The sequence below is a fragment of the Anguilla rostrata genome, chromosome 15 (assembly GCF_018555375.3).
Source record: "Anguilla rostrata isolate EN2019 chromosome 15, ASM1855537v3, whole genome shotgun sequence".
In the NCBI taxonomy this organism is placed as follows: domain Eukaryota; kingdom Metazoa; phylum Chordata; class Actinopteri; order Anguilliformes; family Anguillidae; genus Anguilla; species Anguilla rostrata.
Window position 1 is genome coordinate 32,803,946 of NC_057947.1, and position 143,405 is coordinate 32,947,350.

Here is a 143,405-nt window from a genome sequence, read left to right on the forward strand (position 1 = left end):
GTTAGTGTTTCATATACTGTCTGTAACCACTTTTTGCCTGTCTTGCATCCCCTTGTCCAACATGTCATCACTCTGTTACGTAACTACCTGAAAATGCACAATAAAAAAGGAGACACCTTTTTCACAAGGCATCACTCTGTTACGTTCTTCCTTGTAAAAACGGCCAACCCATTCATGGAATCAGTTCAGGGCAGATCCTGTAGAAAAACAGATCATTGTATCACTGAGCTGGCAATGAATTCAGATTATTAGATTAACACGTCAATGTAGTACGGAGACCTTCTCTTCTGAAGTAATATCCATGAGCAAGCATGATGATTCTAGCAAAAAATAAATATGTTTACAGGATTACAATGGATTTTGTGAATACAGTTAAAGGTAGAGCTAACTCCTCAGTAGTACAGAGTCCAGATTTTCAGTGTTAAGTCACATATTGGTGCAAAGTTGCCCCCCACATTTTTTTTTCCTTTTCGTTGAAGCATGGCTTGATGTACGTGCACCACAGAATTCAAAGACAAAGGTAGAGCGGTTTCTTATTTCCTCAAACTTGTAGGTACACATGTAAGTGCAGGGCAAAACGTTGAAAGTTAAATAGAATGCATTTCTCCTCGTTTGAAATTGAATCGGTACTGAATGTTTCGCAGTGTACGCCCTAAACCCGAACTCGTACCCCATCCCCACCCCAGGATTACATTACATTACATTTTTATTTGGCGGACGCTTGAATCCAAAGCGACGTTCAATAAGTGCATTCCGAAGGTCATTGAAACATCTACAAATGGATGTAGGTGTGTCGGTATTTTCAGGATACACTAGGGAGGGCAGGGCATGATGAGTCACCAGGGAAGGAGAGATATTATACCCTGGCCTCTCGCCAGTCTACAGCGCGCTGTGGATTCAGTCTGTGCTGTAGCGCTGACCCAGCTGGCACAAGAAAGAGAACGTCGGAGAAACTTCAGTTCTGATCCGCGTTGGGCGGTGCTCTCTCACACGGTCTCCGAATGCTCCGGTTGTTTCCAATATTTTGTTTGGATTTGGATTCGCTCTCAGCTTCGAGAGTGAGTCAGATTGACAATGGGTCTCATATTCGCTACATGGAGACACAGCACCCCCACCCCCCCACCCCCAAACCTCTGCTCCCCCTCTTTCCCAGAGGTTTGTTTCATTGCCAGGCCCAGGTTTATTATCCGACCCCTGATGACAGAGGGGGAAATGGTCTGACAGACAGACATACTTTCCTCCTTCCTTAAATGGGGCCAAACGTTTAAATAATGGGGACTAGTTTGAAAAATGGAACTCAGTGTTATTCATTTGAAGGTGGAAGACATGGGAAGCCTCGGTGCATATGTGTAATTAATGCACACACATGACTTAATGAGTTATGGCTTCAGCCATTTTGCCTGGGGTAGCCATTTTGAGACAGCCAATGTTTCAGCTGTGTTTGCGTGGGTGTGGTTAAGAACGCCCTCCTTCATGCAAAAAAAAACAGACATAGGAAGCTTGGCCAATTAGCATATATTCCAGACATTTCTACATTTTTACATTTACATTTGGAATTTACATTCAGTATTTATATTTATATTTGACATTTACACTTAGCAGTTACATATATTTATAGTTCATGTGCTTTTCTGTTTGTGTTCCATATTCCACGTTCAGGGTATTGGGTGTATGTTCATGCGTATAGTGTGGCTGAGCCCAAAAAGATTAAGTTCCCTGTGTGTGTGTGTGGCAAGGGTGTGTGTGTGTGTGTGGCGAGGGGGTGTGTGTGTGTGTGGCGAGGGGTGTGTGTGTGTGGCGAGGGGGTGTGTGTGTGTGGCGGGGGGGGGGGGGGGAGGCTGTCTGCAGGGTTGGCTCGCAGGTGGCATTTCACATTTTTTCAGTGTGTAGATACAGGTGTAGTGTCCTTGTTTGCGAGTTTGCAGAGCCTCTGAAGTGATGAGACTACCTGGGTTGCTGTGGGGAAAGGCGTAGGGAGAGCACGCTTACCTGTGGGAGGTCTTCTGTGCTGGCTAGAAGGGGGGTGGGGCTCGGGTTGGCTGGGAGTAGGGAGGGCAGTGAACTCATGTGACTGGCCTGTCATATCCATACAGTTTTTTTAATGAACTGTAATATAGCAGTGTATTTATTTTTACTTGCGCATCTGCGTGCCGCTTCGAGAGTGGGTGGATACCTGTAAGGGGGAGGGAGGGAAGCAAGGGAAGATAGGTTAGCATCGCTCCCGATACTCTCCTATAGAGATTATTAGCCAAATGGCAATTATATTGAAAGGATCCCTATAGATTAGCACATAGTCAAAATTTTACACATGATAAATAACTGCCAGAAACTCATCAAACTCAGGAATTTGTTTATTTTATACCGATCCCACGCTGCACAGGTACTGTTTGGAAAAATGTTTAGTCTATAGTTAGAATGAGAAGTAAGCACTTTAACCCCTTCTCAGCAAGGCATAAGCGCATCTTGCATACAGTGCTTGCATACGAGGGCGAAGAACCGCAAGCTTTGTCCCTCTGAGTGACATATCATGCACAGCACGGGTTGCACAATGTAGCAGACTTCAAAGAAAGCTTTTCATCCGTGGGCACATTTGTCCAGGAGAGCGAATTTGTCTCGGCCTCACCTTCCGGTGGAGGGAGCGCACGCACCTGGGCTGCGTTAGCTAACCAGCCCAGGTGCTTAAAAGGTGTGTTCCTCTCCACGGTACAGGGGGGGCCGAGACCGGGAGCACACACAGAGAGAGCGAGACTGTTTGAGTTTCGACCGTCCCAGACAGAGAAAGAAAGACAGAAGAAAGAAAGAAACTGGCAACAGAAAAGTTGGCCGGCTTAGACCTGTGGGTGAGCTGAAGAGCTGTCACTGGGTTTTACTTTTGTTGTTTTAGTTTATTGTTTTTAGTTCAGAATCTGTGAGGGGGAAGGGAGAAGGTGTTCATTTTTTTATTTGATTTTGTGTTGGTGTGGGTGTGTCTCTCTCTCTCTCTCTCTCTCTCTCCATGCGGCAACCATGGCACACATCCGGAACTGCCGCATGTCCCTCCCAGGGGTGTCACACTACCTATCGGGACGTACATTCAAGGATGGATTCATTCATCAGAGAAGGGCGCGATTGGTTGTTTTTAAACTGTACTAGCCGTTAATGACGCTTTCTCTTTTAATGCAGACTAATGAGCTGGCAAGGATGACTCCAGGGAGGAGGCATAAACTCTGTAGTCATGATTTTTCAAGGACTTTGCATGCATCATTCACTTCTACAGAAAAAAAAAAACAGGCAAGCACTGTCTGCTTTGGTATGTGTGTATGTAGTTAAAAGATGTGCGATTTGTTAAAAGATTTTCCCGAATGCCAGGAAAGTTAAATAAACAATAATTTTAAGAATGAAAGACCGTGTATTACATAACAATAATAACATTATCCTAACTATGCATGCATCTCATTTCTACATCAAAAGACAACCGTGTCACCTTAAATAGGCCTCGTAACCTTGACAACCTGGACAGAACCTGTCTCCGGAATGCAGCCAGTGCATTTTTAATCCCAGTGGGCATGACGGAAGGCAGCAAAAAGCCATCTGGGGTCATGGAAGCAGAAATTTTCTTTGCGTGAGAGGACAAGGGGGTTTACTCAGCAAGACGACGGAACAGCCTGTCTGTTTAGAAACAAAATATACTGTTCAGTTTATTAACTAGCAGCCCGGGAGAGTGCGGGATATCATAGGTTTAACATGGTAGGATTGAGGATGATGACCGCACTAGGCTTTTTAGCATGTGTGCATTACATCAGCAAGTTTACTGTTCACATCCAGAGATAGAGACACAACATGTTATAATATCATATTATAGTTAAAAAATTTCAAAAATTAAGGCTAAATTTTTACTCAGCGCTAGCATGCTAAATTGGTTGGGTGTCTTGTTAGCTAGCAAGGTATAATTTGCAATCAACTAAAATTTTCGCAAAAAAGTAACAAAAGGATCTTATTTTAAAACACATGGTAAAAGTAGAGAAATTAACTGAAATGAACTAAGACTGAAAACACTTAGCGTACACTGGCAGCTCTATTACACTGTTTGATGATTTAATAATTTGATAATTCCACATACATATGGATGAAAAAAAATACAATTACAAATTCGCCTGTATGCCTAAACACTGTAAGTGATCCCAGATGCAGACACTCGTGAAATGGAAGTTGCACAAGCGTACAGAGTATCTCGACTGTAAACGCAAATGCATAAACACATAAAACAAGAGGTGTACGCATGAACAGACAGCTCCTTTGCATTCACAAACAGGATTCACAATGTTTTTGTTGTAAACGCAAATGCATGAACACATAAAATAAGAGGTGTATGCATGAACAGACAGCTCCTTTACATTCACAAACAGGATTCACAATGTTTTTTGGTTCGAAGCATTGTTATCACTGATCTAAAAACTCATTCAGGATTGCAGTCTAAAAACAGCATTCAAGAAGTTTTCACATTGTCCCTCTCTTTCATTTCCAGTGGGGGAGCCTCACTTGAAATCCTGTTTATGTTTGAAACATTTCCAAATGGTTTCCGTAATGAAAACTGTCATCCCCCCAGTCTGCAGGGTGAGGTCACTGTTATTCTAAATCAACTCTGCGCAGACGGGCACAGAGCTGGGGCCTAGCTGGAAATGCTACGTTTACGTGAAACGGCAGCCTGACGTATGATCTCATTAACCCTCCTGTTATGTTGCGGGTCAAATTGACCCTTTTTAAAGTTTGAAAATCTAGGAAAAATACTTAAAATTATTTTTTCAGTATGAAACTAACTGGCCTTAATTAGTGTAATCAACATTTTAAATGAAAATGGTTCATTTCATGTATTTGCAAACCCCCCCCTGTATGGGGATTGACCCGGGAACATTTTTGCTGTACCTAAAAAATGAACAGAACAGGAGGGTTAATAAACACAATCTCTGTGAATGCACGCCCCTTGGGGACCTATGTGTTTCGGACCAGTGGTGTGCTGTAGAACATGTTCACGGTAAGAGAGAGAATAGGAGTTAGATGCAGGGTTTGTCTAAACGCCAGTACCTTTTCACATCACGTTGGTTCAAATATAGGGGAAAGGGAACAGACAGTATCTGCTTAAATATAATGGTAATTTATTGATGGCTAATGGCTAGATTTCTCTCATATTTAGAAATTTTCTCATAGCCATTTTTTTTATCTTTACAAAGGATGGCAATGATTCTGGACGATGGTGTGGACTTGTGTTGGTGCTGGGACCACCTGACGTGATGTGGGACCTATTTTGTCAGTCTCTTTCATTGCATTGAAATTCTGGCCCACAGTAAAATGTTAAGTACATTTGATCTCTCTTCAACTCATATAAACGCTGTTATTAACAATGAGCATTTTATTCAAAAGCACCCAAAACTGACTTAATGAATGAATATTTTTTTTTGTGACCTTAGTAAAATGCATATGTTTTTTTAACACATGAAGCATGCATGCATATCCACTGATTTAGTGGATATAAATACAAGTAGAGCAGTGTTTAATTTGACTGGAGCAAATGCATTTGGAATGCGTAAGTTAGACAGAAAATAGTTTTATCCACGTTACCCACCTCAACCCCTCCCAAGACCCACCAGGGGAATGCTCCTGAGCACAGAGAGCTGTGCTGTCGGGGGTGTAGGTGAGACCCCACCTTCCCCCAGGGGAGGTCCAACAGCCCAAAATGGGGCACCTTGAAGGGGAACCACGGTTTCCTGGTGCGTTCCCCCATCTGGCTTTGGTTAGTAACCTTGGGAGTGGGGAGATGGGGGCTGCAGGGGGGGGGGCAAATAAAAGCATTACCAAGGGCGTATTGTAAACTTTCTTTTTATTCAAACCTCTTCACTTTAGCCCGCAGAAGAGTACATTTTGATTCCATTCCAGATGGAAAATAAAATGCATACCCGATTGAACTGCAGGGACTGAGCCACACGCACACCCCTGTCTCTCGCTCCATTGGTCCGCCAGATATTAACCGATCAGCTCATCATTTCTAATTACGGTAAGCGATGGCTTTATGTACACATTATTTCAGACTGCTGTAAGCACCGTTAAGCAAAACAATTTTGCCGTACGGCGCTGTGTGGAGCTGGGAACTGGACAGGAACCGCACGGACTGTCAGTTACAAAACTGGGATGTGTCAGACAGCATCAGAGCCACAGCATATAAACTAGCCATTGAGTGCCAAATCTGAGTGATGAAGGTCATTCATGAAATGGATTGACAGAATAAAATGTCAATCCATTTGACGTACTGTGTACCACACAAAGTAGGGCTAATCCCTAAAGGAAGCACCATAATGATGTAGGTTTAACAAAATGGATGATGGTTAAATCTGTAATTCTGTCTCTTCACCAGAGTCAACATCCATCCATCCGTTATCTATAACCGCTTATCCTGGTCAGGCTCGTGGGGGCATGCTGGAGCCTATCCCAGCATGTACTGGGCGAGAGGCAGGAACACACCCTGGACAGGTCGCCAATCTATCGCGGGGCATGCATACCATTCGCACACCATTCACTCACACAATTCCTATGGGCAATTAGCCTAACCTGCATGTCTTCGGGCTGTGGGAGGAAACCGGAGTACCCAGAGGAAACCCACGCGGACACGGGGAGAACATGCAAAGCGCCACACAGAAAGGCCCAGGCCAGATTCGAACCCAGGAAGCTTCTTGCTGTTAGGTGCTACTTCACATTGGAGAGCTGACCAAGACGAACATACACTGAGGTAGCACGCAGTGTAATAGTGTACTATATGTAGTATATATAGAGATGGTTTCGCAGACTCCGATTAGAGCCTAGCCCTAGACTAAACTCCATTTAATCTGTGTCCGTGAAACTGACCCATCCTGTTTTAAAATAATTTTATTTGAAGCAACCGAGAGATAAAAGTTATGATGGCACTGTTACTGCACAGTGTTAAATATATGTGCATTGTATGCACCGTGCATTACCACCATTATATAATTCTTTCAACTCTTTCAAGTTTTCTCTTCATTCACCCAACACTCAGTAAAACATTGTCTCGAAGGGAAGGTCAGCCTATTCAGAGTAGCTCAATTCTGGCAGATAAAACTTCTGAATTGCACTTCAGTCCAGACTAACCCTGAAGTCAAATAGGGTTGACCGAAGTGTGTGCTGCAAGATCAATGTCAGACTTTGTACAGTGTGTGTGTGTGTGCTTCCATCAGTTTTTAAAGAGCTGCAGCGCCCTCTAGTGTTCTCTAGCGCCCTCAGCGCCATTACTGTTTTACTGTTTTACTACTGAAATACACTAATGTGGTGACCGTTTCTAAAATATTACGAATAATATATTTTTGCACTGTGCCGATTTACAGTAGCCCTTTTACATTTTAAAATAGACTGCCCAACTACGCAAACTCTTAGTTCATTTCATCTTGGTCTCAAAGTAAAACATAGTGTTACTAAGACTGTTACTAAGGCCAATATGTTTTCTGCAGCCTGGCATTTCACCTAAAAATACCACACGCTGATACAGCCTTCTCATCAAGACACCAAGGAATCATTATAACATATAACATTTAAGAGCCTCACTAATCACAAATAGTCCTTTAATTAATCCCAGCCTTAGAATAAGCAATTTCATTGTCACATACAGACATTACATATTACTGCTACAGAGACACATAGTGGATTTCAGGTGAATTACAATTTGCTGAAGAGTTGACGTTTGCATTTTCAGGCTGTGCCACAAGCCTTCACTGAAGCTATCACAGTGAAAACTCTTATTTGATTATCATTTGGTGCATATAATAGTAATAATAAGAAGAAGAATTAATATTATTATTAGTAGCATTATCATCATCATCATTATTATCATCATGGGCATGGCTTTTCAAATCATGATCTCAAATCCCTTCACAGTGAAGGGGGGAAACTCACCTCAACCACAACCAATTTGTAGCACCCACATTCTTGGCGGCCATTTTGCATCAGAACACCGTAACGCAAATTAGATTAGGTGGAGAGGGAGGAAAGCATCGAGCCAATGAAAGTGGGGGATGATTAAGTGGGCAGGTTGGGACAAAACATCAAGATACCCCCATAGTCATTGTAATAAGTCAGGTGAGTCAAGACCTCAGTTTAAAATCTTATCTAAAAGATAGTTTATACTTATCAAGATAATGAAAAGGAACAGGGTTCTCACTTATAGCAGATGATTTATAGATTACACGTAATTAGCTTTTTTTCCTAGACAGTGGCATTGTGGCAGAAGGGCAGGTTCTGCTCAAGGTTTCTTCCTGTTACCAGTCAGGGAGTGTCTCCTCTGCCACTGTTGCCCTAAGGCATGTTATTGGGGGATTCAGGCCTGGATCACTGTAAAGCTGCTCTGTGTGACAATGCCCTTTGCAGAACGTGCTATACGAAGGAAACTGCAGCAGACGTTTCAACATGTGCTGTCTTTAGTTTACGTGGCGTCCTCGCTGAAGTAGGCTTCAGCGCTTTTGGGTCTGCTGATGTACTTGATGTTCTCCACCTCCCCGCCGTAGTTGCTGGGCTTCTGGAAGTGGATCTCCAGGTGATCTTGTAGATCCTCCTCGTCCACGACGTCCTCGATCCCGCGAAGCAGCACCGTACGCTTGGAGACCCCGCAGTAAGTCTGAAACCAGATACGATGCACACAAGTCTGCTAATTAAGACGTGAGCGAATGGAGACATTGGAGAGTGAATAAGCCTAATATGTAAGACACAACTTCACGGGGTGATATTAGAACGCATGAAGAACGCACTAAAAGGAAAATTAAAAATATCCTTTTTTCAAAAATGAAAATGTCAACAGTGAACAACGAGTCATTGGCGTTTGATTTTCACCTGAAATTTCTTCAGCTGGTATTCGAAAGAAGGCTGGACAGAGACATGAACCTCCTGACTGGCATCGAGGGTGTATTTCCTCTTGAGGGCCAAGCGCTCAGCAACTGAAAAAAATAAATAAAATACAAGGGTTGTGTTTTATAAAGTAGCGTGATGTATATATAGAAATACAATATACAATATAACTGCTAAATATGACACTGGTGATGAAAATGATGCAATAAAGAAGCATTTAAAAAGTAGTCCTCAAGTACACCGTTCAAAGGCTGGTTTAAACTGTTTCACAAATTCATGAGAACGCACAAATCTGTTCATCTGTTCAACAAAATTCACAAGAACACATGAATCTAACAACTTCCCACGGATTTGGAAACAGAATTTTGGCTAGCTGAGCATTTCTCTTTAAACTGAAAGTGCTAACGTGTCCCTTAATGTCTTAAGAGCACGGGCCGTCCCAGCTGTGAATAAGAATGACCTCCGGTGTTGAGGAAGGTGATCTCGCCCGAGCCCGTGTCCATGTTGTAGGCCACCTCCTCCACCTCCCCTCCCCCGAGGCTGGGCTTGGAGAACCTGATCTCCAGGTGATCCCGCATGCGCTCCGCGGGCAGGTGAGGGAACAGGTTGGAGAAGCGCAGCTTCCTCTTAGACACATTCAGGTGCACCTGAGAGGCCGTTAAAGGGTACCGTCATTCGGTACGCACTTATTAATGTGCGCCTGAGTGGGCGTTGAAGGGTACTGCCACTTGGTATGCTTGTACACATGACCTCCGGTATGCATTTTCTGTATGCCTGACCTTCACATGACCTTCGGTATGCACTTATTGTACGCATGACCTTCGACATTACATTACATTACATTTAGCAGACACTCAGAGTGACTTACACAATGTTTTACACAGCATTTACATTGCATCCATTTATACAGCTGGATATATACTGGAGCAATGCACGATAAGTACGTTGCTCAAGGGTACAATGGCAGAATGCGTCCTACCCAGGAATTGAACCTGCGACCTTTCGGTTACAAGACCAGCTCCTTACCCATTATACTACACTACCGCCCACTTATTGTACGCATGACCTTCAATATGCCCTTATTGTACGTCGCTTTGAAATGTGCTGCAGGTGCTGCTTCTGCTCAGTTTCCACAAACCCCACGAATGAGTTACGTTGTGCGCTCACCTCAAACTTCACGGAGGAGCCCAGCGTCACTTTGATGGGATTCAGGTCCATTCTGTTATTGTCAAAAGCCACGGAGCACCTGGGCAGCCTCAGAATATTTTCTGCCACTTTGAGAAAGGATGCACAGCTCAAATCACAACATTATTTACACATTAGCATGGGGGTTTTAACATGATGACATTCACAATCATACCATCTTCCAAACACGTTCAAATTATAGATGATCCAGGCTTTCCAAAAAGCTATTTTTTTAAATAAAATATATATATATATATTTTTTAGAAAACAAGTAATTCCAAGATTGCTCAGGTGAGTTGATTAATTTCCCATAAGGCCACATAAAGGGCTTTAAAACTAAATGCAGACAGGTGAACAGGTACAGTGATGGTAATGGCTCTACCTTTCTCCTCCTCAAACGTGATGAGTGCCTCCCCACCAGCCAGGTGTAGCGAGGGCTTCTGGGTAATGGTGAAGACACCCACAATGTCCTCATAGTTTGTGTCCTCCCCTTCTGTCTCCACCCCTGTGAATGTCACCTTCGTTTCGGGAATGTCTGCTTTAACCTGGGAGGAGGGGGGGGGAGCGGGGTGGGGGACACAGCCAACCATGAGCATGAAGTATTTGTCACGCCCAAGCACCAAATATTTCTTATCAATTCACTTTAATTTCATTCAAAAAAAATTTTTTAACAGTGCTATCCAAAAATGTCGCAAAGACGCTGTACGGGAAAACATGAAACAAGAAAATTTGGAAAGATCGGGCCTGAAACCCAAAAACCCCACAAGTGAGGTAAAAAAAAAAAACACCAGTAGAAAGATCCATCCATTATCTATAACCGCTTATCCTGGGCAGGGTCGTGGGGGGTGCTGGAGCGTATCCCAGCATTCATTGGGCAAGGGGCAGGAATAAACCCTGGATAGGTCGCCAATCTATCGCAGGGCAAACAGTGGTGAGAAAAAAAATTCTTGGGAGGAGCCCGGACGGCTGTTGAATTACTCGCAGAATAAGAGTAAAGCGAATACCTTGGAGAGCTGCTGGAGAGATGAGTACTCAGCCTTCTTGGCTTTCAGCATGTCTTCGTACTTCTGCAGCTGCTGCATCAGCGCCTGATTACTTTTCTCAAGTTGCAGGATACTGTCCTACATGACAACGATGGATACGTTAAAGAGAGAGGATATTGTTTATAACCGAAAGCAGTATGACCAGCATAACCAGCTTCTGGAGAGATGCCACCCAATGCGCTTGCCATACTGCCATCAGTCAGCCATTTGTGGAGGCGCAATTAAAGCTGAACGTAACAGACGCACCTGTTTTGCTTGATTCGTTTTTTCAAAGGCTTCTTCCAACTTTTTCTGTTGCTCCACGAGCTTCATCGTTTCATTTTGGGCTTGTTTTTTGGTCTCCTCTGCGCTCAGTTTCTCCAGGAGAAGTCTGGACTTCTCCGTCTCGGCTTTCTCAACTTTGTTCTGAATAAAATTGAGAGTTGATTTTAACAACGACAAACGCCCATCGCTGGAAGACTGAGAAAATGACGTCAGAACATACAGATTTATAAGCAAAAGAGAATTACCGACCCTCCACAACTCCAGTTCGTCCATGGCTTTAGTTAGGCTTTGCTCTTCCTGAAACAGAGGCTGCTTTTACCAAATACGAAAACCAGTTCAACACACAGTTTATTAGGTTTCGGTTTCACCTTTAAGAATTATACATCATAAACATTCTCTGTTCACTATAAACTTTCAATATTTATTTACTTACAGTCTCCTTCTGGGGCATAACATATTCTGTGGAAGCCATGATGACCTGAATGAACAGTTAAACCAAAGATCTGAAATTGTTTTCCAATTTTATGTCCATGCAGTAAGCTTAGAATCTTACAGCCCTACACAAATGAACATTTCTGTAGACAATATATACATTGTTAAAATATAAACATACATGCGCATTACTTACAGTATTGTATTGGTTTTCTTAATGAGTTCCTTTTCGAAACTTCTCAAGTTAATCGTCCACAGAACAACCAGGTTATTAAGCTTCGGCGTTAGTAGTCTCGCTTATCTTCTCTCGTCCAAACCACTGCGATTATGCTGAACCAAAAGCGAAACTTGTGGATAAAAAATGCACACGCGCGGTGTTACTGTTCAACTTGCTCAAACACCGAAAAAGATTTAAAGGGTTAACTAAACATAAAAAATGATGGCAAAGCAATACTTAAATCAACATATAAAATTATTGTTTGCATTTTTTTTTGTTTTGTTTTCATGCGACTTATGTAGCCTAATTTGTTTTAATCTATGGTAATAACAAATCGACCTCTTTGATTATATCGTATTATTACTTAAAATTGGGATGTATTGCAGACGGAAATCTTATCATCGCGAGTTACAGAGGCCACAGGTTTTCAGTACAAGCAGTAGTCTACCCCTTTCTTATAGGTTAGCCTGGGTTTCACAAGTATTTCAGATCAAAACGGTTGCTTTGTAATGATCGGTTTCCAGTACTTGAAAAAAAAAAGGAAATAAAAGAACACGAAGACACATTTTGCAGGTGTGGATACGGAGTCTACTAGACAGGTCTCTCTACATATGTTGCCCGCAGGTCGCCTCTTTCTGCTGAACATAAATTGGTAGTTTATTGCTTTACTTGAGTTTATGTTGTATATGCAAGGATGGGCTCGCGGGCTGGAGGGATGTAGAATTAAATTTCTGAATAGCGTCTCTCCACCTGTGTTGAACGATGTTGCTCGACACTCCAAGCACTATCCATTGTTTGAATTTGTTTGATTATTGATGTGCCATATAATCCCACGTGTGGCATGAAATGAAAATATTAATTCATTCATTTTGTACACAAATACAGGCTTAACCCTCATGTTGTGTTCTGGGGACACCGCGACCTGGTTCCCAGTGGTTCACTTTCTGTTTTATTTACCAAAATCTCTTCTGTCCAGCATGTTTGTCTATATTAATGTGCTAACATGCTGGACAGAATTTACTTTAGTAAATCTGTTCAACGCAAAATGAGAAAATTATAAAAATCTTACCGTAACAGAACTGAGTTTTGCTAACAAACCTATGTTTGATGAGGTGGTAGAACGCATAACAAGGGATCCGAGACCATTCCTCCTTGTCGTATCTCTCCAGATATGTCCTTGGTGTTTTGCTTGTGGACTCTTCTCTGCAGCTCATTCACAGGTTTCCAGTGTAGGCCTAATTTAGGCCAGGGGACTAGGACCAGCATTACAAAAGCTTGATTTTGTGTTCTTTTTTTTTTTTTAACCCAGTTGTACACTCCTGGGAGGGGCAGCCTGGTTTTATTGTATTGCCAATAAATATATGCCAATATATTTCAGAAAATTTTAATTATTTCTTGAATATTTGTTTTTCTTTGAACAATTTAACCTCAATTAAAGTTTTGATTTATATCATATTTTGAGTGCAAGCTCAAATTAATAACATAAAACAGAAGCCTATTTACCAGATGTGCAAGAGAAAAATCCTAAAATCCTTATCCTTATCTTGGCATTTTTGCAGACAATCTCTCTTTCCAAAAGGGTGGTCAACATGGCAAAATTCACCTTGACAAATAAACTCATTTTGAACTCAGTGATTTTTCCCATCTGAGGTATTTGCCTTACAAGCTGGTCACAAGCCAGAATAACTACATTAAAGCCTGCTGAGACTTTATACAAAAATCTTTTTAACCTGGTTTACCTGTGATTTTACCTGGTTTACCTGTGATTTTACCTGGTTTTCTTCTCTCTGTATATGCTCAGTGACTGCAGATGAAAACCAGTTAGTTTACCTAACTTAGGCACTTTAGCACAGAATTACTGGCAGAACTGCCGACTGTGCATAGTCCCTATCAAATAGGCATAATATAACAAAAATAAACAATAGCGCATAATGTCAGTATAGTTTTTTTAACGTTACATTACTTTCTGATGAGTATCCAGGACAAGTAGCATAACTTTTTTAGACAAAATCTTTTAATGTTATCCATTTGTACAGGTTGCGGTTAATCAAAAAAAAAAAAAAAAAGAAAAATCACGAAAGTTCATCCAAACACACTTGACCTTTAAACACATCATAAAACCTTTCCACATGTACAAGCAAGTTCACATACTTATGGAAATGCACTAAATCGTAAATATGTAGATTTTTGGAAAATATAATGACAAATATTTCACAGCAGTTGTGATATACTGTGAGATACTGCGATCTTAAAGAAGCAATCTATAGACAACGCCTATATTTGCCAATATATTATTAATTGTTGCATTATATTAATTGTATATTTCAATATATTTTTTAAATATATTCTTTTTCCATAGGGGGTTGGCAACATCTGTTGGGTATGAGTTTAGTTTCAGACATTGCAGCTGACTCTTACAGTAGGTAAAGTAAAAAAATAAAATAAAAAAAAGTACCTGACATCACAGTGAGCCATAATTACTACCATCTGGTACCAAATGCCTGACCTGTATACAAACCTTCACTCTCTAAGAGCTCCTGTCGTAGGAACCAATGGAACCAATCAAGTCATGCTTTTGATTCCCAAGTTTAACATGCATGAAATCGCACAACCTTGCGATTATAGAAAACTATACAGCATCACCAAATAAAACCACAGCAGGTGAAAAAAATGCCATTATTTGAAAAAAACTTCAATTTCATTTCCATTATTAAACAAGAGCTGTAAAGTATTCCCGTTTTCAACTAAAAGTGCCTTCCGCAATCTACGCAGACGATACACTCATTAAGGAACAAATCCCTTAATATAAAACACGCAAACGTCAGTCGTTTCACATTTTCGCCGGACTAGTTTCTTCATGAAGCCGTTGTTAAATAAAATAGATGTTGCCAAAAAAAAGAAAAAAAAAGAATCATCCATAAGTTCAAGCACTAGATGAGCCCAGAACCTCCTGGTAGCCAATACAACCAGCGCCTCTGGATTCTGGCCCTGCTGTTGTTACGGGGGGGGGGGGAAACAGTTATCAAACGATAACATGAAATACAGTGAAGTAGTAAAAACAGAATGTTGTCCAGGCCAGTGGGAGGGCACTGATTATACTCAGCTAACCATGCAAGGGAACAGCGGGACCAGGACTGCGGCAGGAACATACCGCAGTCTGGGAAAAAGCTGAATCGGCCAATGAAAACGGAGCGTTCTCAGCGCACAGAAAACCTGGTGAGAGACAGGAGGTGGACCTTATTGCGCAGTGCTGGGCGTCGGCCCGGCTACATCTGCTGGGTGGAGTTGCCGTTCCAGGTGTTGTTCTCGTCCTCGCTGTCTTCCTGAGTCCTTAGCCTGTAGATTTTCCCGTCTTTTTTGAAGTCCTCGGGCCGCTTCTCCAGAACCCGCTTACGGATAAACTCTCTGAGGAAGAGGAACGTTGAGACGCAGGCAAAACAAAAAAAAAAAAGGGGTTTTAAGTTCTCTTTAAAAAAAAAAAAATGCAATTTGCTTCAAGTCAAACAGAAATAGTCAAGAAGACAGGCACATCTTCTCACATGCGCACATACTGCGATTAAAAAAAGTCATTCAATCTGATGAAATCTACGGGCAAATGCAGCATATTTTTTACTAAATGCAAACAGGAGAACAGATCCAGAGAACTCTCAATGACTTTCCCCTCATTTCCTGCACATTCTCTTCTGTTTTTATTATTAATGAGTAATTAAGACACCACAACTGATTGCCATACGGAAACATTAAATTCCAATAAATTCTTTAGACCTATTCACTTCCATTACCACAACCAGGGAGGGTGACCCATATCTTTGGTCTCAGTACTTCTTCCACTGTGGAAAGAGATGCGTTTTTGATGATGAGTTCCATCATTAAGTGAGAACGTCTTCTTGACGGCTTGACTCAAAGGACCCACCTGTTTGGTTGGCTGGACGAGGCAGAGGCGGGGCCAGGTCTCTGGGGCGGGGCCCTGGCGGCGGGGCCAGTGGGCGGGGGGCTGCAGAAGAGGAAGCCGCTGATGAACCTCCAAACCGCCAGCAGGGGGTAGAAGACGGTCCCCAGCACCACCCAGAAGCCCCCGCCTGAGGACTGCACCACAGTGTTGGTCGGTCGTCCCGTCTGCTGCAGAACCATGGAAACGGTAAAAATAAAAATCCACAGTCTAAGATATATCAAGATTATGACTACAACTACAAAAATCACATACAACAGCATAAAAGGCCATTACTATGGTGGGATATTCTCAAGAGAGACACTGAAAGCCAGGGTAGTGGAAGTACATTTGTATAGCAGCAAAGAGCCTTCATCAGAAACCCGCTAGCCTTCCGAAAACACAAAAACACTGACCAAGACAACCAAACCCAGCAGCCATAGCTGCTGTTCTCGGTGCATTCTGGGATTTGTAGTGCAAACGCGCGTTAGCGTTAGCGTCGGCAGGCGCCTCAGCTCTCACTCACAGGCAGCAGCACGACGGACGCGCTCGGAGCGAGCTCCAGCTCCAGCAGCGTCTTGTCCAGGTCCTGTCCGGTGAACTCTCTCCTGGGGAACATGGTGGCCAGAGAGAAATTTCCGTAGCGGTTTCCTACTTCCTGCACGGGGGGAAAATGACGATATGAATCGCCGGTAAGAAAGGATTCATTGGGTAAGGTCCTGGAAGAGACATTAGGCAACCAGAGAGGACCCCCTCTGCTGTACGGATGCATTGTAATTATACACTGTGAGAAAATGGCAGCCAAGGACTGAGTGGTGCAGTCCTTGGAGAGGTACTGCAATAGCTGACATCCACTGACAGCCACAACAAGTCTCAGGACCTTATCCAAGCATGTTTTAAGAGCTATACGTCAGCACAATGTTCATGAAACTTTTCTAAAATCAAAAAGGTCTTTTTTTTTTTTGCCAAACTGGGTAGCTGACCCCACCCACCCGAGCGGCGAAGTCTCGGGCGTCCTGCAGCCGGGCCTCGGAGGGAAACTGGTTGGTGAAGAAGGAGCCGTCCGGCAGACGGAACTGTATCCTGGCAACGGCACTGGGAGGGAAACACAAGCTGCACTGAGAGGAGAAACGCGAAGCCGCTACATCACAACACACCGCATCACACTCCATCCCATTCAATCACACCTCACCACACCAAACCACATCCCATCACATCACACCACACCACATCCCATCCCATCCCATCACATCACACCACATCACATCACATCACATCCAACTGTCAAGGCACCAGGTCAAGGGGGAGCCTAATCACTTAAGTGAATACAGTAGTTTTTCCATACTGCACACATGCAGTTTCTAATCTGAAACAGACAGTCTAATGCCTATGGGACGACTGAAGCACAACTGCACTGTTGTTTGTGTGATGATACAGACAGTGTGGACTCGGTGTGGCTGTGTGGGGATGTGGTAGAGTCTGGTTTGGTCCTGTGGCGTGTGGTGTGGTACAGTGTGGCAGTTTGGTGAGCGGCCTGCACCTCCTCTCTCTGTGCAGCGCCTCCTTCCTGGCCTCCATCTCCGCTTGCCGGGCCTGCAGCGCCGCGGCCTTGGCCGCGTCCACCTCCTCCTGGTTCTTGGCGTAGCGGGCCGCCCGATCGGCCCGGTCCTGTGGGGGGGGGAGAGACACCGGAGTCGCCGTTCACTCGCTGCTATCGGCACGGCACACAGCCCAGGCTGCTGCAGCGCCCTCTGCTGCTTGGGGTGTACACTGCAGGCAGACTGCGCCCGCTGCTGCTCGGGGTTTACACTGCAGTCAGACTGCGCCCTCTGCTGCTCGGGGTGTACACTGCAGCCAGACTGCCCCCTCTGCTGCTCGGGGTTTACACTGCAGGCAGACTGCGCCCTCTGCTGCTCAGGGTGTACACTGCAGCCAGAGGGTCTACACTCGCCTGTACCTGAGCTACAAAGCCCTTTCAGGTTCCTGCAGTGTCCCACTCGCCCAAATTCACCAACCCATTCATACTTTTCCATAGGCTACAGAGCAGGTGTCATTAATTAACCATTAATACTGTGACCCCCCCACTCCCATCACTCTCTCTCTCTCTCTGTCTGTCTCTCTCTCTCTGTCGTCAGCTCCCCCACTCCGCAGCACTGCCAGCGCCACGGACAGCAGCATGCTCACCAGAGCGATCTGCTGCTTGACGCGATCCCGCGCCGCCCTCTCCTCCGCCTTCTCTCTGTTCCTCTCCTCCAGCATGCGCTTGGTCCGGTCCCCGTCCTGCTGCCGTCTGTAGTCCAGCGTCTCCTTCCCCTGCCTCCTGCGATCCATCTCCTTCCTTATCTCCTGCTGCTCACAAACACCGGTGATGTCATTGCGTACGAACGGCCAAACGTATGGTCGGGGAAAACCTAGCTCAAATCTGTCTGCGGTGTGCCCCAGAAATAAGGCCTCTTAAGTCTGTCTGATGCATGCATCTGCAATAACACCCCTCCCTTCACAGTGTTTTCTTCAGGATCTAAACAAGGCTGGACAATACCAAACCAGCATATGTGAAGCCCAGAACCAATAACACTGGCATCTCGCTAAAAATGAGAAGAAATACCTCAATGTTTTATAACTCAGTTGCTTATCAAACAATCTCAAAATTGTCTTGGATTCAAGGATTACTTTAACATCACTATATATACCCATTCCCCCCCTCTACCATCACTACTTCAGATCACACTTATTTGCTACATGTACACTGACAGATGTGATCCACCAGCCTTGGACGTCAGTACAGAGTTCATGTAGGATCACTATATGTCAAATACACTCTGGCCTGTCTTCAATAAAATGGTTTCCTGGATTATTTTGTTCCAACCATCCATCCATCACTGTGTATTGCCTGTAATATAGGTGTGATATGCAAGCCCCGGTTGTTTGTATGCAGCCCATGTACAATCACTCTGTCGTCTTCACTAGAATATCGATCATAAATAAAATTTTAAAAAAGTCCTGCAGAGCTGCAGCGTCTCTTGCGCTGCCTGCAATGCATTCTGGGAGTGCAGTACCTCCTCTTCTCCTGTTTTTCTGCGTTCTCGTCTCTCCTCCAGCTTCTTGGTTAGCCTGCGTGAGAAAGTTTCACGTGAACAAGCTGCTCACAGAGACAGGCTCTGAGCCTGCAGTATGGCAATGCAAAACTCACCCCCGTCTCACCACGACTCACCCCTGCTTCTCCATGACTCACCTCTCCACCTTAGCATGAAAACTCACCCCCGCCTCATCACTAATTGCCATCGAAACTCATCCCTATTTCTCCACAACTTACCTGTCCACCTTGGCATCAAAACTCAACCCTGCTTCCCCATGACTCACCTAGGCATGAAAACTGACCCCCGCTTCTCCATGACTCACCCCCTGCTTCGCTACGACTCACCTCTCCACCTTGGCATCCACGCCCTCGTCGGGCTGGGAGCTGAGCGACAGGTCATCTGACGACAGGCTCCTGTCCTCGGCCGGGGTCACGTAACCTGAGGCTCCGCCCTCCTCTGCGGGCCTGGAGAGCGACTCTGGGGGGGGGGGAGAGAAGGGGAGGGGCTTACAGGTCCTGCCTGGCATCACCCATTCAGTTTCACATACCCAGTTATGGTGCTCTTGTTTTTGCGTTTAGTAACAAACCATAACAATGCAGAAGTGATTCTACAAAAACCAGTACTCAAGAAACCGTTCAAACAATACTGGCAAAGCCAGATTTTACGACTAGCCTTCCAAAGCAGGAAATGCTGCAGTAAGAAAGAACAGTTTTGGCGCTTCTTCCCCTCTCCAGCCCGACTAACTCACCTTTGGATGGGGCGGGTGTAGCGGCGTTCTCTGAGGCTGCGCTGGGTGGTAGTGTGCTGCTGGCTGGTGGGGAGGCTGGCTCAGTGACTGGCTCTGGGCCAACAGCAGGTGGCGGGGATGTGTCCATGTGCTCTCCATCCTGACTCAAGACCCTGTCTGAGACCTCCGCCTCCTGTGCGTGCATCTACCCAACGCATGGAGAACACAACACACGATGAAGACTTCCCTTCACCGCATCAAAACATTTATCGTCTGGTGCAGCAGATACATTCATTCGCTTCTTGCTCAGCACCATCATAGATCTTTGGATGAGCTGAAAGAATGAAAGCTACCCAACACAGATACAAACTTGTTGTGTGTGAGTGTGTCACACATTAGTTGAAATTTCCTTATCAATGCCTTGGTGTTCCCACTAGGTAGCTGTACACAATGCGACTAAATTACATTATTTTTCTGTCACTTAGCAGACTGTCTTATCCAAAGTGACGTACAGAGATGTTTAAACAAAACTTCCACTGAATAAAAACATTAACTCAAATGCAGAAAATGGTGAATAGGTCCCATTTCGAAAAAAAAATTTTTCAGTTTGCTTTACTCTTTCAACACAATTTGGGATCGGAGGCCGTCTGGCTCAAAAAATCTCCCTTCTCGAAGGGCACTGTTCTCAGTATCCAACGGTTTTATTGGCCCTTGATTTACATTAATGCATTTACACTGAACTGAACGCCTCGGTTTCAAACAAATCAACTACTATGAAAATGCCTGGGTATTGAAAAGGGCGAAAGCAATGGCCCCAGTAAAATGTGAAAATGCAAATAACAGCGAAGGCTCCCTTGGATGAGATGGCAGAATAGCTGCGGTCTGATCTCACCTGCTTGACCTTGTCGATCCGCTTCATGAGCTCTTCAGCTGAGACACTGCCAGCAATCACCTCCAAGGGAATGCCATTTTCTCCTATGAAGAAACTGGAGGGGATGCAGACTACGGGATCTTTCAGAGAGCATCAAGGAAAGGACCAATGGGACAGCACTTAGGGGCAAAGAGTGGGGATTTATTTTTAAACACAGCGGAAGAGGTTAATATGGTAATATACTTTACACCCTTGGTGATGACAGTAGCAAACCCCACTTCCTCTTATTATATCAGAGGCTATTTTATAATGGCTATTACTTCATTTTATTACTGTACTCCAGTTCAAGACCCCTGCAACTCATTCAGAATGCTGCAGCTCGTCTGGTCTTCAACCTCCCCAGACATTCCCACGTCACTCCCCTGCTCACTACCCTCCACTGGCTGCCTGTTATAGCTCGCATCAATTTTAAAACATTGGTCCTAGCATACCAGGCAGTCAAGGGATCAGCCCCAGCATACCTCCACAAGATATTCAAACCCTACATGCCAGCCAGACCCCTCCGTTCTGCTACCTCAGGACGCCTGGCACCTCCCCCTCTTCGCACCTGCACTTCCAGAACACGTCTCCTGTCTGTTCTGGCCCCACGATGGTGGAATGACCTCCCCGTGGAGGTGAGAACAGCTGAGACACTGACCCATTTCAAGCGACGACTGAAGACTCATCTCTTCGGGCTGCACCTCTCCCCATCCCTCCATACCTCCCTGTAATCTCTTAAATGACTGTAAATTTAGGGTTGTAACTAGGGAGCTGTTTTGTAGGTGACTTAGTTAATGCACCTGTCCTAACTACTGCTTGTATTTTTTCCATAGACTGCGTTGTTGCTGTTCTCGTTGTGTTAGTGTTAATCAGTTTAACCCTCAGGGTCCAAGTTGAACTATGCGGTTGGACCGGTACTTCTCTCTAGGGGTTTCGTCCTACTTGTTCCTGGTTATGGTTATACACTTTGTTGTACGTCGCTCTGGATAAGAGCGTCTGCCAAATGCCTATAATGTAATGTAATGTAATATTTGTTCAAAAAGGATACAGATTTGAGAAAACTGAACACAGGTTTCACTGCAAGATAAAAAAAAGGGAAAGAACGATTAAAATGTAATGTAACGCGTCACGCAATCTATTCGCTACCTCAGTAGTATTTCTAGTAGCTCACAAGCTCGACAAACAATAACATAATATTGGTTGTACTGTTGTCTTCTAAATTAGTATTTACGGAAAATCATATTTAAACAGCACACACCTTTCCGCATCTATCTTAATTGCGACAAAGCAGCGTTCTGTGGCCTGAGCAACTCTGTCATCCTCCCAACTGGACATCACCTGTGTAGACTGCTCATCGTCTCCTGAAAGAGAACCCAGTTAATTTCAGTGCCCAGGCAACACTGGAACGTAAGAGAAACGGCATGAAAATGCCAGACCATACGATCTCTCCATCAGGTCAAGTCATCTTACGCATTTTCCCCGCCCGTAGCAATTGTTGTCATAAGAAGGTGACATTTAACAATATAAAATATGTCATGTTCTAAGTTATCATGTGTATAGAAGCTAGCGCGTAAGCTACCATTCTGCTGTTACAAACGTTATCTTAGTTTTTGACTTAGCTAGTTAATCTGTTGATATTTTACACAAAAAGGTTTTTAAGGTGAACAGTTAGCTACCCACGTCACATTTTAATGTTCATTGCACAGTTCATGAAATACTGTGATTCCTAACGTTAGCCTATTGGCTTTTTAAGAAGACAACTAGCACGCTAGTTAGCTACGTCTAAACACAATGACATAGCTTATTTCTCCAAGCTCATCAGCTAACTAGCTAGCTAGGCCCTGTCTGTAGTCTGTGCTGACAAGAACTTGTTAACCGCTTTACGAACAGCTACCTGTAATAACGACGACAAAGATGGAGTTCGCCTGTTTGGCTGAGACGATGGCAGCGGGGATCGAGCCATCAAACCAGAGCATTTTTGCTAAATTATACGTATCAATCCACCACTCGCTGTTGTAGTCCTTGCTCACATCAGACTCGCATAAACATTCGCTGTCATGCAACAAGATTGTACGGATGCAAAGTGTACAGGGAATTGTAGTCCATATGATTTCGACGAGCGCTATGGTAGCTGTAGTTCATTTAATGCTGCGTTGTCGTGTAGTAGGGGTCTGCTGGTTTTGTTGTTCCTAGGCACCAATTAAGCAATTAAAGTAGTAGATTTCACAGTCAGTTCCCTTCTCCTGGTTACTTGGGTCTGGAAAGCTTGTGGCTCACGATCGAATTACGGGTCTTAAAAGACCTAGAATGTCTTTCTTTGTAAATTTCACTGGACCGCAACAGCGGGGCCAGCCCTACAAACGCGAATGTCTGTGACTGACTGAATCACTGAGTGAGTTATGACGTCACACCATTGGTCGGCCGGTCCAGCCATATACTAGGTTTTAACTTGGTCTTGTTAATTGACATTTTTATTTTCACTTATACACAAAGTATAAGTAATTACTACTAGTAAGGCTATGCCCAGCATTTACGACTAAGCCCAGCATTTACCACAAAATGAGATCGTAGCTCATTTTAACAAGTCATTTATCAATGAAATATATAAAATTAGAGAAGATGAAACCATTAAATTATTTCGTAAGTGCACTTACTGTTAAATTATGACACGTTTTATTTTATAAGGCATAAATTATCATGATTTGATTTATTTTCAAACATTTGTGCCTGCAGGTAATACCATACCAAAATCAATTTTGAAAATTAAAAAAAAAATCATACCACATTAAAGGCACCAGTACAGATTTTACTCACTGCATGCCAAAAAACAACCAATAGGTGGCGCCCTTTGACTGCAATGTTCTCATTAGGATAGCTTGTTATAACCAGTCTATGAACATTTCGCCCTGCACTTGTCGATAGTTTCAGCTGTTATTTGTATGTAGATGATGTCATGTAGTATGGGCTATGTTTGCAGTCCTAGCCTACTTACAGTAGACCTATGCAACATTCTTATATGACATTCTTTATATGGGGATGCAGTAGGGTGGAATATATGTTAAGGGCTCAAATATGGATCAAAGATAGAACATTAAACAAATTAACTTCATAAACAACAGGAAATAATTTGCAATTTATATGAAGAATTTAACGATTTATCAGATATTCACGATTTATTGTGCACACGTCAAGCTATGTTTCTGTTGTTGATGCGTGAGTGTGTGTGTGTGTGTGTGTGTGTGTGTGTAGCTTTATATTATTGTAAGATTGATCCAGACCAATCTTGTTGCTTCATAGCCTCAATACCTTTCAGTCAGGCACCATTTAAGGCACCTGTTCAGGGAACTGACAAACAGACTGGGATGTAGCATTTGGCCATGCTTGCTGCCAGTGTCTGGAGTTTACGCACCATGCCGATTATTTTGGAGGATATGATGTGTTCCTCAGCACATATCCCCTCTGTCACCTTCAGAAAAGGTCTTAGAACTGACACACAAACACATATTAAACAAGGCCAATTCAGAATTATACAATTACACAAAACCCTCACAGAAGCCTAAAGTCTAAAGGCCACACACTCTTATTTATTCAAAAAATCTAAATGGAGATCGTCATCGTCGTGTTTAAATAACTCTCAATACCAATTGAGGATCATTCGAATGCCACAGCAAGCATTGTTGCTGACCATGTGCATCCCTTTTTGGCCACAGTCTACCCTTTTTCAAATTAATACTTTCAGTAGGACAATGTACAAGGTCACAAGGCACACATCACTGCATGCTTCCATGGACATGACAGTGACTTAAGTTTATTGTAATGGCCGGCACAGTACCCAGATCTCAGTCCAATAGAGAACCTTAGATACGAAGTGGAACGGGAAAGAAAAAAATCTGCAGGAACTGCGTGATGATATCGAGTCAGCATGGACCAAAATCCCTAAGGAATGTTATCAGCACCTTGCTGCCCCCAATACTTGCTGCCCGTGAAGAACACAGACAGTTCTAGAAATAAAAGGGGGTCCTAACCTGATACTTGATAAGGGGTACCAAATAAAGTGGCCACTGAGTGTGTAAACTAAAAACACATTTATTCAAACTCTCCACTCAGTAACCTGCCATGTTTTCCATTTATAAATAAATTCACAAAACTGTATTTAATCAAAAACTCAGTCAGTGGTGGAATTAATTAATTGTAATTTCAACAATTCTGAAAGATGCAACACTTTTCCGACGCCAACTAAAACCCAATCTGTTCAGACTTCAACCCTGACTCCCAGACATTTGATCAATCGATGATCTCAAATCTAATCAACCTTCAATTAAGCAAGTGATCCTTCAATTAATTCTGACATAGTTCCGTTTCCCTGTCACAGGGTCTTGCTTGCTGAATTCTGTCATTTAGCATGTTTCACTTGGAACAGAAGCACATTCCTCTTAAATGGAGAAGTTAATCGGCTGCACTAGAACAGTCTGTAAGTACGTGGAGTGCAATATTTTGGGGTATTAAATGTAATCAGGGTAATTCTGTAGACAAAATAACAAATAAGATTGATAGTGCATTCCGTATAACTGCATAATACATTCACAGATGGGAACAAAAATGGATTGTGTGTTTTAAAACAATAACACAAGACGAATACGATACCTGCGGGTGGTTGCTGTTAGGGAAGAAAAGTCTTCACAGCTAAGCAGAGAGCAGTTTCCTTGATAAGTCTGCACAAATGTCAAGTTAATTAGGCCTATCTGTTAATGATCTTGTAAAGTGAATGGAGACGCTAAACGTTATGGACATTTCGGCTTCGCTGAATGAAACGCAAAATTAAATCCATTTTGAGCCATTACTTGCCCGTTAAAACCTTCATGAGTCTCAGCAGAAACCCAGGAGCGTGGTGCTTTTCCATCACTCCGTTTAAAATATGAAAAAAAGGAATAAATCATCATGAAATGCGATACTCGCCTGGGGCTGAGGTTCCACGGGGGTTAATGTAGCAAAGCCCCCTGCCTTATAGAAATTCAACAGTCAAAATGCATCAGCGGCACAAAGACATAAACTGTGCAGTATTATTTTCAAAAGCCAAATCGTTTTATATCTACTTGGTGTTCAAATCCGAGGCATTCCATCAAAATTATTTTCACTCTGATTTGAATCCTGAGGAACGCGGTTGACGAGCGCAGGTGGCATCGTCACGATTTCTCTGCATCTCGATGCACTGGAAAAAAAAAAAACCCTCATCTGTGACGAAGCACATCATTTGGTGTAAACATTTATTGGTTTCAAACTGAAATAAAAATGACTTGCACCAGCAAACATTGTACAGCTTTTCAGAATCCACACATTTGGGAGAACAGTAAAAGAAAAAAAAAAATTCAGTTGTATAAATGTGCAAACTGATTTTCCAGTGACCTAAGGACTTAAAAAAAACAAAACAAAAAACAAAAACAAAAAAAAAAACTTTTTTTAAATGACAGATTTGAAACGATTGGGCTAGTGTGAAGAAAAGGTGAGGAGAGGAGTAGAGGAGGGGATAGCTGAGACACATGAAGCTTGAGGATTGCTAAAAATATGCCACCGGTGAGATATGCATTTCTTGACTTATTTTTTTTAAATTAAGTTAAAACCAGACCAGGAACACTGAACCAAAGACAGTGCGCTCATTAGTGCCTGTTACCAGCATAACATTTTGCAGTGAGGAAAACCGGATCGAATTATATATCTACTGTACTATATAAAGTATTTACAAAGATGTGGATCATTTTACGAGCAACACTGAGGTGCCTTCTAGATTTTGTGAAGGAGTAAAACGGGGGAATCCTAATAGAAGGCACAAAAAGAAACTCATGGTGTCGCTTGGGACATGTCCACGGTGGAGTAACCCTGCTGAACCGCGAGCGGCTGGCCAGGGACAGGCTGTGGGGGGGCGGGGGGGGGGCAGGGCCTACCTGGGCCTACCTGCTGTGTCTCACCTGCTGAGCTCTCTGCTTTAAAGGGGGATAAAGCTGAGAGAGGTCGGGAAACAGAGGGACGGGAGAAAAGAATGCAGCTGTACAACCACGCTTTGGGTCTGACACCAGATTTCACAAATATAAAACTTAACTAAAAAAACAAAAAAGAAAAAAAAAAAAAAAGAAAAAAGTACATGCTGCCATTTGAAATGTTCCTGCCAATTCTGAACTCCCCTCCCACACACACAAAATAAAAAATAATAAATGGCCAATTTTTATTTTATAATGGAATTGCTAAGAACATTACAAAGGCAACATATTCCCAAAAGTCTCTACAACTCAAGTGAAAGCCCATTACATCAAGCCAACTTTAGTGAAAAACATGAAGTGGGGAGGGGACAAGGACAGGAAGTGACTGGTAGTGGTGGTGGTGATGGTGGCAGTGGGTGGAGGAGGAGGGGGGTGCTGCGGGGATCCTGCTCTTCGGCGCCCCCTACTGGGAGCTGGCCCGCTCCAGGTTGTGGAAGTCGTAGTGTCTCTTGCTAGTTCTGAGCCGGAAGGCGGCGGGGGGGCTGCTGTGCCGGACCAGGGCGCTCTGTGCCGCGTATTTGGTGGGGAACACGGCCAGGACGGTGTAGCCGGAGGCCGGGTCCCGGGGCGGGGTCGAGGGGTCAGAGTTCGTGTCGCCGTCCCCGGCTCCGCAGTTCAGTCTCGGCGGCGGCGGCGGCGGGGGCGGGGGCAGCGGCGGCGGGGGCTCTGGCAGCCACCGGATGGTGGCCCCCGCCTTGCACAGCTCCCCGAGCAGCGAATCAGCTTCCACACGGCCCATCCCCTCCGGCAGGTCAGTCACTTCCAGGATCCGCCCACTTACTGCGCGGGGGAGAGAGAGAGAGGCGCGTCACTCCCAGAGCAACGACACGCCCGCAAGCCCGATTTATACTTCCTCGCACGACCATTTCGACAAGCGTCACACGACGTTTTGCGTTTATACTTCCGCGAAGGGCCCTGACGAGGGTTCTATTGTCTCTATGGTAACAATACGCCAAACTCCTGACAGTTTTTTTTTTTTTTGACAGTTTAACGTTACCTTTCTGAAAATATGGCAGCACTCGACAGTGAAATAACACTGACCATGACAATAAATTTCAGTGTTCCATCTGGCTATCCAATCAGCACTGCGCGACAAAGCGTAAAGTTCTGTGACATAAAATTCTAGAGCTGCGCGACACCTTTTTTCCGTTGAAAATACGTCATTTTTGTCATGTGACTCGTCACAAGGGTCGTGCGACGAAGTATAAATCAGGCTTTACAGCGTGCGCTTCAGTGGGAGGCAGCGCTGTCCATAAATAAACACGGTTAGCACTCGCATTAAACACAATGGCATTCTGCTTCAGTCAACGTTCTCCCTCCCCAACACAGCCGCTTCCCTTCACTAACGCACACAAGCCGAGACGGGACGGCCGACTTCGTCCTCCAGACTCACCGAAAGCTGTCGTCATCATTTCAGAAAATGCTTTAAACGACCTGGCGCTCTGCGTTTCTTTCACTTCACTTCAGCATTCCTGCACTCCAACTTTCACTCGCAGGGGTACTTTTTTAAAAGCATAACATTTTTTGCTGCTTCGACAATGAATAACTGCTGATACACACGCAAACACAAACACACACACACACACACACACCATCCATACCTTGCTCTCTGATGAGGCACCATGGAGCTTACAAGGACACTTTTGTAAAGACGCACAGAGACAGGCAGGAGAATTACACAGTAAAGCGGAATCGTTCGGGTTCCTGACCTCTACACTATGGTGGAGGGAGATGCCCTACCATTACCTGCTTCACCTACACTGAGATCTGTAGATAGTGCTTTCCTCGTCAGTTTCCTCCCTCGGCCAACCTGTCGAATTCCCATAGGACCCTGGGAAAAAAAAACAACAACGCAGCAACGTTCAGACAGTGATTCCAGTGAACGAATATTCTGCTCTTTCTCTTGGCATTCCGTGCATGTGCGTGTGCGTGTGCACGCGTGGGTGTGTATGTGTGCCTGTGTGTGTTTGTGTGAGCGCGTGTGTATGTATGCGTGTGTGTGTGCCTGTGTGTGTTTGTGAGCGCGCGTGTGTATGTATGTGTGTGTGTGTGTCTGTGTGTGTGTGTGTGTTTGTGTGAGCGTGTGTGTGTGTGTGTGCATTTCTGTGCGTGTGTTTGGTCCTCACCTGGTGGTTGGGGACAATGTGAGGTCCATGGATGAGGGGGGGACGGATGGGAGGGGTGTACTGGAGGGGCTGCCCCAGCAGGGGGTACCGTGCGTCACCTGGGGAGGGACAACACACTTAGGCACGCACGTAATAATAATAATAACAATAATAATGCACCTTATATAGTGCTTTTTGCACACTCAAACTCAATGTGCATATGTGCAAAAAATAAATAAATAAATTAAAATGAAAAAAGCTCAGTACACTGACAGACATTAAAAAGATTACAAACAGAAAACAATGCAGAAAAAATGCACCACATAACCTAAGAGATCAGCCAGAAAGTAAAGTTGTAAACTGCTGATGAGTCCACATCGCAAGGCTGTGATTGGCCGGTTTGGCCGCAGAGGGATAACTCAGTAACTCCGCTGAGAGGAACAAACGGCACTCGGCCCGGACTCTGCCCCCCCCCCCTCCCCCCCGCGGCTCACCTTGTCCCGGGACGAACGGCCGGGAGAACTGGGGCATGATGGAGATGGGGGCGAGGCCGGGACGGACGTTCTTCATGTTGGTCAGGTGGGCGGGGGCGGGGGACTGGGCCGGGGAGGAGCTGGGGCTTCCTAGCTGGGGACTGCTCTGCAGGGGCAAGGGACGGGGGGAGGGGGGGGGTTTATGCCTATTTATGCAACAACAGCTGTACCGCACGGAATCCGGGACAAATAAAGTTCACATTTACCACACTGCTCTGAGCCACTGACTTAACAGGCGAGAATACAGAAAATTGATCAAGCTGCACACACACAGGGCTGCGTCAATCGAAGGGACAGGTCAGGTCAGGTCAGGTCAGGTCAAGGCTGTGGATTTGATTCTCAGTGTAATTGGGAAGATGGGTAGCTGGTGCTGTCAGGCCTGGTCCTGAAGACTCCAGGGGTTCCACAAACCCTCTGGTTCCACAAAGAGTCCTGGTGAACCATTCCATAAATGATTAATCCCCTATGACAGTGGTATTCTACCTCAGTCCTGGGGACCCCCCCTGCTGATGCTGGTTTTCGTTTCAACCCCAATTGCAATCCCAGAATTTTAATTTTTCAAATTTTGGTGCTTTTCATGCTTTAGTGGGATTATTTACCCTCTTCAGCCACATTATGTCAGGAATAGGTGTGCATGCCATTAACGTCTTATGTCCGCATTGTGCTATACTGCAAACTGTATTAAAAAAACAGCTGAATTATTTAACCGACTAAGTCAAAGACTGAGGTGAATCAATAGCTAGGTGTCTGAACAGGTGCGGATTCTAAGGCTGCTTTCACACCGGATGCGTTCTATCGGCATGGAAACGCGAGACTCACTTCCTGTCGTGGTTTTTTTTGAAGCCAACTCTGAAAAATGCGCAGGAGGCGTCGTCTTTTTTTTTTTTTTTCGCGCTGTTGCTCGGCAACGGCACTCTGCTCCTGTCAATCGCTTGCGTAACGTATTTAATGTCATTAGCTCCCTCATTTCACCCGAAAATAACTTCCCATCTACGTCCTCACGGCACTAATGTGTCGTCGTGCCTTGGACCGATTATTTTTTGTCATGGAAGTTACGATTCGTGAAATCGTACAACTGCCAGTGGCCAGGAACTGTCACGACCAACTTCTCTTTCATCTTCTCCTTTATTTACAGAAGAAGCTAACGGCATACTCAAGGCCCGCCTCTACTGTCATGCGATTGGACGGCAGAATGACAGTGACGTGGGGCGCTTTCTTGACTCAGAACACTTAAAAATAGGCCCATTTTCAGCTCCATGGGCCCCTAAAAACAGCGATGTGCCTGAGGGGCTCGGCGTGACACAGCAGCGTAAAAAACGCTTCAAACTCATTTAAAATAATCAGAAAACAGGCGCCCCCAGCTGCTAAAGCACCCGATGAGAACGAGGGAGCCTACAAAGAGAGACTGAGTTTCACTGTAGAATCTGAGGAAAATATCGGAGCCCATGACCCTCAGACTGACAGTCCAGCGGTCCCCATACACCCCCACATGCCGTCCTATAGGGGCATTATTACCATGGCACCCAATTTTGTACTACACAGGGGCAGTGTTACCATAGCACCACAATCTGTCCTAAAAAAAAAAAAGTCTGTTGTACGTCGCTCTGGATAAGAGCGTCTGCTAAATGCCTGTAATGTAATGTAATGTAATGTAAAACAGCAGGGTTACCATGGCAACACAGCCGTCCTAACTGGGGGCGGAGTTACCTGCGATGTGTCGAGACTGGGGAGGTCTGTACACTTCTGGCCCCTCTGGTGGTCCAGGCTGTAGTATTTGTGGTGCTTCCACTGGGGGGGGGAGTGCGCCCGGGGCTGCTGGTTCGGGGGTAACGTCAGCTGCATCATGAGCATGCCGCTGCCGTGAGGGGGGGGCACACCTGCACGAAAAAAACAAAACATCACAGTGACATCACAGGCCACTCCCTGAACTGCGTGCGCACGAAACGCCACACTTCACCACATCAGCACTGGCACAGACTACAAGGCACAGAGAAGCCATTACTACACGCAGGCACAGAGAGGTCATTACTACACACAGGCACAGAGAGGTCATTACTACACACAGGCACAGAGAGGTCATTACTACACACAGGCACAGAGAGGCCATTACTACACATACGCACAGAGAGGTCATTACTACACACAGGCACAGAGAGGTCATTACTACACACAGGCACAGAGAGGTCATTACTACACACAGGCACAGAGAGGCCATTACTACACACAGGCACAGAGAGGTCATTACTACACACAGGCACAGAGAGGTCATTACTACACACAGGCACAGAGAGGTCATTACTACACACAGGCACAGAGAGGTCATTACTACACACAGGCACAGAGAGGTCATTACTACACACAGGCACAGCTGCAACAAAAGTTAACAGAAACAAAAGCAATGTTTTTTTCCCCCATTAGTACATAATTTCTCCTCCTCAATTAAAGACAAAAATAGTACCTCTTGTTCATTTTTCCCCAATAGTTCTGGCAAATTTAATTGCGCACACAAACCCATGACAATCTTAATATGCAATGTGTTACCAGCAATTAAACGTAGCATTTGTACAGAGCAGTGATGTTGACTCATGCATTATTCAAAGGGGCCTGGGCACCGAGATCGAGCTCCAAGGATGAAGACATAAATACTTAATCGTGTTAAAATTTCCGTCCGCAAAGCAGCCAATTAAAATACGTTTGCTCAGTGAGCGAGGCTGTGTTACTGGACCTTCTCTTCACCCCCCCTGCCCCAAAATGGCTTCTCTTCATTATGATTATTTCAACAGCAGCAGAAACTAAAGAAAGGCTTAATTCTCTCCTCTGGCTGAGGTACGTGAGCGATTGTTTCAAGGGGAACCAAAAACAGGATCAGAGGTTTTCACCACTCTGAAAGTCTCCTCTAAAAATAAAATCAACAGAAGACCGTTTCCTAATGATTTTTTAACAGGGTGCACAATCGTTTGGCCTCAGAAGGAGACAAAGAGGCTCAGATGAAATGAACCAGATCTGAGGACACCATTATGATCCTTTCTTTCTGCGGTCAGATCCACTCTCCTGTAGTGCTCCATTGTTAATTTGATCACATATGGAAGGGAACATTAATCCTTGCACACAATTTCTTCTGCTGCTTTTCTCCAAATCCAATCTCTCCTTAATCCCTCTCTCTCTCTATATATGTATATATATATACATACACACACACCCACACACACATATATATATTTCTGTCACCAATCTGAGCAAAAATGTAATTCCAGGATTTAAAAGGCAGTTTTTATGAGTCCTAAAAAGACGGGAGGACGGCTGAAAACGTTCGGGGAAATCAGAATTAACTCGAGAAACATAAAACAGCAAATTAGATTTCGGAGGCTTGCGAGGGCCTCTTTAAAGACACGATAATAGGGAACCAAACACTAGAGGAATCACTTTTTAATTACCACCCCATATCTCCAATAATTAGATTGTAAAGACGGGGAAAGCAGGCTGAATTAGCTCAGAGTCACAGGGGTCTTAAGGCATTGGGACGGCTGTTCTTTATAGCTGTCCGGGTAATATGGTGGGGTTCTCAGAGCTGTGAATGCCGTCCACCTCCATTTTGATTGGTGTGAGGAGTAATTTGCCAAAAGGAGTAAATGTATTTAACCGCACTTCCCTCTGTTGTGTGCGAGCTCAGGATGGACTCACTCGTATTGTGAAGACGGGAGAGGTGAGGATTTGGAGTGAAGGCTAGAGGCGCAGGAAAAGAATGGAAAGAAAGAGAGAGAGAGCTATCTCTGGACACCATGGTGCCGGAAGCCAGCCCTGTACACCATTTTGAAATCATAAAAATGCATCAAATGAAATCTGCATGTATGGCAGCTACAGTAATGACATACTTCTAGAACAGAAGTGAAATGTTGGCAGTGTGATTGGTCTCTCAGAACAGCGTGGACTGTGACTGGTCTCTGTTAGAACAGAGTGGAATGTGATTGGTCTCTGCTAGAACAGAGTGGATTGTGATTGGGTACCTGCACACTGCTGGCCGGGGAGCTGCTGGGAGCTGCAGGGGGAGGACGTCCGAGGGAACTGCATCTGCTCTGAGCCCGGAGGAGGCAGGAAACTCACAGAGGAGCTGAGGGCATGCAACACACACACACACAACCACACACACACACACACACACACACACAAAGAGAGAGGAAGTCAGGTCATGCCCAGTGCAGATACCCAAAAGCACAGATGACTAGTCAGACCTGACACATTCAGCACACTGCTTTAAACTGGGAAGAAATGCTGAACTAGATATATACTACACATACTGGGGGGTTCCAAACAATATCTCTTTTTGAAAGCAGTGAATATCGTTTTGTTATTATTCATCAGTGAGCTGAGTAAATATGTTTCTGAAATCAATTGTCATGGAAATCAAAACAATGCAGTCCCGTAGGCATTTATCATAATACCATATTAATAACAAAAAAGTGAAACGCGTTTTATTTAATTAATTTTCTCCTGACAGTCTGATAGTGATACACTGGAAGCTGATATAAGCTGATATAAGCAGATATAAGCAGATATAGGCAGATATAGGCAGATATTACATTACATTACATTACAAGCATTTAGCAGACGCTCTTATCCAGAGCGACTTACACAACTATTTTACATAGCATTTTACATTGTATCCATTTATACAGCTGGATATATACTGAAGCAATGCAGGTTAAGTACCTTGCTCAAGGGTACAACGGCAGTGTCCTACCCGGGAATCGAACCTGCGACCTTTCGGTTACAAGTCTAGTTCCTTACCCACTGTGCTACACAGATATAGGCAGATATAGGCAGATATAGGCAGATATAAGCTGATATAGGCAGATATAAGCTGATATAGGCAGATATAGGCAGATATAATCTGATATAGGCAGATATAATCTGATATAGGCAGATATAAGCTGATATAGGCTGATATAGGTAGATATAAGCTGATATAAGCAGATATAAGCTGATATAAGCTGATATAAGCTGATATAGGCAGATATAGGCTGATATAAGCTGATGTAGGCTGATATAGGTAGATATAAGCTGATATAGGCAGATATAGGCAGGTATAAGCCGATATAGGCAGATATAAGCTGATATAGGCAGATATAGGCAGATATAGGCAGATATAAGCAGATATAGGCAGATATAGGCAGATATAGGCCGTATGGATGTGCAGCAGGCTAGCTGCAGGAGGCAGGCAGCAGGCCCCAGGAGGAGCAGCCCTCTATACTGGGGCGCGCATGAAGGATGGGGTGGAGAGGAGCGTCTCCAAACGGGACGGGCGCAGTTATATTAATACCCGCCGAATCGCCTGCATCATAAATCATCTTGAGAGCGACCTACTAAAAAGAGAGGCACTTCTTCAGGGAGGAGGGGAAGAGGCTGAAAACGACCTCTCCTCGTCTTCCGTCAACCCAGCCCGCTAGAGATCCGCTCCCCCCCACCCCCTGCCACCTTTAAGCGGCAGGACGTCCTGGGTAGTGTGCTCTGAAACGGGGCCCGCTACGGACGGGACGCTGCGGTACGGGACAGGACGCTGCGGTACGGGACAGGGCGCTGCGGTACGGGACAGGACGCTGCGGGGCGGGACAGGGCGCTGCGGTACGGGACAGGACGCTGCGGTACGGGACAGGGCGCTGCGGGGCGGGACAGGGCGCTGCGGGGCGGGACGGGGGCGGAGCTCACCTCATGGTGCTCTGCTGGCCGGGAGGAATAACACTGTAGTACACCTGCACGCTGGAGGCCGGGACAGGGCCCTGGCTGGACTGGCTGGGGATCAGCATGGGCTGCTGATACGTCTGCTGCGGCATGCCCTGGGACCCCTGGGCCATGGATACCTGCCCACACACAGAGGAGCAGCTTCACCAATGAGAATCACCGCTGGGCACAGACATCCACAGCTCCACCAATGAAAAGCACCGCTGGGCACAGACATCCGCAGCTCCACCAATGAAAAGCACCGCTGGGCACAGACATCCACAGCTCCACCAATGAAAAGTGTCCGTTTATTATTATTATTTTTTGTTTATTAATTTTAAGTTGACAAGCCTATAGCTAAATCATTACCATTCAAAAAGAACACCGATTCAAAAGTGAGAAGTAAGAGTGTTCATTTAAAGGTTTCAATATAAAACCACTATTGAGGAATGAGTTCCAAAATGACATTCAATTTGCAGTGAAACTAATGACTACACACACACACTCACTCACACTCACACACACTCACACCACCACACACACTCACAACACTACACACACATCAACTAACACCAGTTACACACACTCACACAAACACACACACACACACACACACCAGCATGCGTACCTGATAAGACGGCACGGTCGGGTACTGGACCATCATGCCCTGCATCTGCGCCCCCATGCTGGCGTGCTGGCTGCCGAGCAGGCTCTGGCTCTGGGGCTGTGGCAGCCCCACCAGGCTCTGGTAGCTCTGCGGCTGATTTGGCATCACGGTCTGATAGCCTGGAGAGAGAGAGAGAGAGCAGAACCACGGCTAAAGTCCACAGAGGCCCACGATACTCACACAGTCAACAACACCACCGCGTCCCGACGAAAAATGGGACCATTAGGAATTCAAATTAACAAAAAAATAAAATGAAAAAATAACCGGAATAAATGTACGAAACGTAAAATAAAAAGAATATCGCGTATGATTCAAATTCTCATTAACGTAATTGCATAATTAACGTAAATAGGCGTCACAAAATGGCAGCCACTGAAATGTAATGGCTTTAAAGAGATGATTCACCCTCCCGAGCTGCTGCAGCTTGTTAGAAAGTTTCTAAAGACGACTGGGTCATTTAAGAGCTTATTTTCCTGTGGATACAATCGCAATTATGCACAGAGCCGCCAAATGGCTTATTTTTGCAAATGATACCATTTGGTTTTATTATTGTTAGCATCTTAAATGGATTTTAAACAGAACCAAATGGCTCTTCATCATCCACAAATATATTATAATTTACTTTGAAATGAGACAGCTGCCATTTTTGGGTCAGAAGGCCATTTCTCCATGTAAGAAAATCAAACAGTAAAATTAGGGTTAAAAAATGAGGGCTTCCCTTTCAGATATATTCATACATCATTACAGCCACAGAAATATAATGACTTCAAGCACTATTCATACCTTTTAATATATATATAAATGCAGTTCATTTACCATTTTTAACAATTAGCAAGTAGGCTATTTTAGTTCAATTAATAGGAAAACAAATACTGAAAAAATGATTAGGAAGATAGCCAGGTGAAAGGCAGTTGCTTCAAAAATGTTTACACACAGTCAGCCAAAAAAAGAAATAAACAGAGCAAGAACAAATGAGACAAATCAAAAGGACAGTTGAGAGAAACAAACTGGTAAGAGCTTCTTTCAGAGTGTAATTAATGGCACTGAATATCAAACCCTAACGGAACATGACAGCACTGCACAAACCCCAAAGCCCCTCTCAGCTCCTCCTTTACAGCACAAACCCCAAAGCCCCTCTCAGCTCCTCCTTTACAGCACAAACCCCAAAGCCCCTCTCAGCTCCTCCTTTACAGCACAAACCCCAAAGCCCCTCTCAGCTCCTCCTTTACAGCACAATCAATAGCCGCTCTCATGCTCTCCTTACATGCATAAACCACCAAAGCCCTCTCAGCTCCTCCTTTCACAGCACAAAACCAAAGCCCCTCTAGCTCCTCCTTTAAGCACAAACCCAAGCCCCTCTCAGCTCCTCTTTTGAGCAAACCCAAGCCCTCTCAGCTCCTCCTTACAGCACAAACCCCAAAGCCCTCTCAGCTCCTCCTTTACAGCACAAACCCCAAGCTCCCTCTCAGCTCCTCCTTTACAGCACGAAACCCCAAAGCCCTCTCAGCCTCCTCCTTTACAGCAAACCCCAAAGCCCCTCTCATCTCCTTTTACAGCACAAACCCAAAGCCCACTTTCAGCTCCTCCTTTACAGACAAACCCAAAGCCTCTCAGCTCCTTTAAAGCACAAACCCCAAAGCCACTTCAGCTCTCCTTTACGCACAAACCCCAAAGCCCTCTCAGCTCCCCTTTAACACAAAAAAACCCAAAGCCCTCTCAGCTCCTCTTTACAGCACAAACCCAAAGCCCTCTCAGCTCTCCTTTACAGCACAAACCCAAAGCCCTCTCAGCTCTCCTTTCAGCACAACCCCAAAGCCCTCTCACTCCTCCTTTACGCACAAACCCCAAAGCCCCTCTCAGCTCCTCCTTTACAGCACAAACCCAAGCCCTCTCAGCTCCTCCTTTACAGCACAAACCCCAAAGCCCCTCTCAGCTCCTCCTTTACAGCACAAACCCCAAAGCCCCTCTCAGCTCCTCCTTTACAGCACAAACCCCAAAGCCCCTCTCAGCTCCTCCTTTACAGCACAAACCCCAAAGCCCCTCTCAGCTCCTCCTTTACAGCACAAACCCAAAGCCCCTCTCAGCTCCTCCTTTACAGCACAAACCCCAAAGCCCCTCTCAGCTCCTCCTTTACAGCACAAACCCCAAATCCTCTCTCAGCTCCTCCTTTACAGCACAAACCCCAAAGCCCCTCTCAGCTCCTCCTTTACAGCACAAACCCAAAGCCCCTCTCAGCTCCTCCTTTACAGCACAAACCCCAAAGCCCCTCTCAGCTCCTCCTTTACAGCACAAACCCCAAAGCCCCTCTCAGCTCCTCCTTTACAGCACAACCCAAATCCTCTCTCAGCTCCTCCTTTACAGCACAAACCCCAAAGCCCCTCTCAGCTCCTCCTTTACAGCACAAACCCCAAAGCCCCTCTCAGCTCCTCCTTTACTGCACAGTTCTAAAGGCTTCAAAGAGTATTCATTACATCCCATTTACAGCAAAGCGATAGAAAAGGTCAAAGTTTCCTCTTACAGCCCTGAAATTCAAAAAAATGAATCAACACTCAGTAAGTCTGTCAAGTTCTGAGATCCTCAGCTCCTGAAGGTAAGGAATAAAAACAAAGAGGGGAAAAAAGAAGAAAAAAAGTATTTTTTTTATGGGCAAATAAAGGCTTACCGTAACGAGGGCTTATTTTACGGGAGCTGCGTCCCCCTTTCACTAAAACGGGGCTCTTATCTGGGAGAGTGCATCAGTTTCAAGGTTACCGGGGAGACCGTATCGCTGACGATTGGTTTAAAAAAATAAAAAAAATAAAAAAACCCAGTGCCGGGAGATGTACCGGGAGAGCAGCACTGGGGGGGGGGGGGTGGCTGGGATTTTTCAATTTCTCCCTGCTTTTTCGCCGTGGCGACCGTAATCAATTTGGCCGGGGACGAGAGTGGAAGTGGGACAAAAGGACCGGGCGGCTGGGCGGGCTCCCCGTGGGGCGGGAGGCGGGGGCTATTTTAGGCCCCATTCTCTCACCTGCACTTACACGCCCAGCGTGAGGCGAATGTAATATTAAACACCCTCCATTCGAGCTGACTGCGCAGGGGGCGAGGGGGTATGAGGGGGGAGGACACAGGCAGGGGGATGCTTTGTGCACTAATGTGCCCCAGCACTGAATGTGTTTCAAAGGCACTTCTAACAGCTCGCTACGCGCCCCCCCCCCCGCCCCCCCCACCCTCCTCACCGCCCACACCCCCAAGCCCTCCCCCACCCCGCCCCCCCCCCCCCCCCCCCCCCCCATGTGAGAGGTTTAAAGGCAGCCGCTTTGAGGCGAACAAAACCTCAACACCCCCTTTCCTTCCTCTCCCTGTTACTGTTGGGATGCTGTGACATTTGTGAGATTTCTCAGTTCTAGCAGCATAATCTTCCATGGGGGGGAGGGAGGGGGGGGGGGCATGAAATGCAATAACGCAGTTTTAAAACCCACTGCTACTTTAATTAAAATCATTCGTTCGAAAAAGCACAATATGAACACTAGACTGACCTCAGTAAACTGTGCAAGAAATACTGAAAAGGTCCGTTTGATGGTCATTCAATCATCTCATTTGAGGATCGACAGTTATTTTGCTTTTATTTTAGTAATTACCATTCACGCGCCATTGTGAGTGCACCAAACCCTTGTGAAATGACGAGACTGAAATGAATGATGTTGAATCCCTCTCTGCTGTGGGCCATCCTCTGCTTGTTACCCTCTCTGCTTTCTCACAGGTGACAAAGCAAGAAAAGATGGCGAATGGCCTGTCCGCTATCCTTCCAAGTGACATATACGTGTGCATGGTTGCGTATTAGGTTTGCACAATACATGAGGGTTTTTCGAAGCGTAATAGGAACGATGTCGGCATGACGGACGGTAATTTTGCGGAGGTCCAAAGCCGGCAGCTGAAGAGCAGTGAGAAGCTGAAAAAGAGACCGGTTCACTGTGAGAATCATAATCCTCTCAGACAGCACCCCGGTCCCGAATTCTGCCCCTCCGATTCGCTCCGACGCCGCTCCCTCCCGCCCCTGCCACACAGACCACCAATGACATGCCTGAACCGCGCTGCCAATCAAAATAAAAACCGAATTGGGAAACAGCGGCTGAGGCCGCTTCCCCGCCGACTGAGAGCGAACGCTGAAGGCTTCAGACCCGCATCACACTGCTGTAAAAGCAGCACAACGGACCCAGCTGGGAGGGGAGCCATGCTAACCGTGCGTTTGATTAGAGCCAGACACTGTTCTCCGACAAAAACTGTGGGACATTGAGGGTCCTCTGTAGGAGAAAGAGAACACCCCCCCCACCTCCCCGGCGCACCCCGCCCCCCCCCCCCCCCCACCTGCGCAAGGTGAGGGGAAAGTGGCGTGAAAGGCGGGCGTTCGCCGCTAATGAGCACAGACCACCTGGGACCGCAGGTACTAAGATGGCCGCCGGTGAACGTCTAGAGAACGTTGAAGGACAGCCCAGTTACATTCCTGTCTGTCTGTTAGAAAAAGTGATGATATTAATGTCACCCCAGCTGTGTTATCCTGCATTTACTGACCCGGGCAAATTCTGCAAAAGTTTGCACGCAAACCTGGTGGTAACAATACCCTAAAGTTCATAATTTAGGCCAAACTCCAAATGGCCCCTAAGGTTGAGGAATTGGAAGTGCCCCACCTGAGCGTCTAAGGGTCGTTCCAATGTACGCGATGCTAATATGTGTGCTGCTGTTCGTATTGACCAGAACGTGCTAGCCAGCTAGCTTCAGCGCCATTTCTCCTTCTGTTGAACGTGACGTTGGAAAGCCAGTCGCCCCCTGCGTGTCCCAGCATGCCCCTGGGCGCGGGTTTACCTGACTGCTGGGCGGGCTGGGGCAGCGGCTGGTTCTGGGGGCTGTTGTAGTGCACTGGGGTGACCGGTCGGTACTGCTGGCTGGAGTGTGGGTACTGGCCGGGGGCGCAGTAACACGCAGGCATCTGTAGGGGGAAGCAGAGTCACCGTCACAGCCTCTAATCTCCTGGCTGTGAAATATGGGCCATCGCTACATTGCCCCATTACTGTATGATCACACGCAGTGCATCACACACCCCGACAGGCAATGGGCCTGCTGAAGCTGTTCAAATGAAGGGGGAGGTGCACAGGAAGCACAAGCACCATGTTTTATGTGCACAGCAACACCTACTGACATTTCAATATCGCATTAGAAACAATTACCAATAATATTTCACCATGTTTTAACAGATAATTTTGAAATATTGCTTTAGATCTCGGAAAGGCCGGCTGGACATCGGTCGGGCAAGTAAAGCAAAGGAATGAAGTGTGGGGAGGGAAACATGCACCACTGGGCGAACCGGACCACTGCCATTAGACAGCATCAGTAACCGTAGCAACGGGCTGGACATCCCCAAGCGGACAGGAAGTGACGCGCGAGCCTTACCTGCTGCATGGGCTGCTGGATGTAGCCCTGCTGCTGCATGATGGGCTGGCTGACGGAGGGGGCGGAGCCGGCGTAGGCGGGGGCGGGGCCGGGCTGGCCCGGGGGCGGGGCCACCATGTAGCCGGCCTGCTGGGGCGCCTGCAGCACCATGGAGGAGGAGTACAGGGCGGTGTGGCCGTCGGGCCCCTCTGCCGAGGCCTGCCGCACCAGGTTCATGTGGCTGAACTGGGCCCCCAGGTTGTCTTGCTGCGGGGGGGGGGGGCACAGGGGAAAATGATCACACCCCCCCCAGAATCCCTCACCACCGGCCCCCAGTGCACAGAATCACCCCGTTTCATAAAGCTATCCCAAGCCTGAAGGTCACTCCCAGCTAATCTGGCTCACCGTGAATTACTTAATTTTTTCCTGAGTTGGTGGGCAGGGGAACTTCTAAATTTATAGCCACAGATAAATTTAATACTGGGTGCAAAATTAATCATTTAAAGCCCAAGTCTTTTCATTTAAAGCAGTCTTCCCAAGATATAATTAGCCATTAAGGGATTTTTATGGGCAGGGGGAGGTCAGGAGCGATTGAATTGCATCAGTGGACAAAGGGAGCAAAAGCAGGGCACACAAAAAAGTAATGTAATTAACCATGGACTCATCCACAAGCCAGGAATTAAAGCTGCTTACGGAAAACAGGCTTCATAAAGGGGAGCAGCAGCTTTGTCCCAGAGGAGAGTCACGTCTCTGCAAGCTGAACTCTGAACTAGCAAATGACTGGTCTGGCGCAGCGCACTGTCTGAGCGTGTTTTATGCTGTCCACATGCAAATTAACCACTTTTCTGCAATGCATTACAATGTAATAAATTATGCATGCATGCAGCCCAGTGCTACAGCCTATGTTTTGCTTTCCATTAACGGAATCACCTTTCATACATCCCCTATGAGTTTACCCCACATCTAGCCGGCTTCACTCCAATTCCAGTTGCCATCAGACATTTCAAAGTATTGATTTCAGCCAATACTGTTACAGTATGGGACCAAGCCCACGTCCAGCAGCACAAGCCTAACAGGCAGACAGCTGTAAGCAAAACACAGAGAGGTGGACAGCCCAGCATGGGAGGGGTAGCAGGGGGTGTCACGAGATGAGCCACGGGGAAATGGAGAGACAGGACCCCCCCCCCCCACACACACACCCGCCCCCCACCCACAAAAACAGCCACAGTCAGGTTCACAGAGACACACACCTAAACCAAGGGTGCACAACAAGGGCCGGTCCGTTTCGGGATTTTGTGCCAACTTCTGCTCTTAATTATTTCATCAGCTCAAATCGTACCTCGATCTGATTAAAGCACCAGCTACAGCTACAGCCACAGGCTGCAAGTGCATCCTAAAGATCTCACCGAGCTCAAGCACAGGAGAAAACCAGCTTAGTTTTTAGAGCTGTCAGCGAACCAAAACCAAGGCAACCGGTTGGAGGAGAAATCCGGCATGCGGACCGGCCCCCTCCAGCAGGACCGGAGCTGTGCACCCCTGGGGTGGTGGGGGGGAGGGGGGAGAGAAGAGAAGAGGAGAGGCGGTACCACAGTGTACTGTTGGTTAGGGGAGACGGGCAGGAGCTGGGACGGGTAAGAGGCCGTGGAGTACTGCAGGGGTTGGGCGGAGGGCTGCAGAGGCCGAATCGGCTGAAGAGGCAACGGGTGGGACAGGGACAGAGAGAGGGAGGGGTCCACGGCGCCAGAGAGAGAGAGAGAGAGAGAGGGAGGTTAAAAAATGAAATAAATGAGAGTAACATGGAAGACTGGGAGAGTAACAGGACAGTCCTTTCACAGAACAAGGCTTCCCCTACGCTAGGGGTGGTGGGGGGGGGTGGGAGAGGAGGTTAAACTTCACAAGGTGGAGAGATAACATGGGGGGTAATCAGACTGCAATGTGTCAATATTAATTTGGACAATAAGAGGCGATTAATTACAGCATGGAATGAGGGTCTCCTACAGAGGCCATGTGAGAAAGTTAAATAGAGAAAACGAAAGGGGAAAGCAGTTACAGATCACATGCCCCATCCCATCGCCCTGTCCTGGCTGCCCCTGCATGGAGCCTGCGCTCGACTGGTCAGTGCGATTACCCAATCACGCGCAGCACTGAGGCAGCTTAGCCCCGCCCCTCTGTCTGTAGTTCTCTGTCGGTGGAGGCTGTACTAATGCAGGGCTAAACGGCAGCAGCACACCTGGGCCCTGCTCTCAGGAGCAGGTCCATCAAACCGCAGCGTGCTCTGGGTTCGGCAGAGAGGCGGAGAGGAGGCGCACTGACCTGGGAGAGGACGTGGTTGCCCGGCTGGTGCGGGTGCGGGTGCGGGTGCTGGTGGGGGGCGGGCGCGGGCGGAGGCGGGGGCAGGGGCTGCTGGGTCCGGCCCTGCTGCTGGCCCACCGCGGGGTTGTAGACCACGGCGCTGCCGTCGGGATTCACGAAGGGCTGGCCTGCGGGCGGACAGGTAGGCCGTCAGACACGCAGACACGCCGCACGCTTACCGCCCACCGCGTTCACACGGAAACCTGGGCGCTTACCGCCCACCGCGTTCACACGGAAACCTGGGCACACAACGCCAGGGGCGTGTTCACACGGAAACCTCAGCGCACAACGTCAGGCGTGTGTTCACACGGAAACCTGAGCGCACAACGCCAGGCGTGTGTTCACACGGAAACCTCAGCGCACAACGCCAGGCGTGTGTTCACACGGAAACCTCAGCGCACAGCGCCAGGCGTGTGTTCACACAGAAACCTCAGCGCACAACGCCAGGCGTGTTCACATGAAACCTCAGCGCACACCCAGGCGTGTGTTCACACGGAAACCTCAGCGCACAGCGCCAGGCGTGTGTTCACACGGAAACCTGAGCGCACAGCGCCAGGCGTGTGTTCACACGGAAACCTCAGCGCACAGCGCCAGGCGTGTGTTCACACGGAAACCTCAGCGCACAACGCCAGGCGTGTGTTCACACGGAAACCTCAGCGCACAGCGCCAGGCGTGTGTTCACACGGAAACCTGAGCGCACAACGCCAGGCGTGTGTTCACACGGAAACCTCAGCGCACAACGCCAGGCGTGTGTTCACACGGAAACCTGAGGCCTTCTGCTCCGCCTCTCTACACACTGTCTGTCCGACACAATAACCCGTCCTGGACTACACCCTGCGGCTGTACGTGAGTTTGGGCATCAGACTATGCGCAGTAAAACCCGGGCACAGGCAGGCGATAGGAACACACAGCCTTACACTGTAGATCTGAACGCCTTCATTTCTCATGCAGTGTAAAGAGTCTTCACAGAGAACTGTTTAAAATGGCCGCCTGAGCAGGCTTGCTCCATGGACCCTTTGAGCTGCAACATCACACACGTGTGACTAGAATGTTCTAAACTGAGCATTCTAATGCTGATGTCACAATCACTAGTGGTAATTCATTTTGAAAGCAAAGAGTTCTAGAACACTGACTAAGAATTTTGGGTGGAAACCCCCCCCCCCCCCACCCAAAAAAAAAAAACAGCCCCTAGCTATTCAAAGGGTTAAGAAAGAGTCAATGTCACATAATTTAGTGAAACAGGAAATAGAGCAACAGCAGCACAGACCTGTTCCCGGCCTGATTGTTTTATTGATCGTGTGAGCTCGTGTATGAACGCTACTGGCTTTTCTGAGGAACAGAACGGCATGCTGGGAGTCTGCTGGGTGGGGGGGGGGGCAGCTGGCATGTCCGTTCGCCCGTTTGCCTGTCATCCCCGGGCATGAAGTGGCTGTCTAACCTCCCACGCAGACCACCCACTAACCGCTCCCGAAAACTCCTGTCCCGCTCGGAGCGCCCCCCCCCCACCTTCCCCTAAATGAATTCCATCCCTAAATGTGTTCCACCATGACAGGGGAAAAAAATTCTAATTTTCCCAACTCCGTGAAAAAAGGTCAATAAGCAATTACACACTGGGGCTGACGCTCAGAATGTGTTAGCGGCACAGCTAACCGTACAGCCCTCTTATCGGCCTCATGCATATTTTAAGGAGCGGCAGAGCGGGCGGACCGAAGTGGCGCACGTTAGAAATCAGCGGCTAGACTCTCGACGTTTTTCAGATTTGTTTTCCTAGACAGCGCGGCTTCCTTATCCATTTTTCAGCTCACACACGGGAGCTTGTTTTGACGGGGACTGGATTTAGCGATCCTAGCACTTAAGGTTATTGTGTTTCGAGGACATTCGCTCCTGTCGGGAAAGGAATGTAATTCATATGCAAGCGGCAGCATCAGACAGCGCAAACTGTGTAAAATCCGTCTGTGTCAGAGCGCCTCTTCCCCCAGCTGTTTCACACAGCAATCAGACAACAAAACAACTTAATAATCTGTCAACAAAAAAATGAGTCGACTGCATTCACACTCAAATGTATTCACATCACAAAAAACTGCACAACTGTGCCATTTCAATCTCCCACAACTGTGATATCATAATTTCTGCCCCCCCCCCCCCCCCCCACACCAAAATAAAACTAACCCCATCACTTACTGTAATGCTGCACATAAGAAGCTGGAAAAAAAAAATCCAGTTTCTGAATCGTGTTAAAAAAACCTGTTAAGCATCCAAAGTCAGGGGAGAACACAGGAGAGAAATACGCAAAAAAACCCAAAAGAACAAAATCCGCTGGCAGAGCGCTCTCCCACTGTTACACAGTAACAACAAACACTTAGATCTGTCACAAAAATGAGTCGACGATCACACCAAATGTATTCACACACAAAAGACTGCACAACTGGCCAATTCACAACTGTGAATCAACTGTCGCCCCCCCACACCAAAATAAACTACACCCATCACTTACGTAATGCTGCACATAAGAAGCGAAAAAATCAGTTTCTGATCGTGTAAAACTGTTAACATCCAAGTCAGGGACAGCCAGATACACAGTGAGTGAGCCAGATACACAGTACACACACAGGACCTAGCCAGAGTGAGCCAGATACACAGTACACACACACACACACACACGTGTGACCTAGCCAGAGTGAGCCTAGTCAAAAGGTACCAACCTGTGTGTGGGTTGAGCAGAATACTGCCAGGCGGTATCCCTGTGACTTCCAACGGAAGCAAATAGTAGCTAGTGTTAGCGGTGGCGGCGGCGGCGGCGGCGGCGGGGGACGGGCCGCCGCGGGCCCCCTCGTAGGGCGCGGAGCTACTAGCGCTGGCGGCGGGGTAGGCGGCGGCGGGCGGCCCGTGGCCGGGCTGGGTTAGAGCCGGGGCGGGGAGGGGCAGCTGGGAGCGTGAGAGCGAACCCGTGGACGACCCTACACTACTAGACGACTCGGAACCTGGGGAGGGAGCAACGAGAAGGTCTTTACCCACGGGCAGCGAGAGACACCATGCGCCTTATGCTAAATGGGAGGGGTGGGGGGGACACCCTGCATGCTGGGGAGTGGGGGGTTATGGAGTTATGGTGCCAGGTAGCCAAGCAAAGCCACTTTCATTCCGTGGTGAATGGCAGCGCAGAGCCGGCGCGGCCTGAATTCATTGGCTACGAGCGGGACGACTGTTCCGGACGGCCAATCCCAGCGGAGCAAAGCTTCGGTCTACGCCTGCTGCACTGTAAACCAAATCGGTGCGCCGAGGTAACGAAGTCGGGCCAGAATCTGGACTTTGCTTGCGTTTGTGCAACCAAAGCGAGCTCACGTGACCGTTGAATTCAGACGTGCAGACGCGTTCAGAGGAGAAACCGAAGGAACAAACAAAGATGGCCGCTCACGTTTCTGCTAGCGGTAGAAACTGATCACTTAAAACGACGGGGATGGACGAAAATAATCTGAATAATGTTGCCAAAAAAGATGGACGGATGTACAAGGGTATGCGAGGAGGGGGGGGGAGTGGGCGGAAGACGGAACACAAGCAGGACACACGACTGACGGAACCAAAAATGCGTCACGCGTCCAAGCACGAATTTGCCACGTGCCGAGCCGAGCAATGGCCATCTTGTGCCATCGCACAATGGGGAGGGGCAAAGAAAAACAACAAAAATAAATGAATAAATAAATTAAAAATAAGAGAAACCCACACGGTGGAAATGGCATGAGCGCAAGTACAGATGGCAGTACTCAAACAAAGGCCCCCTGAACGATGCAGGCGGAGAGGAGGAAGCCCTGCGCCCGAGCAAAGGAAGTTCTGAACACTCCTCTCTCTCTCTCTCTGAACACTCCTCCCTCTCTGCGTGTTCAGGGACGCTGAGCGAACGAGCACACAGTGAAGCACTGCTTTCGACCTGAACCAACACCGACCCAGGAGCGCTGTGCACTCTGCAGAACGTCCACAGACTCGGGGTAACACGCGGTTACTCAACGTCAGACCAAGACCTGCGACAGTTAAAAAATGGCCCCAAAGGGCTTTGGTAAGAGTCCAGGACGGCAGCGAAGTGAAAGTGATCGTGATTTAAAGGCCCCCACTTATTTGCTACAGGTTGTATGAAATGCTTGGTCGCTCGCATTGTCTTAATGTGTCCCAATTAAGCAGGTAAAATATGACGTCTGTAAAAACGTGACATTTCACCACGCCCCCCACAAAAAAAATCACAAGACAAACTTTCCGGTTAGATTTAGCCCCAGATCTGACGTAGGTTCTGGATTACCATCAAAGCAGCTGATCGTTTTTGATCAGCATTTGATTTTCTGAGCAACGTTCACCTTCCTGTTCGGCGGGAATTCTCGGGCAAATTGCCGCAGGTGCACCTGTTCAGATTCACAGATGAATCCAACAACCACACAAATCAAAACAAATGCATGTTTGATTTAGAGGATAATTACTTTGATGGGACTTAAAAAAAAATCTTTTCAGCTACATTTATAATCAACAGTAAGAGCCTGGATGTAACCTCTCAGTGTGCTTTACTCTCTAGCTAAGTAGCCTGGTATGCTACAGGTAAACCAGGTAAACTAGTTTGTGATTGCCCTCAACTTAGGGGTCCGGCTCTGGCTTGAACATGTAGAGTTTCCAGCCATCCCTTCTAATATGGAGAAGAATAACATGTTACACCCCTTACTGAATACGGAACTGAGTTTGTTTCGTATTTCCCTACGCAAAGCTCCCTACACACAAACAGTCTTTCGCGATAGCGAGAATAGCATAATCATAAAAAATTCAAACCAGTTTCACATGAAGTAGTTGAGAGATGCAGAATCAGCGTGGCAGCAGGCAATGCTGCAAGCACTGCTCTACTGTCTGTGTGTGTGTTAGTGTGTCAGAGGCATCTAACTGTTCCTGTCAATCCTTTCACAGTGTGTGTAATGTGTTTGTGTAATCCACTCAACTGTTCCTATACAGTTCTGTGGTGTAATCCCTGTGAGAACCGTTCGGAAGCCATGTTCACTTTTACAACAGGAGTTGTGCGGGCAGGAGATGGGAGGGGCACTCCTGTCATTACCGGTCAGATAACCAATCAAGACAGAGCATGTGGGGAAAGAAAAAAAAACAAACAAAAAAACAGCATGCAACACACACTTAAAAACGGCCAAGAGTTCTGTAATTGTTCTTATTTTTAAAAAACCTAAAGAACGTGTTTGATAGACCTTGTGGAAAAGATATAAAATGGCAGAAGACAGAATAATTGGGGACCTTTACAACGCAACCCAGCACACGATATGGCACAGCTATTCCGATAGGCAGCGGGACAGTGGAGGCCAGGCATGCTGAAACAGGTGCTTCACTGTGGTGTTCAGAAAGCAGAATGCCTGGGGCTGCTTTTTCCATGTGCGTATGGGATTCGGTTTGGGGGTGGGTGGGGGGGTATGTGAGGGGTGCGGGGGGGGGGGTGGGTGGGGTGGGCGGGGGGGGGGGTAGCCACTCGCCTGTCTTGGACAGCCTGCCCGTGCTCTTGCTGCTGGCGGAGCTGTCGCCGCGGATCAGCACCGAGATGCCGCTGAAGCTGCTGGCCTTGGTCATGGCGGGCTTCAGGTTCCGGTACGAGCTGTCCGAGTCCGTGCTGCTCCAGGGCCGCGGCTCCGAGCACTTGGGCTCGTTCTCCGAGCTGCTCTGCCGGCTGTTCGTGGACCGGCCGTCCTTCAGCCTGGCGACACGGTTTTAGCACGTTAGCTCGAAGCGCTACATACTCCCCCCTCCTCTCCAGAACTATTCGCTGACTTTTGGGCATCGGTGGGGAAAACGGCGCGACACGTATCACAGTGATATTCAAACACAGATAAAAAAGTATTTTAACAAAAAAGAGCGCATGACAGTACTTAAAAATCTGCCGTCTCTGTTGTGTGCTGTTGGAGGCCTCGTCCTCCTGGATTCTCTTATCTAGCGGGAAAATGTCAGGACCCTGCAATAAAAATAAAATAAATAAAGTTATACATTCAATTATAACCTGTGCATGATGCTGACAACTCACAAAAATGACAATCGCCTGAAATAAGAGTTCAGCTGCACTTCCATTATTCACAGATTCCCACTTGTGCAGGGTTTTCCCTGTACGACATCTCAATACGTGGGTGATGCTGTAAGAGCTGAACCTGACAGTGATGCCCAAGTTTAGTCAGAATGATCACTGGTAATTGTATTTAAGGGGAGCCTCACGTCCTGGGCGAAGATCCTCTCGCGGGCCCGCTGGTACTCCTCCTCCCGCTCCTCTATCGACTTGCTCCTGCGGTCGTCCTTCAGCCGCATCCGCATCTGAGAGACCAGGAAAACAGCGGGGTTACCCACTCACCTGAGCGAGCCAAACACTGCTCCAAACACACTTCTCCAAACACTGCTCCAAACACACTTCTCCAAACACTCCTCCAAACACTGCTCCAAACACTGCTCCAAACACACTTCTCCAAACACTCCTCCAAACACTCCGCCAAACATTTCTCCAAACACTTCACCAAACACTACAAACATTTATCCAAACACACTCCTCCAAACACTTCTCATCACCAATCGCTGCCCCACTCTGATCAATTCCAAGTGACCCGACAGTAGGCTTTAACGCAAGAGTCCGTTTCCAATCGTCAATAAAGAAATATTAGATCTGCTCAGCATCACTAAGAGAATCATGACCCATGATTAGTTTCAGCCCAAATCCAAACTCCCAACCACATTCATTAGAACTTGGATTCTGACCCAGGATCAGTATCTAGAGATAATAACATGTATAAAACATGTACATGTAGGGCTGCAAAATATTAACAACAAACTGTGCTTTTTAAAGCACCTCAGTCATCATTTTCAAAAAAAATGTATGTAATTTCTTTTGTCTCCTATATTTGTGGACTTTCCAGTGACTTCCCAGTCTTTCCGGGCTCCCTGATGGAAAGCGGGGTGGCGGACGCCTACCATGTTGTCATCTTTGTCCATGCTGGAGTTGTCCCTCTTGAGAATGTACCGTTTCTGGAAATCGTCCGTCTTGTCGTCCTTAATGTGCTCTGAAAACTTCTGATCCGGTCTGCGGGTGGGCGAGAAGACGTTTCAATCATCTCCATTTTCCCCACATAGAGCATTCACAGCATTACAGCATGGGGATAATAAAGCTACTCAAAATTCAGTCCACAGAAGACGAGGCAACGGTGATTTGTTTTTAAAATGGAGCCGACTCGGGGGCTGAATTTTGAGCGGGGCGGAAGGAGAGAGCGCTCACATTCTTGTATTGCTAGTTTTGTTGATGATGACAGACTTCCCGGACTGATCCACGTTGTGATCGAGCCCGAAGTAGGCGGCAACCCTGTGCAGCAGCATCCGGTGGTACGACGTCATGGGCGGGAACTTCCTCCTCTGGCTTCTGGGACAGTAATTAGAAGGACAGAACCATTTAAATTTACACATTTACATGCGATATATCATATTTATATGCATATGAGATCATGGCCGGGGGCGATTCCATTTTCAATTTAAGTCAATTCGCCAAATTAAACTTTAATTCAATTCATGAATTTAGAAAATCTCATACAGAACATAAACCCATTTTTAACTTTGATTCATGAATTTATTTAACTGAAAATGGAACTGACCCTGAGCCCTGAAAGACACGGATGGCAAAATTCTGACGACGAAGGAATTCACTTACTCATTATTACTGATAAAATCGAGGATCTCCTGTTCCAGTTTCAGCAGCATCATTCTGTCCCTGAAATGACAAACGGCGCAATTCATTTACAGCCCGCCCATAAAGAACTGCAGCCCGACCCCCATTCTCACAGATTTCACACTGTGATTAATCGCATTTGTTGAAGTCCAGATAACATCTGCCAGGGTAGGTAGACAAAAAAAAACTTTCCAAAAAGAGAATTAAATTGTCTTAGTAAATCATAAATGAAATGAATGAATGAAATATAATGATATAAATACTTATTTACAGTATTATATTTTATAGTACACACCTGGGGTTGTTTTTCAAAGTGTTAACTAGGAACTCATGGAGATCAATACCAGTAGAGTCTGTATATTCCTGACTGGAATCTGGAGGGGGGAAAAAGAAGCCATTTAAAAATATTTCAGTGTAGAAGGAGGTGTCACTCCAACATGTCTTCACACACTACAAGCACGGGGGAAAAGGATCAGCAGGTTTCATTCTAACACGACAGCGCTGTTCTACCTGAGTCATGACCAGATCTGAAGGGTAAAGCCCCTTGAATCAGATCAGTGACCTTGGGTATTACAGTACTACATTACCCATAGTTCTCTCAGTCCCACGGGCCTAAGAGCTCACGCTCCAGTACTACATCCCCCACAGCTCTCTCAATCCCATGGGCCTAAGAGCACATGCTCCAATACTACATCACCCACAACTTCCTCTGTCCCACGGGCCTAAGAGCACATGCTCCAAGACCACATCACCCACAACTCCCTCTGTCCCACGGGCCTAAGAGCACATGCTCCAAGACCACATCACCCACAACTCCCTCTGTCCCACGGGCCTAAGAGCACATGCTCCAAGACCACGTCACCCACAACCCATGGGCCTAAGAGCACATACTCCAGTACTACAATGCCCACAACTCCCTCTGTCCCATGGGCCTAAGAGCACATGCTCCAGGACTACATCCCCCACAACTCCCTCTGTCCCACGGGCCTAAGAGCACATCCCCCACAACTCCCTCTGTCCCACGGGCCTAAGAGCACATGCTCCAGGACTACATCCCCCACAACTCCCTCTGTCCCACGGGCCTAAGAGCACAGACTCAGGCTCACCTCGAGACAGCATCTTGCGCGGCATTTTGTCAGTCTTCTCCAGCTTGTCAGCACTTTTCTCCTTCTCGTCCTCATTCTTCACCGCCTGATCTTCTTTATCAAAGGACTGGGAGAGCTGGATCTGAATTTTATCCTGCAGAGGGGGGGGGGAAAAAGAAAGTGGTTTTGCTGTATTTTGTATTGTGAAAGGACATTTTACACAACGGATGAGAGACCGGTTGAATTCCCATCTATTTTAGCCAGCAGTCTCCTTCACTTGGTTCAAAGTTAATTAAAAGATATTAGAGGGGTTTACATGCTATGCAAAACAGGCCATATGCAGACCTAACATGGAGCTGTACAATTTATCAACAAAAAGCCTCCTGATCTCAAAAAACAGCATCATCAGAACCCTGTGCTTCCCATTAAAAAAAGCCTGTGAGCACAAACACTTTTGCAATTATTTTGGAAGGGTTACCACCCACCCCAATGATCAAACTGACTGCACAGCGGTTAAAATTTAGAGACAAGATCTGAGACAAGATGAACAAAACACAATTCATTTTCAAAGCACTGTCCACCACTGGGGAAAAAAAACTCACTCAGAAGAAAAGCGTTTTGTTCTTTTTTTAAAAACGTCTTTGGCCCTGAACCAAAGGCCACCGCAAGTCTCGGGTCTTCAAAGCACGGCCTTGCTTTACCCCCCTCCCTCCCCCCCTCCCTTGCTCTGGCTGCTTTTTTCGACAAATCGGACTTTCCCTTCCCCCACCATTTCTAAAACTCGGGAGACAACGTCGGCCTTTGGAAACCGAGCCGAGCGACATGCGAAGGCGGCGGGGGGCCGAGCAGGTCAGGGGCGGCAGTGTAGCACAGTGGGTAAGGAGCTGGTCTCGTAACCTAAAGGTCACAGGTTCGATTCCCGGGTTGGACACTGCCGTTGTACGCTTGAGCAAGGTACTTAACCTGCATTGCTCCAGTATAAAGCCAGCTGTATAAATGGATGCAAACTATATAGAAGTCGCTCTGGATAAGAGCGTGTGTTAAATGCCTGTGATGTAATGCAATGAGCAGGGAATCTCTTTCAGGGGCTCAAATACACACGTGCGGAATGCATTTCCTGTTACACCCTGCTATGGCCGCTCAGTCTTTCTCTCACAAGGTAAGGAATATCTAACCCTGCGCTTCTGAACTCCCCTTGATGTTTTCACGTACTGTATACCCACCACTGCAAACACAGCTTGCTTCCCCCTTTTGTCAAAATACATTTGTATTATTTTTTTGAACAAAAAAAAAAAACACAACGCTGTTCTACACAGGGAATAAAATAAGAATGTCAAATGCGGCAATGTTCTGTTTTAGACTATTAAGACAATCTTTTTTCCTGTCAAACCCAGAGCTGCCTAGACTTGCAATAAGAAAAAAATAGTCAGCAAATATTTGTCTTTCAAAGACGGAGCACTACCTTTCCCAAAACTGGCGCTTGTCGGTTATAAAACATACCCAGAATGCAATTTAACCTGTCCAAACCTTTCTCGAGCTGCCATGTTGAAAATGTGCTGTTTGGGTGTGATGGATGCATTTAATCACAGTGCGCCAAACACACAGTGACAGTTTGAAAGACACTGTGCGGAACGAGAGTGGAGGTAAAGCCGAATGAGTCGATGGAAGCGGCGCTCTCATTGGTTATCGGTCGCTGGGTGAAATGGCAGGCGCTCTGACTGGCTATTGGTCGCATGGTGAAATGGCAGGCGCTCTCATTGGTCATCGGTCGCTGGGTGAAATGGCAGGCTCTCTCGCTGGCTATTGGTTGCATGGTGAAATGGCAGGCGCTCTTGCTGGCTATTGGTCGCTGGTTGAAATGGCAGGCGCTCTGACTGTCTATTGGTCTCTGGGTGAAATGGCAGGCGCTCTGATTGGCTATTGGTCGCTGGGTGAAATGGCAGGCGCTCTCGCTGGCTATTGGTTGCTGATTGAAATGGCAGGCGCTCTCGCTGGCTATTGGTCGCTGGGTGAAATGGCAGACGCTCTGACTGGCTATTGGTCGCATGGTGAAATGGCAGGGGCTCTCATTGGTTATCGGTTGGTTGGTGATATGGCAGGCTTTCTCGCTGGCTATTGATCGCTGGTTGAAATGGCAGGCGCTCTCGCTGGCTATTGGTCGCATGGTGAAATGGCAGGCGCTCTCATTGGTTATCGGTTGGTTGGTGATATGGCAGGCGCTCTCGCTGGCTATTGGTCGCTGGGTGATATGGCAGGCGCTCTCGCTGGCTATTGGTCGCTGGGTGAAATGGCAGGCGCTCTCGCTGGCTATTGGTCGCTGGTTGAAATGGCAGGCGCTCTCGCTGGCTATTGGTCGCTGGTTGAAAAGGCAAGTGCTCTCGCTGGCTATTGGTCGCTGGGTGAAATGGCATGCGCTCTCATTGGTTATCGGTTGCTGGGTGACATGGCGGGCGCTCTCATTGGTTATCGGGCGCTGAGTGAAATGGCGGGCGCTCTCATTGGTTATCGGTCGCTGAGTGAAATGGCGGGCGCTCTCATTGGTTATCGGCCGCTGAGTGAAATGGCGGGCGCGCTGGCGTTAGTGCGATGGGCCAGGGCGGTGACTACGCGGCGGAGCATTCTGGGGGATTACCTGGTGTTCTCGTGGCGGGTCAGTAAAAGGGGGAGAGGAGGATTCTTCGCAAACGGCCAGGCTCCGAACTAACTTTAACTTTGCGTTAGACTGGGGGAGAGTACTGATGGTTAGAGAGAGTCATGTTCAATCAATGAAAAAAAAAAGTGCAGGTAAGAGTTTCACCACAAACCAAGAGCCACGGACACTTCCGCAAAAAGAAAAAAACAAAAAACAAAAAAAAACCAAACCACGACTCAATCCCGTGCACTACAAGCAAAGCTGACGGACAATTTTCAGATCTCAAGATGGACGCCATCTTTTACTATCACTCGAAGGCCATTTGTCTTCATGCAGCTGCTTAAAGCACTGGCAATCAATCCTTAATTGATGATTTGATATTTGATACTGCTCTTGAAAATCTGAAAATCATGACTAAACCAAAGTGTAAAACAATAAAAAAAATGTAACTACTGCACATACACGCATTCCTTTCCAGTTCAAATGAAGCACTTCAGAAAATGTAAATGCCATTTGCAGTAAGATGCATACTATTACAGTTTATAAGAGACAAGATTAAATATTAATAATAAAACAACAGGTTCCATTATTATTAAAACAACTAGTGAATAGCAAGGCACCATATCAAGCAAAAACATGATTCTAAACATGCTGCTTTACTGTACCTTCGACCGCTTTGCAGTTTGTCCGGACGTTTGCTGCTGCGCAGTAGGCAAGACAGAACAGACCATAAAAGACAGGTCTGCAGTACCGCGATGCCCGTCAGCGTTCAGACCAACTCTTACACAATCATCTACATCACTGACCATGGCGAAGAACACACACCAAAAACTGATCATTCCAGAAACTGCAATAATCGTACTTAGCTCATATCCCCCCCCCAAAACGTCAGTGGTTTTAAGCTTAATTCAGAGTACAAATATTTAAAGGTAACAGTTAAACTATGAGTCTGATACCATCTAAACTGAGCGTGGGAGTCTATAAGCTTTAAGAACATGTGTGAGGTTTCGGGAGTTCACTGTACAGAGTGGTGAGTTAAACCCGCACACATCTCTACATTGCGGTGGTGAATCCGGGTGCACCCGTGTTTCTGAACTCTGGGATGTGGAGGAGGTGGGGGGGCGTGGCAGAGCGGTTACTCCCTCCCCCCCCCCCCACTCATCGCGACGCAGGAAGTTAGCGGTATGAGATCATCAGGCTGGGCCCCGGTTCCTCCTCCCCTCCCACTTTTATTACCCTGCTGATCGTCCTTCCCTCTGGGATGAGGCAAAATTTTCAGAAAAATCCCCCAAACATTTCCAGAGAAAGGAACATAGGCGAGACCCAAAGAGTCGGGGCTCTTTCAAAAGACGTTTCGGCAAATGGCGCAGCTACCGCGAAGTCTGCTGCTCGAGTCCAGAGACCGCCAGACAGGCTGGACCCGCGAACCTTTCGAGCAGACGCGAGACCCTCGCATCTAAGACTCAGAAAAGAGCGACGTGCTGCTTTCAAAAGGTTTCACTGTCTCTGCCAAGAAACCTCTGTAGCACCTCCACCGCACACGCACACAGACACACCTGCACTCAATTACGGTCTACCACTTCCCTAGCCGAACGCTAACCCACACCTCCTCCACACGCGCACACACACACACACACACAGACACACAGACACACGCACACACACACGCGCACACGCACACGCACACACCTGCACTCAATTACGGTCTACCACTTCCCTAGCCGAACGCTAACCCACACCTCCACCACACGCACACACACACACACACACACGCACGCACGCACACGCGCACGCACACGCACGCATGCACAGACACACACACACACACACACACACGCACACGCACGCACGCACACGCACACGCACTCGCACACGCACACGCACACGCACACCCAGACACAGACCTGAACTCAATTACGCTCTGCCACTTCCCTAGCCGAACGCTAATCCACACCTCCACCACACGCGCACACGCTCGCACATACACACACACACACACACTCGCACACGCACACGCACACGCACACGCACACGCACACCCAGACCTGAACTCAATTACGGTCTACCACTTCCCTAGCCGAACGCTAACCCACACCTCCACCACACGCACACGCACAGACACACACGCACACACAGACAGACGCACGCACGCACGCACACACTCGCACGCACACGTACGCACACGCGCACACACGCACACACACGCACGCACGCACACGCACACACGCACACGCACAGACACACACGCACTCGCACTCGCACACCCAGACACAGACACAGACCTGAACTCAGTTACGCTCTGCCACTTCCCTAGCCGAACGCTCATCCACACCTCCACCACAGAAGAAGACTCTAGTGTAGGACTCCGGCGGCTGTGTTAGCGGGCTACCCGCGTGGGTGTCACATGACCGGGCGGGCGGGCGAATGAGGCGGCGGGCGCCGGACGGGCCGTCGGTTACCTGCGCTTCGTTCTTGCCCTCGCTCTCGTCCTTCTCGGGCTCGGTTTGTTCCTGGCTCTCTGATTGGCTCAGGCCGTCTCTGGGCGCCGAGTCGGCCTCCTCCGTCTCCAGCCCTCTCATGGTCTCGTTTGTTTCCTTTACGGCGACAGTATCCGACATCCTCATCAGAGAAGGTTACTTGGAGCTTCTACCAAAAGCCTGGAACCTGGAGAAAGAGAGAGAGGTCAGCACGGCGTGTTTCAAACGCAGACCGTGCTCCTCCAGAACAGCCTACAGCAGCAGGACAGGCGAACAGAAGGAGAAATTATGAAACTCGGCACTGAAGTGAATTTCTCATAACTATCACTGGCTGGATGCAGACAGGAGATGCGTTTCTTCAAACACAAAAAAAAACACAACGTTAAACGTGAGCCTTCGGTTTTCCACAAGCCCGCCCGAGCTTTGCGGACAGCCTGCGCCAGTCCTGGAGCCCAGGGGACCGGCAGCACCTGGTACGAAACGCGTTGGCCGTTTGCGAAACGCGGCGAAATGTACACAGACGTGCTAATTGGATCACAGCACGTCTGATGGGCCTGTTCGCACGTTGGCCGTGCGCTGGAGAAACGGGAGAGTGTGAGCAGACCCAGGAGAGAAAATGCTTTCATTCTCCACTTTCTCTCCGCCCCCCCGTCCCCCCCACCGCGTTTCCATTAACCTCGACAAGCGCTGTCCTCTCCGCCACACGACGGATTCCACCGCGTCTCATCCCATTTCGGTCCTGCAGAAGTGTTCCCTGTGCTTCCAGCGACTGTGCTGAAATGCTTGGGGGTGAGGAGCATAAGGGGAGATGGACCTCAGTCTGGAGGCGAAACGTGTTCTACCTGCGAGGGTATTTTGGTCCTGGGGCCTGGACCTGGACTTCTCATTTAGCTCCCCCACTTCCCAAACGCTCCCTTCCCTCTGCCTTGGGGACGGTAGAGCCCCCCAACCCCCCCCCCCCCCCCGTGCTCCTCCTGTAACACCTCCTCCAACACCTCCCCTCAGAACCTGTACAACCCTATGCAGCACATAGACCACTGCCCATCACACACCTGGACCAAACTCGGGCTTAGCTTGCCCTTAGTGTGGCCTAAGATCTGGAGCCTGCGATAACGTACAGGTGATTTACTGTTTTGTGCTCATTACCCAATGTGCTTTGCGGCTCTGGGCCTGTGGCGGCGTCCCGCTGGTGAGGAAGAGGAGGAGCCTCGGGTCCCTCGGGGTGCTGTGGGCCGGGGTGCTGCTCGTGTTAGGCCTGCTGGACGCTCTGGGGAAGAGTCCCATGTCCCTGTCACCAGCACTGGCTCCAGGTCACAACAGCGCTGCCCCCCGACAAGCCAGTCATGCCCCTCAGAGACCTGCTGAGGGAAGGACAGAGGGGGGGGGTTGTTAGGGTGTGCGCGGTCAGGTGGTCAGAGTGCGCGGTCGAGGGGGGGGGGTGGGTTACAATATTCTTTTGCCATTCTGGCCAATAAAGAGTTGTCACAACAGGTTTCTTGTCACCCTGGACATGTGATAGTAGGCCATGAACCTAGGGGTCAAAGTTCACTCCAGCCCAGGCCATTCAGCTTTTATAACGAAAGACGGTGTCATAAAAAATAAGTTCCTCCTTGTCATTATGACATCACAATTTAAAGGGAATGGGCACTTCATTCCGATGTGTTATCAGTTTAACACTACCTAGTGATGCATTTGGCTGAACAAGCTAGCAGCAAGCTAGCTCAGTAGATATTGTAACGATAACATTGTATTATCAATGTAGCTAACCTACATATCTTAGCGTGCAAACTGGCTGTGCTAATTTGTTGGCTGTGAACACACTCTAATTTAAAATGGTTAGCTACCTACATTGGGCTATATTTCATTAATGGAATATGATATTTATAGCAATCTCAATTATAGTGACTACTTATCCAGCTACCAGACTGGACGCATTTAATCGTTTAACACACACACACATTTTATAAACACAAAGTTAGCACTGCTGTTATTTACTGTACTGCTTATATTTATTTGTACTGCTCAAAGCATATGGATAAAAAATGTAAAAAATCAGTGACCAATAAGCAAACTCCCTGCTTTACCAGAACCGCGTTCCCTGACTATAAAACCCGACCCTGACGCCTCCCAGGTCCCGGGGGGGGGGGTCACACAAACAGCTGCCACAGACCAGAGAACGGCAGCTCATTCATAATCCCCTCCTGCAGGACCCCCTGTCTGCCTCAAAGCAGGGGAAAGCGCAGAGCATCGCTCGTTACTCAGAACGGCACACGAAGGAAGCAGAGGCAGATGCTCAGCGCTTCCACAGAGCTCAATCAAACACGCGGGCTCTGGTGCCGAAATGCCAGGATGCACTCCTGCCATCAATAAAACCGCAGACACCAGAGGCAAACACAGCTAGAGAACTTTATTAAAAGAAGGACAGCATCCGCTCCACGAGCGCCACGTACGAGCCAAGGCTTTAAATCCAACCCCAGTGACGGCACACGTACCCAAATAAACGCTTGTGCGGCGGAGCTCTGAGCATAGCGTGTCTATGGTGCTAATGGAGCTAGCGCAGCACGCTAATGCAGTGTGCATTATTAACACTGCAGAGAGGCCCGGCTCACTGGCGTTTACCAGATCCCACTGCAGAGAAGGGATAGGGGTGTGTACCCTGCACACACACACACACACACACACACACACACACACACACACACACACACACACACGCACGCCCGCATGCACGCAGACATACACACGCAGACACACACACACACACGCGCACACACGCACGCACGCAGACATACACATGCAGGCACGCACGCAGACATACACATGCAGATACATAGGCACAGACACACATAGACCCACAAACACAAAAGTCACAAGCACACACACACACTGCCGCTGTCTCCTGCCCAGTCTGATCTTCACCGTACAGACTCATGCTGAGTGACCAAGAACTGTTCATCTACACTAAAACAGAGCACAAGATCTACTGGAATATAATTACACAAAGGAACTATGTACACACTAAAAATAAACAATAAGGTGCACGACATACACATTCCCTTTCAATGAAAATAATTCCACTTGGTTTGAAGGCATTTTTGATCGAGATCACAATTCTTCACTTTCGCCTGCATATCGCACACCAGTACACCGTGAACATTTCACTCACGCGCCCCAAACCGTACAGATCAGGAAGCTAAACACAGGAGCGATCAAAAACAAAGTGGCATACCTGTGCTATGAACATGTCAGGGTCACCTTTAGACAGAAGGAAACGGACACCTTATCTTCACGAGAAAAGGACAATCCCAGAGGTTTAGAGAAGTCGTATTCATCTCAGACAGTGCTATTCCTGCAACTAATTTCTCTAATCCAAGTTGCTAGCTACACAACGAGTGTACTTTCAATCATTAATATAGTGTATTTTTTATTTGATCAAAGAGCTCGCTAGTAATCTTCTTTCATTACTTGTTGACTACGATTAGCTATGGTCTCGTGACAGGTAGCTGTTTCAGTGACACCGTATTGCCCTCTGCTGGATGCTTCTGACAATCTTCTGGGATAACAATCTTCCGAACATTTCTCCATATAGCCTGGTACTCTCTTTCTCATGGGAATGTTTCAGTTGTTGCTGAAATAAGGCGTCTATATTTAGGCATAGAAATATCGACATTATAACGATGACTAATTACACGGTCCGGCTGAAGCGGTGTGCCAATTTTCATCCATTACAATGCTCTCGAGTGGCTCTCCCGCCTTTTCAAATGGAAACGCATGCCCATTCACAAGCATCGACCTTAATTAGCAGCACTGCAGGTGCATTCCCCAGCATATCATGAGAAAAGACGGTGCGCTTGATTTGACCGAGCCAACAACGTTAGAGAGAATTCGAAAAGCCAAAAAAATTCAAATGCTTTTCATGAGGCGCATTTTTTGTCACACACACACACAAATCATTTCTGGTGGAAGTTAGCGATGATGTAATCTGTACTGGACCAGGCAGAGAGCCGTTAGTGCCCTACGCTGGGTCAGAGAGCCGTTAGTGTCCTACGCTGGGTCAGAGAGCCGTTAGTGCCCTACGCTGGGTCAGAGAGCCGTTAGCGCCCTACGCTGGGTCAGAGAGCCGTTAGCGTCCTACGCTGGGTCAGAGAGCCGTTAGCGCCCTACGCTGGGTCAGAGAGCCGTTAGCGCCCTACGCTGGGTCAGAGAGCCGTTAGCGCCCTACGCTGGGTCAGAGAGCCGTTAGTGCCCTACGCTGGGTCAGAGAGCCGTTAGCGTCCTACGCTGGGTCAGAGAGCCGTTAGCGTCCTACGCTGGGTCAGAGAGCCGTTAGCGCTCTACGCTGGGTCAGAGAGCTGTTAGCGTCCTACGCTGGGTCAGAGAGCTGTTAGCGCCCTACGCTGGGTCAGAGAGCCGTTAGCGCTCTACGCTGGGTCAGAGAGCCGTTAGCGTCCTACACTGGGTCAGAGAGCTGTTAGCGTCCTACGCTGGGTCAGAGAGCCGTGCGGCGCAGTGACTCTTTCAGGGCCCCTCCCACGGCCGCGCGGTTAATCGTGTGAAATCCGCGGCGGGGTCGGAGAGCCGGCCGGCTGCGCCGTGGCGGTAATCGTATGCATGCTTCTCCGCCGCTAAGCGAACCACTCAAGCGTAATTACGTTCTCAAACGGAGGAGAAAATGGCCACTCTGGAATGCACAAGAGCCGGTTTCAGGTCCCGGTGTGGGGCGAGCGAGGCCGCCCACGCCCGACGCCTGCTTCCTGAAGCTGCCCTTTCCCGCCCACGCCGCCGCACGCCGCGGAACATTCACTCGCTGGCATGAGGACCACCAGGGACCAGAAACCCTTTCCCCTGCGGCAGACAAGAGGGGCTCCAGCGAGGACACCTGGGAAAGGTCGGAGCCACTGTGGAGGTCTCTACCCGTACACCTGTGCAGTTTCCTGTTCACCATGGTGATCTCTATACATACCCCTTTCCGGTTTCCTGTTCACCATGGCGACCTCTACGTGCACAGCTGTGCGGTTTCCTACTCACCATGGTGTGCTCTACGTGTACACCTGTATGGTTTCCTGCTCACCATGGCGATCTCTACGTGTACACCAGTTCGGTTTCCTGCTCACCATGGCGATCTCTACGTGTACACCTGTGCGGTTTCCTGCTCACCATGGCGATCTCTACGTGTACACCTGTGCGGTTTCCTGCTCACCATGGCGATCTCTACGTGTACACCTGTGGGTTCCTGCTCACCATGGCGATCTGTACGTGTACACCTGTGCGGTTTCCTGCTCACCATGCGATCTCTACGTGACACCCTGTGCGGTTTCCTGCTCACCATGGCGATCTCTACGTGTACACCTGTGCGGTTTCCTGCTCACCATGGCGATCTCTACGTGTACACCTGTGCGGTTTCCTGCTCACCATGGCGATCTCTACGTGTACACCTGTGCGGTTTCCTGCTCACCATGGCGATCTCTACGTGTACACCTGTGCGGTTTCCTGCTCACCATGGCGATCTCTACGTGTACACCTGTGCGGTTTCCTGCTCACCATGGCGATCTCTACGTGTACACCTGTACGGTAGCTGGCTCACGGTCCAGCACCACTCTCTGGATTTCACACCAATCCACTTTCCTCAAATTGTGAGGTTACTTTTCTACATCCTTTCGACTTGGACTTCACAAAAAACGCCCTATACCCCCTCTCACCCCTCGCCAAATTTTGTTACCTCTAGGAGACATCCTGGAAGGAAGCGGACGCTGCAATCGCCCTCTGTCTGGCTCCGAAAACCATGTCGCTCTCAGATTTATGTCCCAGAGTTTCCGGGGAGACAGGGCCGCTCGGCCTGAGACTCCAGGACATAAATCTGAGAGCGGCGTGGTTTTGGAGCCGGACAGAGGGTGATCTAAGCCACACGCTACCTCCCCAACGTTTCCTCTCTCTCGGATCCACGCACCGCGACAGAGCCGCAAGCCGCCGAGGCTACTGTACGTAGCCAACAGCTGTAAGCTAGGCGAGTGCCCCGGGATCCATGTCCACCGTTAATTAGCCAGTGCGCACGCACGCACGCAGGCGGGCTCGAGAGATAACACATCTGGCGTTCCAGCGCCCTCACTTCCTCTCCGCGAAGAACCGCCGTCGTGCCCCAGCGACTTAACAGGAGCGACCGTGTACTGGATCGACCCCTCGCATCGATAATCCATACGCAAACGCGGGATAAGTTATCATCATCACCCCGCCCCGTTTAAGTGCTACAGTACCGTCGGTACAGAAGTAAATCTGGCCGATCCGCTGCTGGCCATGAATCCTTCAAGATACAAATAAGATACCCGCGGCCGTGTCCGCCCGCGACCGTGCAGCGTCGCCGCGCTATCGATTCTTGTCAGGCCTGAACAAATAATTGGCTTGCGCTACCCGGGCTCCGGCGAACGAAAAGCGAAGATTTATTACTCGGCACGTTCATCCATTACAAGAGTTTAACAGGTGACAGAGACGCGCTTGTCTGGCCGTGACACCGTAATCATTTCCCACTTTGGCTCACGCCTTGTTATTCTGGGGCAATTAAAGGAGCAAACGCCCTCTTCCAGAACACATTTTTTCCCCAAGTGTTAGCATTAAAATACTAATAGTATTAAAAAGTACTTGTTAAAATGTTAGCCAAACGTTAGCTTTTTTTGCGTGCGGTCCTTAGACAGTGTTATTCAGCCCAAACTCACGCACTGTTCCTTAAACCCGCAACCCACGTTCATCAATGCTCCCCAAAGTTTAAGTGGATTTTTAGGCTGTTATCGCATTTGCTATTACATTTGTTCGCTAGTGTGAAATTATTTCTTCTACATATGGGAAAAAGACTTATTCCCAAAATAATTACAACCAAATCCTTTTAAACAAACAGCTATGCGACATTAGCGGAATTAGCAATGAGAAAGCCGTGCATGAGACAGAAGAAACGTACCAAGATGTGGCAAGAGGACACCATTTTAATTAAATTCAGATCATAATTCATCACGATTCCCCCAGCGAAGAAACAGCATGATCTGCATTAATTATCTCTGTGATCTGTGGACCAGATACAGTGGGGAGAAGAGGCTAAAATAAAGTGCATTAAGTAGCTCAGTCCCCATCCGTGAGGAGCCGGCTGTTATTATTTTACAGCTAATTATAATTATGAATGACTGACAGATGGTAGCCGTTAGAACAGAACGCAGATAGCGGCGCTTCTAATGGTCTTGGGTTGACACAGTGCGGAACGTGCCGAAAGAGTTCGTTTTCAAAGCGATTCTTGGTGTATCGCATCTGGTGCCTGGAACATCTGCCACACGCCGCAAAGTTCAGCACCTTCTGCAGACAGTGATGGAGGGGAAAGCGTGCTGTGGGGCTGTGTTCTCCACAATGTGCACAGGAGCCGATTTCAAAATCATTTCCAACGCTACATTCTAAATGCTATATTAGAAATTGCGAATTATAAGGAATTGAACGCTTCAGGGAAGCACCCCGTTTGGGTTAAACGAAAGTGAAATGAGGGAACCAGAGAGGGGGGATGCAAAGGTTGAGGTCAAGATGAAGAATAAATTCACGCGCGGCGCTCATCCCCGCAGGCTCCTGCGCGCTGAATTATTGTCCGATAAGGAATTTCCTGTCGGGGTCATTACCTCCACTCAAACGCTCGCACTGCAGAATCGGAGCCTAATTGCCTTCACGAGACCATAATTCCCTGCCTTTCTTTCCATCCAAATGTAATTTGCGTCGTTCCGCGGTTGCATCAAGCGCGCTCCACTGCATGCTTCTCTCGCGCTCGCAGCGGGACTGCTCTTCAGCCTCGCGCTGATCATTAAGGTTTAGTAAAATGCGCATTACAAAAAAATGCGATGCGATCAAGATCCATCACTTCAGCCCGATGGATCTGACTGGCAATCAGACGCGTCTGAGTACCGCTTCACTTCGAAATTAATTATTTAAAAACGGCATTTACGGCGTGCTGTAACAATCTTGCGTGGTTGTAAAAACAGGCAGTTTATGCACTTAGGGAACAGACAGCAGCTTATGTGCCTGTTTTTTATTGGGCGAGAGGCTGGGTAAAGACCTACTTTAACCTTGTCCTACTTTCGAGGGCTTGATTGCCCTATTTGCAAAAATCTAATTAATGATTCCGGGAAACAATATTGCCTGAACACAGCCGGCAATGCACAGCAAATTACTCCACGCTGCGTCCTTAGCGCGAAGATTATTTGCTAATGGTCCCCCAAGGTATGTTCAGAGAACAGGAGTCGATGCAATTACGGACAAATTATTAGCAAATATATGAAGGTCTAGCAGAGCAGGCGTGATATACGGTCCCACATAGACCATCAGCGAGGAGCCATTGCAGTCGCATTTGCTGAGACACCTGTAAAACGGAAATAAAACTGCTGACCGGAACAGCGACAGCCAAACACAACTGCAGCTCCTTACTGGATTATTAGCGCTAATTAGCCCATAAACAACAAAAGGAAGTCGGGATACCGAGGGAGCGTGGATCAGTGAGGAAACAGTGTTCGGCTGCAGAACAGTGTGCAATTTAACGGTGTAAAGAAAAAGGGAGCTCAGCACTGTGACACATGATGACCTGTCATCAATCTCCATAGGTGTTTCATAGAACATGACTCAAAAAAAAAAAACAGTTACTGCTGTAGCTCCCAAACCTCTTGCCAGTGGCTGTCAGGGTTCTTTGGAAACACTGCTTGCACAAAACTGACTGAAATAGAAAAGAAAAAAAAAAAACTATTTAAATGAAAGCATACCATATTTTGCTGAAATATGAATAAGTGCGTTTGCTGTTCTTTTTAATAATGTGCACGTGGACAGCTCTGACCCGTCGTGCACCAAACACACACGTAACATACAAGACGCACAACGTGTATGACAACAAACACAGTAAATATGTGCAGAAAACAGACCAGGACACATTTTCCCCCGACAGACACCCAATAGAGACATCACACAAACTACAGCGGGCTGTAGGCGCCACCACCCCCCCTCCAGTTTTGGAGCTGGTGAATTTCAAGAGCGATGGAGTGACTGCAGTCATTCAGAGCACATGCTGGAAATTTCATCAGCATCTGTGCAGGGAGGACCGCTCTGTCAGATTTCACCACTACGCATTCTTAACCTGAGCACGAGGTAATTCACAAACCCACAGCAAATAATAATGTTTATGTGAGAACTAATGGACCGCGGCCAGAGAATGGCTGAATGCCAAATTGCGCAAATCCCCTTTTAAAAGAAATGCACAATCCGCCGTGCCTTTACAACCCAGCCTCTCCTTTTCCCGGAAAAAGCAAAAAACAAAAAAAAAAAACTTTAAAACGCGTAAGCTCGAGGTGCTCAATTGACCACGCTCTTAAGCGCTTCTATTCAGCCCTGCCGTTTAACGTTATGCGCAGCAGCGTGACGGATGACAGAAACAACTGGACTCGCGAGTCTGCTCGCCCGTGTGCTGCAAGAAAACGGGCTAGCGAATACAACCGATCCCCGCGCGCGCTACCAACCGCTCTGTCCGCGAGAGGGGGCAACGTACCTGCCACATAGTAGCCTTCATTATGTCCATTGGTTAGAGGTTTAGTTTCCATAGTATCAGAGGCGGCATTGGCTGAGGACGCGGCCGCTCCGACGGCAGCCTCTTTGTGGCGCATGCTCGTCTGAGCCTACCTGCCGGAGCCCATCGTCAAGGCACTCGCCGGAGCCTCGGAGACAGAGCCAAATCAACAGCTGGGCTCCGTGATGTCAGCGGCGGCTCAGCCACTCACAGCGCGCCATGCTGGTCGCACCGCATCAGCGACTAAATTGAGCTCTTCATTAGCGATTCAGCAGCCCTGCCGCCCGGAGAGAGAGGGAGTGAGGTTGGGGGGGGGGGTGAGGAAGGGAGCTGTTAAAGCAGACCCCCCCTCCCTCCTCTCCTCCATTCCTATGCGGGAGGGCGGACAGCGAGCACGACCCCCCAACGCAGGGCAACGCGGCGCACGGAAAAGGAAGCAGCACAGGGGGGGTATGGTCGGTGCTGCATTGGTGCTGGGAGGGGAGGGGGGTGGGGGTCTGCAGTAGAGGACCAGGGCTGTTTTAAAGTAGGTGATTCACAGTGCTATAACACACACTCAAAAACAACGCCTGAAGAGAATTGTGCCTAAAATGATTTGGCTCTGCTAGCAGTGAACCTTGAAACTTCGGTTAACAGACGTTTTTGTTCCACACAGAAATCAGCCCCTCAGTTTCACAAGATGAAAAGAAATGAAAAAATGAAATGTGAAGTGACTGCGCAGTGAATTCTTTGAAATGTGAAGGATATACAAAATTTACAAAGGCCAAGAAAAGATAAAGCAATGCATCTGCAATCTAGTTTAGAAACATCAGTAACAAAGAATACAACTGTTACATTCACATTAACCTGATATGACCTTTGTCAGTGCAGGAAAATCTAAGGAAATTTTACATTTTTAATAATGCCTTGCTCTGGATGTTATTACTTTTTGAACAGATATCAAGATTTGCTGAAATTACAAGGATGAGGATCTGAAAATTTGTACGACTAACTGCAATTTCTGTCGTGGCCAACGTTGGTGAAATTCTCTACAACGCATCTTTTTGAATTAAAGGAACGGACTAAACAAGCCACACAGAATGGAGGTTTTAAAGATTGTATAAACTAGATGAGGAGATTAAACAGGGGGGTAATCTACTGATCTATAAACAAACAAGCACAGAACCGTCCAGACCCACGGCGCAACTCACTTCCGCAGACACATTTTAGCTGGCACCGCCTGCGCATGTGTCCTACTAAACGAAGCACCACCTGCGCATGCATCCCACAAAACGTCCCTCAAAGGTCGTCTGTGAGTGAGTGAGTGAGTGACCACAATTTGTCATGCATAGCCCACGGCGCCAGTTCCTGCATGCCGTGGGAAAAATAAATAAATACTACAACTATTCCTTTAAGAACTTTTAAAAGACAAGACGTTATCGAAAGTCATTATCAAAACCATAATTCTGTGAACAGGGATCTGTATTCCACAAAATCGGCTTTTTTATGGGATTAATCTTTAGGAAATATGACATATAGAGACAAGACAGAAAGATTTGTATGTATGTGTGGAAGGTAGGAACACATACAAACACACAGCCAGATGCTATATGGCTATAAATAAATCTAGGCTATTTAAAAAATATAACATTCGCCACAAGCTGTTTATTTAATTTTTTAAAATAGGACTCCAACCCAATGTATTTCAATATAAAATTCATAAATATTATTTTTCATTCCCTCATTTATATGATAAAACACCCTTTCATGTGTACACGGAATACCTCACTATGGAAAATGAGCTTAGTGGGCAGGTAAAACACGCGTCTAAAATCACACGGGTCTGCAATGGTAAGACAAACACAATTTTGGGCGTCCCAGGAAATGACAAATTGCCCGCTTTCCGAAAATACCCCCGCAACGTTACCGTCGAACAGCTCTGCCGATATTGCACCGTAGATTAAAACCTCCCCAGAGCATTTCTGCTGTCGTTAATATTTGATGACGCCTCCTTAAATAGCTGAAATTACAGAGCTCATGCTACGCTCCCCCCCCCCCCCCACAACAGCGATTAGAATATTAGGCCACAGCTGAGACGGGCGTCCTTTAAGAAAACCTGAAGCCGGGCAGCGGCACCAGGCAGAAAAGCGACTTTCTATTTTATTTATTTATTTTGTGCTTCACGCTTCTCGATTTTGATAGGATCTTCCTGCACTGACCGCCCAGCCAAAAATCACAGCAAAGTGGGTGGGGTGGGGGGGGGGGGTGGTATCCAGTGACCCCGGATGGCCCAGAAACGCAGGTGATCGCGTCACATGACTCGACCAACCATTTTCGGCAGCCTGTTTGCGTGCCAAGATGCACTCGCGTGCGGGCTTACAGGAGCAGCGCTAGGCGTGAAGGTGACCCAGGCGAGAGAGAGGCGTTCACCGCGGTGGGAATAATCACCTGTCCGTGTTCAGCACCTGAGTGTTCAGTGCACTGGCCTGACGGTCTGCCGGGGCTCTGTGGAGTGCACGGCGTTGAGGCTGAACACCGAAAATCTACCCATTAATCTCGTTACATTTAAAAAAACTCACTCCTGTGCATCGCGGACCACTGAAATCCCAGCTGGGGGAGGAGGAACGTATGCAGATTGGCCAGGATGAGGTGGGCGCTAGTGGAAGGGTAATTCATATTCGGAGGAAAGCAGGAAAGAAGAAAGTAACCGAGGAGACCCTCCGTGATAAAAATACCAGAACAACAGCGCAGCTATGAAAAAAATATTAGCAGCATTAAAACTAACTACCCTCCCCACTCCCCACCCCCCTCCCTCCCCCCCCCAACTGTTCTCCAGCCTCCCCTAATGAAACTCTGTCCCTTTTGTCATTCAATTAGCTAAAGAGTATGTGTGTCACGGGCAATCCTGCATTCGCAAATTACAAGCAGAAACCGAGCATAAATCAGGTGCGGTGTCACTGCACTGCTAATTACAGGCCTTCGGTTCAGAGACTTAGCGTGTTGCGGAAGCATATGTCACAAAAATTAATGAAAAGACACCGCAGAGCTGAAATATTGCATTTAATCATCAATTTGTGGGAGTACGGGGTGGGGAGTGGTGGGGGGAGAGGGGGAGAGGAAGTCTCTATAATGGGAGCCATTTTGATTTGTGAATGCAGGTCTGTCCACAGGCTAATGGGTAATAAAGCTGTGCAGTGCACTGTCACAAGCCTGTACCCCAGCTACACCAGAGCCTGACAGCCCGTCACTGTAAGGATGTAGGTACAGGTGTAGAGCAGGTTTTGTGGCGTTTCACGACGTGCGAAAGCCTCCCTTTGTAAAAAACCTAAACACGCCCCCTTCCACAGCAGCCAATCCGGGATGTTTTCCTGCCCACCCCCGCTGCTGACGGACAGGCACCTGCCGTCACATTGAACAACGCGCGCGGGGTGAGGGGCGACGGGGCGATGAGGCGACAGGGGTAGCAGGGCAGCGGGGGTGACAGGGGCAGCAGGGCAATGGGGCAATGGGGCAGTGGGGCAGTGGTCCAGCTCGCTAAAGCACCCATCCGCTGACCTGAGGCCAAAGGCTCTGGAAGTCAGCGTTTCGGCGATTAATCAGTGCCCAACACCCGGCCCCTCCGCGGGACGCTCTCGTGGGCGGGACGCTCTCCACGGGCTGCCGGCTCGGAGCCCCTCTGCCCGGGACAGACACCGAAGACTGGGGGCTGAGCAGCAGCACAGCTCAGAGAGAGCGAGAGCCACCCTCCCTGCCACCTAGGAAGTGAATGGTAGGGTGCTGAAATGCACTTAAAACCTGACTTTTTAAAATCCGTCAGGCTTTCAGCTACGCCTTCTTTAACTCGCACCGTCATCCCCTCCCCTTCACCCGCCGACACCGCGCATCACACACACACCCGCTACGAAGCCTCCACACACACACACACACACACACACACACACCCGTTACGAAGCCTCCACACACACACACACACACACACACACACACCCCCGGCCCATCTGCATAACAGAGCAGACGTAAGGCCTCTGCTTTATAATTAAGGCCGGCTATGCAACCCGCTCTGAGGGAAAGTGACAAACACCATAATTTACCATTTCCCCCGAGGACGTCCCGGTCCGGCGCGATCTGCACCCCCCCCCAAAAAAGAAAAAGGTACGAGGGGAACCCTAATGAGGTCCCAGGGGCTGCTGGGGGACGAGCCGCTGTCTCCCCGCAGCGTGGAGGCTGACAGCGCTCCCGCGACGCCATTACCGTGGCGACGTGGCGTGGGGTGCGCGTGGCGGGCGAGCGAGCGAGCGAGCGGTCCGCAGGCGCCGTCATGCGCCAACGCGGCGAAGCCTACAGCGAGCCGAATTTACCGCGACGCGATAGGCTCGAAGTTTTAGGTTCGGAAACAGGTCGAGGTGTTAAGGGGTTGGGGGGTTTAAGGTGTTCAGACTCGAGCTCAGGGTGTTTAGACGCAGACTTGAGCGGGTCTGTGCCTTCCGCGGCGACGGGTGCGAGAGTCAATCGTGCCTAACCTTCCGTGAAACAGCTGCACCTGAAATCTTAACTTGGAGCTCTGCCACAACAACCATACTAAGAGCTGAGGATAACTTGCATCTCACTGAATATGATGATACAGGCTGTATCAGTGCTGGAGGAAAGCAGGCACCTCCAGTGAACTCACACAAAGCCGCTGCCCACTTAAATGCGAGTTTAAAGCCAATCCAGTCCTGCCGCTGCATTCTGTAGAAAGCCTTCCAGAACGATTCTGTCATGATCCAAAGCCAGGACTTCTTGCCAAGACTTTGGACAGGAGGCCGTTTGTGCCGAAGCACTGAAAGATTCAGACGCCGAACACTTTTTGCCTTGTTCCAGGAAGCCACACAGATCCCTAAAACATGTAGTTCAGACAGCACCATGAGGTGACTAACGCAATACGTTCACACATAAGGGGGCAGGGCTCGCCATCAAATCCCAAGATGCACAGCACCGTGCATCGAGTGAACTTCCTTCAAGGGCTGACTAAAAAAAATGTGAAAAACACAAAAGTCTTTTCTTGGTGAATGGTGAAAGGTGGTGGTATATAACAGTACCCTACGAGGATTAAAGGCTTCATACAATTACCAACGTTTATCAGAATTAGAAGAGGAGGAAAAACTATAGTAAAGCTATGTATGCCGCCAACTACAACTTTGTGGGGACGCATTTGGGGTTGGTAACAAACCACAGAGATAATTACAGAATATAGTTTTGCGCAAAAAAAATAATCACTTGATAGGAATGATTACTTTTAAAATAAATGAAAGAGCATATTCTCAAAGGAAGGATTATCTTATAGCAGGCACTTGTATGTACAAGCTCTTTAATGTGTGGAAAAGATTTTAGGCAAAAAATAGTGTTTTAAAACTCGTTTCAGCGACAGAACAAGGATGCAAAATAAGCCGATTTGCTGCATGGCGATGATGATTGTTACTGCGCTGTAAGATGATAATATTTTTATTATCTCTACAGATATAATTAATCAACGTGGTTTTCACGAAGCCCCGAGAAAGATCCACAGCAATTAGTGAAAAGCACCTGCAGTAGACAGAGCAGACGCCATTAAACACACACAAGCACTTCAGACAGACTGCACACGTGCTAGAGAGACACAGCCACTGCACACGGACACTGAACACAGACTGCAGAGACACAGTCACTGAACACAGACTGCAGAGACACAACCACTGCACACGGACTAGAGAGACACAGCCACTGCACACGGACTAAAGAGACACAGTCACTGCACACGGACTAAAGAGACACAGTCACTGCACACGGACTACACACAGACTGCAGAGACACAACCACTGCACACGGACTAAAGAGACACAGTCACTGCACACGGACTACACACAGACTGCAGAGACACAGCCACTGCACACGGACTAAAGAGACACAGTCACTGCACACGGACTAAAGAGACACAGTCACTGCACACGGACTACACACAGACTGCAGAGACACAACCACTGCACACGGACTAGAGAGACACAGTCACTGCACACGGACTACACACAGACTGCAGAGACACAGCCCTGCACACGGACTAAGAGACACAGTCACTGCACACGGACTAAAGAGACACAGCCACTGCACACGGACTACACACAGACTGCAGAGACACAACCACTGCACACAGACTGCAGAGACACAACCACTGCACACGGACTAAAGAGACACAGCCACTGCACACGGACTACACACAGACTGCAGAGACACAACCACTGCACACAGACTAGAGAGACACAGCCACTGCACACGGACTACACACAGACTGCAGAGACACAGTCACTGCACATGGACTGCAGAGACAGTCATTGCACACAGACACTGAACACAGACTGCACACGGACTAGAGAGACAGAGCCACTGCACACAGACTGCAGAGACAGTCATTGCACAGACACTGAACACAGACTGCAGAGACACAGTCACTGCACACGCTGAAAATGGGCCAGGCCGGGCCAGGCCAGGCCGAGCCGAGCCGAGCCGAGCCGAGCCAAACCAAGCAGGGTCGGGCCAGGCCAGGGGCAGCACACCGATCGCTCTGCGCTTCATACCTGCAGAGGAGGAGATGCTAAATCCTGCTCTGCACACACAAGCGCATGACACACAACAGAGCAAGGGCTGGGGTTTGCACCGAGCGCCAGCTAGCAAGCAAACAAACAAACAAACAAAATAAAACCCTCGCTCTTCTAGGCAAACAACATGACTACCGTCTTTAATTCACAGTACCCCCCTTTTGTTGAGTGCTTGGCATGCATTTGTATTCACATGACCCTTACAGATAAAAATGTCTTGCCATATTGCTATTAAAGTACTGAAGTGAAACATACTACTTTGAGCATCACTATTAGTGTACAGGCTACTAACTGTATTTAAATGGTTGTCAGTGTGTGCTCATCGTACATCACTAACAAATGAACCAGGCATACTGAAAATGCACTTTTTTTTTAAGGGTTAAAACAATAATTTGTCATTTTATTAAATGCCCCATATGGAAATACTGGCACCTGCACGTACCACGGCCACTAGCTATGCTACGCAATCCCCTGTCGCTCTGAAAACGTCCGCATGCCAGTCGAGCGAAGAGTTTTATAGCTCAAATAAAACATCCCAAACCACCCACCACAGAGCGCTCCGCCTCGTTCACCGACAAAACCAGTCATGAAGTGGCACTGTGCCGTCAGGCAGCAAACACACTTCACGCGAAACAGAAACCATGACACGGAAACAGAAAGTGAAATGAGCTGAAGCAAACTAGGCTAATTAAGCTAAATTATAATTTTTTTAAAAAGGCTTTTTCAAACACAATGCAGTGAAAACTGCTCGATGTGACCTGGTGGCTGGGTGAAGAGGATGTTTATGGTAAATGGTAAATGGTAAATGGACTGCATTTATATAGCGCTTTTATCCAAAGCGCTTTACAATTGATGCCTCTCATTCGCCAGAGCAGTTAGAGGTTAGGGGTTAGGTGTCTTGCTCAAGGACACTTCGACATGCCCAGGGCGGGGTTTGAACCGGCAACCCTCCGACTGCCAGACAATCGGTCTTACCTCCTGAGCTATATCGCCCCTTTATCATGCAACAAAAGCTGCTGGCTTCACCTCAGGGGCCGAAACTCCCCATTAAATTAAAAAGATATGAAAGAGAATACAAGGAAAGGTTGGGAGCATAATATGTCTAAATACGTTCGCATATTAGCATACTGAGGTTGAACTAGCTTTCATATCAGCATTTTCAAAAAAAAAAAAAAAACCTTTGTCTGCATCAGATCATAAGATCGCATTCCCCACTAGCGCTACCCAAATATTCACCTTTCATCTGATTGGTGATCGTTTCGTTTCACATACTCACAGACAAAAGCAAAAAAAAAAAAAAAAGTGCCGTTGGTGACAATTAAAAGTGAGCTTGTCAATCAACACTGTAACCGTTGCAGTTGACGTGGGTGGCTAAATCAGCCTGCCGTGCATTGTAAACGCTTTGCATTTAGGATACGTTTACGCACGCTATTTCAATCAATCTGCTCCCGGCTGCTAGTGGGCTGCACTCAGAATCTGCAGGTTTTGCGAATCAATCCTGACATTTCTCAGATCGAAAGGGAAGCGAATGCTACAATACACCTGCGTTTCCAGAATACAGTCTGCCGATGCCAATGTTCGAGGGTGGTCACAGCAATGAATAAATAACACCTCCAGTTTGGGAAATCATTTCAGAGTTAAGGAAAATGTGCATTCAATTCCTACATATTTGACCAGGCAGAAAAAGCTTACAAGACAGGCAAAGCTGCTCTCCAATGTTCGAGCAACAAGGAAACAGCTGTGGCCATTGCCTTAACAAAAAAAAAGGCTAGATCATGAAAATAGACAGTTAATAGGAATGTGGCATGAATTCGGATAGCAAATTCATAATGCACAGAACGTGTCACTGACGTCTTGACAGATTTCGGTTTTTTTCCAATCCCAAACGCTTAGCATAACCTGCTGAACTGATATTACATTTCACACCGACGTGGGCAAGCGGAGGCATTAAAATGCAGCGCTCTGCAGCGGAGCGACTTCTGCACCTCTCCCCACCGCAGTGCCGCACCGTCACCTGCCATCAGAGCAGAGAGACAGAGTGAAAAGGGGGAAAAAGGGATGGGAGGCGTGGGGCGGCTTCACGTGCGGGAGAGAAGGAGAGAAGGAGAGAAGGAGAAAAGGGAAGAGCATCTGTGTGCGCATCACGCGAAAGGAGGTGACAGCGAACTGTCAACATGTTTTCAATTCAGCATCCAGTGATAACATTTTCCCTGCAAAGAGAGAACGAAGAGAGAGACTGAGGGGAGCGGGGTGTGTGTGTGTGAATGAGAGAGAGAGAGAGAGTGTGAGGGGAGCAGGGGGGGAAGTGATTGAGAGAGTGTGTGTGTGAGAGAGAGAGAGAGAGACTGAGGGGAGTGGGGGGGAGTGAGAGAGTGTGTGTGAGAAAAGAGAGAGAGAGACTGAGGGAAGCGTGGGGGGGGTGAGTGAGATGTGTGTGTGAGAGAGAGAGAGAAACTGAGGGGAGTGGGGGGGAAGTGATTGAGAGAGTGTGTGTGTGTGTGTGAGAAAGAGAGAGAGAGCTTCTTCACATTAAAACCTGCTTCTAGCAATCAGAGGGGCCTTTCGGGTAATATCGGAGATCAGAAACAGGAAGAGTGAGCACGGCTGCAGAGCAAAAAGACCAAAAGATGCAACTTCAGCCAGCAGTGACAGTGATAAAGACATGCACCGACTGCTGTGCATTTAGAAGACGCATCCTCGTATACAGTGAGGTCAATGCCAGTTCTGCCTGGTCACAGACTGTGGGGCTGACAGACTTCAGGCAACAAAACTTCATGCAGATAATTTCAAGATTTGTGAAACACCTCATTTTATTATTTTTTAAAAAATTTATTTATAATGCTGCATCCCTTTAAGTGCAGCTTTCATTTGCCACAATATCCTTTCACAAGAACTGACCGAGTGATCAATCAATCAATATTGTCAGACAAAGTCATAGGTCACAGGTTCCCACATCAAGAAAGGTTCTAGAGCACAGTGGCAAATCAAAATGGGAACAAAACTGAGGTCGTCCATCCAGGCACTGACCAAGCCCCCACTCTCTCAGCTCCAGCCATGCAGCAGCAGCGGGATACATGGTGGTATAGCAGCAGACAAATAAATAAAAAATAAAAAAAGAGCAAACATTTTCTTTTCTAAAGAGAATTCAGTGAACTTTGAACGTAAAAATATAGATTTTGTTTTTCTCCCGTAAATTTTCTCATTACACATTGTGACAAGCAGGCTCCAGCTGAGCTCTTAGTCAGTATGTACTGCAGTGTGCAGGAGCACTTCCTGTTAATTGGGTATTCAATGTATGCTGAACATAAAAAAGTCATTTCTGTTGTTGTAGGGCTTAATAAAGCAGATTGAACATGTGCATCTTGCATGAAAATACTTCATTTTTTCTGTTTCATTACCTCACAAGCAAGTTCTGTTTGTATTTGAAACACACACTGCGTAGAACGAAACCGTTGCTTCAAAGACATATTTGGAATGACATCATTGTTTTAACTTCACAGATGCCTGTACATGTAGAAGGCTTACTGTGGTTGGTTCAATGTAATAAGCACTGACTGCCACTATAAAATAGACTGTCACAATAAAACAGGATGTTGTACTGTACGTTATCGTCCACTCGATAATTTAGCCAAATACTGTAAGTGTTTGTTTCTGCCATCAGGAGGCATCAGGAGGAAAGAACTGTATCAGTCTCGATTATGTAACTGTATCGGACTTCACCACGTAAATATCCGGCATTTTTACCACCGGTTACCATGGAATTGCCCTGATGCGTCTGTTTCCTGACCTATAGAGTGAAACAGATTTTTCGGTTGAGGAGCTGTGAAGGCATAAGATTCTCACAGAAGGAAAAACTTCAACATCAGCCTGATGTGGAAATGCAACTCGTCAGCTTGGACGGTAGGGACATTTCTCACAATTCGTTTTAATGGGGGGGGGGACTCCCAATTCACCCAGCAATGAACACGTTCCAAATCGAAGACTATCCTCCACACTGCTTTTCTGCTCTTCTCTCAGTTTCATTCTCTCATTATCCCCGTTATAAACTGCACGAATCAGCAATAAGGGAACCACATGAAATGGACAGAAGTCATGCTTATTATACGCAGACCTCCCAAGATTATTCACACCCTTCATAAACAAATAACTTATCAATCATAAATTATTTGCCAGAAAATTAAGTGTCACAAATATTCACACCCGTTTTCAGTAAATAACAGGCGAGACCGAGCTTTGAGGGGTGAATACTGAATATTGCTCTCCTAACATCGTTTAGCTTTATTTTACAGAAAACCATCACGAGAATGTCATTCTTAAGCCCATGTTTGTCGTCTGTCAAGTGAAGAACCGTCCGGCCTGGGCCTGTGCCCTTTCCCAAACTATCATTCTTGTCCTGCCGTTGAAAGAAACCGTAAAATAAGATACTCTTTTGACAAATGTTTCCGCAAAAAGAAGAGAATGTACACACGCAAACTATCAGATAAACCTTCCTTCGAGAACATGCTCTTTCATTTATTTAGAAAAATATTCATCATTATTAAGTAGTCTAATTCACAGCTCTTGATTCCTAAATGACGAAAGTGTGTGAATAAACGGAGAAACTCTCAAGTCTGTTCAAGGAAATTAAGGCTCACACATCGACACAGAGTTTGACGGTAAATCGTTAATTAATATTTTTTGAGTGCAACTACAATCATCGCTACCACATGGCACACCTGCTTTCAATTAGTCTTTTCAAAAGACTACAGCTATAATATAGAACAGCCTAAATCACCATTCATATCGATTCGGTGGCGATGTGGCGACCAATCAGCAGCAAAGCGATGCAGCTTCTGTGAGGTCATCTGATGCACACCCTGTGATTGTATGGACCCTCAATGGCCATGCAGCAGGTCCAATAAAAAATCTAAATCAAAATTAAAAAAAATATGGAAAGCGGATATGCCACATGGCTACAACGATTCTTATACTCAAAAATACTCACTAGCCCTTGTGGTTTACTTTAGGAGGCCACCAGTACCCCATCCGACCACATCACCACCCAAACAAAACCTTCAAACTCTTCTCCAAATAAGGAGCACTCATTTCCTTCAGCATGCTCCCAAGCCCACCACTGCCAAGCTCGCGGTTCTCCACTAACGCACCGCGACGTCCCTCCCCATAAAACCAGCCGTGTTTTCAAACAAAGCAGCCTCAAACGGGTCGATGAATTCAACGAAGCGACAATGCGTGTGCCACGATAAAGGCCCGGCAAGCGAACGCACAATCTATCTATGAATCTGAAGAGGTTATCTGAGGAGAACGGGAGTGAAACGCAGCCGATTGGCCGGTGGCCCAGCCCCGCATCGGGGGGTGGGGGGGGGCAAACAGCTGACGGGTGCGAGTTTGAGTTTGAGCGTGTCGCGGGGTTACTGAGACAGCGAGGAAGAGGAGGAAAGCGCTGCGCTGGCACAACGCTGGGCCCGGCCCGGCCCCCGTATTCCCAGGTGAGAACTCCCCAGAGTGATGAAGACGGCCCAGCGATGCTCGGCGGCTGGCTCCCGCCGCGTTCCGATGGCGCCCCAAACTCATGCATCATTTCTCCCCCCCCACCCCCCCCCACCCCCTGCACCGCCGCCGTGTTTGCGCTATTAATATTCCCCCCTGACAGATACAGGGCAGCGAAAAGAGATGATTGCCAAACAATGCTGAGGTGAGATTAGCGGTAATGCGATCAGACCGCCGGAGAAACGTGCTCCAGCGGCCGCCGCGTAGCGCATCTGCAGGAGAACGGCACGCTCGCACCCGCCCTTCCTGTCTGGTTCTCAGAAAGGGGGGCGCTTTCTCCGATCAGCCGTCACCAGGCACCGAGCGGCTGCTTCCTCGACCTTAATGCTGCTGTGTGTGTGGGGCGGGGGGCAAGGGGGGGGGGCATTACCTGTCTGTACACTGCGGGGGTTTTTCGGCAGGGAAGGATAAACCAGCCGACATGATCCGCGCGATAGATTTCAAATCACACTGACAATCTCGCTGTGATTCACGAAAGATGCATCCCAAATCCCACAGAAACTGAGGACAGGGGAAGCTGGCAAAACGTTTCCCGAAAAAACAGGCCCACTTCCAAAAAGTTCCATTTGCAATGTTTTTTGATTTTTTTTTTTGGTATGGTGGGGACTTGCATCACCTTCTGATGGGACTGGTGTGTTCTGAGTGCTTGTTGTCACCCATATTTCAAATAATACAAGGCGGAAAACGGTCTAGTTCTAGAATGATCTCTCATTTCACTTTAATATTTCATCCCTTATCAACCTTCAGTATAAATGTAGGAGTGCAAGGCAATGCAAAACATCCAAAGCAGCTTTGGAGGAGTATGACTACACAGCTGAAACTGCTGACTTCACCAGCACTTGATCCCTTAAACAAAAGACAGCGCATTAACAATATATAGGAAAATAAAATATTTCTGCTCTGGTATCATACCGGTACTTGCACAGTTTTCTGTTTTAGTGGAAACACTAATGGGCACATTTGGACTTCAATCCTGTTTTCAATAAATCTTTAAAACAGCCCTTGAAACTCTGGAAATGTGGACTGCTAGACCACAGTATCGACAAGCAGAGCTTCGTCCACAATAACCTCCCGCTCCGTGCTGTCACCGGGGAAGAGCTTTTATTAGCGGACACAATTGCAAGGTCAAAAGCGTTTAAAATATTGCAGCTGAAGGGGAAGAAAACCAAATATGCAGCCAGCATGTCGGCAGCTGCAAAAAAAGCTGGTCAATCGGAATCATTTGGAGTGCAAGTAAGACTTAATTTAAGAACAGCAATCACCGTATTAAATAAATCCAATCCTCTCCTCTGCGTATTGAAAGGTTAGTAAATATGCTTACAAATATAAAATTAGAATTCTTCTACACACCCTTCACTTTCTGAAACAACTTTTCATCCGCTCCTTCATTCGTTCGAATTTGGAACGGCCAACAGCCCTCTGTTAGCCTGGTGCGCTCCTGCAGCGACAGGACGGGTGTGCCGCGGCTTTTGCGAAATTTGGGAGCGCGCACGAGCACGCGTCCTCAGACAGGCGCTAGTTCTGACCCAGCAGGCCTCAATCCGAGCCGCCCGGCCGGGCGTTTCTGCCAGGCTCACGCGCGGCCGGGCCCAGGCAGGGCTCCAGTCCCGCCGCCCGGACGAGCGACTGCTGCGCGGTGAGGTGGGAAAGACCTCGACCGCACAAACCTCTCCCAAAAAGCACGCGCCGATGAGTCACCCGTACAGAAACGAGTAAAGCCACAGCGGTGATTCGCCCTCCATTTCCACTGGAGAACACTTTACAGAAGCACACGAAGCTGTGCGTACAGCACCAAAGGGACGGGCCAAAGGTCAAGTTATTATTTTCCATTTCTTTTTTTTGTTGAGGAGAGTGGACAGAGCACCCCTCCTTTTCTTGTATTTTGTGTTTTATTTTGACAGGTAAAAAAGAAAAAAGAGAACGGGCCCCGGATAGAGATGGGGTCACAGCTTTGAAAGTGCGGTTGGCGACGATCGAACCACGTCCACTCAGAGGGACTCGCACGCGGGTCGAGAGACGGCTGCCCTGTGGTCAGCAGCGGGCAAATTATTTCAACTTCCATCGCGCTTGTTTTACGGCGATGTGACCGACCAATTAGTGTCAAACCGAGAAGCACGAAATAAAATGGCGGGTAATCCATACGCAGAAATTCTGATGGTTAAGCGCATATTCCTGTTGTAACATCAGCTTTAAGGTATCATGAAATTTATACAGTGCTCTCAAAAAGCACTCACACCCTCGATAAATATGTGCCCCCTCCATTTGCAAAGGATAACTTGATTGACTCAGTTGCCTTCTGTAGTGTTTTAAGAGACTGGTGAAAATGCTGGGGTGGGGGCGGGGGGGAGGGGGGGCGTCACTGCCTATTCCTCCATACAGAATTTATCAAGACCCTTCAGTCTGTACTTATGGACTGCCTTCTTCAATTAAAATCCACAATTGGGCACAAATCTAGAGCATTTTGCTAAATTTTGTGATCAGTTAACCTTGTCTTGGCTGACTCAGAGGTATGGCTAGAGAGAGCTGTCTTGATTAAAGACCCCTTTAGTGGCCAAATTCCACATTTCCTGGCAGGACACTGAAATTTCATTTTGATATTTTTCCAAATGAAAACAAAGGCGTTCCAAGCCTATATCAAGTAAAATTACAGGGAACTTCAGGGAAGATGTTTCTTCTGCTTCAGTTTTAGTGCTCGATGCTGCAGGACACAACCATGAAGACGCATCACATCTCATCTGAGTCACAGATTCACACGAAATTAAAAACTAAAGTACTAATGTTAAAGCATATCTCCCCATTAGTTGAGGTAATTCCAGGAAATTACCAACCATCATAGGCATCTCATATATTGTGTGAAAGTCTGGCTTTTAAATAATGATGTTAATAATAATAACAACAACAACTATAGATATAATAATTAGAGATTTAAGAGGTCTGAGTGTGGAGTTCAGGTTCAGGCTCATATGCCCAAAGGGAAATTCAGGTAACAAACTCAAAATAAATAATAATAATAATAATTTTAAAAAAAACAGATAAAACATCTTGGCATGTTAAATTGTGAATCTCAGAGACAAAACTTCCCATCCCACCACTTCCCTCCTCCCCCCTCTAACAGAATTTCACTAATAGAAAGTGCCAGAAAATGCAAAGTAAAATCTCAGTTAGTCCAAAAGATTCATCATACATTCTGACTGCAGCCAGTAGAGAAGATCTACGAAAACCGTTCAGATCTGATCTTATGCTGGAGCAGCCATCCATGCCCATCTCCTACAACACCTACACTGGCTACCATGAACGGGGTGGCTAGGGTCCACCATGATTTATTTTACTTTATAATGCATCAGCTTTAAATAGAGACTAGCTACACATTTTTAAGTGACAACTATAATCCTACTGGCCTGCCTGACCACTCTCTCTAATTTCAGTTGGTCTTTTTTTACACATAGATATAAACTTTGTACAATGGTCCGATAAAAATAATGACAGTAGAGGTCAACATTAAAATCTTTACATTTTCTGAGAAAAGCAGCAAGAAAGAGGGCATTTAAAACTTTGATCATTTCCTAGATGAAATACTCAAAAAGAGTTGACACCCTTCAACTTGTGATGGCAAATGGTGAGAACAGAAATATGAATTTCTTACAAACTAAATATTTCACAACACTGTAATATTTTACAGGACATACGTTACAAAAATGTCCCTGAATAAAATTTATTTTTAGGGGATACCAATAGTCTCAATGCAGGGGGTCAGAGAAATAAAGCAATATGACCAGAAGATGCTAACTAACGAAATATGGACTTCAGCACAAAACTAACTCAGTCTCTCCGATATATTCCTGAAAATGGAAATTGACAGCCTATAACATCCGTGTGTCCAAGGTGATATGCAACAATTTGTGGTTTTTATTTCAGAATCGGATTAATTGAAACTAATTCCTAAGTGCCCATTTCCAAATGTTCGAAAGTTTGCGCAGACTTGGTCCGCTATTTAACCGATTTGATTTTCAAGATACTGCATGTCATGGCAGTTTAAATTAGTTTTATAGTTAATGTTAGCTAACTGTAATGGTTGAAAACGATGGTTAACACACACCACTTGCTTAGCGCTTTGTGCATCGCTAACAATTGGACAGTCGGATAGATACGCAGCTAGATCTAGCTAGATTTACGCACGATTAGCCTAATAAAACTAGCTAAAGTTAAATAAGGTTACCACATCCATTTTATCAGAGTAATTTAATTACATTTAGCTACTTAATCCCCGTCTATAATAATATATTTTCCAAGCTAGTGCTATACCTGACAAGCCAGTTCGAGAATGCAATATCGTACTGCTATTATATTAATATATATATATTGGCCAGCTAGCGTTAACTAGATAAATTACACAGATATTATACAGACAGAACAATCAGAGTAGCTAGCTAAATTAGCTCGGCCCAGACACAGCTAGCCAAATTTTAGCTGCTAACTTGGCTAACGGTTGCTAGCTAGCGCTTACAATATGTTCTTCAGTTAACGTTGGGTATTCACATGACGTAGACATACACACAAAATATAAGCCAAAATAAACACTACACCGGTAACATAAGTCAAAACTAGCATTTTCCTTAAGAAAAAGTATGGTGGTTAGCTAGCTAGCTTCTTCGTTAGTTAGCTAGAAGGCTAGCCAAAATCTAGCAAACCTGAGAACGAACACACCAAGCCCACACAATGCCAAATGAGATTATGGCAGGCCTTCACATGTTCAGACATTAGCCATCAAGCTTGCCACATAGCGTTTTCATGTAAAACATTCCCTTAAAATGAACAAAACAGAATAGTTACAGTGAGGTAAACCAGTATACTATTGTTTAAAATACAGAGAATCGTAGCTTAAAAACACTGCAATTCAGGAAAATCGCACATGTATTTACAGTATAGTTAGCACCTAGCTAAGCTAGCTATAATTAATGTTAGGCCTTGGTCAACATTGCATTTGGATCTGCTTGTCTTACAGTAGCTAGCTGGCTAGCTAGCTAGTGTACGCAAATAATTCGTAGATCTTTTCAAACACATCGCACGAATAACAGCAATAAAACGTAAAAAATATCCTTACCGGTGCGTAAGGGTGTCAATTTTCTGTAATCTAAAATAGAAATGATGCTTTATATATTTATTTTGTTATATAGAGCCTATCAGTAACACTGAGCTTGACGATGAGAGGCAGTGAGTCCGGGACTCGATGAGAGGGGAGGAAGGGCACCAAGAAACATAACTGACAGACACTCTGGCCAATCAAAGCGGACAATCACAGATAAAGACCCATTCCGAGCTCGCTTTAGGTTTAATTGACGACCGACTACATTTAAAGAGGCGGGCTTTAAGCGGTAAATTTTGGTAGAGTTTATAGTGCTCTATAGACGGCAGACAGAAAAAGACGCATAACATTTAGCTGTGTTCCATCATCATATGACTTTACCCAATATAACTGTTGCAGAGAATGCGTATGTTTGTATTTAGGCTTCTGTTTTTAGAAAACGAAATCATTTAGAAAGCCAAATGCTTTCTACTCATAAAGTGAAAACCGATTATTGGCGGTGTGTGCATAGCCATACGGGATTGAGCTACAGCAGTCTATCATGTGCAGTTGGGAGGGCCTGAAGCATTAATTAATTTAATTATTTCTGAGAAGGTAACCGCTTTACACAGAGCAATACATAACTCCGCCGATGAACAAAACAGTCCAAATTCAGAAAATAATGGATGGATGTTTCGGGAGCAACTTTCTCAAAGCAAGTAATGTGACGGGTAAAATGTTTAAGTTAAAAAATAATTGTTCACTGCAGTTTATAAAGAAGTTCTGGTTATTTTAAAACAAAGACATTCTAACAATACAAAAGCAACTGAGGAAAACGGTGGGTGAGGAAAGTCAGTCAATTTTAATATCTATTATTAGATATTAAAATTTAAAGTATTATTGATAAAAGTTTAGCTGGCAGCACTAACTAAATCATTCGACATTTAGTCTCGCTAGTTTTGACAAATTGTCTAGTAAGGTTTACAAAACGTGAGAATCTCATTATAGCATACCACTGTCCAAGTGCTTGGTCAGCTGACAGCCGCATCTTATTGACGTAAAGGCACAAAGTCCAGTGACGTGATCGCGGGAAATGTAAAAAACACGCCTGCTTGTTAAGTTGCAGAAGCAAACGTGACAGTCCTAAGATTATGAATATAGTGGTAAGTGTATCTGACCTTGGTAGCGTCCATTTTCAGCTTTATGCATGTCAGTAATTGAATGTAGCCATAGCCAGGTAGGTAAATATAATCGTTCTCTGGAATGACCGTAGCCCCTTTCACATTATAACAGAACGTGTTATCTGACCTAGCGGCTACGTTAGCGACTCAACTAGCTAGCTGAATGTTTTGGATGCTAACGGTTTAGGGCTGAATTGAAGATGAATGCAACTCAATTAAAAAAAGACTCAAACGCTAGCGTTAGCTAGTTGGTTGTGTAAACTCTGGTTATTAACAAGAGCATTAGCTCGCTAGCTAATATGGTAGCATGGAGAACCATCATTTTGAGGGCACTGCGGAATTAAAATTCATAGTAGACAACTCGCTAGCGATCTAGATACAAACATATCAGAAGGCACTTGGTTACAACACGCAATGTCAGTTGGCAGATATTACTGTAACTTGTTAGCTAGCTCATGTTGTGTTAAGTGTACGTGTACAGCTTGCTACAGTAGATTGTTAGTGAGGTAACATTAATGGCTCCCACACTTGGTTGTAAAGTTTGAATTGCAGTAAGCTGTCGTTACACATCGATAGCTAGATACTGTTGTTGTTTTTGTATTTACAAGTTACTCAGTCCTATCCATTGGTACACTTGGACAACATAGCACGTGGAAAAGTCCTCGAGGGTCATAGTTTACGTTGTGAGAACCAAGTAGGGAAAAGCGGCGGCCCATGTAAATTTAACTTACTGAGTATAAGTTACCATGTAGATCTTATCGACCGCAACTTTTCCCACACAATTACACCTGGTCGTCATAAAGTTAAATTCAGGCTCCGCTGTCTATCTCTAACACGCGCACCTATGCAGTAAGGATAACACTTCAAATATGTCCTGGCTCATGAAACCTTCCGTTTCAATAAATTGGCGAGAAAAGTGAAATGCATTTTTGTTTTGCCCGAAGCCCTCCTACAGGAAAGTGCAAGCGTATGCAGCACATGCCAGCGCCTTCAGAGTCAACGCGGTGATAATTTTGTGCTTCCGTGACTGGCTAGTCAGCTTCTGCCTGGCTTTATTAGCTAAGTGTCATTGTTAGGTGACAAGGGAAGAAGTGAATCTGCCGGCTGCTGCCAGCGGTGACTAAGGTAGCAACTTTAGTCAGGCGGAGCTGGCTGCTTGCATCGCGCTGGAGCGGTGGCTTGTCACATGTCAGAGTGGAGTTTTTACCCTCTTTCTTTTTTTGTGTTTTGTTTTATTTTTTTCTTTACTTATTTATTTATTTTGCTCTTGAATTGATTGTGTCTGCAGACGCAGCCATCGCTGCACAACGCGCGCGAAGACGAAGGTATGAGTTCCGGTTCGGTTGTGGGCCAGCAGGAGGCCGGCCCCGAAAATCTGCAGGACAGCCAGCTGCTTGGCCTTCCGGTGAAACTGCGCCAACGGCTGATGCCGTTCCAGAGGGAGGGGGTCGAATTCGCGCTGGCCAGAAACGGACGGTAGGTCGTCATTTCTGAACGGGAACGGGAACGAGAAGCTGGCATTCGGAGCAATTTTGTCAGCAGTGTGGGATCACGTCACGAAGTTTCACTCGCATACCACATTTAAACACCGGCTCATTTTCTCCCCTGAATGTCATAAAACTGCTGACAGGTTTGATTCTTTCACCACCACCCCCCCTCCCATCCTCCCGTCCTCGCCTTACATCTGGGCTGTCTAAATCCCAGAGCCCCTTTGGCAGTCGAATGGTAAGGGAATCTTCGACTTGTTAATGAACCCCATCTCTATTGGGGTGAAGTTTTTTTTTTTTTTTGGGGAGCAGTGAGGTGAGGGAAAGTCTTCATGAGGGTCTTGCGGTGAGGAAGTCCGTCAATCCAGGGGGACACGGGAACAGCTGCTCCGTTTGGACAGGGTCACCCCGTCCGTTAGTGGGAGAAATTGGCGTGACGCAAACACCGCGGCTGGAATTCGAGCAGGGCTCTCCCTGGAGGCCGGTAAGGCAAGCTGTAAGCAGCCATCGGCAATCTGGGCACACTGCGTTGCGGGTATTGATCGTAGGAGCCTGACGTCATCGGCGTGTTCCGGCCACTATAAATTTAACAGGGTGCACTGGCAAAACTTCAATAATTATCTATTTTTGTCCTGTGTAGATTAGCACAGTCTCCTGTAAATCTCCAAAGACAGTTTAGAGCTAATAAGCATGCTTTGCGAGGATCAGGTAGCGTTCGTTATCTTTCTCAGGACAGGTAACGTCTCTCCGACTGGTCAACGGAGACGGCCTGTTTGGGGTAAGAACCGGCACTAGAATGTCCTAGTTGGGTTAAAGCGCAGTACACTGACCCAGGTCATTCAGAGGTTGTCGGTAGCAGCGATTGACGCTGTTTGTGAGGGAACCGTTCCTGATGCGTGCGCTGGTGCAGCGACAGGGCCAACGTGACGTCCCGCTATTTCTGTGTAGCTGCTGCGTGGGCTGTCTGCAGCAGTCATGGATGGTCCAGACTGCTCCCGCGAAACAGACTTTCCCTGCTGCTGCAATGTGTGGGCAGCCATCTTCCATCCATCCATCATCTATACCCCCACTTATCCTGAGCAGGGTCACGGTGGGTGCTGCGGCCTGTCCCAGCATGCACTGGGCAAGAGGCAGGAATACACCCTGGGCAGGTGTGCAGCCATCTTCTGAAAGGAAAACTCTCTCTGGCTAACAGCAATGGAATTATGCAAAGTAATTATAGGATCTGGAAATGGACGGGGAGGGCTTTAGTTAAGCACAAACTCATACTTTAATTTGCCAATATATCATGTTTAATTGCGACAATGAATCTCAATTTTGGTTCTTAAATCAAACAGTGTGCTTGAATTATTGAGCCTTATTTTAGTCCATATTTTAATCATTCTCTGAAGAGCTGTAATAATGCATAATACATTGAATTTTTATACTTTTCAAAGATTCTTTACAACATTATAGCAAAATGGGGTGGGATAAATAAGAGAAGAGGATGCAAAAAAAAAATCAAACAAAATGGCTGGACTTAAAAAATACAAGAATACTAGATGCATAGGGCAGAGACTATAGACTAAGACTAAAGCTGCGTTTTATTGACTCAAAGTGAATTTCTTTAAATGTAAATTCTTAATAATATATTGTTGGTATACTGCTAAAGGTATGTTTAGATTTTATATGGTTTAGTGCTTCTGGCTCACCTTGGAGGTCATCGGCTATACCGTTTAAATTTTTTATTTATTTTTATGATTATTATAATATTTTTTATGGCAGAGCAATGGACTGACACCATACATATTTCCCCTGATCTACTAATGGCCAGAAAAATCTAAAGCCACCAGTGCCAAGGCTGTTGTTTCTCTGGCTGAAATCAGAAGCATCTGATTTCTGGTCCGCCTGACCTTAAATATACCCCAGATGCGCGAGTGTGTAAACACGGGCTTTTTAAAAAATGTTTTCTTTTTTTTTAATGTGCTTCCGACGTGGGAGGGCTGCGCCATTCCTCTGGTGCTCTCTCTGCACCCGTGATTTATTTGCAAATTGATCGGTAACCCTCCTGGGACGGTGTCTGCCTTTGCGCATCTCCCGGTGAAATTGGGGAGCCGGGTGAGGCCGCTCTTATTTGAAGTGGCTTCAGTCTGCCTAATGGAGCAATCTGTTCCCCATTGAGCGTGCTCTCAAGCTCAACGCCTCTCCGATGCTTTCTGCTGCATTATTCATTTTTTTTTTTTTACATTTTTTGCGTTATCGGTCCCCAGAAACTGTATATTACAGGGTATTCACCTCTGGTTATTTTTTCTTTTCTAATCTATTGCCGCTGGGCCCATTTCTACCTTTTTTTTTAATGCTGGCCTGTATGTGGGAGGGCTTTCTTAGTAAATATCCTTCAGTGTGCTTCAAGAGTTTGAGCGGGCTAATCGGATAAATCAGTTAAGTGGTAGTATTTCTCTTTCTTTTTTAGTGAGTGGTGTTCATCTGAATACCGGCATTATATATTTATTTTCTTTGATCGTGTTAAGTGGCGCATACACCACCCCTCCCCCCCACAGCTGTCCCCCTCACTCTCCCCACCACCTCCACATTTTAAGAAGTCAGAATCATTATCCGACCTGGCGATGCGACGGAACCTTTCGTTTTCAAAGGCACTGATGTCGGAGCGTGTAAGCGGATTTGTTTAAAAATTTAAAAAAAGAAAAAAGGAAGCGTCCCAAGGCAGGGGCTGCGCTGGATGGCCCCCGCTGCCGGTCCCCCCGACTGAATGGGCGCGTGCGTCACGCGCGTCACGGGGAGGACGGGAGGGGCGGAGGACGGGCGGGCGGTGCGGAGACGAAGGGCCTTTTGTTTGCCGCTGGCCCGGGGGGGGCCTGCGCGCGGAGCGGGGCGGGGAGGAAGGCGCTTATCTCTCAGTCAGGCGGCTCCTGCGCTGGGTGAGTGGGAGGCAGCCGGCGCGTCGGGGCCCCGGCGTATTGTGAGCGCGCGGCCCCTCGCTGACTCACCCGCGCCGCCGCCGGTCCGGGGCCCGAAGAACGCGGGGCCGCGCCCACGTCCTCCGCCCACTCCTGCCCCGGCTTTCTTTCCGTCGTACCGCACGGGGTTGGGGGGGGGGAAGAGGATGATAAAAGCCCTGCTCTCCCAGCGCGGTGTGTGTTCTTTAATGCTAAACGCCCCGCCCCGTTTTTACGGTCCCCGAGCCGTTAGCGCTGTCTCCTGATGGAGCTAGCGGAGGCTAACGGCGGCAGCAGCAGCAGCCAGCCGCCTGAGTGGGAGCAGAGAGTCAGTGCAAGCCAGGATTATTGACAGCCATTTTGTGGAGACTTGCCTTTGAAGTAGATGGGGGGGGGGTGTGTGTGTGCGGGGCTGGGGGGGTTGGGGAGATGGAGGAGCCCTGTTACTGTCTGACAGTGGGGGGGGGGGGGGACGTCACATGGCTGTTCCACGCAGGCCTCAAAACAAAGGAGAAATCGGGGCGAAGATGTTGGTGTTGTCAGAAATGTAGGAATTCAGATTTGATGCTTGTCAATGTTGGCCTGTGTGACTGGGGACAGACGCACTGCGGTGTGTGTGCGTGTCTTTTTGTGTGTGTGAACTAGAGGTGAGACATTTTAGAGTAGAGGTGAGACTATTTTCTGTTCATGATGACAAGCAGATTTGTCCATGCGATTACGCAAGTATGTTTTTTATTTATTTATTTATTTATTTATTTATTTATTTATTAATTTTTTTAAAACATTGAAACCATACACACAGACACACAATGTGATGTCAGCTGTTTTTATTAATGCATTTTTGTATATCGGTTATGCCTTGTTGCTTTCAATCGACAAACAAAAAAAAAATCAGCTTTTCCGATGACGTTTTTTTTTTCTCTCTGTCATTAAGAGTGTGCTGATAAGTGCTTGGTTATTTGAGTAAGCGGTGCCCCCCCCGAGGGTGAACCTTGCAGTTTGCATCACGTCGCCTGTGAGACTGGCGTGTTGCACGCGCGAGCCCCTCGGTCAGCTCGCCATCGCCCGTGTGACCGCAGTCTCGATGTCGTGGGACGCGCCTCGTGGCTGATTGGGCTGGGAGTGGGAACGGGAACGGGGTATGACATTTTAAGGCCGCTCTGTAAACCTTTTCAGGAGCACGGCCGCCCTCTTACCTTTTCAAAACCATCGATTTGTCTCCGGCCCGCTGTGATTTCCCCTTTGAGACCGTGTGGAAAGGCCATTACAGAAGAAAGCCCTGCCTATCTTTTCTTGTGCTGTACCTGTGCACATGCAGTGGGCTTGACCCCACACAAAAGCAAGCTAACTGTTCTTAACTGGGACTACTGATTATTCCAGCCCATCGCACCCCTTATTAAACAGTATAAACCCTCTTAAGAGTTTATGATGGTATTAAAGAGTCCATATGCATTCGGTGCTCCAGAGGACAGAGTGTTTTGATTGGTTCAAACCAATTCAATGATTGACAGTTCATTATAGTTTCATCCATAATAGTGTTAATGATGCACCCCCCCCCCCCCCACTCTAGGCGCGCAGTTACATTTTAAAAGGTGCAGTGGTGTTCGACGCTAATGCGTTAATACAGATACAGAAGCAGAAGGAGGGGGAGGGGGGTGTGGGGGGGGCTTGGGGGTGGGGGGGGGGGCACAGCAATTACGAAGAAGCGCCCAAACTCATCCATCATGCAGCAGGGCCACGTGGAACTCCATATGAGTGCTGATGTGATCCCTGCGCGTTGACATAATTACCCGGGTTAATGGGAGGTGTCCCTAACACCTGATTCGAGCGGCGAGTCTCGCACCTGGGGGGGTCAGTAGCGATAGAGGCCTGTAATTAGCACAGCGCTACGCGAGGACGTTTCTACTGAGGCTTCGGTGGCGGTATCAATCCGACGGTGACGTCAAACGTTAAGGTTCTCAGGTGCGTGTGGAAGGCGTGCGACGGCTCGTGTTCTCTAGGTGAGTGCGCGCTAGTGGAGCTTATTGTCCTGCCAGGGGTGGGCGGGGAGAGCGGGGTGGGGTTAGGCTACGACCGGATGTAGTCACTGACCAGTTACCTTTTTGGGGCAAATTAGGAAACTGCTTGAACTAAAATTAGGTTCATAAACTGTTAAGCAAAACTACATTTCAGCCTGAGTTACCTGTTTTTTTTACTTCCTGTATTCTGTATATAATGATTGGTCATTTCCTGTAGGTACAGTAAGTGTATTCACCATAGATATCTCATGAATTGCACGAAAGCCTAGCTTTTCCCCTAATAATAATGATTATGATGATGAGAACAACAACAGCAATAACGACAAGAAAAACAACATTCTAGGGCTGTTGATCAATTGTTAGATATTCAAATTGTAAAAACAAATTACATTTTAGTGTGAAAGTTAAAATTCAAATATGAAAGGGGGGAAAAAAATGTAGCGTGTCTATATTGCAGCTGTGTTTCTTTCAACTTGGGTTGTGTTGAGCCAAAAATAAATATCTCGCATTTTAACGCCTCGTCTGTTGAAAATGAAGGTGCACTTAACATTTCATCCCTGATTCCTTGGTGCGATCGGAACATTCAGACGTCATTTATTTTTGGCCGCTGTTGACAGCCCTGCAATATTCAAACAGAATTTGAACCATAACTGACTAACGGCCTACTGCCCCAGCTGCTCTGGAGAGCTGCTGTTGAACACCGTTATCAAGCGTCCATCTTCCAATGAAACTGCCCTCAAACCAGACCCTGCTGCATATACAATTTTATACTGGGGTACGCTGCTCCAATATTGACCTGTCAGACCCCCCCCCCCCCCCCCCCCCGTGTAATACAGTTCTACCTAAAATAGGGCTACAGATACAAGAAAAGAAGAGTGACCCTTTGTGGATTATTGTGTTATAATCTGCGGCAGGAAAATCCTTCCAGGGAAACGGCACGCAGTCGCCTGCGCATCCGGACTCTCCGGGGGGGTGTCGGAAGATCGGCGTTCTGGAAAAGTTTTCTGTGCCGTCGTTAAGCAACGGCGGAGTGGCTTCCGCTGAGAAACGAGCGAGAGAGCCGTCTGGCGCGAGTCGGCCGCGCGGCGCGGAGAACGGAGTGATTAATGCGAGCGGAGAAACGGCCAGCGCCTGACGGAGCCTCGCCCGGTGTGCCACTGCAGTACGACAGGAGAGAGAGAGAGAGAGAGAACGCCGGCGCAATTAAACAACATCAGCAGCGAGGAGGACATTAATCACATCCATCAAGCAGAGAGAACCCCCCCAAACACACACTTACATACTCACACTCACATACTCACATACTCACACACACACACTCACACACTCACATACTCACACTCACATACTCACATACTCACACACACACACTCACACACTCACATACTCATACTCACATACTCACACACACACACTCACACACTCACATACTCACTCGCAAACACACACTCACATGCACACGCACACACACACACACACTCACAAACACACACTCACATACTCACACACGCACACACACACACTCACAGACACGCACAGACACACACACACACACACACTCTCTCACACACATACACACACACTATATATATATATACACACTCTCTCACACACACACCCTCACACTCACAAACACACACTCACATACTCACATACTCACACACGCACACACACACGCACACACTCACAGACATGCACAGACACACACACACACACACACACTCTCTCACACACATACACACACACTATATATATATATATACACACTCTCTCACACACACACACGCCCTCACACACACACCCTCACACTCACATGCTCTCTCAGGCCACCAAACCAGCCCAACCTCTGTGTTTGGGACAACTTTAAAGGTGGGGGTGAATGAAGCACTGCTGCCCTGTAGAGTAAAATGAAACAGGCCAAGGTTGTAACCCGGGCAACGGGAGTTAATAAAACTGTCAGCTCTGATTTTCCGATCCCTGCCAGAAATGTAATTGCAAAACTGAAAAGGTAGGGAAAAAAAAAACTAATTGTAATGAAGATCTTTGTCGATGTAATTTGTTTGCTGAAGGATTTTGTGAATGACTACGCTTCGGGTGTTGATATTAATTGAAAATGATTTACCTGTCAATGATACGCCCTGATCTGCTGGGGAAAGTTTTCGATTGAGGGTCAGGTCAAGTGTTGCATATAATTGAGTGTTTGACAGCGTATATCCGCCACCAGCTATGTTTATCTGAAGAGCAGTTTCTCTGAACAGCACAGTTCTTGTGCGGATTCTTAACTAGATGCATCATGGGTCTGCTAGAGAGATGAGTTTCCATCTCCTAAAGAAATGGATGCTTCGAGTTACGGAAGCCACCAAACCTCAAATTTCTAGAACTGTAATTAAACGCCCAATTTTTAGCTTTAAGTGCCGATATTATTCATTTCGTAGCCCACTGTGCGATTCCCCTGGATATGTGCAGCCAAATGTGTTTCTTTCTTAATGCAGTAACTGACTTAATTACTGACTATGAATAGACTAGACTGTAAATAAATGTAAAAGGGGAACACAAAAACGCAATAAAAGTCTCAACTTATTACTGACATATTAATGCATTTTATTTTTCAACGTTCCGTTATCTCTAATCTGTAAATCAGACGTGTTCCTCGCGCGGTGCCTTCATCAGCGTGAAATGGACAGAATGTACGGAAAGCGCCGGAACCTTCCGCAGGCTGCGGAGAGGGGCCTGCGGCTGCGTTAATGGGAGGATGGGCGCGGGCTCCTGTGGAGAGCCGTGCCTGGCAGGCAGCTGTCATTGGCTCCCGGTCCCGTGTCTGCAGTTCCTCCTGTTCCCCGGTCCTCCTGCAGTCATTTCAATCCCATTAATTGAGGGGGGCGGGGGGGTGTCCGCCACAGGCGCGGGAAAAGGCACACGTCGTCTCAGTTTTCCCCAAAAAGTGTCATTTTTGCGACTGTGGCAGCATGCCATCAGAGAGCGTCTGCTGCAGTCGAAATGGACACATTTCCGATCAACGGGGTTTTTATATTTGATTATTTACCGATATTATTCCTTTGCCTTACCTATCCTATGGTTTCCATGAATGTGAGTGTGTACTTTGTCTATTAATACACTGTACTCTTTCCTATTGTTGTATACTCTAAATTGTTAATGATTACTGTGGACTAAATAAATGTAACGGGAAGAACTTCTTTTTTTTTCTCCTCTCACATAATCACGTATTTTGCAAAGGAATATTTAAACGTTCTCCTGCGTCCTCGGGACACTTCCTGAAGACAGTGGATATTATTCACAGTTACGTGGCGTCAGTGTGTCTCCCCCGGGGGTTTTGAAAGTTTTCCGTTATTTTAAATTTCACCCACACTCCACTGACAGGTTCCTCTTCTGGGGGTGTCTTGAGCTCGCTTATGGTGCGCACGGAGCGATTCTATTCGACGGCAAACACAATTCTGTAAATCTCGCTTTATTAAAAATGTCTGCAATAAAGCAGACTTGGAACCGACGAAAGTTAAAACCTGATCAAGATCAGATGTTTCTCATTAGTATCTGAAATTATGAGGTTTGGTGTGGGGGGGAAGGGGAAGAAGAAGAAAAAAAAGCAAGAACACACTCGAATATGAGAACAAGATGACATTTACCATTCTGTACTGTTTGGATTCCAAAGTTCAGGAAGGAAATCTCACTCAAGATTGCTTTCTTTCTCTGTCATTTAATTAACCTTAACATGGATTAGAGTTATTTGGCATTAGCCTAACTGAAAGGGAGGAGGTATAGAAGTTATTTCCTTTGTTAAGGAGCTCGCGGGGAAATATTTGCCAATATCTATTCGTGACGCATTAGGGATAATACGCCTTGATATTTAAAGTCAGCGTTGGCTTGCGCCTGTGAGCGGTATGCGAACAGTTTGCCTTTTAACGTGAACCACAACTCAACATCCAACTTTACAGCCTCAGAACAAACTACCATTGCACGGCTGGTGACATCAGTCTTGCAGTGGTAGTTTGTTTTGAAGCTTTGCTCTTTCCTCATATGGTCAGTGAATTGTTCCAGTGGTCTAGAATACATTGATCTGCCACTGGTAAAAGCATACATAAATGTGTAATAATTGATTTGTATAAAGGTCAATAAAACAGTGCTTAACGACTATTGTTTCCCATTAGGAAACAATTCAATTTATATTATTTGAAAACGGAGGATATGTATGATTGCTTTCAAATAGTCAAATGCACATATTTCATTTATGTACAATATATTCTTAATATTTATACATGCATATAGGCTCAGGGCTCCACGCATATATATTTTTTCCAAGGAACACACATGCTCCTAAGTTGGAAAAATTTTGAGGACAGTAACGCATCCCAATTAGTACATGAGCTCCTAAATAATGTGTTTAGTTTGACACACATTATATGCTCCTAAAATGGGAGCACTGTACAGCCCTGTGGCTACATGTTTCCATGGAGATTGTTGCTGTGCAGTTGTTGTTGGTATCGCTCGCTAGCTGCTGACTTAATAGCCATCTTTGCTCCATGAAGATTTTGAATGTATCAATTTTTTGATATATGAATGTACAGATATATGTAAGATCTTACGATACAATTTCACTATCCATACCAAATAATATATTTTGTAAACAAATTCAAAGTATGCATGTTTATACATAGATCTACAAAGCTACATAACTTGTTAGCCAGTTTTAAAAATAAAACTCAAGTATTATGTTTAATTATAAATAATTTAGCAAAATATCAGACTGCAGTATGATAATTCTTTATACAGATATAAACTAATTATTTCAGTTATTTTTGTCTGTATGGTAGGACACTTGAAAGAACACTTGTATAATATATATATAATATACTGTGTGACACATGCATTAAAAATGTATTTTTCTTTTCTTCAGGTGTATGATTGCAGATGAGGTAAGATCATACTAACATGTTATTCATTATTTGTGTGTGAATAATTTAAGTTGTCCAATGTAAAATCATATATAGTTTACTAGCATGCATTGGTTACATTCTGTTAACATGACTTCCCTTGAATAATACGTGAGGAAATGGCTGTAAAAACAGGCTGTTGATTATGTTTTGATAGACTTGTTGATTGATTGGTTGACTGACTGACTGATTTGTGTTATCGCAAATGGGGCTCGGAAAGACAGTCCTGATTGGTTGACTGATTCGTTTTATCTCAGATGGGGCTCGGAGAGACGGTCCTGATTGGTTGACTGATTCGTGTTATCGCAGATGGGGCTTTGATTGGTTGACTGATTTGTGTTGTCACAGATGGGGCTCGTAAAGATGGTCCTGATTGGTTGACTGATGTGTGTTATCACAGATGGGGCTCGGAAAGACGGTCCTGATTGGTTGACTGATTTGTGTTATCGCAGATGGGGCTTTGATTGGTTGACTGATTTGTGTTATCGCAGATGGGGCTCGTAAAGACAGTCCTGATTGGTTGACTGATTCGTGTTATCTCAGATGGGGCTCGGAGAGATGGTCTTGATTGGTTGACTGATTCGTGTTATCACAGATGGGGCTTTGATTGGATGACTGATTTGTGTTGTCACAGATGGGGCTCGTAAAGACGGTCCTGATTGGTTGACTGATTTGTGTTGTCACAGATGGGGCTCGTAAAGACGGTTCTGATTGGTTGACTGATTTGTGTTATCGCAGATGGGGCTTTGATTGGTTGACTGATTTGTGTTATGGCAGAAGGGGCTTTGATTGGTTGATTGATTTGTGTTATCGCAGATGGGGCTCGGAAAGACGGTCCAGGCCATCTCCGTGGCCTACCTGTACCGGAAGGAGTGGCCGCTGCTCATCGTGGTCCCTTCCTCTCTCAAATACCCCTGGATCGAGGAGATGGAGAAGTGGATCCCCGAGCTGAGCCCAGGGGACATTCACCTGGTGGAGAACAAGATGGACGTGTCGTAAGTGTCCCCATTTAAACTGGAGGATTTCACTCCTTCACTTACAGGGTTGATAACATTCTTGGAAAAACAATTCAAATATTTGAAGTTTATTATTATTTTTAAGCTATATTTCCTATTTCCTATAGGTGGTTGCAATGCGAATTTGTAGGTATAAACACATACATTATGAATGTATTTTAATCGGCCTTACCTGACTTCCTTACCTAAGTTTTGTTTCTGAATTGCGTGCAAATGTAGATCTATATGGAAATCTATTCCTGTATATGCTGTAATGCATCTACTGCGTATCATTGTGTAAGCGTATTACCCAGCACTAAAAGTACACTGTGCTGGAATCCGACGTGGTATGGGAGGGATGGTGCGCAGAGAGCTGGGGGTAACGGTTTGCATTGCCTGCGCGTTGGCGTCGAGCTGAATTTCCATCTCAGCGCAGCGCGTGTCATTGCGATTGTCACATCGCCTGACTGGTAAGGATCCCGGAGACGGGAACGCGTCCGTCCTAAACGATGCGGGATCTGTGTGCTCCTGTAAAGGGAGAGTGAAAGGCAGGCAGCGAGTTGAGTGGAGAAGAGACCTCTCTCCCGTCCTCATTCACGTGCCCCTGTCCTCGAATGTTAACGGTTGTGGCCACAAGCTCCCGTCGTCACAAATATAAGCACGACATTAGTATTGAAACCGCTGGCGCAGGAGGCTCATGTGAAATTCATACCCCCCCCCCCCACCATCCCCCCTTTTTCATGCCATTTCCTTTGAGAGACAGAGAGAGAGAGAGAGAGCCCGATCTCTTGTTGTTGTCGTGGGTTGGTAAATTTTTTATGACTCTGAGGCGTGCGGGCCTGTGCGGCGCGGTGTTCGGCTACTTGAGGAAATTGTTTTGTGGGGTCCGGGGGGGCGGGGGGGGGGCGGAAGATAGGGGAGAAACCGGGCGTCTGAGACAAATCCTCAGACACCCCAAAAAAAACTATCTGACACCTCTCTCCTCTCCTCGATGCCTCAGCGATACGAAAGCCAGTCTGGAGGCATCGGAGCCACAGCCCCGGCCTGGGACGTATAACTGCGTAAGAGGGCTTGATGATGTGTACTTACGCCATCCTTCTTCGGTATAATTTCAAGGATGATTCCATGTAATATTACTGTAACGGCGTAAAAAGTACCGCTTCGAGTATCGTGTGGATTTCGGGGTTTGAATCGGGGGACGCGAACTACGCTCGTTTTTGACCGTGGACTAGCTGCCGTCTGAGAAGGGAAATAACCGACAGATCGGTTTTTATAACCGTTTGATGTAGGACACCGCTAATAAAAACACACCACTGCCTGAATCAGCGCAGATCACAGTGCAGATTCAAATATAAAAATAAGCATCGCTATATTTCTTTACAAAAAGATGAGAATGCTTCTTCACTGACTGCACAGGTCTTCAGCGAAGTGGCAAGTTACAGTCTCAGTATAAGGCTCAGAGTGTAAGGCTGAGCGGTCTGCGCTGTCCACACATAGATGGTTATCACAACGTTGTCAGACTTTGATAGAATGGCGCGGAGAGAGGCGGCCGCTTCGCTATGAGCTGTGATGGTTCTTCGCGCAGCAGTACACATTCAGAGTATATTCGGGCTCAGAAAGCGCTAGTGGGTCCCGAAACCCTTTCCGCGCTTACTGGGAGTATGCATTTCACATTCATCTCAGCAGTTAAAATGATGGATTCCGCTCGACCGCTGTCTCCCCGGGGTCTCACTCTAGAGTCGGGTGCTCGTCTGCTCTGATCCCATGGCTGGGAAGTGGGTTATCAGCACAGGTGTCCACATGTGGTGTGCGAATTTGGCCGCGCGTGTTTCGCACTGAACAGTGTTTTCAGTGAGCTTCTCAAAATCATTCGGCATAGCGCTCCGGCCATCTTTTCAACCGACAGTAAAGTAAAGTGAGCGACAACAAGCCCCGCCCACCCCCTCTATTACCCACTCAGAGCCGTAGCCTAGGTAACATACGGTGATCTTTTGTTTTGAACGGTTTGAGAATAAATTTTAAAAAAATAAAGAACTATTTTTGATTATTTAACATTCACCATGTGTTTTCTTGCCACTGACAATCGTTTACATCCCTAGTTTGGATGTGTAAATCGTTCATATAAGACTGTCCACATTATGAAGCGGTCTAGAAGCTGGTGTGTTTCCTGTATAAACTGCCAGTTAAAGGAAAATTAATTGGGTGGAAGCTCTCAGGTGGCTGCTTGCCTTTGATTGGTCCAAATTATTACAGCGTCTAAAGCATTAGTATTTGTTCTAAAGAAAGAATCGCACAAATTGGAGGAGTGTTGTTGTTGCCATAGAAATCTTCCTTCCTCTGAATTTCAGCATCGAATACAGCTGACCTGCTGATCGCTGTCATGGTAACCTTTAGTTTGGATCTCAGTTGCCTGCTGGAATGGATAGCGCAGTAATTTCAGCAGTTCCATACATTATGCCGAGAACTCCATCGCTTGCATTCTTCCACAGCCAGTAAATCCTGCCAAAATGCCTTAAATTACATGTTAACATAACATGACGTAACATAACATAAATGTGAACAAGCCATTCAGCCCAACGATGCTCGCCGTTTTCCTACCACTAAAGGGCACCTTAGTGCTCAACGTTTCCCTACAAATAAACAATGCTGTTTAACCTGTGAGCCTCTAAACATGCAGGGGCACTAATCCTGTGTGGACGTCCCACAGGGGGATCAGCAGCAGTAAGGTCACCGTTTTGGGGTACGGGCTCCTCACCACCGATGCCCAGGTCCTGGTGGACGCCCTCACCAGGCAGAGCTTCCGGGTGGTGGTGGTGGACGAGTCCCACTACCTGAAGTCGAGGAACGCGGCCCGCAGCAGGATCCTGGTGCCCCTGGTCCAGCGGGCGCGGCGGGCGATACTACTGACGGGCACGCCGGCGCTCGGGCGTCCCGAAGAGGTAACGTTCACGCTACGTTAGCATGCCTTTAAAATAAAAAAAATGCTTTAAATGGTAAATGGACTGCATTTATATAGTGCTTTTATCCAAAAACTTGTTTTTCCTTTTTTTGGGTCATTATTACATATCTCATGCTCACTGAAGCTGACATCAACAGCACAGCACAAGTGGAGCGGGCAAATCATACAGTGAGACCAGCAGGGTTTTTAAAATTTTTTTTTATTTGATTAATATTTTTGGCTATTGTAATGACTCGGGGATGAAAGTAGCCAGTTCCAGTTCTTATCCCTTGAGCAGTGTGGTGAGTTCTGGTGCATGGACTCTGGGGATGTAAATGTATATCTGAATATTCAGATACTTGTTTGAAATGTAAAACTCGGATAAGAGAAATGTATATTAAGTATTTGGTTAATTTCCACAAAAAGTCGTATTCCCATGGACCTTCATAGCTGCTTTTTCACACTTGTTCTGTGAGGCACTAAAAAAATTTCCTGAATATAAGAGGGTGAAAAAATAGACAGATGTTTTAATACCGTTTTAAATCATGTGCAGTACTTGCAAAAGTCTTCATATATTACAAACAACAAAGTTCTATTGGCAGTTCTGTTTTGTTTCTAACATTTTAAATGAATCTAATCATCCCTGGGAGCAAGAACACCTAAACCTTGTGATTTACCCAATTTATTCAAACTTCATATTTAGTCTGAATTGACGTAGTCTTTTATAAAAAAATAATTAACACTTCATATGCATTCGCTATATTTAGAGCAATGCAATTTGCAAGTATACAGCGACATTAGAAAGTGTAATAAAATTTGAATTCCGTGAGCAGTCATATGACATTTGGAATAGTGTGCTTCTAATTTAAAGCATTTGTATTCAAATTGTCACATGCAATTTAAAGCTGTCTTACTCACTGAATTTTTAAATGCTTTTGCAAACCTGTTTTAAATTGCATCTTGCCAGGAGGGGGGGATAAAATTGGCAGTTTTGTTTTTTTTGAATGAGCAATGTGTGTTTTTGTCTCCCTTAATATTTTATAGGCATATATATTTAACCTCTGTGAACCTCTCGGGTGCAATTCTGTAGTGCAGCGATCTTCCATTTTTAGTCCAGTTTTTATGCTAAGACCAGTGTTGAAAGGCATTACATCTGCCATAGAGCATCAAGATAGAGAAAGATGTTACTCCTCTCATTTTTCTTACTGTACAAGCTCTAATACCTTCTTCATTGGCAATGTGTGTTATCAAGTGTATCTCTATTTGTGGGTTGATGTAGCAAAATATTTCACCTGTTATTTTTGCGGAAAAAGGATGTGATTGGCAAACAAATTCAGTTCGTGCGAATGAAAAATGCTGGTTTTTGTCCAGACGTTGGCAGCGTCTGAAAGAGGTATGATGGTCGTGGCCAATGAATCGGCCTCCTCAGATATGAGAAGCTCTGCTCTTAAGGAGCCGATTCAGCGAGAGGCAAACGCATTCACACGGCGAGTGTGTGGAGTGTGTGTGTGTATGTGTCTCTGTGCATGTGCATGTGTGTGTGTGTGTCTCTGTGCATGTGTGTGTGTGTGTGTCTCTGTGCATGTGTGTGTGTGTGTGTATGTGTCTCTGTGCATGTGTGTGTGTGTGTGTGTGTATGTGTCTCTGTGCATGTGTGTGTGTGTGTGTGTGTGTGTGTGTGTGTGTATGTGTGTCTGTGCATGTGTGTGTGTGTGTGTGTGTGTGTGTGTATGTGTCTCTGTGCATGTGTGTGTGTGTGTGTGTGTGTGTGTGTGTATGTCTCGATGCATGTGTGTGTGTTTTTTGTGTGTGTGTGTGTGTGTGTATGTGTCTCTGTGCATGTGTGTGTGTGTGTGTGTGTGTGTGTGTGTGTATGTGTCTCTGTGCTGTGTGTGTGTGTGTGTGTGTGTGAGTCTGTCTCTGTGCGTGTGTGTGTGTGTGTGTGTGTGTGTATGTGTCTCTGTGCATGTGTGTGTGTGTGTGTGTGTGTGTGTATGTGTCTCTGTGCATGTGTGTGTGTGTGTGTGTGTATGTCTCTGTGTGCATGTGTGTGTGTGTGTGTGTGTGGGGTGTGCGTGTGTTCTCATGTGCATGTGTGTGTGTGTGGCATGTGTCTGTGTCTGTGTGTGTGTGTCTCTCTGTGTGCATGTGTGTGTGTGTGTGTGTGTGTGTGTGTCTCTGTGCATGTGTGTGTGTGTGTGTGTGTGTGTGTATGTGTCTCTGTGCATGTGTGTGTGTGTGTGTGTGTGTGTGTGTGTATGTGTCTCTGTGCATGTGTGTGTGTGTGTGTGTGTGTGTGTGTGTGTATGTGTCTCTGTGCATGTGTGTGTGTGTGTGTGTGTGTATGTCTCTGTGTGCATGTGTGTGTGTGTGTGTGTGTGTGTCTCTGTGCATGTGTGTGTTTGTGCATGTGTGTGTGTGTGTGTGTGTGTGTGTGTATGTCTCTGTGTGCATGTGTGTGTGTATGTGTGTGTGTCTCTGTGCATGTGTGTGTTTGTGTGTGTGTGTGTATGTCTCTGTGTGCGTGTGTGTGTGTGTGTGTGTGTCTCTGTGCATGTGTGTGTTTGTGTGTGTGTATGTCTCTGTGCATGTGTGTGTTTGTGTGTGTGTGTGTATGTCTCTGTGCATGTGTGTGTTTGTGTGTGTGTATGTCTCTGTGCATGTGTGTGTTTGTGTGTGTGTGTGTATGTCTCTGTGTGCATGTGTGTGTGTGTGTGTGTCTCTATGTGTGTGTGTGTGTTTGTGTGTGTGTGTATGTCTGTGTGTGTGTGTGTGCGCGCATGTGTGTGCGAGCGTGAGTGCATGCGTGTATGTGTGCATATGTGTTTGTGTACGTATGTGTGTGTCTGTGTGTGTGTGTGTGTGTGTGTGTGTGTTTATGTGTGTATGTCTCTGTGTGTGTGTGTGTTTATGTGTGTGTGTCTGTGTGTGTGTGTGTGTGTGCGCATGTGTGTGCGAGCGTGAGTACATGCGTGTATGTGTGCATATGTGTTTGTGTACGTATGTGTGTGTGTCTGTGTGTGTGTTTATGTGTGTATGTCTGTGTGTGTGTGTGAGAGAGAGAGCTGCAGGTCTTCACGCACATGCCCACCCCCATAAAAAAAGGAAAAGTAGAAATGAGGAGTGCATTTGATATTCCAGGCTGCTTGAAGCCGACTCAATATCTGATTATCTTTTCAAGAGAGAACTTTTTTTTTTTTTCCATTCTATTTGAGACTTTCAGGCTTTGGAGTTAATTCAGTGACGGTGCCATAGCAGAAGCATCTCTCTGTGTCTTAGTTTTTCCTAAAGTCACTTCTCTGTTGTCTTTCTCTCTAAAGCTTTTCATGCAGATCGACGCTCTGTATCCCAGAAGATTTGGAACGTGGTCGGACTATGCCAAAAAATACTGTAATGCTCATTACAGGTACACGTTTCCTCGTTATCTTTGAATGAGTCGCATTCCCTTATATCCAGGTGTGCAGTCATTCTCACAGCTATTATTTATAACTCGCTTTTGACTTTGTTTTTTGTTTTTTGCCTGGAGGATAGATATATTATAAAAATTAGGTTTGCTCACAGTGAGTCTTTCCATTTGACAAATTACTTGACATCATACCAGACCTGATAATTGCTTGATTGCCCTGTTAAACTGATTGACATTTCCCGTATGTTTTGTAACTGTAAGCAAGTATTAATGAATGTGATCCATCAAGAGATCAGTGATCTAATTAAGCGTAAATGTTATAATTCATCAATCAGTTGTTGATTCAACTTGTAAACTCTGAGGGATGAACTTTCTCAATAACAGATTTAAAAGTTGTGGGTAATTAAATTCACCTGGGTATTGCATTTAATCTGTGATATTTAAAAAAAATGAAAATTTCATTTGCATCAGAGCACCTGAATTTATTTTTTATACCTTCTTTCCTTGACGTAGTTGTGTATGTTAAAAAAAAATACATTTCAGATGTCCTTCAGTAGTGTAAATGGCATTTGAACTTTTGAATTAAAAACCTTTTGTTAATTTAAATTAAAGGGTAACCCACAAATAAGTTACCCTTTTAAAAAAATAATCTTAATATACATTCAGAATGGTTGTTTGCATAGTCATGCAAGTTGGATAATACCAGTATGTTCTTCGTACATGCATGGATACGTATGTATTCTGTATACCGCATATGCGTTTTTAGATATGTATACATTCACAGTTTAATGAAGTATTTGAGATTAAGCTACAGTTGTGTTTCTAATGATATAGGGCCTGAGGCACACTCTAAAGGGTGGTGTGCAGTTACATACAATAACTGTAGAAATGGCCACATTGCATTGAATTACATTATGAGCATATCCTCAGTGGGCAACAACAGATTCTAATTCAGTAATATTCTTACTCATACCCAACATATAGGAACACTAGGACACAATGGACTATTAAAAAAACAAATATCTTGTAAAAAAATAAAAAAAATAAATTCAAGCTGTGCAATGAGAAGTCTGTGTTCGGTCCCAGTATCTTGGTATAATATTACATCTAAGAATCTAGCTCAACCCCTGATATTATAAGCCAGTTGTAATGATTAATTATGCAGCACACTCGTTTGTGTAGTTTGATGTTTCATGTACTGGAAAGCATTTTAAATCAATAATTTTATAGTTAAAATTGCAGGCTTGTTAGAAATCGCCGCAGAATGAAATCGTACCTTCGCTGAACTCTCTCTGCAGCAGAGGAAGCTACGCTATCCAGACATGGAAGAAACAGCTGTGCTCCTGCCTGGATTAAACTCTGGGGTGCGGACTGGCCTCTTAATAGAAAGAGCGACTGTCCTGACCTGGCTTGGTCACCTCCTCATGAATCATGTGAATCAGATTAAATACCTTTAGCCATAATCGACATGGACTGTAGAAAGCTGCCACGCCTACAACACAGGTGCAAATCTGCACGAAGATCAACAATTCGCCTGTAATTAATTGAATCGCACGTAAATTGTTGATCTCTCTGACGCGTGTACACCTGTTCCGTAGCTGTAGCAGCTGCACATATGACATGTTGCCTTGCACCCCTTCCCAATGTCATCTGTTTTTGTAGCTGTATAAACGCAATACTTTTGATGAGTGTGGAGTAAATGGGTCAATTAGTCAGATTTTCTGATATGAAGCTATGAATTGTGAGCTGCTCATGAGCATTTCTGTTCAGATTATACCTTCTGAATGGATGAAGGATTTTCATTTAGACATTTTTAAAAATTCAGCAAAAGAGAGAGCCTTTCGGAATGATTCCCATTCGCATGACCGATGTGCCATTTCAGTGGTGATGTTGTGTCATGTTTGCACTCTGCCCCGCCCCCCCCAGGTTTTTCGGGAACCGGCGGCAGTGGGACTGTCGGGGCGCGTCCCACCTGGAGGAGCTGCACCAGCGCCTGAGCGAGATCATGATCCGCAGGCTGAAAGCCCAGGTCCTCACTCAGCTCCCCCCCAAAATCCGCCAGCGCATCCCGTTCGACCTTCCCAAAGACGGAGCCAAGGTACGCGCCCCCCCCCCCCCCCCACTTCACCCTCCCCCCCCCTCCACGGGGTGCCCGGGAGTACAGGCACCAGGGGGGGCCAGCTAAATATAGATCCCCATTACCTCATTGTTACTGCCCTCTCTCTGTTGCTAGGCAATGGTATCAGATTAACACTAATTATCATTTTATCACACATTTTTTTTTTGTTTTTTTTTTTGCTCCTGACATTTTCTCGCTTTCCCTTTCAAAGCCCGAAAACGTCAATTTCATCATTTGCATTGAATAGCTGTCTGTGGGCTCACCGCCTGTTCAGTGAAATATCACAGAAATGCACTGCTTTTCACGTTTGGATATAATTACAGTGCTTGACAGGCAGGTTGATTTTTTTTCGTAGATTTGAGTAATTTGAAGCATGCAACATATGTATTCCTTTAAAAAAAAAAACCTTTGTTTGGCACTAAGGAGAAGGTGCGATAGAATAGAAATGTAGGATTTTGGAATGCGGTTTAAAACAAACGAAATGCATTTTTTTCCTGATCCGCCCCCTCATCTGCAGGATCCCGGGTTTGCTTAGCACCAGTGCAGAGATAAACCACAGACTGGGTCATGTGTGTATCCATAAAGAAATGAAACAGGAGTGGGTACTGAGACACACCTCGGGTGGGCAGGTCTCCTAAATGTGCAGGTCTGTGCTGAAGAGGCACGGTTTTGGGCGATTTATTTCGGGGCACAGAGCATTGTCTCAGCCGGCCCATTGTTCTGTGTGCTGATGGTAACGAGCAGCCCCCCCCCCCCCCAGCACCTCAAACACTGCTCACCTGCCTCCCCCCTGCCATAAATCACAGCCTGTCATTTCACATGCTCACATGCACACACGCGCACACACACACACACACACACTCTCTATCATACACACACACACACGCACACACACACACACACACACTCTCTATCATACATGCACACACACATGCACGAGCGCACATGCACGCAAGCGCACACACACACACGTACACCTGCGTGCATACACATACACGCAAAAATACACACTTGTGCACACACGCATAGATACAGTACATACGTACATACACACACATGCGCGCACGTACGTATGCACACACGGACACGTACATGCACACATACTGTAGATTTGCACATGCAAACACATACACAGAAACACGTACACACACGCGTGCATGTGTGCACACATACTGTAGATTTGCACATATACACAGAAACACGTACACACACGCGTGCATGTGTGCACATACTGTAGATTTGCACATATACACAGAAACACGTACACACACGTGCATGAGTGCACACATACTGTAGATTTGCACATATACACAGAAACACGTACACACACGCGTGCATGTGTGCACACATACTGTAGATTTGCACATATACACAGAAACACGTACACACACACGTGCATGTGTGCACACATACTGTAGATTTGCACATATACACAGAAACACGTACACACACACGTGCATGAGTGCACACATACTGTAGATTTGCACATATACACAGAAACACGTACACACACACGTGCATGAGTGCACACATACTGTAGATTTGCACATATACACAGAAACACGTACACACACGCGTGCATGTGTGCACACATGCTGTAGATTTGCACATATACACAGAAACACGTACACACACGCGTGCATGTGTGCACACATACTGTAGATTTGCACATATACACAGAAACACGTACACACACGCGTGCATGTGTGCACACATACTGTAGATTTGCACATATACACAGAAACACGTACACACACGCGTGCATGTGTGCACACACACTGTAGATTTGCACACATACACAGAAACACGTACACACACACGTGCATGAGTGCACACATACTGTAGATTTGCACATATACACAGAAACACGTACACACACGCGTGCATGTGTGCACACATACTGTAGATTTGCACATATACACAGAAACACGTACACACACGCGTGCATGTGTGCACACATGCTGTAGATTTGCACATATACACAGAAACACGTACACACACGCGTGCATGTGTGCACACATACTGTAGATTTGCACATATACACAGAAACACGTACACACACACGTGCATGTGTGCACACATACTGTAGATTTGCACATATATACAGAAACACGTACACACACACGTGCATGTGTGCACACATACTGTAGATTTGCACACATACACAGAAACACGTACACACACACGTGCGTGTGTGCACACATACTGTAGATTTGCACATACAAACACATACACAGAAACACAAACATATACACAGAAACACGTACACACACGCGTGCATGTGTGCACACACACTGTAGATTTGCACACACACAGAAACACGCACACACGCGTGCATGTGTGCACACATACGGCTATGCATCCGTAAACGCAGAAGTTCACCCTTCTTCATAATGTCATAGGAAAAGATAATTGTGTTGCGCTAATGGACCCATCCATAATTACACACAAAAGCAATAACTCAATAACTTGCTCTTACCACATTTTTGAAACCTAATGATGTGACACTTCCTTAAGTAGTTTTCCTTTGTTCTTTTTTTATTTATTTATTTTTTAATAAATTATTAACTTTTGTGGTGTTTATGCACATCAAGCGCATGCACATAAATGTAATGTCAGTGTAACGATAGCTTCAGATCGATGCACGGCGCATTTTTCCCCCTCCGTTTCCCACTCCACAGTGTGGGTTTCTGCGCAGTCTGGGTATTCCATGGCCTAGTTCCTCCTGTGTAATTCCTGACTTTCTGACTTCCCTAAGCACTCCTCGCGTTTCACCTTGAGAGAGCGAACTATCTGCCTGTGATTTATGGTGCTGGTGCGGAGAGCTTCCATCTTCGCCCCCAGGTTGTCACAAGCGTTCTATAATTGGGCAGGCCATGTGACCCACCAGACGTTTTTTTTTGTTTTTTCTTTTCGCGGTGCGAGAGGACGAGCGTCTTTGGGAATTTTCTTTCTCCCTTTTCTCCTCCCTCCCTCCCTCCCTTGCTCCCTCCCTCCCTCCCTCCTTTCTTTCTTTCTTTCGCGAGCGAGTGGAGGGAAAGTAGGCCAACATTCACGGTTCCATTAATTGTTCTGCCCTTTATAGCTCAAACAAAAAAAAAAAAAAAAAAAAGAGAGAAAGAAAACGAAAAAGAGAAAATTGGAGGAGGGGGATAAAAACGGTTCCTCTTCTTCGCCCCTCGCAGGAAGCCCACGCCAGCTTCGAGGAATGGGAGAGGCTGATGAGGAGGCTGGGTTCGGGGGCCGGGCCGGACGCCAACCCCTTCGGCGAAGTCATGGGGCTCGTCACGCGCATGTACAAGCAGACGGCCATCGCCAAGGTACCCGCGCCACGGCGGCCAATCGGGTGCGCCGCTCCAGTGGCCTCCGGCCTATCCCTGCGCGGCATGGCGCCTGGTTCTCAGGGGCTTGTCACTCTGTGGGGAGGGACCACTCTCAGCTGCAGAGACGGAGAGATGATGAGATTCGCTTCATTTTGCTCTCCGGTGCTGAGCTGGCATCCTGGTTATGTAAGGACATATTTATAAAAGTATTAATTAGTCAAATAGATACACAATGCAGAATGGAGAACTTTCCCATGCGAAGGCGCTGTGTTTTTCTCAAAGGAGGCAGAGGCCAATTGGTAAAAAAAAGAAAAAAAGTAAAAGCCTTAATTAATTAGTTTTGTGGCTTTTGTAAGAAATTTATCTGGACAGTGTATTTGCTTATTCATAAACAAAGAGCAGGAGTTGGGGGATGCAGAGAGACATTAAAAAAAATACAGATAATTGTTTGTTGATTTGGAAAGCAGATTTAAACAGATTGTGGTGGTTGCTGATAGGTCTGCTGACAGTGTGTTGCCAGCCCTGAGTATATTACTCTCCCGGTTAAGCAAACAGTTTCAACTTCTTCTTCCGCACTGTGGTGCCTCTGTGTTGAACTCGCCTTGAAGGGAAAATTCACCATGGCAACGGGCCTCCTGTTTCAGATCCGCCCAACGCTGGGCTGTCACCATGGACGCGGCCTCCAGGGGTACTTGCGCAGGTACACCGCGAAGATGTCAACGGACGCAACTGCAACCTTTTTCTCATTTCCTCAGTTTTTCCTCAAACTTTCCTCTGCACGATCAGGTTGCAGTGAAACTTTTTTTTTTATCTCCCACCCCCCCCCACCCCCCGCTGAAATGGTTTCCATGGTAACTGCGAGAACTCGACTTTACTTTAACGGCACTTTCAGAAAACACTCGAGCGAAGAACGCACGCCAGAAACGGGGGAAAATATGAAGTGTTTTTCGCCACCTCTGACACCGGGCTCAAACCGGAGAAAATAACCTGCTCTTTCTCAGTTCGTCTCACTTCTATTTGTATGCCGCTTTTTACAGAGGCACTGTCACAAGGAGGGTCTGGAGCAAAATAGATAAATCTGAAAACACCGCGTCTGAGCCCCCCCCCCCAGAAAACCAGCGAAATAAAAAGGAATCTTGGGATGAACCCGGCTGAGAGGTGAAGCTCATCCTCCACTGGCTGGCCTGGTGTCCATAAAAGTTAGGCTAAATGATAATGGACCGATTATAGCTCATGGTAATCGTCTAGCTGGTAAAACAGACAGTCTAAGCAAGCGTATATTAATATGCAGCTCAGAAGTGTGAGGTAATACATCTGTGCCTCAAGGTTGCATCGTGGCTTCGACCTGAACCAGGAGCGATTCGGGGGCTATCATACAGAGTGCCTTACACAACTTTGTTTTATTCTCTTTTTTTTAACATAGCATTTACACTGCATCCATTTATACAGCTGGACATATACTGAAGCAATGCAGGTTAAGTACATTGCTCAAGGGTGCGACGTCGGTGTGACCAGCTCCTTACCCACTGCGCTACAATGCCGCCTGGCACCCCAACACTCACGGCACCCCAACGCATTCAGAGCCGCTAACCCGTGTTCCCAGGAGCGACAGCACCGGGAGCTCTGAGCTCCAGACCCATCTCCCCCGCTCTGCTTCACCTGCAGTCGTGCAGCTTTCCCATACCGAGCGTCCTGTAGACGGACCGATTGGGGTAAAGAGTGAAGAAGTAAATTCACTAAAATATTCTTCATCGAGACCATTTAAAGCATTATAACTTAGCAGAAGAACCTTGTAGTTACTTTAAAATTTATCTGGAAACCAAAGAAGAGACACGAGCACTGGATTCATATTTTCACGTTTTCTGGCAGGTGTGCTGTGTACAAGTTTCCAACTTTTACATTTTTTTTTAACCAGGTAGTGAAGCATTACAGAAGTCCGGCTTTAGAAACTGCACCAGTTTACATCATTTTCAGTTTTTTTTTTTGAGTTCATGAAGGACAATCTAGTTTTATTACTACAGTGGAATAAGACCGCTGTTTGGTTATGTGCTCTGTGGTATGTCCTTTCGTTAATGAGCTCTGGAATTAGACGGCTTGAGGAACAAGCGGCGGGGAAGCAGGTGTTCTGTTCCGCGTGCCCCAGAGTGGGAGGTTAAGGAGGAAGTTTGTCTTTGCCCTAATAATCTTTTTTTTTTGTTGTTTCATTTAATTTTGGAGCTTTGGGTTTCATTTCTTTTTTGCTTTCTTAACTCGGTATGCTCTGCGGAGATCTGGGGGATGGGGGGGGGGTGGGAGGGGGGCTCGGGGAAAAAAAAAAAACTTGTGAAGAAAGGTTTCGCACACACCATTGAGTCTCTGCCCCGCACGTCTAGTGTCACTTCTAAAAGTGAGAATCGCGAGCAACCGAATCGAAACGGGCATGTATTTTTACCACGCTCAACATCTGTCTCCAATTACCCAGAGGCTCTGTGTGCGTGTGTGCCTGTGTGTGTGTGGGTGTATGTGTGGGTGTGTGGTTGTGTGTGTGTGTGCACGTGTGTGTGGGTGTGTGTGTGCGTGGGTGTGTGCGCGTGTGTGTGTGTGTGTGTGTGTGTGTGTGTGTGTGTGTGTGTGTGTGTGCTGGTGTGTGTGTGTGTGTGTGGGTGTGTGCGTGTGTGTGTGTGTGTGCGCGCGTGTGTGTAGATGTATGTGCGGGTGTGTTGGTGTGTGCTTGTGTGGGTGTGTGTGCGCATGGGTGTATGTGTGTGTGGGTGTGTGTGGCCGACCCTTTAAAAAAAAAAAAAATAAAGATAGAGAAAAAGAACAGGTAGAACTGTTTTAGAGGAGAGGACGTTGCGAGCTTTGGGCAGCGTTAGCGCAGCTTAGCGCTGGCGCTAATGAAAGCGTTGAGCTGTGCGTCTCTTTAGACACGGGTTCGGGTCGCGCCTTTCACCTTCCGGGGCTGCTGGGTAATTAGAAGCACTGGACCGTCGCCGAGAGCCCGCCTGCGAGCGGTGCCAGCGGCATGTCGAGGCGAGGGGTTGGCGGGCTGGCGGGCGGGCTGGGGTGGCGTGCGGCGCGCGCGGCAGCGTCCCCGTTGCCGGCGGTGACAGGTGAGCGCGCGGCGGCGGCGGCAACGAGGCAGCTGCGGGGATGTTGGTGTTCAGCGGCGCGTTGAGGAGAATCGCTGATGGAGGGGAAAAGAAAAGAACGCTGAAGTCTGGATAATGTCATTATCCCACCCCCTCACCCCCCACCTGCCCCCGCCCAACCCCCCCTGTCCGTTCTGTGGTTGCTGCAATTGTGCGGTGAACAATTCTGTTTCGCTTAAGCACCTTGCGTGTGTGCATGTGTGCGTGCATGCGTGCGTGTGCGTAGGTGTGTGTGTGTATGCGTGCGTGTGTGCATGTGTGTGTGTGTGTGTGTGTGTATGAGAGAGAGACAGAAAGTAAGCATGTTTGTACATGCTGCTCAATTGAAGGACATAGTGTACCACTCAATGAAGATTGTAGTTGATCACTCAGGGTATATAGTGTACTACTCAGGAAGGGTACCTAGTGGTACCACTCAAAATTGAACAGGGGAGTGTAAAAGACATAAACCAAAACAGAAAAACAGCCATTCAGTAAATCGTAAAACATACCATTAATTAAACTGAGGCACACAGGTGCAGACTAATTAATTAAGCACTTACAGTCATTGCACTTTTAGCATAATATATGTGTAGATTTTACAATGTTCCCAACGTTAAGACTATTAGATGAAAGTTAAAAAAATAAATAAATAAATAAATCATTCTAACACAGGACGTTAGAGACTTGAAAGCACAATCCATGGCTGGGATTCAGTCAGCATTTGTCCTTAATTTTGACTAACAATCAGAAGGAAGAATTAATTTTTTTATTCTTCACGAACAGTTTGGCGAATTCAACACTGATAGCAACCGGCCAAACTGAGTTAGTGAAGAAAAAGTCTTTCATGTACTTGTGAGTAAAAGTTAAGGGTGGATTTTCATTGAAATGCAAGCCCGCGTATTTCGATATATACGCCAGAGAGAGTAGCCAGTGGTAGCCCTTGTTTTACTGGGCGTGCCGGAGAGCACACTGGGGTGCTGCTGCCGGCAGCCCGGGTAAGAAGCCCAGTTTATCTGCTGGAGGTGGCCTAAATCCTGGATCAGGTGGCCTAGAAAGCGGTGGGAGCGCAGCGGACGTGTGACCGCGCGCTCAGCTGAGATCTGCGCTGTCCCGGGAGCCAATAGGAGCTGGCCTGTTTGCAAGTTTCATGAGTTTGCTGAAAACCCCGCAGGTGGGGGCCTGTTCTAGCCCCAACTGCCTCGCTGGCTGATCCGACTGATTTTCAGATTTTTCAGCTAATGCCCTGTCCTGTTTCACGAGTTTGCTAAACCCGGAGGCAGGGCCAGTGTTGCTTCAGTATATAATATATTATATCCAGCTGTATAAATGGATGCGATGTAAATGCCATGTAAGAAGTTGCGTAAGTCACTCTGGATAAGAGCGTCCGCTAAATGCCAGTAATGTAATGTAATGTAATGCCTTACTAACTGATGTGGCTGATTTCCCGTGCGTGTGTGCGAGATATGAGATATTACGGAAGGCCCAGGGTAGACTGTATGCGTGTTCCCCTGCCCTGTCTTGTAATCCCCTGCCCTGTCTTACCCGGCAAAGACGGTTGCGGTAGGTTAACTGTTCTCATTTGCTGGGTTTGAAAAAAAAACCCGTGGAAGCTAATACACGGTCAATGTGAGCTTGAAGTGGGCTGAGGCGCCTGCTTTTTGGAGCTCCAGAGCTTTCGGAACCAGGATCCCACCCCCCTGAACCGGGCCCAGAAAAGGCGCTCCGTGGCGGATAATGGAGGGATTTATTTCTTAACTCCGCCTGGGAAAGAGGGAGTGAAGAGAGGATCAGTCCTCCGTGCAGACGGGTTTGAGAAAAGACGGGATTCTGCTTCCACAGTGATTGACAGGCCAGGTCAGTGGGCTTCACGCTGCCGACAGTCGCCAAACACAGCCTGGGCTGGTTAGCACGTTAGCACGTCAAATCACCCCAACGGCACACAGCCTGCGCTGGCGCCAGTTAGCACGTTAGCGTGTCGAGTCACCCCAACAGCACATGGCCTGCGCTAGAGCCCGTGAGCACGTTAGCGTGTCGAGTCACCCCAATGGCACACAGCCTGCGCTGGCGCCAGTTAGCATGTTAGCACGTCAAGTCACCCCAATGGCACAAAGCCTACGCTACCAGATCAGTCAGTGAGCAGGTTTCCCAGCAGTGCCTGGTACAGCACGGGAAGACACGGTCCAGAACCCACGTGCAAGCAGAACCAGGGCGGTACCAAGGTTAGCGAAATTGGAGTACGGGGGAAACAAGCGGAAAAAGTCAGCCTTTCCTTGACCCTGGTTGTTTAACCCTGGGTGGGTATAGGGATGCCAATGGTCTTTCCTGGAAGGCGGTGTGTGAAATGGTTCCTCCGTGTTTTTTTCTTTCTTTTTTGTGTTTGGGGGGCAAATGTGCTGTATAGAATATGAATTGAAAAGAAGTCTGTCGTAGAAGTACTAGTTTGGCTGTTGGTGTCAAAACGCGGTCTCTCTCTCTCTCTCTCTTTCTCTCTCCGAGCCAGTCCAGCTGTAAATGCAAACTGTCCTGCCCTACATATACATGTTTGTCGTTTTTTTTTTAAATAAAAAAAAAAACGAGCTGTAAAAACTGCAGAGGGAAGCAGCTTTAGACAGTTTTTTTTGCAGCTTTCTTTCTGAAGTGGGGCAGAGAGAGATGGAGGCAAGAGTTTTGGAACATGGACGCAACGTTAGCCTACTTGTTTTTACACCATCTCTTTTTTAAAATTTTTTTTACCTTAAGCCAAATATATATATTTTTTGCTTTAGTTTCCTTGAAGGGGCGACATAGCTCAGGAGGTAAGACCGATTGTCTGGCAGTCGGAGGGTTGCCGGGTCAAACCCTGCCCTGGGCGTGTCGAAGTGTCCTTGAGCAAGACACCTAACCCCTAACTGCTCTGGCGAATGTGAGGCATCAATTGTAAAGCGCTTTGGATAAAAGCGCTATATAAATGCAGTCCATTTACCATTTACCAAGGTTTGTCAGTTAAAGTGACTACACAGGCAGAAACAAATGACAGAGCGTTTGTTGGTATCATCATGTGACAAGTGTGTACAGGATTGGTTGTTTGACTTGAGGCTACAGCAGGTGCTCCCCCCCCCCCCGTTACCAAACCCCAAAACCGAGCCGGTGACTGCAGGACGGCCCTGTCGTGTCGTGCGTTTTTGGCGACTGGCGCACGGGGGGGGGACGGGGGACGGGCCCATTTGGGCCGCCGGTCGGATGGGTTTTCAGCTCTGGTCTCTCTCTCTCCCTCCGCAGGCGGGAGCCGTGAAGGACTACATCCGCATGCTGCTGGAGAACGAGCGGCTGAAGTTCCTGGTGTTCGCGCACCACCTCGCCATGCTGCAGGCCTGCACCGAGGCTGTCATCCAGGCCAAGGTAATTACCGCCTCGTCTCCCGTCATACCCCCCCCCCTCAGCAGCAGCGCCCCGGCCCGAGAGAGAGAGTGCCGCTCGCTCACTGTGAGAGAGAGAGAGAGAGAGAGAGGCCGCTCGCTCACTGTGAGAGAGAAAGAGAGAGAGGGAGTGCCGCTCGCTCACTGTGAGGAGAGAGAGACGCGTGTCATGTGAGAGAGAGAGAGAGAGAGCTGCTCGCTGTGTGAGCGAGAGAGAGAGAGAGCGCCGCTCGCTCACTGTGAGACAGAGATAGAGAGAGAGAGAGAGAGAGAGAGAGAGAGAGCTGCTCGCTGTGAGAGAGAGAGAGGGCTCGCTGGAGAGGAGAGAGAGAGGAGAGAGAGCCGCTCGCTGTGAGAGAGAGAGGGAGAGAGAGAGAGAGAGAGAGTGTTGCTCGCTGTGAGAGAGGAGAGAGAGAGAGAGAGAGAGCCGCTCGCTGTGAGAGAGAGAGAGCGCCGCTCGCTGTGCGAGCGAGAGAGAGTGTTGCTCGCTGTGAGAGAGGGTGAGAGAGAGAGAGAGAGTGTTCGCTGTCTTTCCATTTCCTTCCCTTTTACACGAGGCCGGCCGCATCGCTCGCGCAAACCTGTCAAAGCACCTGCCCGCGCGTTCGCTTCCCAGTCGCCCGTTAAAAATAGGCCCCACAATGCATTTGTACAGGTCACCCGCATTATAGATGGGAAACGCTGGGCTTCGCCTCGACTTAAACGAGCCGCGCTTTTCTGCCTGAGCAAAGTTCGTTAATGCGGTTCGATCCTGGGGGGGGGCATTGGGGAGGTGGATCACCGGGCTGAGACACCTGCTTTCGGAGCTCCAGAGCTTTCGGAAGCAGGATGCCCCCCCCACCCCCCCCGAACCGGGCGCAGAAAAGGCGCTCCGTGGCGGATAATGGAGGGATTCATTTCTTAACTCCGCCTGGGAAAGAGGGAGCGAAGAGAGGATCAGTCCTCCGTGCAGACGGGTTTGAGAAAAGACGGGATTCTGCTTCCGCAGTGATTGACAGGCCAGGTCAGTGGGCTTCACGCTGCCGACAATCGCCAAACACAGCCTGGGCTGGTGCCAGTTAGCACGTTAGCATGTCAAGTCACCCCAATGGCACACAGCCTGCGCTGGTGCCAGTTAGCATGTCAAGTCACCCCAATGGCATACAGCTTGCGCTGGTGCCAGTGAGCACGTTAGCATGTCAAATCACCCCAATGGCACACAGCCTGTTTGTTTGTATTCGCAATCATTTTTCTTGCACATGAAAACAAGACCATTGTTTTGTTGTGCTTTTAAACACCTTTCAGACTGTTTGGATATATTTCACTCATTGTGAATAATAAAGAAAACAATATCTAGTGACAACTCCTCGTATACCTCCGGCGCAGAATGTACTTGCATTAAAACTTACTGACGTGGTTCCGAGATTAGTTTGGAGATAGTTCCTCAACTCGGGGGAAATGAATCTTCACAGTGCCACATTAGAAGTAAGCCAGGGATGTTAAAAGAGGGGGTGGGGGCGGGGGGCGGGGAGGGGGGGGGAGTGTCTGGCAAATTGCACACGATCACACCCCTTCATGTGAATGTAACGTTGTCACACTTTCGGATTCATCCTCTCCAATTAACACAAATTGGACTAAAAACAGAAACCTTGAACATTCTCAACGGTGCAGTGATCTACAATAATTTGTCTTGGAGCTGAACACGGAAAAGGTGAGATTAACAAACCGCCTTTGAAAGGTCATGCGGTCGTAAAAGTCTACTCTTGGATATACTCGAAGGGGTTAAGTAACACAACATTTCATGACATTCAGTTATATATTTTTAGAGAGTTGCTGTTAATATGTGGAGTTTCTGTCACTTAGAGTGCAAGGCTGTTGTGGTAATAGTGTTCACTTAACAGCAGTGTATTTACCACTTCCTCAAAATGGCCGACAAATCACCAGACGATTGCTCATAATGAGATGATTACAGTGGAAGAGTATGGTGGGGTTGTGGCTGGCATTGATGGTTCATTGTAAAGTCCCAAGATGTCCTGGATTAATCAACATTCAGCCTTACATTCGTCCTGAAAATGAATACCAGATAGTTAAGCTTCATGAATTTTCTGTTGAAGAAGGAGTTTGATTAGGGCTCAGTCTTTCGGTCTGGCCTGAAACATCTCCTCCATCTTGGGGCCGTGCCCGGTGGTGTTTTTCAGGCGCAGTACATCCGAATCGACGGGAGCGTCCCGTCGTCCGAGCGAATGCACCTGGTCCACCGCTTCCAGAACGATCCGGAGACGCGGGTGGCCATCCTCAGCATTCAGGCTGCAGGACAGGTATGCGCCGAATTCAGAGGAAGATGATGATGATGATCATCATCATCATCATCATAATAAGGATAATTATCACTTCCGCTGTGCTTTTAACACAAGGGATTTAATGTGTTTTACATAAAAAAAATCATTCAAAATAAAATATATTAAATGGAGTCAAAATAGGAAATTGTGGAAATGCGTATTAAAATAAAGGCACAGAAGGGAATTTGAGACGGGCATTTGAATAACGGCTCAAGAATAAAAGCAGTGAACGAGGGGTATGAAAAAAGAGTACAGGATCTGGAGAGCTGCCACGTATGCAAACGAGCGCGTAATTAGTGGACTTAGTTCGCAGGTACTCTCCAAGTTTGAGACAAATCAGGAGTAACTGCTCCGCTGTGGGGATGTGGAGGACGAGGAGCCGTGGCTCTATCCAGTGACACGTTAGACTTGTGTCCTCATCCAGTCTCCCCAGCGAGCTGCTCTGCTCAGTCATTACTTAGAGATGAGCCTCTTCCTCCCTTTGCATGTTTCCATCTCCAAACATCGCTTCAGGCGCTCCTGGTCCTTCATGACCACTTAGAGCAACCGAGCCAATCAAGAACTTGTTGGCACTTTTTGGAATAGAAGTAAAAAAAAAAAAAAGTGTGTTTTTTTTTTTCTTCTTCTCCCTCCCGCGTAACTGCAGTGCGCGTTCGCACGGTAACTAAGAAACGAGCTGAAGCCCAGAGTCCTGGAACAGGCCCTTCTGCACAGCGCTGGCATTTCGGGGCCCCCACCCCCCCCCCCCACCCCCACCACTGTAAATGGTCTCACTAATGCATCGCTCAGCTCTAAGACTTAAGGTTCTGTTTGCACAGCGTCGGCAGTAATGACTTCCCGCGGAAGGAGCACTTGATTTTAACGGGATGGAGTGTCTGGTATTGAAGGAAATGTGCACTGCAGAACTGCTGTAATGTGAACTAAAGCGCCACAGAGGTGTTTTCTGGGTAAAAATTAATGTATGGGAAATGCTTGGTTGGATATTTCAAGCTTTTTGTCAGTCCAGCATTCAAGGGTCATGTTCTTAGTTCATGCTTTTTGTGCCTAACTGTACTCTTTATTTCCCTCAACAAAATCTGTTTTTTTTTTTTCTCAAATGTAAATTTTACCATCAATCTAATTATATTTAAATATACCTCATGTGCACCCGCACAAAATTGAGTGTTTGCAAAAGTATTTTACCCCACTTCAGTCTCTTCACCTTGTTTTGCCAGCTCAAACTTGCAGTCACTGAACTTTCACACGGGATCTTATATTTGGAATCTTCACAAACGTGAAGTTGAAGAAAGAGCTGTTAACATTTAAATAACTCAGATTGCCAAAATAAGCCTGATTTTTCCACTCCGTGACTATTTGCCGCGTGACTTCGTTGTTAGGATAGGATAGCGGGATGCATAGCGCGTTGCGCGTGACTTCAGCGCATGCTCGGTGCGAGTCCGCCCATAACGTGGACTCCTCCCCGTCGCGTGTCAGTGCTTAACCCGCCTAGTGGACTCCTCCCCCTCTGTCACGTGTCACAGGGCCTTACATTAACCCCGCCCACGTTAACCGTGGGACTCCTCCCCCTCTGTCACGTGCCACAGGGCCTCACGTTAACCCCGCCCACGTTAACCGTGGGACTCCTCCCCCTCTGTCGCGTGTCACAGGGCCTTACATTAACCCCGCCCATAACCGTGACTCCTCTCCTCTCGTGTCACGGACTTAACCGCCACTGTGGGACTCCTCCTCCTCTATCACGTGTCACAGGGCGCGCTTGCGCCAGCACGTGTTGACTCACTGGAACCCGCCCACATTAACTCCCGCCCCTACCTGGAACTCCTCCCCCTCTGTCACAGGGCCTGACCTTTACCGCCGCCACGCACGTGGTGTTCGCCGAGCTCTACTGGAACCCGGGTCACGTCAAGCAGGCGGAGGACCGCGCCCACCGCATCGGCCAGACCAGCTCCGTGCACGTCCACTACCTCATCGCCAAGGGAACCTTCGACACCATCATGTGGGGCATGCTCAACAGGAAGGTGGGGAAGGGCTGAACAGCTGTGTGACCTTTCCTTAACTGTATACTGCATAACTTAAAGGAGTACTAGGCAGGATTTTTAACTTGAAAATGTCTTAAAATAATACCATGCTAAGGTGTGTCTATGATGCACTGGCAACCTGTCTTTTTGCGCACATTTTGCCAAATTTGTGCACCTGTGTTTTCAAATTATTTGTACATGTTCAGTTTGTAGTCCCAACCAGACAGTGTAGCCTAATGTCTGGTCCAAGTAACTGATGGGAGAAATTTACTGGTAGTTTCTAATGAATTTGCGTGTCTGTGACTCGGTCGGTTACTCAGGAGCGAGCGGGCTAGATTGAAGGCTTCTTTGATTGTATGTAAACACAGGCTAAAAATCCAGCATTGAATCCCTTTAACATGACTACATATGGAAAAATACCTCAAGGTCAGCACTCCATGTGAGGAACTGTGCACTGGATTCAAAAATTCAACATTTTTCCTTCACTTTACAAATGATTATGTTTCTGAAGCAAAAAAAAAAAAAATCAGAAACATGTAAGTATACGTCAAAGTCAAGGGTGGATGTTAATTGAAAGCAGGCATATGTCTGTCGTCATTGGCACTGGGAGCTGTGCGAATCTGACATCATGCAGCGGGTGCTTTTCTCAGGGTCTGCTGTGGCGTGCTGTGTGAATGCTGCAGATGGCTCTCCCTACCTACCGCGCTGTTTTTTTTTGTCTCCGTGGCCCGGCGATGCCGGAGACCGTATCCACGTCTGTCGGCCGCTGTCGGATCCGTTACGTGTTCAGTTAGGCTTCTGTGTTAACACGAGCGGTGCCTGAGGTCATTTCAAACGCGAATGAACTAATAGGAGGAAATGCGTTCGACTCAGGAAATGAGAGCGTGGGTGACGGTCGTTTCAGATGTGAAACCTAGCAACAGTCTTTGTTCGTTTACACCCCAGGTGGAAATACCACTGAACATTATATATATATACATATCCAGCTTTATTAAGGACTGTTTATATACGTATATAATGTGATGTGAATTTACTGCAGGACAGCTCAGTTGAAAAATGTTTTCAGTTTTCAATGTAATACTTGGATTATTCTTTTGGCTGAAAAGCAGGATAACATGCCTCAAGTAGCACAATTGCCTGTACAGCTGTCTTTCCATTACTGACTTTTTAGAAGTACAAAGGAAAGAAGATTTGGCCAGTTGTTCACACACAGCCATTATTGTGTAATACTGCAACATGCACTGTGTGTGAATGACATAGAGCAGTGAACTTTTTTTTATGAATGCGCAAAATTCAAGAATCGTTATAATCGTTTTGGAATGCTCGCTGGGAATTAACTGGGAATCAAACAAATATTCAGTGTGTAAATTTGGTCTGTTTTCTCCCTCAGAACCACTCCATGTTTGCTTTGTGGCCCCCTGTGGTAGCCAACTGCTGTTTTACTGTTTTATTTAATTAGAGGATTTCAAATTAGTTTTAAGTTTAAATATGTGGCATTTTTTTATGTCGAAAATAATATGGTTTCAGGAAACGGTCACTGGCAGCACCCTGAACGGGAGGAAGGAGTACCTGAAGGCCGATCTCGGGGACAAGGAGAAGTGGGACTTCTTGAATTTCGCCCAGGCGTGGACGCCCGGTGAGGCTTTGGTGCGGGAAGCCGGGGACCACGACGAGGTGTTCTTCTCCCATGTGAGTCCGACCGCGCCCCGCCCGCAGTGAATCCAGCGCTCGCTGTACCGCCAACCTCTGAAACCCATAAAAAAAACGGGATTCTGGAAACCTAGCAACAGCATGAATTAAAGCATATGTTGGGTATGAAAATTTTCATTTCGTCAGGTCTATAAATAAGTCTGAGGATAGGCCAATATTGGGGGGGGGGGGGGGGTTGGGGGATGGGGGCGAGTGGGGCGGGGGTGGGGGGGTTTGGCGGTGGCATAAATTATAATTTGCAACATATCCTTGTAATATTATTTCGCACGGTTCTCTCTGCTGGAAATCGCTGCTGGAATGTGTTTGAGTGGCTGAGCTGCAATACATTTTTATGATTCAGAATGCGGTTATTAGTAAATGAACTTTACCGTGGTATAATGGGGGCTTTACTAAAGTATGCTTAAAAAAAGCCTTTTTTCAGACAGGTTCGGCAGAAATGGTGCCTGTTGCCAGAGAGAAGCAGAACTAGATCCGATTCAGGCCATTGGTCTGTGATAAATCTACCCGTTCACTCTGTGAACACTAAACTATAATCCTATACATATTACAAATAGTGGATCAGTTTATAAAACTGATCAAACAGTGACCTTCATTTTGCAATCGAGTTTCCAAGTAGGGACATGTTTTAATTACTAAACCTAGGTATTTATATGGATAATGTTAATAGTGAATTTTTTTTTTTGAAAAGCTGCCATTACATCTGCTATACAGTTTGTATTTATGTGGAATACTAGTGCAACCTTGCTTGTGTATACCCACAATGCAGTGTGGTTTTAATAACCATCTTGTGTGCACATTTTTTTTAAAGAAAACTGCTGAACATCAATATAATAATTATAAAATGTAGACAGAGAAATCATTACAAGAGGAAGCAATTTTTGTTAGATTTTCTCTTGATTTCCCATTTGCAAAAGCATGCTGACTGTAATGTTATAAAAGCACGGGCTCCGATACCCTGCATTCTCAAACAGGAGAACTTTGTAAGCAGACTTTAATAACCTGCCATCGTAATGAAAGGATCTTCATTTCAGCATGAATCATCTCATCAAAACGGCTGTTGTAACCAAGCCAAATTACGTCTTTAGATTCTTCTTTCCGATCCCTTCTTCTGATTTTCACATTTCCATATAATCTGTTATTGTTCATTTCGAGTGGCGAACTAAACTCTTTGCTGCGGCTCTCGTATGTAAGTAATTCTGGAAAGTGACAAATCTGACATGTATGTTTCCGATTGTTCCATGCTAATTCCCCGGGCACGTGCAAGGAAAACAATAGATAAATGAATTTCTCTGAAATCCAAAGCATTTTCAGACGCAATCAAACAGGGGAGCCACTACGTATGCTGCTTTTCATTGCCGCCTAATTGCAGCCGAGTAACGAGCTGTTAATTGTTCTTAATTAAGATGCTTAAAGTCTACTGAAGGGGTGATTTGCATACTTAAGGTCACGTATTATATCACAGAAATAGCCATGTAGGCCACGAGGAATATACATTCCACATTCACATCCCAGAACTCTTAATCAGTCAGATCAACTAATACTTCTATTTTCTGTTATGTGCTGTATGACAAGTAATTCCTTTAGAGCAAGAGGTTATATTTTTGTAACAATTGATTCCATTATAGACTGACAGATGAGCTCATAGGGAGGGGTACTAACTGGTGGAGTTAATTTACAGAGCAAATGGCTACAAGCTGTTGTGCTGGAATTAGTGAATATATGGTGCTGTGAAAAACGTTTTCATATAGGTGAGATGGGTAAAGATCTGAAACCATTCAGGGTTACAAATATGCAGTAATAGAGGAAATCGGGAAAGGGGCAAATGCTTTTTCATGGCACTGTGCATTATGTTAGAATTTAAGTCCATTTTTTTCAGCAACCCTAATTCATCATGCTATCGGTTGTGACAAAAGCCATCAAACGCATTGGGTCCCAGGGACCAAGCTTCCTGACCTCTGCTGTGTATGAATTTCAGAAATTATTGAAGTGATTCTAGAAGGTCTCTAGACTCATGCATCATAATTTGATATTAAACTCAGATTTGTTTTGGAAAATTGGGCTGACCTGTGGTTTGGTAGTGTATATACGTATATATGTGTGTGTGTGTATATATATATATGTAAACTTTGTTATTTTCTGTTACAAAGAGTGAATTAATTTATCAGCATTTGGGCTGGAAGATCATTTACAGCCGCAGTGTGGTCTTGCATCGCTCTAAAGACGGTCTCTGACCCTTCTGTACAAGGACAGGTGGCCTGTGCTGTGCCTCGTACATTCAGTGGTGGATTTTAACTGCAGAGGACGAGGCTGTGTGCTCGTGGGAGTTATGTTAATTCAGATTAGTTAAAGCCGAACGCTGTGAAAGGCTCTCTGACCTGCCTGACTCGTTTAAATGAATCCCCCGTTCGGTGCCGCGGCTAACAGCATCGAGTGCTGTAATGTTTCTCGAGGAGCTACATCAGCCGTATTATAATGAAGCCATTTTGTAACCTATAGAAACCGCTGCATTAGAGAGTGGGGGGAAAAAGGAAAAAAAAAAAAAAACATTGATAATGACCGTAATAATACACTCGCGATGCTAATGTGTCCTCTGTCAAAACCCTTTTTTTTGATTTGCATGGCTGCCATTGTTCTTGCCTTTGCTATTACCCCCTCCCCCCCATTCCCCGCCCCCCCCCCCCATGCAGTTTGAGAAGGACAAGCAGCACGACATCCGCACGTTTTTCTCACCGAACTCGTCCAAGGAGAAGATGAAGAGGAGGAGAACAGAGGGGGAAGGCTCCCCCCTCCCGATTTCTGAGATGGGGGAGGAGCATGGGGATGTGGAGGTGAAGAAGCGAGAGGGACAGAGCCCGGGGGGGGGCCGTAGCCCTTGTCCCGACGGGCCGGAAGAGGACGAGGACTTCGCCCCCCTGAACAAAAAGATTCGGGTTGCAAGCCCCCAGCTGCCCGCGGGGAGGAAGAGGAGGTCCTGGGCGGGGAAGGCCTCCCCAGCGTCCCTCCTGGCCTCCCGTCGGTTGTCGGTGGGGGGCCGGACCCCCCCAGCGAATGTGGGGAAGGGGTGGAGCTGTGGAGCCTGCACCTACGCCAACAGCACCCTGCTGCCCTACTGTGAGATGTGTGCCACCCCTCGCCCTGATAAAGGTGGGTATCAGTCTGCACCCCTCACCACACTGCTGCTACTGATACCCCTAGTGCTGCTGCTACTATTACTACTGCTGCTACTACTACTACTACTGCTACTACTGATACTCCTAGTGCTGCTCCTACTATTACTACTGCTACTGCTACTGTTACTGCTACTATTACTACTGCTGCTACTGATACCCCTAGTGCTGCTGCTACTATTACTACTGCTACTACTGCTACTGCTGCCACTACTGCTGCTACTGATACACCTAGTGCTGCTGCTACTATTACTACTGCTGCTACTGTTACTGCTACTATTACTACTGCTGCTACTGATACCCCTAGTGCTGCTGCTACTATTACTACTGCTGCTACTACTACTGCTACTGCTACTATTACTACTGCTGCTACTGATACCCCTAGTGCTGCTGCTACTATTACTACTGCTGCTACTACTGCTACTGCTACTATTACTACTGCTACTGTTACTACTGCTGCTACTGATACCCCTAGTGCTGCTGCTACTATTACTACTGCTACTGCTACGTTACTACAGCTACTGCTACTGATACCCCTAGTGCTGCTGCTACTATTACTACTGCTGCTACTCATACTGCTACTGCTACTACTACAGCTACTGCTACTGATACCCCTAGTGCTGCTGCTACTATTACTACTGCTACTGCTACTACTACAGCTGCTGCTACTGATACCCCTAGTGCTGCTGCTACTATTACTACTGCTACTGCTACTATTACTACTGCTACTGCTACTGTTACTACTGCTGCTACTGATACCCCTAGTGCTGCTGCTACTATTACTACTGCTGCTACTCATACTGCTACTACTACTGCTACTATTACTACTGCTACTGTTACTACTGCTGCTACTGATACTCCTAGTGCTGCTGCTACTGTTACTGCTACTGTTACTACTGCTACTGCTGCCACTACTGCTGCTACTGTTACTACTACTACTACTGCTACTGCTGCTACTCATACTGCTACTGTTGCTACTACTGTTGCTAGTACTGCTGCTGCTGCTGCTACTGCTACTGCTGCTACTGCTACTGCTGCCACTACTGCTGCTACTGTTACTACTGTTACTGTTACTACTACTACTACTGCTACTGTTACTACTGCTACTGCTACTATTACTACTGCTACTGTTACTACTGCTGCTACTGATACTCCTAGTGCTGCTGCTACTGTTACTGCTGCTGCTGCTGCTACTGCTGCTACTGCTACTGCTGCCACTACTGCTGCTACTGTTACTACTGTTACTGTTACTACTACTACTGCTACTGCTGCTACTGCTACTGCTGCCACTACTGCTACTGTTACTACTGTTACTGTTACTACTACTACTACTGCTACTGTTACTACTGCTACTGCTGCTGCTACTGCTGCTACTACTACTGCTGCTGCAGCTTCTGTTACTGTTACTACTGCTACTGTTACTGTTGCTACTACTAGTAGTGCTGCTGCTACTGTTACTGCTGCTGCTACTACTACTATTTATTGTTGATTTTAGACATCAACATTTGGTATCCGTCAGTGTTTGGGTAAGCATATTGTGACCATATGGCATCGTGTTACTTTTGAAGCATAACATTACGTTACACTACACACTAATATGAAGCTGTAAACCATGGAAGCCAGGCAGCATTTAACGGTCTGAGTGATGGGCCAGAATCATGGGCTCCATTAACCTACAAAATGAATGTAGCTTCTGCTATATCCTGTAAATCAGTGGTTCCCAAACTTTTTTTGTCAGACCTACCATTGGTTGTAGTAATTTTTTTTAAAGCCCCATACCCCCCAACACACACACACACACACGTTTGGGAACCACTTCTGTAAAACCACTGTCTCATAATAACCAGTTCATCCGGGTTCTTGTGAGGAATAAGACCGCTTAAATGGTTAAATTCAGTTCACTTCCTAATGACTGATTATCCCTTCATTTTTACTTTGGACTGCAGAGGAATAATGGTAGAGTGGGAATAAATTGTACGGAGGTTGTACGGAGTCAAATTGCGACGTGGAAGAGATGTGTTAATTTGCCTCGATCACGAGCGCTCCATGTTGGAAGTGTTCCCGCGTTTTTTAGCACGGAGCTGGTCGAGCTGACGGAGCCGCTCAGAAGCACATCGCCGGGCGCTCACACACGAGCAACCGGAGAGCTTTCCCTCCGCCTCGTGCGTGAGCTCGCTGCTTGGGCCGTTTGTCTGAACCGCCGTTGAAGTAGATTTAAACACAGCCGATGGTTCGCATGGTTTTGCTGACACAATATCGCACGACCACAATGACTCGCGCAGTGCTGTGTGTGGAAAGAGAACCGTTAGCAGGGTGTAGCATAGCCAGTCCAGCAGTGGCTACCAGGCTACAGCTGTTGTTACCCAAGTAGAAAAGCATTGTGCCAACAAGCTCTGTTTGCTTGCCAAGCCACTTTATTTAGCTTTCTTTTTCTCCTCATGTCAAAATGTCACTCTTGGGCAGAAAATGTCCTCTTTCCTATAATAGAAGATCAGGTAAAATAATTGCATCCTGCAAATGGCTCATATACAGTTCATTATTATATGGGGGATATAACATGTTGACATTTTGAAATTTTAAAGGTAAGAATAAACAGCGATTTTTCACTGTATTTGCCAGGGGATTGGAACTGCAAACCACCAGGGCCTGGGTAATATATTAAAAATAGGGTGCATTTAATGAATTATATATCATTTCCATACTTCACTGTCACTTGAAATAAATTACGTATGGTTGAATTTAGACATAATGTCTTTTTTCAGTTTGAGCAATTTTTTAAATGCATGTACATGAGATATTGTATAGTCACCCTATCAGAGATGATATATGTATATATAAATATATAGTGACCCTTTTTTATTTTTAATAATATTAAAGGAGACAATTGGGAATAAAATTATAAGGATTATTTAAGAAGAAATTCTTAAAACTGTAAGTACTCTTGAGAATAACGATCTCCATAAAAAAATGTTTTTGCACTCGTGTCCCGTAGTGAAGTGGCTTTCAGGAAGTGCAGAAGTGCAGCCCATACCTGAGCATCTGATCTGCGAATCCTACGCGTCCTCAGCTGTTGCAAAGTTTTGAGCCAAAGCAGCGCTCCCTTTGAAAAGTTGAATGATGATGGGGGGCGGGGGGGGGGAAACGGGGGCTCTGCCAGGCTGTCCCGTGACGGTGCCACGGTGTGATTTTTGGCATCTGTCCCGGTCTCTCTGGGTTTTTTACGGAGCTGACGAACAGCCTCGCCTGAAGCCGCGCGGCGTTCTGTCACACTGTCTGCTCCTGTGATATCGTCTAATAAGACTCTGGGAGAACGTCCCTTTCTCCTTCTCCCTCCCCGGCCCGGCGGCGTCAGCCTCCGTCCGCCCGTCTGTCCGCCCGCCGTGAAGGCGCGGGCAGGTCTTACCTGTCCCTTCAGCCGTCCGTCGCCATGGTGACGTCTCTCTGTCGTCGTCCCGCCCCCTCGCGGTATATCCGCCGCTCGTGAAGATCCCTCCTGCCCCCCCCACATACCCCCCCCCACCCCCACCCCGTCCGCTTACCCCGCTCCAGCATCGCCCTGGGAAACGAGCGCTTACAGCTGAGCGACTCGTCACATGACCGCTGTCTTTCTTTTGATTGGACCAGGCCGTTTTCCATTTCATTCCCTGCTGAGGACTCTCTCAGGACTCTCACTAAACCTTTTTAAAAGGGGACCGGCCTGCTTTTAAGAGATCAAACGCGTGTCTCCGTAGCGCAACCTGTGACGATGCGCTGGAGCCCTGAGGATCTAAAAGCCAGGCGAGGACACCGTTTTGGGGGGGGAGGGGGGGGGCGTACCTGTGGAAGGGGAGGGGGGACGAGTCATAGAGTGGGCTGCGCACACTTTCCAGTTCTGGGCCCTCGGGGACTATTTCACAGCTGAGTGACATCTGTCCATTTCTGCGCTCAGCTGGATGAAATGAGCATCTCAGCGTAGTTTGGACCTTCGCGCTGACGGCTGTTTTTATTGCAGACGGATGACTGATACAGACCCTCCAGCACATCGATGTGTTTATCGCTCATTGGCCCTCTTCATTGCCCTTACAGTGCCTACTGTTCTCCCTCTATGTCATAGTTGAACCATGCATCTGCTAGGACTGTGCTGAGATTAATGGAAAAACAAGAAGCACATGAATAAATGGCAAAGGTGTATAAATACCAGCATTTTAATTAAAAAGTTAGAAAACGTCTTAATACCAGTGTCAGAAGAATGTAGTGCCCCTTGTTAGAATGAAGCTTTTTAAAATGTCTGTGGTTGTACACTGTGAGAGACACTGTATTGCACTATGCAATAGTGTCTCTCTCCCTCTTTCCCTCCCTCTCTCTTGCACTCCCTCTCACTCCCTCTCTTGTGCTCTCTCTCCATCGCTCTCTCTTGCTCACTCTCTCTTGCTTCCTCTCGTTCCCTCTCTCTCGCACTTTCTCACTTTCTCTCTCTCATGCTCCCTGGCTCTTGCTCGCTCTCTCTCCCTCTCCCTATTTCTCTCCCTCTCTCTCTCTCCCTCTCCCTCTCTCTCTACATTGTACATTTTGTACGTTAGCATCTCGGCACACAGGATATGGAATTTGACACCCTGCCACATTTCCAGTGGCGCAGAGAGAGCAGAAAGCAGATCTGCTGGCTGTGGGGTGAGACTGATCTCACAGAGGAGCCGGTGTAGCGCGATGCTAACAAAAGGGATCGATTAAGAGTTCAGAGTGACCTGTAAGACCAAGGGCTGTCAGAGTGAGCAGAAGGGGTGTTGATTGATAAAGCATTGATAGGCCAGTGTTGGGATGACCTTCCCTTTGGTTACAGCTCCAGTCCTGCCACGAATCTCATGTCCCAATATTAAAACGATGGGGACACTGTGCCGTGTGCTGACGTGCATCTCCAGAGTATATTCCATTATATACGATCGTGTGCCCACCTCCAATATGATTGCTGTCTTTGATGAAGATGAACAACACAGATAATTAACTATACTTTATGCAAAAAATATGTTCTTTTATTTTATTTTTTTAATTGCTCAGGTTTTTCCTGCATGTAATAATTTTATTTCCCCAGAAATATAGGCATCGACATGATTGGCACCACCGTTTCCAGTACTGTGTTCGCCCTTCGTTCATAAGCAACGTATCGAAGGAGCCTTTTCACAGACAGAATCTTTCAAACAAACAAGGGGGGGAGATCGAGCCGCCTGGAGTCCTTTCCTTTCTCTGAGAGAGCCAGGCAGGGGGTTAGAATTCAGACGTCCATTTTGAGAAAAATCCATGCGGGGCTGACCTTTGAGGAAACGGTTCTTCTGGACGCCGCAAGCTGAAAGACGGCGTTTCCGAGGTGTGCTGAAAAGCGTCTCACGTGTTTTTTTTCGGGGCCTCTTGTGCCGCGTGTTACAGCCGCGGCGGATCAGAGGCGAATAAATTATGCATCGTCTGCTAGTATCGGATGACATGAAGCCATGATTTTCCTGCGCTATATTTATGTGTGTTCACCGAGGCTAAGACGTGGTATTGCCTGAGCAATTCGGTGTATTTTTAAAAAATTATTTAAGTGATGCGTCTTTGTGCCGCCTGTGCAGTCAAATGTGACGCTTGGTCATGTCTGGATTTTAAAAGTGGTGGAATAGCAAAAAAAAAATAAAACATTAACCAGAATTTTTTACTGCAAAGAGTTTATGTTCAATTTGTGTTATGCTGAACGTGTCATGGCGTACGTGCGGATATTAATGTTATTGTAACCGAGATGCAGGCTATTAAACGCTGACTGGCTAGCCATGAGAATTTCGCCAAGGTCCGCGGTATAATAGACATAATGGCGCAGTAATTAATTGACGCTTCTCCATTTTCCCTCTTCAGTTGAAGGCCCTCTCCAGCGAGGCTTCTGGTGCATTCGGTCGCTTTAATTGCAGCGCGGAGAGCAGAGGTGCTTCAGGCGCCTTTACGTGCTGTAATTATACGCGCGGCGAGCTCAGCGATGCTTTGGCGGACATTTTGTTTTTTTTCGTCTCCCCCCGTCAGCTGGCAGCGGCGGCCCGGGGACGGGCCGACCCCCGGCACCAGCGAGCCCCTGCGTGGCGATCTCCAGCTCGGACGAGGAGCCGGACCCCGCCCCCCCCGCCCTCCCAGCCCGCCCCGCCCGCGCACCCGGGCCGGGGGCGTCGGAATCGGAAGCGGAGGGAGGGGCGATGCCGGAGAAAGACGGGTGCGAGGGAAAGGACTCGCCGGGAGGAGAGAGCGCCCCATCGCACAGCCAGGCTGACGGTAACGCCCCCTTAATCTCACCTGTACCTCTCTGTGTGTCAATCCAGTGATACATTTAAAAAAAAAAAAAAAAACATTTTTTACTTCCTGATATCCCCTGGTCTTACCACCAGCCCTTTGTCTGAGGACCGTTCCTGCGTTTTCTGCGTTCTCGCATGCATGCTAACACACGTGTTAATTTTAATTTTTTTATTTTTGTCGAATTGCACCTCCCTGCCCAGCGTGAGTCCTCACCCTGTGGCGTATCGCCCTCACCGCTAATAAATGCATCAGTATTCCGCACGGCCAGGATTATGGATCGTTATCGTTTGGGAGGATATTGCCAGTTTCCTTGCTTCCCTCCTCGGTCCTCTGAGTTTTTAAAAAAGCCCGAAATATATATTTCTGCTTCTGCGGCCTGTTCTAATTTCGTTTTATTTTATTTTTGTTTTAGTGGGATTATGTCTCACAGGTTTGAGTCCCTCTGCAAGAACGGAGCAATAAAAGAATGCATTTTACGTGTCTATTTTTAATGTATAAACAGCGAAAAATCTATATACTGTAACTGATATTTGCTGCATAGCACAACAGCTTTGTCCTTTATTTTATTAGTCATCCCTGGAGGAATACCTCATAATTTATCATTTCTGTTGAAAATGGATTACTCCTTCGTATTTACTCTGCTGTTTCTCTTTTACCAGCAATCCATAAGTCAGATGTGTCTATCAGGGTTCACCAGTATGAGCAGTAGGGTAAAATGGTGGGTAATGGGAGATGGGCCGTTAGCGCGCTAAGCCGTTAGCCGTGTCGTAGGAGCGCCACGCGCGACGTGTTCGCCACCGAGCCGCAGTCAGTTGGCCGATGTTAGAGAAGCACCTCCACCCAGGATCGGCTGCAGGAAGGGCACAGCTAACACGGGGCAGCGTTTCCAATTAACACCCCAGCTCCTCTGAACCCCCCCCCCCTCCCAACCCCTACTCCCCCACCCTGCCCCCCACCCCACCCCAACACAGAGCAGGCGGGTCGATGCTTTCAAACAGCCGTACCACCAAAAGCCAGCCGCCGCCTGCTTCGCTGAACAGAGCGAAACGTAAATGCGCGAGATCTGAGAGACGCAAGCCGTCTCATTCTTTCCCCCTCCTCTTCATCCTCCTCCTCCTCTCCCTCCTTCTCCACCTCCACCGTTCGTTTTGCGGCGGCGCGGTGTTGGCGCATTTGTTCTTCAGAGGTCCTCTTAACGGTGCACAATAGCGCCGTGTGATTTTTTTTTTCCCGACGTGACACCCCCCCCGCGGGCTATTTTCAGACAGCGCTTTCTTTATCCTCTGGGGGGGGTGGGGGGGGGGGTTGTTGTCTGTTAATGCAGAACATAGCCGGGCCGGCCAATAAAATTGACCCACAATGCATCAGCAGCAAACGCGCGCTGATTGCTTCCACTTCAGCCCCCCCGTCGCTGGCGGAAGACCGCGAGCGGCTCGCTCGCTAAGCTTCTGTTTTTAGCTCCAGGGGGCTGCGCAGGGGTACACTTCCTCGCGGCAGAAATGACAATACCGGTCACTTCCTCTCTGGCACCGATGTTACATGGCTTTTATAAATTATGTATTAGCCCGTACGCACGCCTCCATTAGCCAGCGCCTACCGTCTGCAGACAATTTCCTGGGTTTGGACTGAGAGATTTTCTTCGGTACATTTCTGTTTGGCTATCGATTTGACCCCTTGATCTGCTCAATTAAATCTGGCACGCCGAGCCGCTTGTTATTGTGTTCCCTTCTTGTGTACACCGGTCTGATGTTTTTCCTTTATTTTTGGTCGAAGAACACATTTCTCAGGTGTTTACTCTCTGTAGCTCAAGTGTCTAGTTACAAAAAAAGCAAAGCCTCGCATTATATTGGGGAAGGTGAATGGGTAAATGTTTGCGTACTTTGGCTGTTTGATCGAGTTTGTCACCTTTGGAGAAATCAAAATAACTGTGCATCAAAACACATACAGTTTTTTCCAAGATGACCTTGCATCTTGTAGCTGATCATACTGACAGGAACAAGTATTCATATCTGAATACTAATAAATATAGCTGCCAACAGTGATTCCAATGTCTAGAAATTTAAAGACCATGGTTTCTTGCTACAAAATCCACCTACCCACACCACTGAACTGCCCCACACTGTGAATAAAAGACAACGAGCCGATGCTAAAGCTAAGATGTTTAAGTTGGTTAGTACCCCAAGTAAGGTAGCTAGCTGGATAAGCTATAGGTGACGTTAGTACCGTTAAATTAGTGACCGTGAGCGAAGGTAAGAAGGCAGATTCGATTAATTCAGCTTAATTCCATTATGTTAAACATAATAGCGGTTTTATCGTTCTGTCGATAGGACGTTATATAACTAGCCTACCCCGCATCACTTTTCATCCCCGTGCCAAACTTCAGCTGACGCCATACGAGGAAAAGCAATTCCAAGGATAACTCCAGTTCTTGAACAAAGCCCAACACTGATCCAAAACCACAGGCTCAGTAGCCACACCCACCCCTGCCCACACAGAAGAGAGCGCCAAGCCCAGAAATGTCCCGAACGCATTTTAGAATAACATACAGGTGAAGGTGCACAAATTTGGCGAAAGTGCATAAAGACAGAGATTGACATCACAGATATCCCTTAGCATGGTTATTTTATAATATTTCCAAGGTTAATAATCCTGCATAGTGTACATTTAAGGACTTAAAGATTATGCCCATCTGGTCTGGTCGACGCCCAAAACTTATGTAGCCTCACTGCCAGGGTGACCCGAATGCTTTAGTACACTTTCTGGGCAAAAGACCCCCCCCTATTATTGTGCCAAGCAATAACAAAGAGTGCCTGAGAGAATTAACTGAAATTGCGCTCACTAAAAAAAAAAACTTTTTGAAAAAGTTTGAAAATGCTTACACACCTTGGAGACAGTGCGAGGAGACGGCAGTGTGATGTGGTTTAATGAAGGTGCGTATCGAGTGTCGGCTGCCATCGCCCAGCGCAGCACCTGGTCTGACGTGCGTATAAAGGAGTGGAAGAGGGTTTTTTTTATGGCCCGCACAGTGTATACAGTACGTGGCCCCTTCCGGTGGTGCGGATCGAAGCCAGAAGATATTAAATAGCGCTTTGTCATTGTGCTTGATGTTCAGTTAGGGTAGCACTGATGGTTCAGGCATTTGACTGTTAACAGTTAGTGTTCTCTCTCTCTCTCCCCGCAACCCGCCCCCGCCCCCCCCGACCTGACAGAGAGCGTCTGTGACCCCGCCCACAGCAGCCTCCCCCTGTACGAGGGCCTCAAGTTCTGCGCCAGCTGCAACTCCGACAGGATCTACCTCTACACCAAGGTACGGAAAAGCTGCCGTCTCGCCCTGCTTGTCTGCCGTATGGGTCAGCCGTGCCCCTGTCTGGCAGTGCCGTACGGGTCTACAGTGCCAGTGTCTGGCAGTGCCGTATGGGTCTGCCATGCCCACTGTCTGGCAGTGCCGTATGGGTCTGCAGTGCCGTACGGGTCTGCCATGCCCATGTCTGGCAGTGCCGTATGGGTCTGCCATGCCCACTGTCTGGCAGTGCCGTATGGGTCTGCCATGCCCACTGTCTGGCAGTGCCGTATGGGTCTGCAGTGCCGTATGGGTCTGCCATGCCCACTGCCTGGCAGTGCCGTATGGGTCTGCAGTGCCGTACGGGTCTGCCATGCCCATGTCTGGTTCACACCGCCCGTCCTCAGTAGAAGCCGTGCGCCCCGCTCTCTGCATTAAAACCCCGCCGCCACGCTTCACCTGCCCCCACCCTGCCCTCGTTAGGCTCTGATTGGGCGCTCACGCAGTAACACTGCGGGAACAGAACAAGGCCTTTCGCTCGAGTTAGAGAAAACGCCGCTCGCGGGAAACCAGAAATGAAACGACACGACGGGGGGGGAGGGGGGGGGGGGTAGGGGTGAGACTTGAGATGAAGAATGCAGCTCAGACTAGATTTGATTTAAGCAAAGGCTTCTTTTTTTATATAAAAAAAAGAAAAGCTGTAATTGTGTGTCGCACATTTATGAGTGTGGTCAATTTGGAAATAATTATCGTGCGGGAATTTCGCTGAGGTTCTGTGAAATCGGGAAAGCGTGAGATGAAACATGACTTCTGACTGCATGGGAGGACGGTGGGAGGTGTATAAAGGACAAGAAGAAGAAGAGAGAAAAAAAAAAGAGAAAGTGTGGGAACAAGAGAAGAAAAAAGAACGTAGCCGGGTCTAGACAGCCATGGAAAAAGCGTCTGGGGGTAGATTTAAAAGTGGAGCACAATGACAGCCTGGATGATAATCAGACGCGCGGCGTAAGAGGAGTCTTTGGCGTCTCAGAAAGAGATCGCGCTCGAAGCGCCCGCTCCGAACGCACAGCACAAAAGGGCCAGCGATTTATACTAAACCGGGTGTCAGATTATCTCAACGCCGCCGCTTTCCTTCTCCCGGCCTCTTACTGGTTTAAGTCTCAACAAAAGGGCTTTTTTAATTAGATCGCGGGTGGCGGACGCACCGCTGAGCCTAATTAAGAATCCTTAAACGGCGGCGGCGGTGGCTGTTTGTCGGTTTCCCCCTGGACCGGTGATTGTTTCCGTTTTTATCCCGTTCGCGATGTCTGCCGGTCGTAAGCTCTGTTGACTGACTGGAAGAGCCATTGTGTGGGAAAAGTAAGGACTGGTGGAAAGTGAAAGGGCTGCATGTGAGCAGTGTCTCTGAAAGACAAGGAGGGCAGTTTTGTGCAGTTAAGATGGGTCCTGGTTTGAATGTGTGTTTTACATGCACGGTGGTGCAGTGGGTAGCGCTGTCGCCTCACAGCAAGGAGGTCCTGGGTTTGAATCCGGCATTTGCCTTTCTATGTGGAATTTACATGGATACAGGATAAGCGAGTGTAGATAATGGATGGACCCTGACCAGGATAAGCGGGTATAGATAATGGATGGACCCTGACCAGGATAAGCGGGTATAGATAATGGATGGACCCTGCCCAGGATAAGCGGGTATAGATAATGGATGGACCCTGACCAGGATAAGCGGGTGTAGATAATGGATGGACCCTGCCCAGGATAAGCAGGTATAGATAATGGATGGACCCTGTCCAGTATAAGTGGGTGTAGGTAATGGATAGACACTGCCCAGGATAAGTGGGTGTAGATAATGGATGGACCCTGCCCAGGATAAGCGGGTATAGATAATGGATGAACCCTGCCCAGGATAAGCGAGTATAGATAATGGATGGACCCTGCCCAGGGTAAGAAGGTATAGATAATGGATGGACCCTGCCCAGGATAAGCGGGTATAGATAATGGATTGACCCTGACCAGGGTAAGCGGGTATAGATAATGGATGGACCCTGTCCAGGATAGGGCGTGTATAATGATGACCCTGTCCAGATAGGTGTAGATAAGGATGAGGATTCTACTGTACTAGGCCCCTTCATTTCTTCCCTATCGCTGTTAGGAGGGAGCACTGAACGCAACTTCTCCCCTGGAATCAATGGACAGCTGGGAGGACCTGCCCGAGGCCTTCCAACGGCGGGAAAACAGGCGGCAGGTCAGTGGGGGGGGGAGTGGGGGTCTGAGAGAGAGGGTGGGGAATGGGGGGTGGGAGTGGGGGTCTGAGAGAGGGGAATGGGGTGGGGTCTGAGAGAGAGGGGGAATGGGGTGGAGTGGGGGTCTGAGAGAGAGGGTGGGGGTGGGGAGGAGAGAGAGGGAGGGAGGGAAGGAGAGAGCAAGAGAGAGAGAGGGAGGGAGGGAGGGAGGGAGAGAATATTATGCGAGAGTGAGAATGAGAGAATATAGGACAGAGTGTGAATGAGAGGAAATGTGAGTTGGTGAGAATGAACGACTGGGAGTGGGAGTGAGAATGAGAAAGAAAGCGAGAGAAAGGGAGGTTTTTTTCGGTTGTGTTAATAAATGAATCGGGAAATCTACACAATCGTTTCATCTCGTCGTGGATGTATCACAGAGAGAGACGGAGAGCGTGCGTGTGTGTTTGTTTTTAGACCAGCTGGATTTCAAACATCACACGTTGTTCAGAATTAATGTGGACCCTGAAAAGACATGAGTTCTCCTGCCAAAATAGGCCACTGAAAGAGCAAGAGAACTGCAAGAGGCAGCTGAGCAGTTAAAGGCACGTCTGCTCCCAGCATGCACCACAAAATGGTGCCGTTAACAGAGCTTTAAGGGGGAGGAAATGTCACCAGCCGCCGTACGCACACGACTTCAAGAGCAGAATCATGGAGGCTGCACTGCAAGACTCGGACCACTCAACATCGGCAGCAAGAGTCCGGAGGCCATTTTAGAATTCACCAAGATACGGAGATGCCCTGCGAGAGTTCCGGAACAAAGTTTTACATACAAATGAGACCAAAATAAACCAACCTGAACAAAGCACACCTAATTAAACGGTCAGGTATCATTGAGTTGCTAATTAGTAGAATCGGGTGTTTTAAATTAGGGTTGTAGTGAAAACCTACAGGACGGTAGATCTCCAGGAACAGGGTTGAGCAGCCCTGCTCTAGCCGTTGAATGAAGTGTGCTTTGTTAGGGTTGGAGTGAAAACCTGCAGGACGGTAGATCTCCAGGAACAGTGTTGGGCAGCCCTGCTCTGTGTGGATGAGTGGAGCTCTCTGGCAGGTGCCCATGCAGAGACGTTTTAGAAGTCTCTTGCTTTAGAATGCCACTAATTGACTGGCTGTATTGATGGTCAGTAATTGATTGGTGTTCAGCACACGCATGTTTACATAGGTGTAAAATTGATTGACATAATGTTCTCAGTGTTCACAATGGGGGGGAAAGACATGGGAGGCTTGCTTAGCAGGTGATTGTATCCGTGACTGGTCGACATTTCAGTCTGCAGACATTTTCAAGACGTACGGAATACAGTTGTATTGTGTTGGTGATGCAGTTGCCTGCTGTGCAAGCCTTCTGTCTCTTTTTTCCATTGTGATTTCTGAGCCCCATGTGGAGGTATAGTGCCTGTGAAGTGCTGTGGCCTTATTAGTTCATTAATAATGTTAATAACAAAATATTCTTTAAGTTATTTAAGAAAGCAGAATTCTGAGTAGGACCTTTTGTATAGTCATATCAGTGCAAGATCGGTGCAAATCCACACAGAAAAAGGTACCCTATATTGGCCACCATAACAGTAATCTGTGTGGGTATTGTTATTGGTCTCAAAATCCCATAGAGCTCTAAGTAAAATACTTTATTATTCCTTAAGGGGAAATGTTGGGCAAATATCAGTTATTGGACACACGGGACAATGCAGTGGGGCCCTGTTGAGAGAGAGCAGGGCAGTGGGGCCCTATAGATGGAGTAGGGCAGTGAGGCCCTGTAGAGAGAGAGCAGGGCAGTGGGGCCCTGTAGAGAGAGCAGGGAAATGGGGCCCTGTAGGGAGAGAGCAGGGCATTGGGGCCCTGTAGAGAGAGCAGGGCAGTGGGGCCCTGTAGGAGAGAGCAGGGCAGTGGGGCCCTGTAGAGAGAGCAGGGCAGTGGGGCCCTGTAGAGAGAGCAGGGCAGTGGGGCCCTGTAGGAGAGCAGGGCAGTGGGGCCCTGTAGGGAGAGAGCAGGGCAGTGGGCCCTGTAGGAGAGAGCAGGGCAGTGGGCCCTGTAGGAGAGAGCAGGGCAGTGGGGCCCTGTAGGAGAGAGCAGGGCAGTGGGGCCCTGTAGGAGAGCAGGGCAGTGGGCCCTGTAGAGGAGCAGGGCAGTGGGCCCGTAGAGAGCAGGGCAGTGGGACCCTGTAGATGGAGTAGGGCAGTGGGGCCCTGTAGAGAGAGCAGGGCAGTGGGGCCCTGTAGAGAGAGCAGGGCAGTGAGGCCCTGTAGGGAGATCAGGGCAGTGGGGCCCTATAGAATGAGCAGGGCAGTGGGGCCCTATAGAGAGAGCAGGGCAGTGGAGCCCTGTAGAGAGAGCAGGGCAGTGGGGCCCTATAGAGAGAGCAGGGCAGTGGGGCCCTGTAGGGAGATCAGGGCAGGTGGTGATAAATGCCATCATGGCTTTTCAGGTGCTGCAGTTTGTGCGGGAGTGGAACTCCCTGACGTCTACGAAGCAGAGGGTGGTCCGACGGAGCGGACGCCAGTTCCGCAGCCCCATCCTGGCGCTGAATGACATCACTGGCAACCAGCGCAGGCAGAGCATCACCAAGAGGCAAGCCGTCCACTAACCCATTTCCATGGCAGCCACCGCATCCTTTCGGCCTTTAAACCGAAGCTCTGACTCACTTGGCTTTACTGACTTTTCAGAAGCGTATGCGTGTTAACCCCAAATTACCTCAAAACTGTCTATCTGCATCCGGCCACCCAATCATCCCACTCACATCCGATTAGCTACTACAGTGCCTTGCATTCTCTACTCTAATTTGATTCCCCAGGTCATTATTGATTCCTGGATGGCCTACCTGTTTTTTTTTTTTATGGACCGCAATGACCCTCAGATGGAATAGAAACCTGAACCATGTCTATGTCCAGGGGCAAGGCCATCTATCCCATACATTAGTGCTTATTATTGTCCAAATATTATAATTGTGGGACTGCTATGCTACTTTTCTGGCACAATTAGAATACCCTCGTGTGGGTGAGATGTGTACAGTATGTTCCACTGTAAATAAATGTGTGTGTTTCCCCCATACGCACGGTAGCATGCACAGTGGAGGCCGTTTCCAATCTCGTTCTGCGCCTCTGTGCCGCCCTGGCCCCTCCCCCCCTCTTCCGTTCCTCTGTACGCTATAATTGTCTGAATAAAGCCGAGGCCTGTCCACTCTCCCTAAAAAAATAGGCACTTCATCAGTCAGAAAGTCATTACTGGACACGATTAATTGTTAAGCGCTTCCCACGCAGAAAGGTAGCCAGCTTCCTGGCTCTTTGGGCCGAGTAGCTCCTCTCCCTGTTTGCAGCTCGTAGCGATGGAGAAGAGTGCCAATTAATTATGGGAGAATTTCCTGTCCTGTTTTTTTTATTTTTTATTTTTTTCGTAGACTTGCTTCCTGTTCCCTGAGGATCGTTCTGGGGGATCTCTTCGAATTCGATTTGCACCATGCAAACCCCCCACCCCATCCCATCCGCCCCCAAACCCCATCCCACCCAACCTGTCTGTCAGCGGGACACGTCTTTCATGTCGTCCTTTTTCATCCTGCCCACCCTGCGTGCTGCTCTTTGATGAGCTTTTCTCTTTTATGCAGATGTTCGGAAGCAGCGTTTCCACCCAGCCCCCCGCCTCCACCGCCCCCCCCCTTTATATATTTCCACATCTCATCCCTTTATCCCCGAACCCGAACGTTTCAGGTTCCTCACCAAAGAGGACGTGGCGCAGGCGTCCCTGGACCGGGCCCAGAAGGACGGGGGCAGCGTCCGCACGGTCGCCACGGAGGCCTTTTTCGCCAAGAGGACCCCCGCCAAGATGGCCGACTCCGTGCCGGACAGGTGGGGTCACCTTCTTCTCTTCAACAGCCGAGATGACGCTGATACTGGGGCTCCAGGCTTGAAGTCTGAAGGCTGTAGAGGGCCTTTTTGCGTCGCTGTCTGTGAACGTCGAAGGCCAGAGCCTTGCGTCCGTAGCGCTCACAGGTTGTCTGTGTCTGCTTGGCGGTAGTTTCCTCTCTGATAGTGGCGCCCCAGGCTGGTCTGAAGGCTGCAGAGGGCCTTTTTGAGTCGATGTCTGTGGATATTAAAGGCCAGGGTCTTGCGTCTGTACCCCACACAATAACCTTCTCAGAGGTGTTTTTTTGCCTGTGACATCAGTTAACCATTGCCCTTCGAGCTCATGTTGGAGATACAAAACTACGGTTGAATGAAACATTACCGGGACAATCACACAGTTTTGTGTTGTTTTGGCTCTTATACTCCAGCACGTTGGATTTGAACTAAAACAGTGAAAATTGAGGTTAAGGGTGCAGACTGTTAGCTTTAATTTGAGGGCGGTTACATAGATAACGGGCGATCCATATTTGGAATTACAGCCCTATCCCTGAGCCTAAACATTAGTGTACCTGTGGCTGACAAACACGCACCCTTCAAATGACTTTAGAGTCAAGGCTAAGGATGAGCCCTGGAGCAGTAGAGAAAACAGCCTATGTTCTAGCCAGGTGTATCTTACCCAGGTGTACTAACTGCCCTAGTTTCAGGCAGCTCAGAAGAAGGTGTCCCATGTAAGAGGTAGCATCTCTTTATTTTCCTGAACGGCGGGAGCTGACAGCGACATTTTGGAGAACGGGACCAGCGACCCTCCCCCTTTTCCAGCCCCGACCAATCGCGTTTGTTTCGGGCTCCGTCGCGGATAAAGAGATTATAATGGATGCTTTTAACAGTCATTTTATCGCAGCGGGCCTCTTATTGGAGAAGGCTGGTGCTAATGGGTCTGGACTGCATGAGAGAAAAGTTACCCCTGTACAGAATCGATCCCTGACTCAGCCTAATGCCATGTTTGGTAAGGGCTTGGGGGTTTTTTTTTCCACCCCATTCTTTACTGTTTTACTAGCTAAAACTACTAGCGAAAAAACCTTTTAAAACCTCCACTGGAGCTGATCTACTTGATTCTGATCCAGCAGCCTTATGGCTGAATCCTTGGCCCACATTTTCACTTGACAGTTTGATTGGGTGTAATCCCAAAGGTGTGCAAGGCAGCCCATGTGCTCCTGATTCATAAGGACACTGACCCCCTGTGACCTACATAAGTACAAGTCTGTCTCTTTACACCCTGCCCTGTCTTACCCTTGAAATGGAGTGGACCCATGACGGTTTGAAACTGAGAAGATTTCAAAAGATTTGCAGATCTGGCTAAAAACTGAGAAAGTACTGTAGAATGGAACCGTGTGTGTGTGCACGTGCATGTATTTTATTTAAATTTTTCCAATGTTTCGTTTGATGAAGCATTCACATGGTTTCACAGGTTTTTGCCAGTCAGTTAAATATAAAATCACATGAGTCTGAGAGGTATAGATATCTCCTCAGACTATGTGCTTTTTTAAGCCTGCAGGGTCTAAAAAAGGCGGGGTTTTGGAACCTGTGAATATTTATCTCCGAGGATGAAGTCTTAATCCATACAGTGAAGGCAAGCGACGCCTCATTGGCTGATGATACACGTTGCCATGGGAACCGATACGGGCGATGCCGGGTCCAGAAGGTCCGGCTGAATAGCAGCAGGGGCTTCTGGGAGGGCAGGGGGACCCACTGCAGCGAAGCGGGTCAACATCCTCCCACTGGCACAGCGTGGCAGCTAGAGCGGGTTCATCATGCCCTCGCGCCCAGACACACAGACCAGCTCCGTGCCAGTGCCTGTGTGTGCACGAATCTTTCAAATGCATTTTGTATGACTTCCTAAGTATTGAAAATACTCTTTTTAAAATTCTCTCTTTTGTTTAAGGGTCTTAAAGTGCAGCATGCTAAATGACAGGAACAGGGCTAAGATCAGTCTCTGACTCGAGAAACAGTCGCTAAGTCAGGAGAAACACTGGATGGACTTTCATATTCTCCTCTTTTCCTCAATGCACTACCAGGCCATCGTCAAAGCTTCTAACAGGTCTCTCTCTCTCTCTCTCTCTCTCTCTCTCTTTCTCTCCCCCTCCCTCCTCTCCCCTCTCTCTCTCTCCCCCCCTCTCTCTCTCTCTCTCTCTCTCTCTCCTCTCTCTCTCTGTCTCTCCCTCTCTCTCTTTCTTTCTCCTCTCTCTCTCTCTCTCTCTCTCTCTCTCTCAGCGGAGAGGAGAAGGATTCTGGGCGCTCTGAGGAGCCCGGGTACCTGCAGGCCCTGGACAGCGAGGGCAACCCCCTGTGCCTGTCCTGCCAGGCGCCCTGCGGGCCGGGCAGCGCCACCTGGGACGGGCGCTTCTGCGGGCGGGGCTGCCAGGAGGAGTTCCAGGTGCGCTCCAGCCAGGCCTACATGCGCGCACGGGTGCTGGAGGCGGAGCAGGGCGTGTGCCAGGGCTGCGGGCTCAACGCCCACCAGCTGTACCAGT

At 47.1% G+C, this 143,405-nt stretch overlaps 4 protein-coding genes across 16 annotated transcripts in view; 1 reads left to right on the plus strand and 3 right to left on the minus strand.

Moving 5' to 3' along the window:
* Positions 1-7,584: 7,584 nt before the first annotated feature.
* Positions 7,585-13,102, minus strand: nmi (N-myc (and STAT) interactor). 2 transcript variants are annotated; one of them, XM_064310148.1, is made up of 11 exons: positions 13,088-13,102; positions 11,998-12,148; positions 11,803-11,847; positions 11,619-11,666; positions 11,352-11,510; positions 11,067-11,183; positions 10,445-10,607; positions 10,045-10,151; positions 9,338-9,524; positions 8,863-8,966; positions 7,585-8,650 (listed from the first exon to the last, which is right to left on the minus strand). In XM_064310148.1, the coding sequence occupies exons 3-11, from the start codon at positions 11,839-11,841 to the stop codon at positions 8,459-8,461; spliced, it is 1,116 nt and encodes a 371-aa protein (XP_064166218.1). In that variant the 5' UTR covers positions 11,842-11,847; positions 11,998-12,148; positions 13,088-13,102; the 3' UTR covers positions 7,585-8,458. The 2 variants fall into 2 exon arrangements, with proteins under 2 accessions (XP_064166218.1, XP_064166219.1); XM_064310149.1 differs by lacking the exon at positions 13,088-13,102 and having other exon boundaries at positions 11,998-12,159.
* A 908-nt stretch (positions 13,103-14,010) lies between these two features.
* On the minus strand, positions 14,011-22,994 carry LOC135240552 (UBX domain-containing protein 4-like). 2 transcript variants are annotated; one of them, XM_064310151.1, is made up of 13 exons: positions 22,555-22,994; positions 21,919-22,021; positions 21,709-21,737; positions 20,643-20,761; positions 19,772-19,955; positions 19,368-19,500; positions 19,003-19,057; positions 18,131-18,295; positions 17,487-17,614; positions 16,939-17,041; positions 16,473-16,604; positions 15,932-16,134; positions 14,011-15,423 (listed from the first exon to the last, which is right to left on the minus strand). In XM_064310151.1, the coding sequence occupies exons 1-13, from the start codon at positions 22,634-22,636 to the stop codon at positions 15,285-15,287; spliced, it is 1,575 nt and encodes a 524-aa protein (XP_064166221.1). In that variant the 5' UTR covers positions 22,637-22,994; the 3' UTR covers positions 14,011-15,284. The 2 variants fall into 2 exon arrangements, with proteins under 2 accessions (XP_064166221.1, XP_064166220.1); XM_064310150.1 differs by having other exon boundaries at positions 15,932-16,137; positions 22,555-22,990.
* Positions 22,995-25,907: 2,913 nt separating this feature from the next.
* On the minus strand, positions 25,908-58,666 carry LOC135241349 (R3H domain-containing protein 1). 11 transcript variants are annotated; one of them, XM_064311623.1, is made up of 26 exons: positions 58,528-58,666; positions 57,364-57,568; positions 55,570-55,605; positions 54,905-54,994; positions 52,294-52,426; positions 51,483-51,561; positions 51,170-51,229; positions 50,744-50,884; positions 50,443-50,551; positions 49,699-49,794; positions 49,362-49,444; positions 48,972-49,189; positions 46,173-46,451; positions 43,432-43,598; positions 42,705-42,806; positions 41,140-41,385; positions 40,555-40,678; positions 35,674-35,831; positions 35,034-35,185; positions 33,335-33,438; positions 33,012-33,053; positions 31,038-31,207; positions 29,292-29,436; positions 28,819-28,916; positions 28,439-28,523; positions 25,908-27,472 (listed from the first exon to the last, which is right to left on the minus strand). In XM_064311623.1, exons 2-26 carry the CDS (start codon positions 57,526-57,528, stop codon positions 27,096-27,098), a joined length of 3,459 nt encoding a protein of 1,152 aa, XP_064167693.1. In that variant the 5' UTR covers positions 57,529-57,568; positions 58,528-58,666; the 3' UTR covers positions 25,908-27,095. The 11 variants fall into 11 exon arrangements, with proteins under 11 accessions (XP_064167693.1, XP_064167692.1, XP_064167691.1 ...); XM_064311622.1 differs by having other exon boundaries at positions 42,708-42,806; positions 50,744-50,890; XM_064311621.1 differs by having other exon boundaries at positions 50,744-50,890.
* Positions 58,667-85,304: 26,638 nt separating this feature from the next.
* Positions 85,305-143,405, plus strand: part of zranb3 (zinc finger, RAN-binding domain containing 3) — a 64,998-nt gene continuing 6,897 nt past the window's right edge. Inside the window, exons 1-19 of the mRNA XM_064311633.1 lie at positions 85,305-85,379; positions 86,612-86,799; positions 96,674-96,692; positions 97,527-97,705; positions 100,413-100,644; positions 103,964-104,049; positions 105,976-106,147; positions 109,354-109,488; positions 115,863-115,982; positions 118,177-118,296; positions 120,153-120,332; positions 121,860-122,021; positions 124,730-125,186; positions 131,228-131,470; positions 134,701-134,798; positions 136,918-137,010; positions 139,464-139,606; positions 140,740-140,877; positions 143,146-143,405. The exon at positions 143,146-143,405 is cut by the window's right edge and continues 77 nt beyond it. Coding sequence (XP_064167703.1) covers positions 85,350-85,379; positions 86,612-86,799; positions 96,674-96,692; positions 97,527-97,705; positions 100,413-100,644; positions 103,964-104,049; positions 105,976-106,147; positions 109,354-109,488; positions 115,863-115,982; positions 118,177-118,296; positions 120,153-120,332; positions 121,860-122,021; positions 124,730-125,186; positions 131,228-131,470; positions 134,701-134,798; positions 136,918-137,010; positions 139,464-139,606; positions 140,740-140,877; positions 143,146-143,405 — 3,055 coding nt within the window. The 5' untranslated portion in view covers positions 85,305-85,349. The remainder of the gene's footprint in view (positions 85,380-86,611; positions 86,800-96,673; positions 96,693-97,526; positions 97,706-100,412; positions 100,645-103,963; positions 104,050-105,975; positions 106,148-109,353; positions 109,489-115,862; positions 115,983-118,176; positions 118,297-120,152; positions 120,333-121,859; positions 122,022-124,729; positions 125,187-131,227; positions 131,471-134,700; positions 134,799-136,917; positions 137,011-139,463; positions 139,607-140,739; positions 140,878-143,145) is intronic.

What these genes read in the sequence shown, in the direction of transcription:
- nmi (XM_064310148.1), bottom strand. Translation starts at nt 11,841, where the DNA reads ATGGCTTCCACAGAATATGTTATGCCCCAGAAGGAGACT. An exon ending in ACGAACTGGAGTTGTGGAGG is followed by an intron (nt 11,511 to 11,618) that starts GTCGGTAATTCT and finishes AATTTTATTCAG; the next exon opens with AACAAAGTTGAGAAAGCCGA. An exon ending in GCTCCTCCGTGAAGTTTGAG is followed by an intron (nt 9,525 to 10,044) that starts GTGAGCGCACAA and finishes ACGGCCTCTCAG; the next exon opens with GTGCACCTGAATGTGTCTAA.
- LOC135241349 (XM_064311621.1), bottom strand. Translation starts at nt 57,528, where the DNA reads ATGAGGATGTCGGATACTGTCGCCGTAAAGGAAACAAACGAGACCATG. An exon ending in CCAGCCCGCCCAGCAGTCAG is followed by an intron (nt 35,832 to 40,554) that starts GTAAACCCGCGC and finishes CTCTCTCTCCAG; the next exon opens with GCTATCAGACCGTGATGCCA. An exon ending in TCTCAGTGTAGGTGAAGCAG is followed by an intron (nt 27,473 to 28,438) that starts GTAATGGTAGGG and finishes TCCCCCGCGCAG; the next exon opens with TAAGTGGGCGGATCCTGGAA.
- LOC135240552 (XM_064310150.1), bottom strand. Translation starts at nt 22,636, where the DNA reads ATGCTCTGGTTTGATGGCTCGATCCCCGCTGCCATCGTCTCAGCCAAA. An exon ending in TACACCCGCCCCATCCAAAG is followed by an intron (nt 19,501 to 19,771) that starts GTGAGTTAGTCG and finishes CCCCCCCCCCAG; the next exon opens with AGTCGCTCTCCAGGCCCGCA. An exon ending in TCGTCCAGCCAACCAAACAG is followed by an intron (nt 15,424 to 15,931) that starts GTGGGTCCTTTG and finishes CCTCTTCCTCAG; the next exon opens with AGAGTTTATCCGTAAGCGGG.